At 54.5% G+C, this 116785-nt stretch overlaps 23 protein-coding genes across 23 annotated transcripts; 16 read left to right on the forward strand and 7 right to left on the reverse strand.

Moving 5' to 3' along the window:
- Nucleotides 1-2684: 2684 nt before the first annotated feature.
- On the forward strand, nt 2685-3116 carry EsH8_IV_000456 (uncharacterized protein; the record flags this gene model as incomplete). The annotated part of the gene is made up of 1 exon (XM_083265346.1): nt 2685-3116. One exon carries the CDS (start codon nt 2685-2687, stop codon nt 3114-3116), a length of 432 nt encoding a protein of 143 aa, XP_083124241.1.
- An 11510-nt stretch (nt 3117-14626) lies between these two features.
- Nucleotides 14627-17892, reverse strand: EsH8_IV_000457 (HeLo domain-containing protein; the record flags this gene model as incomplete). Its single annotated transcript, XM_083265347.1, has 3 exons — nt 14627-16447; nt 17094-17750; nt 17821-17892. The coding sequence occupies 3 exons, from the start codon at nt 17890-17892 to the stop codon at nt 14627-14629; spliced, it is 2550 nt and encodes an 849-aa protein (XP_083124242.1).
- An 860-nt stretch (nt 17893-18752) lies between these two features.
- EsH8_IV_000458 (allophanate hydrolase subunit 2-domain-containing protein) lies at nt 18753-22522 on the forward strand (the record flags this gene model as incomplete). The annotated part of the gene is made up of 2 exons (XM_083265348.1): nt 18753-18958; nt 19018-22522. 2 exons carry the CDS (start codon nt 18753-18755, stop codon nt 22520-22522), a joined length of 3711 nt encoding a protein of 1236 aa, XP_083124243.1.
- A 1382-nt stretch (nt 22523-23904) lies between these two features.
- EsH8_IV_000459 (Zn(II)2Cys6 transcription factor) lies at nt 23905-26182 on the forward strand (the record flags this gene model as incomplete). Its single annotated transcript, XM_083265349.1, has 4 exons — nt 23905-24108; nt 24237-25196; nt 25258-25538; nt 25639-26182. 4 exons carry the CDS (start codon nt 23905-23907, stop codon nt 26180-26182), a joined length of 1989 nt encoding a protein of 662 aa, XP_083124244.1.
- Nucleotides 26183-28325: 2143 nt separating this feature from the next.
- EsH8_IV_000460 (P-loop containing nucleoside triphosphate hydrolase protein) lies at nt 28326-30557 on the forward strand (the record flags this gene model as incomplete). Its single annotated transcript, XM_083265350.1, has 5 exons — nt 28326-28563; nt 28620-29116; nt 29211-29658; nt 29729-29808; nt 29883-30557. The coding sequence occupies 5 exons, from the start codon at nt 28326-28328 to the stop codon at nt 30555-30557; spliced, it is 1938 nt and encodes a 645-aa protein (XP_083124245.1).
- Nucleotides 30558-31232: 675 nt separating this feature from the next.
- EsH8_IV_000461 (DNA-directed DNA polymerase gamma MIP1) lies at nt 31233-34748 on the reverse strand (the record flags this gene model as incomplete). The annotated part of the gene is made up of 2 exons (XM_083265351.1): nt 31233-34522; nt 34577-34748. The coding sequence occupies 2 exons, from the start codon at nt 34746-34748 to the stop codon at nt 31233-31235; spliced, it is 3462 nt and encodes a 1153-aa protein (XP_083124246.1).
- Nucleotides 34749-36600: 1852 nt separating this feature from the next.
- Nucleotides 36601-37950, forward strand: EsH8_IV_000462 (uncharacterized protein; the record flags this gene model as incomplete). Its single annotated transcript, XM_083265352.1, has 2 exons — nt 36601-37708; nt 37763-37950. 2 exons carry the CDS (start codon nt 36601-36603, stop codon nt 37948-37950), a joined length of 1296 nt encoding a protein of 431 aa, XP_083124247.1.
- An 882-nt stretch (nt 37951-38832) lies between these two features.
- On the reverse strand, nt 38833-44070 carry EsH8_IV_000463 (nucleoporin Nup186/Nup192/Nup205; the record flags this gene model as incomplete). Its single annotated transcript, XM_083265353.1, has 5 exons — nt 38833-38889; nt 38957-42855; nt 42906-43142; nt 43195-43818; nt 43881-44070. The coding sequence occupies 5 exons, from the start codon at nt 44068-44070 to the stop codon at nt 38833-38835; spliced, it is 5007 nt and encodes a 1668-aa protein (XP_083124248.1).
- A 1057-nt stretch (nt 44071-45127) lies between these two features.
- On the forward strand, nt 45128-54402 carry EsH8_IV_000464 (uncharacterized protein; the record flags this gene model as incomplete). Its single annotated transcript, XM_083265354.1, has 7 exons — nt 45128-45179; nt 45237-45284; nt 45479-45521; nt 45583-46965; nt 47025-47362; nt 47415-51879; nt 51951-54402. The coding sequence occupies 7 exons, from the start codon at nt 45128-45130 to the stop codon at nt 54400-54402; spliced, it is 8781 nt and encodes a 2926-aa protein (XP_083124249.1).
- Nucleotides 54403-56147: 1745 nt separating this feature from the next.
- EsH8_IV_000465 (cullin family protein) lies at nt 56148-58879 on the forward strand (the record flags this gene model as incomplete). The annotated part of the gene is made up of 3 exons (XM_083265355.1): nt 56148-56795; nt 56856-58768; nt 58822-58879. 3 exons carry the CDS (start codon nt 56148-56150, stop codon nt 58877-58879), a joined length of 2619 nt encoding a protein of 872 aa, XP_083124250.1.
- A 594-nt stretch (nt 58880-59473) lies between these two features.
- On the forward strand, nt 59474-60473 carry EsH8_IV_000466 (ribosome assembly factor MRT4; the record flags this gene model as incomplete). Its single annotated transcript, XM_083265356.1, has 3 exons — nt 59474-59664; nt 59817-60296; nt 60395-60473. 3 exons carry the CDS (start codon nt 59474-59476, stop codon nt 60471-60473), a joined length of 750 nt encoding a protein of 249 aa, XP_083124251.1.
- Nucleotides 60474-61287: 814 nt separating this feature from the next.
- EsH8_IV_000467 (U1 small nuclear ribonucleoprotein of 70kDa MW N terminal-domain-containing protein) lies at nt 61288-62886 on the reverse strand (the record flags this gene model as incomplete). Its single annotated transcript, XM_083265357.1, has 4 exons — nt 61288-62033; nt 62271-62376; nt 62431-62558; nt 62625-62886. The coding sequence occupies 4 exons, from the start codon at nt 62884-62886 to the stop codon at nt 61288-61290; spliced, it is 1242 nt and encodes a 413-aa protein (XP_083124252.1).
- A 414-nt stretch (nt 62887-63300) lies between these two features.
- EsH8_IV_000468 (mitochondrial 54S ribosomal protein mL43) lies at nt 63301-63820 on the forward strand (the record flags this gene model as incomplete). The annotated part of the gene is made up of 3 exons (XM_083265358.1): nt 63301-63339; nt 63393-63475; nt 63529-63820. 3 exons carry the CDS (start codon nt 63301-63303, stop codon nt 63818-63820), a joined length of 414 nt encoding a protein of 137 aa, XP_083124253.1.
- Nucleotides 63821-64163: 343 nt separating this feature from the next.
- EsH8_IV_000469 (triose-phosphate isomerase TPI1) lies at nt 64164-65167 on the reverse strand (the record flags this gene model as incomplete). The annotated part of the gene is made up of 4 exons (XM_083265359.1): nt 64164-64192; nt 64244-64849; nt 64924-64994; nt 65130-65167. The coding sequence occupies 4 exons, from the start codon at nt 65165-65167 to the stop codon at nt 64164-64166; spliced, it is 744 nt and encodes a 247-aa protein (XP_083124254.1).
- A 4854-nt stretch (nt 65168-70021) lies between these two features.
- On the forward strand, nt 70022-71595 carry EsH8_IV_000470 (uncharacterized protein; the record flags this gene model as incomplete). Its single annotated transcript, XM_083265360.1, has 2 exons — nt 70022-70515; nt 70563-71595. The coding sequence occupies 2 exons, from the start codon at nt 70022-70024 to the stop codon at nt 71593-71595; spliced, it is 1527 nt and encodes a 508-aa protein (XP_083124255.1).
- Nucleotides 71596-74170: 2575 nt separating this feature from the next.
- Nucleotides 74171-77325, reverse strand: EsH8_IV_000471 (uncharacterized protein; the record flags this gene model as incomplete). Its single annotated transcript, XM_083265361.1, has 4 exons — nt 74171-74783; nt 74859-75104; nt 75168-75974; nt 77246-77325. 4 exons carry the CDS (start codon nt 77323-77325, stop codon nt 74171-74173), a joined length of 1746 nt encoding a protein of 581 aa, XP_083124256.1.
- Nucleotides 77326-81028: 3703 nt separating this feature from the next.
- EsH8_IV_000472 (uncharacterized protein) lies at nt 81029-82748 on the reverse strand (the record flags this gene model as incomplete). Its single annotated transcript, XM_083265362.1, has 7 exons — nt 81029-81734; nt 81793-81911; nt 81962-82181; nt 82248-82305; nt 82358-82541; nt 82607-82623; nt 82691-82748. 7 exons carry the CDS (start codon nt 82746-82748, stop codon nt 81029-81031), a joined length of 1362 nt encoding a protein of 453 aa, XP_083124257.1.
- A 3710-nt stretch (nt 82749-86458) lies between these two features.
- EsH8_IV_000473 (uncharacterized protein) lies at nt 86459-87652 on the forward strand (the record flags this gene model as incomplete). Its single annotated transcript, XM_083265363.1, has 3 exons — nt 86459-86541; nt 86604-86669; nt 86761-87652. The coding sequence occupies 3 exons, from the start codon at nt 86459-86461 to the stop codon at nt 87650-87652; spliced, it is 1041 nt and encodes a 346-aa protein (XP_083124258.1).
- Nucleotides 87653-91494: 3842 nt separating this feature from the next.
- EsH8_IV_000474 (Zn(II)2Cys6 transcription factor domain-containing protein) lies at nt 91495-93877 on the forward strand (the record flags this gene model as incomplete). The annotated part of the gene is made up of 4 exons (XM_083265364.1): nt 91495-91873; nt 91956-93010; nt 93061-93655; nt 93711-93877. 4 exons carry the CDS (start codon nt 91495-91497, stop codon nt 93875-93877), a joined length of 2196 nt encoding a protein of 731 aa, XP_083124259.1.
- A 4710-nt stretch (nt 93878-98587) lies between these two features.
- EsH8_IV_000475 (uncharacterized protein) lies at nt 98588-100395 on the forward strand (the record flags this gene model as incomplete). The annotated part of the gene is made up of 2 exons (XM_083265365.1): nt 98588-98789; nt 98840-100395. The coding sequence occupies 2 exons, from the start codon at nt 98588-98590 to the stop codon at nt 100393-100395; spliced, it is 1758 nt and encodes a 585-aa protein (XP_083124260.1).
- A 388-nt stretch (nt 100396-100783) lies between these two features.
- Nucleotides 100784-101935, forward strand: EsH8_IV_000476 (chromatin associated protein KTI12; the record flags this gene model as incomplete). Its single annotated transcript, XM_083265366.1, has 2 exons — nt 100784-100789; nt 100850-101935. 2 exons carry the CDS (start codon nt 100784-100786, stop codon nt 101933-101935), a joined length of 1092 nt encoding a protein of 363 aa, XP_083124261.1.
- A 5605-nt stretch (nt 101936-107540) lies between these two features.
- On the forward strand, nt 107541-109754 carry EsH8_IV_000477 (PalH/RIM21-domain-containing protein; the record flags this gene model as incomplete). The annotated part of the gene is made up of 1 exon (XM_083265367.1): nt 107541-109754. One exon carries the CDS (start codon nt 107541-107543, stop codon nt 109752-109754), a length of 2214 nt encoding a protein of 737 aa, XP_083124262.1.
- A 3831-nt stretch (nt 109755-113585) lies between these two features.
- EsH8_IV_000478 (TLC domain-containing protein) lies at nt 113586-115142 on the forward strand (the record flags this gene model as incomplete). Its single annotated transcript, XM_083265368.1, has 3 exons — nt 113586-113777; nt 113896-114615; nt 114699-115142. 3 exons carry the CDS (start codon nt 113586-113588, stop codon nt 115140-115142), a joined length of 1356 nt encoding a protein of 451 aa, XP_083124263.1.
- Between the last annotated feature and the right edge of the window lie 1643 nt (nt 115143-116785).

Here is a 116785-nt window from a genome sequence, read left to right on the forward strand (position 1 = left end):
ACATTCAACATGCACCCGATGCAAGTGTCATAGATGAACACAACATTCCTTCCTATATAAAGGTCAGATTCTCTACCCATTCAGATGAGAGAAACGTCAAACTATTACTTCCTCAGTCAATATCTCATCCTCGGTGCTTAGGTTAGCGTCGATCAACCTCAAGGCCCATCATTATCGGCGCCCGCTGCCTGCCCTATCCACAACAGGCATCGACCAGGACACATTGGTCTAGCTTCCTAGTTACAGTTCACTTGTCTGCTTAGTCCGGCACGGGCATTGGAAAATCCGGCATGTCTACGAAACGCCTGGTGGTTCGAACCAACTCATGATGGTGAGTAAGCAACGATACCAAGCAGACGGTTTCCTATTGGCCATCACATTGTAGAGTATGGCAACAGGTGGGATGGGGAGTAGTTCGATGGCTGGATTGGTCGAGTTGCCGAGCAGAAAAAGAGAGGGAGTGAGTGAGAGAGAGACCTTGCCAACGATCAGCAACTTGGGGGAGCGTGTTTGACCCCCAGGAACACTTGTGGGTATGGAAGTTTTTTGGAACTAGACGTGGGCCCTCGGGTTCAGAGATGGAAAATCCCTTTCAAAGCCATTTCAGGTGATAGCCGCTGACGTGGCTCAACTGGAATATAAGAAAAAAAGAAAGAAAAAAGCAATAGTGGAAGATTGGCAAAGCCCATGCGTACATGAAGGGACAAGCAATTGAGTGGCTGATTTGAGCGGCACGGTGGGCCGGGTGGGACTTTCATAAACTGTGCCGCAAAGAGCCATGCTGGTATGAAACGATGTTCATTTCGTGGTTTAAGTCGGCGAAGCATACGATTTTATAATTCCATGGTCAACTAGTCGGCGAGGCATGGCAACCCACTCGCAAATATGCACACTGATCTGCGGAAGGAAAAGAGAAAAGGGAAGGAAGAGAGGAATGACAAAGATGTGAGGAGCCAGATGGGATCATGAGGTGGGGCCCAGAAGTAAGGCGGCTGTCCGCTAAGTTAACGTGCATATGTGACCATGCTACAGTCACTATATCTGTGGGGAGCATGCCCGATTCAACTGGCATGGGTGAGAAATAGGAGGTGATTGGGTGTTCTAGGGCGGCTCGACGTCTTTCGCAACCTTGCCAAATACCTATTATGGAATAGACACATCTAATCTGTGCGAGTGTGTACTATTTAGCTCAACGCTGGCAGTTTTGGAGCACCGACGGAGCGGTCCGGGCTTGTCAAGCTCCTCGCGTAACGCTATCCGGCATGCCGGCCTGGGGCCTTGCTGTTTTGTTTTGCTCAGTCCCTGATTGCCACGTTGTGCAACGATCATCATCGTACCTCCTCCACCCCTCCCCCCCTTGGCGAACGGTGGGTTAAGAAAAGCCTTCGAGTTCCATATCAGTCTGGGGCAGCTGTCAAGAGCAAACCCTCCAGCTTGAGCATGCCCATCTGTGACGAGGCTGCGGGCGGCGAGCCCGAAGAAATTGACAGTTGAGTCATAGTAGTGCTGTTGACCCTTGTCACGGATGGGACGATCCGTTCCTCCTCCTCTTCTCTCTTTGCTTCTTCCTCCCCCTCGACACCCTCTCGCCGTTGTTCTACGCGTATCTGACGCATTCGAGCTCAAGGTTCTGTATTGCTGCGTTGCATCAACGGCCCCCAGGTGGAGCACGGCTTACTGGCCCTGGGCTGTCAACCTCGAGGCGCGCAAAAAGTAAACAACTCCCTCTGCTGCAGGTTACAACATGGCTGCATGCGTCCTGGACGGCCAAAGAACATCTACAACACCGTGCTCCAATCTTACAGCAGGAAGATAAGCGGAAGAAGAAATATGAGAATTGAATAAAATTGGATGCAAAGTTTTGTCCGAGAAAATTGCAGAGCAAGGTTGGTAACCCTAACATCACAAAACCGACCTGGTTCCTTTTCGACCTCCCTAGGACCGACCAATAAACCACGACAAAGACGAGCAACTGCTTGGTCAATCGCGCTGAGAACCCCGTCAGCTAACCCGGTTGTAACGGGGTTGAACCCCGGCTGGCTGGGGTCTTCTTCACATTCAGTCCCATCGTGCGCGCGCAAGGCATTCTGTCCACTTACTCTGCACACTGTCCCTCCATCTGATAAAGCCTTTCGTAGCGGGTAATTCAAATGCAGGGGATGTTACGGACCGTACCGAATATGATATAGAATGCCCTAAAGCACCGCCATGCCCAACCCCCCTGCTCATGGATATCGCAATCCCGCTCGTGTACCACACGAATACATCGTCTTCTGGTGTTGAGATGAGCAATACCATATCCCTGGCCCACTCATACGAGATGTCTGATGTTCGAGGTTGAAGACCAGGGGAGGTCAACTCTGCCGGAGGATGAAGGCCAAGAAATAATATCGAACCCAACCCGTCGGGATCCAGCAAGGGTAAGCAGGACTGGTTCGGTACGATTGAGTGATACTGACACCTAGCCTCTATGGTGAAGTACCATCGGATCTCCTTTGATAGCCCACAGCCAGATGGCTGCATGGCAGTTTATAAAAGATCCTCTCCCCCTCTGCCCACACACTGACGAACCCTTCTCTCCCCAACACGCACCATCCCTCTCTTCTCATCACCACTACTTCCATCAGCAAATTCTATTCCACATCTCAGTTCCTCGCAAATAAAAATCAACCTTCACGGCCAGTATGGCTGCAGATACTACTCAGTGTCCCGACATCAAGTGCCGTTATCAGCCCAGGGCAAGCACGGCAAGTATGGCAGGTAGGGTGCTCCGTCGTCACTATCTCAGAGACCACCCGGAGGGCCCAAAGAAGATGCGATGTGGAGTGTACACTATCAATCGTACATACTTCACTGATGGCCACCTGCGTTCTTGCCGTTGCTGCAGGAATCTAGGTGCAAACCCGAAGGACGCAACCCCAGAGGTCATGTCCTCCATCGAAGTCGAGCTCGACGCCAGCACCCAAAGTACCCCTGAGCCGAACGCTGGAATAGACCAGGCTACCGAAGGCGCCCACAGCGGCGCGGCCATTGTCAACAGCACAGTTCAGGGGGACGTCTTCTTCATCACCGTGGTCCTCACCTCGCCGCCCAACTCCGGCGACGACGCGAACTAGTTTCCTTCTCCGCGATGGCATCATGAAACGACAGCGCGGGCGCCGTCAATGCATGGGGGCAGATTAGAATTCGACATACCTTCCAGAATATACACCAGGCTATAATGGGGAAAAGGGGGTTGGGTATACGGCGCGCAAAAAAGGGGACACTCGAAATCATAACAAGGAAAAAGGAGTAGGGACAAGAAGCTGATGACTGGGAGAATGTGACGAATTATTGGACATGGGCTCGAAAATTTTGCTATTTTCCTTTCCGCCACTCTTTCTTTGAACTTGTAGTATTAGAAGTAGATAGCTATGAGAGGTTAAATCAACTTGTGGGGTTTGCTCAACGGTCCTTGGGGAAAGGTGTCTGATTGCGAGAACTCGTGCTATACTGTTTATTTCGTGTTTTGAACGAGGCGGACTTGCTGTGTCGAGGTGAGAGAACCGTAAAAGAGAGAGGCCCAAGGCATACACGATGAACTCCACAGGTCCTAGGCTTTCCCATAACGAACCGCTGAATGTGACTGGAGACGATTGAGCAATGTACACCAATGGCCACTCCTGCCTGTTGGCCATCTTGCGAGGCAACATGATGTCGATGGCAGCCAACTGGATCAAAGCCGTGCCAACGGCTTTCGATCTAGACCAGCTGCACGCGACAGTCCAAACCGCGATCACGACTGGCCGGGAACCAACCCGGTGAGGTAGAGCTACGAGACGAGGGACGGCGACGCCAAGTTCCATGTGGGAAAAGGGGGGAACAGGCGGCAAGGAGCGGCTTTGGTCAAAACAAATATGTGACGAAGGGGGCAAAAGAAAAGACAACAGGGGCGAATGAATCGAACCTTTTCGTTAGAATCGCTTCGTCGCCCGCAGCAAGGCAATGTATACAGATCGAGTCACACCCTCCACCAAGCAATGGATGGGCTTGACCGCGTACTCGGCTGTGGGACGCTGCTTGGGTATGTAATTTTCGGCTAGGAGGGTCGGAGCTCGCGCGTGCCTCTGCACAGTGAGTCCATCCAGCCCCTGAGTGTGAGCGCGCGCATTAGGGGCAGGCATGTCGAAAGCCTGCTCCAGGGCCAAGCTGGCCTGGCCGGGCCCAGTTGCCTCCAGAGCTACGGGGAGTCGCGAGGGGGGCACCGTAGGCTGGTTGTTGAAAAGAAAAAAAGAACAGGCCAATATCTCCGTGATCTGGACGCCTTTGGTTGCCTTGGTGGGGTACGTGGAAGTGCCGGTGTTCCACCCCCGTGCCCCGATGCATTGGCCTGTAATGAATACTATACACTAACTGCCAGCTTAGAGGTTCGTAATGGCTGGGATCGTAGTTGCTTTTGGTAGAGACTGCAGGATCGTGTGATACGGTGACAATGGACCGACCCGGGGGTCGTTCATCGCGGTGCTTGGGGGGTGTGAACACCACACCAACACATGGAATCTGGTGGAATGCCGGCGATGGGCAAAATTCGGATCTTCTACTGAAGGCACTGCATGCTTGGGAAGTTGGTTGGTTGCCATGCGATCCTTGCACCTCTGTCGACTGAGGCTGGAAGGTGGTGGGTGGTAAGGCGTGTGAACACCTGCATGCTACGGCCGCAAGGAAATTCACGATGAGGTGTGGCTCCAAGGTGAACATGGACGTAGAGTAACCCAGGATGCGCTTATTCGGTTCTTGGTGTGTGTGTAATTCTGGGGCTGGTCTCCGTCGCCGCGGAACAAGGCATCTGAGGAGCCGGGGAGTGGGAAAGAGGAGATGGCATCCGGGGCCATGAGTGCAACCAAATTCGCGATAAGAAAGCTCACAAGGAGCTGTTTCCGAGAGACTAGTCCGCCTCACTAGATGATGCCATCCAAGGGGCTATGGTTCGGACAACCTTGCGAGGGGCGAATGTCGCTGACGAGACCAACGCGGGCCCCGAAGAACACCGTGATATTTGCGTGCCCATTATCAGAAAATTAGATTGATGTAGGCATTGCAGGACAATGATCAGAGCTGACTGGCATCGCCACCTAGGTCAAATGACCCGGCCGGTATTGGGGGCGGCCCAACGAGGTCTCGCAACAGCCAGCGCGACGCAAATTAAGTACGCAAATGGGAGGGGGGAGGGTACGAGTCTATACAGGAGACCCTTGCCCAAATTTGGACGAAGAGTTCCTATTTACTGTGCGTGCGAGAGAAGCATCCAGAATGTAGGAATCACTGAAACCAACGGGGGGTTCTCGTGCAATGACGGTGGCCGAGCGAAAGCGTCGGGTTTGCTGCGGGCGGCACGCACAATGTCTGCGCCCGGCTTTGGGGATAAGCGCTGTCAAACAATTCCTGGGGAGAACCTCCCCCTAGTTTCGGTTCGTCCACTCTGTGTCTCCGGGCCGCGACCGTTTCTGCGATTGCGGAAGCAGCCTTCACGACTGCGACCGGTGTGGGGGCCACTCGGTCTGCTTGAGGTCGCATTCTTTGAAACCAACAGCATCAACACTGCCACCCGCTGTCCCCAGAGCGGGAAGCTGTCATCGAGTCTGCCTTGTGCCCAAAAAAATTCTCGTCCGAATATGGGCTTTTATCCATTTCAATTATGGCGCAGGGCAGGTTGCCTTATTCGGCTACTGCCGCCGCCGCATTGTCGTCGCCGCATTACTGTGTTGCCTAGCTTTACCTCAGGCGCCCTCCCATAGCCGTATGCCAAGACGAAAATTCTTCCTCTCAGAGATTGCACTCGCCATCAAGCAATCATTGTTACTTACTTTGATTTATCTTTTTTCTAATTGCCTGAAGTTTCTTGGAAACACATTGATTCGGACAGTCAACAAGACGAGTTGCAAAGCGACAACGTCGGTTGGCCAGACGTGCGGCCACTAGCAAAGGCTGAGCGGTGGTGAGTTGCGCTCTGCTCTCTCTTGTTGATTCGTGGATATGACTAGCAGCGAGCCTAAGACGGTATTGGGGTTAACACTGACGGCTCTTTATCCGAACGCGAAGGTAGAAGACCTACCAACGACGCTTTCATCAACGGTCGAAATGATCATCGCTAGACGCGAACTGGCAACTGTCTTTACAAATCCATTTGTCTGTGAAGCCTTCAGTATGGCTTTTCCGTTCCGAATCCGAGCATTTGTTCGACGCGAGACCATCTGTAGCCATCTCCTTCCTCGAAACCTACCTCATCCGAGACGCGTCACGATCAATAGCGAGCAGTCTACGTGAACTGGCAGCAATGACTTTCGACGTCTTAAATAGCCTCTCAAACACGAGCAACTCCAACATCCTCGCGGCGCGACTCTGTCTGATGTCTTCATCCGGATACATCTTGTTCCACCATAGATGGTGGACACCGCACACCAACGTGTCCATGGCCAGAGACGGATGCCGCTTGCCCACCTCATCGTTTGTCTGGCATTCTCGCCATCTGTTTTCAGGCAGATAGAATGCGACTGGACGGCCTCACAGATGGCTCTTGTGGCCACCATTCTCGTATCGATTCTATAACTGCCCGAGACGATGGAGGCGATGGCCGACACAAAACCTTTGGCATCAGAAACATCGGAAGATGGCCACAAGACGTCGACGACGCGTTTTCGACGACGCGTTCTCGACGTCTTTGCCCAACCTATCATCGCGAGGGCCCGTCCATACACAGGGATACCGTGATCGAAGGCGATGCAGTGGTCTAACTCCTACAACCTCTAAGCGGGCTTTGGTTGAAATAACGGACGGATAATCAGCGACTGGGACAACTTTGCCGTCGATGAGAATCCATACAACACTACGACAGATGACCGCGTGGCCAATCTGTACCATGGGATGCAACGGAGTCTTCGTCGCCTTCCCAGGGTGTGCCCGGTGACAAAACCATGGCCAATCGGATACATATTTTGGCCACGTTCAAGGAGTAACAGACATCTGTGAAATTGATGGAGGCATTAAGATACATACCATATAGGGGGTGGCCTGACCACCGGGCAGAAAAGACGCTTGAGCTTCGCTCATACTTTGGCTACGCTGTAGCCTCGATCCTGTTCTCCCAACTCGACAATACTCGGCCATCTGAATGCGAAATGGCCTCAGGAATAGCCATTTCGTCCGAGACTGATGCGATCCGCCGCTCTGTGACCAGAATATCGGGCTGCCCGAGGACGCTTGGGGACTCAACTGTTGTTTATGATCCTAGCCACCTTGTCGACTATCTTGTCCCGGAAGATAATCTCGCCGGAAAATCTGGGCGCAGCCTCAAGTCCAGAAACCAGATCCGGGCCCTGTGGCTTCCAGAATCGTCAGAGGAGCGAGCCGGCCTTTCTCGGTTGTAGCTCCGAAAGCGCCCTTCAGAGAACTAGACTCTTTGGAGGGCATGCAATGGTGGGAATCACCACGACGACCCACGTCCGTCTGATGTGGTTGGTGCCTAGTGCCCTGAGCAATGAGCGCACTTGTCACATAGCTACCCCAGTGCATTCTCGGTGCTTGAGATGGCGTCGAGGTCAGAAGCAGACACTCCCAGGATATTCCTCTAAAGATGGCTGTCAGAAATATGCATCAGGCCTGGACGCGTCACCCCGAACATACTATTTTGGTACAATAACACCACTGCCAATCTTCTCCATCCAGTATTCCATCGCGTGTCCGGATGATTGCCCGTCGTCCACGGCATCGCAGTTGCCGGATCCGGCCTGGTGTGGGTCCGGCCCGAGCGGTACTTCTGCCGGGGCCCGAGACTTTCCCTGCCGCAACGCCGGGCGACTGCCGCAATTGGCAAGTCTTTATCTTCGAAGAGCTTCAGGGCAGGGTTTTTGAGCCAGATGTGGAGCCAACAGACAAGCGAGACTCTCAAGATTCATGCTCTTGCCCATGGCCCCTACAAATGCCGCATAGACGGGCACATCAAAGTCATGAGAGCAAGTTCGACGAGCGGCTGGACCACTGCAGAGACCAACACCAAGTACCAACGGGTAATCCCACGGCGTCTCCAGGGAAGGACAAGCTCCCCCATGCACAACTCGCTAGGCGTCGCACGGCCGACGAACGATTGGGGACGAGTCCTCCGCGTCGTCGTCGTCTCGTCCGTTGGTCGTCTCACGTCGTACTGCATGCGACGTGAGGCTCAAAGAGGGGCGTTAGGAAAAGCAAAGTGATGACGCAGATCCCGGGGGTTGCCAGATCCGCCTTCGACGGGTGGTGGCAGTGCCAACTAGGGCGGCCAGGGGCGGACGCCGTTGTTGCCGGGGGTGAGGGGGGCAGGGCAACTTCTACCGGTGCCAGGCCGTTTCTTGCCAGGCTCCCCGACAAGCCCCCGGGAAAAGTGGAATGTTGCCCAACTAGGCGAGCTCGCCCGCCCAACGCAGCGACACGATCCGCTGAGGCTGTCTGCACCTTCGAGGAGATTGAGGCGACAAGATCAAGAGTGTCACCCACAAGCCCCTCAAACATCAAAAGCTGAAGGCACACAAACACCGTATAAGCGGCTGTTCGTGCCATCCCTAGTGGTCTCTTCTCTACAGCTTATATTCGTCAAGGAAATAGCGTACACCTTTTCTTAATTGCTATTTTAGCGACGGTCCCCACCTGCATACACCAAAGTACCACTGGGTGTTGAAATACAACAGTTATAGGGGTCCTTACGGACTGCGGGATCCCCTCCGATTTGGAAACCCGAGAGTCAGCACTGCTACTATGAACCCTTTTCTTAAGCTGCCTATTTGGTCTGTAATACCCCGCGTTATGCACCGATGAACCTGCCGAGCAGATAAAGAAATCCCGCAGGATAGGCGAGACTTGACCCCACCCCCGCTCAAGCAGCCATGGGTTGGTTCTACTTTGGAACTTCTTTCTCACGAAAGCTACAATACAGTGAACACAACGCGAGCCAGATTAATTACCCTCGCGTACAGGGCGCCCTGGTCCTCTCGGCGATGCCAAGTCGCACGCACAATGGCCGTGTGGACCCCCGTAGTGTGTAGCTGATTGTGGGCTTCAACCCGAACAGTCTGGCTAGGCACAATTGCCAGCCCGGGATGGTCGAATACGCCCATCGAGAAGAAGCTCCACTCGACATTCACGGCCTCGCCGGTGCTGTGGGGGTGTCGATGGCTGCCTGTAGCGCGACGACCGCCCCTGCTTCACCATGCAGCTCCGACCATCGTCCAACAGGAACTCAATAGCTGGCTGGACGTCGCGACGCTCGGTCGCAGCTGGAGACAGCTGGATCGAGCTGTCATTGGTGAACTCGGTGTATGAGGTCGTGTTGGGCGGGGGCGACGCCGTCTTCGACCCAAGCAGACACTTCCCGCAGAGCCAACTTGAAGATGGTATTGTACAGCACAATCATGATGAGGCAGTCCATGGGATGTTCCTCGTAGCAGTGCTCTGCGTTGTTTTTGTTGTGTCAGGCCCGACAGCTGTCGAAACGGTCCCGAGTTGTCGCTTAACCTGAGACCAGTACAAGTCGGTGTGCCACGGGAAAGTATCGTGGGTAGATCGTGTCGTTCGTCGTGCGGAACTGATCAAACACGTAAACCCGGCGAGTTCCGGAGTCCGGTGTCAGGTGCATGGTAAAAGGCCCCTTGTTGTCGAAACATAGCCTGATGCTTTCGGCAACTTTCCGATGAGCGTAGGGTCGTGGGTGGCAGCAGTTGAATCGTTGAACGCCAATGTGTTACTTTTCACATACAAGTTGCCGCCGAGGACTCTCAAGTCGATGCCGTTGAGGCCAAAAACGGACAATTTGGTACCAGTATATATGGGCAAGGTGGCAGTGCTTGCAACTGACTGGAAGTCTTCCCAAGTACGGATGGGCACACCGAGCTTTGTCGCCTCTAGCAGAATTGCTTGTTCTACCTCGGTAAGGGTCAAGATCAAAAGGGGATCACCGCTGCCATCAGATCGTATATTTCGTCGATTTTGTTACGAAAGACGAGCCCTGTCATAGCCCTGATGGACGGGCCGTTGAGGGCAGATGCAGGCGTTGCTTTAACCATGGTCGCTACACCGTCCCATACCCCGAGTGTGTTGTCGCCAGCATCAATGACCTGGTTGGAGCGATTAGAAGTGATACTGAAATCCCAGACATTGATAGTGCACTGCTAGCAAGGTTACGCCGGCGTCATATTTGATCACCGGTTGGCTGTAGAGAGAGGATTGATGCAAGCAAAGGTCAAAAAACCTGCTTCATTGGAGGCTGTGGCCGCCTCGAACTGAGATGTAGGGTTGTTTGCGCTTGCTGGGTACACTAGCAAGACAAGTGTCGCGAAAGCCGGAGCTTCTTCTTTGAGAGAAGCCCGAGAGTGACACATCGTATCCCTCTTGAATTTATTCATGAGCACCAGTTTAGGTGGCGGATGGCGATGAGAAATATGACTTACACACTTTGGTGAGGAGAATCCAGACGTTGAGTCAGAAATGAGAATCTTAAAGAGCCTGAAAGCACCAAAACAAACAGCAGATAGCAGTCGTACAATGAGAAGTTTGATATGAACCATGATTATGATAGAAAATAAATACCCAAGTGCTCTGAGAAGTCGGGCTGAGAATCTCATACTATGAGGTTCTCATCACGGCTAATAAGCTAACCATGAAGCTATTGCCAAGCGTCACGGGCCATAATTAGGTCTCTCCAGTAGCGATGTATGCGGCCTTGCGAGATGAATTTCGCATAGAATACGAAAATTACCCCCCTTTACGCGGCATTTCAGTCCATCATGTGACTCGACAGAGTAGCAGCCTCGAAGTCAGATGGCCGAGTGGATAGAAACGGAAGGGGATGAAGGCTAAGCATGTAAGTGACTAGACGAGTAATTAGACAAGGGTATTGTTCGTTCAGCTCCGAGCATATACCGTATACGCGTTGTGGGTTATTCGTTGGGTTAGTGTGTGTCCATAAACACTAACACTGCATGCATTGAATTCATTTCCAGTTGAGCTGTTAAAAGATGACTGGGGCTATGTCGAACGGGCAGTAAGGCGACCGCCCCCATTGCAGGCTATCTATGTTAGATGCCCCAATCAGCTCCAGAGTGAAGTACCTCTCCATGTGCGGGCGCTCTCGAGCGCGTCAGCACACAATCATAACTTGATGGTGCGGGTTTACGGACGAAAGACATACCCTGGAAGAAAGGTGGCCGGCACTGGGGACGTGAACCGGCGAGTGATGCGCCTGGTGCAGTGTGGGAAGAGGGGGGCGGGCTTGCCTCCCCCCTCCTATTAGGCCGCATCCTTGTTGGTGGCGTGAAGGCCTATTCGACGGGGGAAGCTCCGCGAGCCTCGTCGCCATCAGCCCTGAAAGTCTAGTAGACTTGGGGGGGTGATTACTTGCAAATTTCTGGAGACCCCCCTCCCCCTCCGACGACGCCGCGGAAGCACCTAGACCCATCCGCTTCGGCCCGGGCCCTGGATGATTGCGGACTGAACACGTCGTCCGAAATCAAAGTGGAGCGCCTACCAACTAGTTGTGAGCCTTGGGCGAGATTCGGTACCCCCCTACGAAAGTGGCTAGGCGTGTGTATGGGGGCCACATGCCGGCAGGGAGTTTCATGCGGCCCGGACAAGCTTGTCCTCATTTTCAGGTGGCGTGGCAAAAGATGGCTGAATCGTCGAGTACAGCGGCGAGGGCAGCATCTGTTACTGTTCTGAATCTCTGCGGAAGGGCTGAATGGCTGATCGGCGCCTCTCCCGGCAGGTCTTAACTTGAAGTGCTGCATATAAAGTCACCCTGTGCGTGTGTTCTTGTGGGTTGGCAGACGGCACGACTACTTTCTCGCGAGGACCTCGCGCGCGCAGTATAGCCCGAACCTATCATCTACCTTGTACAGAAAGGTTTGCAGGAGCTGAGGAGGGGGTGCCTCTTCCCGCGATTGGGGGTTGACGCTTGGCAGGCCGGATATGTGGCCGCTTGCACACCGCAAAGACAACGGGAGCGGGTTGCATTATTCCCCTCCACGATTAGACGTTTACATTTCCTTGTCCAGTTCTTGTAAGCACCCCTGGTGTAGTCCATTGAGCCTGCGGGATTGTCTTGTAGCGGATTGGGCAATCCCACATCATAAACAAGGTGGCGCACCTTTTGTCATTTTGTGGGCGATGGTCAATACGGCCAAACACTGTGTTTATTTGAAGACCGATCTCTCAAGTTACAAGTCATATAAAACGTAGCTCAGAGTACATGAAGGGGCTGCTGACGATTGTATTGTCAACTGGGCGGGCTTCTCGCATCACTACTCCCCATAAGGTTGAACAGTGGAATTGCCGGCCACGATGACAAGATGGCGGTGAGTGACGATAGATAGATGCAGGCGACGAGGCCCGCCAAAGACGAGGCGGACAGTGTTGTTCTGGACAGCCACCAGGAAATCAGATATCTGACGATGTTCAGAGTGCGAGGGCCATGCGCCAAAAGAAAACAGAGTGACGCTGCGGCGGCCATGCGGCGGGTGAACCGCCATTCTCACCAACTGCATGAGCAACCCGCATGTACCCTGGGGTTCTCAGCCCTCTCAGGCCTGTCCTTCCCTGGAACTGACTCCCACTGTTGGCAGAACCCTCGTCCACCCCCTTGTCGGCCATATGCAAGCACTTGATGGCCTGGCCAATTTCAAACCATACCCCTCAGCGCGCAGGACGCGTTTGTCTCGAGCTCTGCTCGACACGACCCGTGGGCGATATCACGTGATTACGGATGCGTCCCGTCCCGTCTTCACCAGTCAACGGCTGACGATCCGTCAATTCCCTTGCAGTCTGCCATCGATCGGGGTCTGGTATAAGTGGAAGAAGCCGTCTGTTGCGCAAGAGGCTACTGCGGGCACTCACGATTCTCGGGGTATAAATCAAGCCATCTCTGCCTCCCTCTCATCAACACCCTTTTTGATTTGCATCGCACCTCTCCTCTCATCGTTTTTAAATTTGCCTACGAGCCCTTCTTTATCTTTTGCAAACAATCTGCCGCCCAGGACTCCACGGCCGGAACACAGCAATGAAGGCTCCCGCCCCGAAGCCGGTCGACAAGTATTGCGCCCATCCCGGCTGTCCTTGGTCACGCAGTCTGCGTAAAGACACCCACCGGCAGCACGTTTCCAAAGCCCACGGGAAAGGGGAACACATCCCGCATTGCAACATTATCATGTCTAAAGCCGGAGAAGACATTGAAGCCCACAAGAAAAACTGCTGTGTCTATAGGGCTGTTGAGCAGCAGAAGACCGGCTAGGAACGCCCCCCTGACAAGCCCAAATAGGGGACTGCGAACTCCTGACTACCCACAAGGTAAGGTTGATCGAAGACTTGGACTTTTTGGTAGCCGTGCTGATCTTGGAAGCACTCGCAAGGCGACACGGTGAAGCCTCGCCTTCTCAGATGTGGCGACGGGAGATTCCTGGAAATGTGCTGGTGTAAAAGGCGTATCAGGGGAAATGAGTGGGCAATTGGAGAAGGGAGGTCATGAGCGAACTTGAAGGAAAGCTTTTCCAAATGCTGGCCATTTGATATGCAATCCGCCAGGTTGCTTTCATTCGTTTCTAGTCACGCTTGGACATAGACCCAATCACCACTCAAATTCAAATATACCGAGCTTTGGCGGCTTCACGAAGTCCAAATCCGAAATAAAGTGCGGAGGGAGAATATGCAACGCCGTTAATGCGCCCTCTGTCCCAGCCTCCTTCTTCTTCCAGGTGCGAAGTCATAATGTCAATGCCACTTGGCATTGTGCCGCCAGAACAACTGACCCCGAACTTCTCGAGCCCTTCAAGTTTGCATGAGCCGAACTTCGAGACCACCCACACTGGGACAACAATTATTAAACGTCATGTTCGGAAAGTGCACGGCAATAAATGTGTTTGGCAGCCAAATTTGTGTGCGATTTTCACGCAACCATCATCCGAGCTGGCACAGAAGGGATGCAGGAGTGACTCAACTCTGAGTTGTGTTGCTGCGAGACGGAGTGGCAGGCCATGTGCTCTCGTCCCATGATACTAGGAATGTATGCGCAGAGAAACAATCGAGGGTACTCAAGGCCCCCAAAACATATTTAGGGGGTTGGCCGGAGGGTGCCTGCCTTCCCACGGCTGTGCTGTTGATGTTGGTTGAGTCGCAGTACACTGAATAGACATTGGCCAGGTCAATACACCAGCGATGGAGTCAGACACCAAACGGACTCCAAAGTTCGAAATATCCTGTAGATTCAATGGCTGGTCTCTGGACATTGGCTTGATGATGTGTATGTGTTCGAGTCTGCGAGGCGTGCGAGATGGCGGGAACTCCTGCGGGCTGGATTGGTCGAAACCGCATGCCGATCCCCAACGGCAAACAAGTACATGCCCGCAGCATCGAAGCAAAAAAAGTGATTTGCCGATCCTCTGAGTAGAAGAGTGTTTTGGTTAACATTGATTTTTCTCCCTTAGTCGTCTCTATGCAGCCTGGTTTCCAAGCATAGCTGCCCGACCGGCTTAGGCGGTTGCCAAAGGGGCTTCTACCGCAACGAACTCAATGCAAAGCGTCCATAAGCTGAGTAGCACCAACCTCTCCTGAAAATTTGGGCACTTCAAGGCCAAGCTCAGACGCGCACCTCGTCAAGCTTCTTCACCACGTCTTCGTAGAACCTCATAGAAAGTCTCGCGGCAACCGTATCGTCGGTCTCGACGTCACTGTCAGCCAGCCCGAGGTGTTCTCCGCCGGCGATGCACTTCCTCGTGGCCTCCTCGAACACCTCCCCCATGTTGGCGCCAACTTCGGCGATGTAATCCTCCAACAGCAGGCATTCTCTGACTTTGATGGCTCGGCTAGGCTTCCATTTTATGTCAAAGCCGAGGACTTTATCCACCGGCGCCCAATGTGCAATCTCGACGAAGAGGACTCCGAGGCTGTAAATGTCGAAGCTCTTCTTGAAGCGCTCCCTCTCGGCGGGGTTCATCAGCTGAACCAGCGGGTGCCGGTACAAGTTGTATTCCGGGTCGTTCCCGGGGGTTTCTGTAGCCTCGTCGCTGCGAGCGGGGCGTGAGTAGTCAAACCCGGTCAGGTAGGGTTTCGCATAGTTGACGCGGCCGTTCTGGGTTCGGAAAAAGACAATGTTATGACTGCGCAGACCCTTGTGGAGCCAATTGACAGCGTGTAAGTACAGCAAGCAACTGCTGATGGCGTGTGACAACTTGATTCTCTCGGTGACCCGGGGTTTTCGTTCGTTTTGGAGGAGCTCGCGCAGCGATACCGGGGGCAGCGATGGGTGCAGCCCGTCGTCGTTGGGCCTTTCGAATACAAGCCCCAGCTTCCGGTTCAAGCTCTCGTCGTCTGCCGCATCGTCTTCGGGCCCCGACATGTCGAAGAAGCCGAGACAATGGAGCGTCCGAAAAGCCTCAGGCTTGGGGCTGTGATGCAGGAGCGCGGCAAGCTTTCCAACCCTGTCAATAATGACTCTCCGTGGGGGCGACTTGTCGTTTTCAGTTTGGCGCTCGTACTCCTTCCATTCTATCCACACCCTTTTCTCTGCTCCACCAGCGCTGCAAAGGGTTGCCTCGCATCTTGGTTCCCCGAAGTCGTCGGGGTCCTCGTCAAGTTCAATCATGTTTCGGTCCAGAACCAGCTTGTCCCGTTGGCCTGGTTTCCCGAGCTCCAAGGACATAGCCGTCGCTTCGTCCCAGGGCCGTTGTTTGTCTGATTCCATCGACTCGTTGAAGGCTTTGAACTTGGCTAGTTTGGCAAGAAGCTCGAGCCCGTCCGCATTCTGGGATCGGTGGGCCTTGGACATGGATGAGATGTTCAGTGGCGCGTTGGCTTCCAGCTTCAAGTTCAAAGCCATTACTAGCCGTCCTAAGTCTGCGATTCGGTGGTGCAGTTGTAGAACACCACGATTCGTATCTTGAACCGTGTCGCGAATCTCGACTTGCATGCGGGCGTCCAGGATGTCCGTCATGCTATCGTTCAGCGCCGAAAACCGAGAAAGAAGGAGTTCAAATGCGGCCTTGTCGAACGAAACCCAGGCCAACCTCACAAACGTTTCTCGAGACTGCTCCTTGAGCTTGGACATGGCTCGCTTGATGAAATGCTTCCGCTTCTCCGGCAATGGGAAGTTCGCAGCAGCAGCGTCCTTTTCTGGATTTTCGAGAATGGCATCTTGCTCAGTAACCGGCTTCAGTCGCTCATTGCGGCGTTGGTGATGTTCAAATTCCTTAAACAAACACTGAACCTGAACCAGGAGGTCGAGAACAGTTGTCCGATGTAGGATAAAGGTGTTTGACTGGAGTATCTTATCTTTCTTGTTACCTTCCAGATCGAGGAGACCGGAAGTCTCACTCCACGCAAATAGCCTCTGTTGCTCTATCCGCAACCTGAGGTTGAGGAACTTGCAGTCTTCGGGGAAGTTCTTGGCTGTGATGAGCAACTGTATGCCTTGGCCCCCATTAGTATCCAGATGATAAGTTCCATTACATGTCAGTTGTCATTACCTTGTATGCAGCCTGTATAAACCTGAAGCCCAATTGACGCCACTCCTATGGCTAAGCCGGCGGCCGAGACGGGATCCATGACGCTGTGTGTTAGATGATTACCTCCTGGCGGGTCAAACTTCCTTGACACGCAGTGCGATAGATTCGTAGCCCCAGGCTACTACTAGTATGCGATCAGAGGGAGTCGAGTTTTATGGCGTTGTTCTCCAGTGCGTATGTCCTGCCTAGACATGATTGTCTCGCAATATTCGTCGGTTGAGTAACGTTGAGTAACCCGGTGAGTTGACGGCAAGTGAGGGGTGTCGGCTGCGCATCAGCTGGCACCGGCTGCTGGGGTGGACAACTGCCTGTGGCCCATCCCCTACACCTTCGAGAGCCTCTACTTTGTCCATCTCAATTGCAGCACGCATCATCCTAATCCACCCTGTTTTTGTTCCCCTTCGATTATACAATAAATTTTTTTTATTTTCCTTTTATACGGTATTATATATATATATATATATATATATATCATAGAAGGCCCCCTCATTTTGTCTCAACCGGGAACCTTTGCCTGTTTGCTTCATCAACTGCCTTGCGTACCCCTGTTACATTTTGTAGGACGGTTGGGTGATCGGAATGCACGCATATACTGAATGGCCGTCCGTCGAAGCCAAAACTGAAGATATTGCCGTCGGCATCCTTGCCTTTGTCTTCTAGCGAAGCCGAAAGAGCCCGCTGATGGCAGAGCTCTGGAGTCGCAACCTTGGACTTGGCCACAGGCAAGAGCTTGCCTTCGGGGGAGTAGTCGATGTCAATGTAAACTTCTCCCTGGAAAGGAATGCCCAGCTCCTTGCACATGGCTTCCTGGGTGGCGTTTTGGGAAGCGTAGACTGGGATGTTGTTCCCGAAGGTCGCGCAGGCTTCCAAAACTGCCCTCATGATGGTCTCGTCTCTCTGCATGTAGAAAAAAAGCTCGCCGTGCGGCTTGATGTGGGACAGCTCCATGCCCTCCGAGTTCAGTATGGCCTTGAGGGCGCCGACCTGATACAGAACCATGGCGTACATGTCCTTGGGGTCGATCTCGATCTTTCTGCGGCCAAACCCGAACATGTCTTGAAGCCCGGGATGGGCTCCAGCCTTGACGCCATGCTTCTTACACAGACGAACGGTCTTGAGCATAATGGAGGGATCGCCTGCATGGTACCCACATGCAATGTTTGCAGCATCGATATACGGCATCAACTCATCATCCGGCCCCTGGGATTTGATTTCAGTTACGCTAGCAATGGCTAAGCAGCGTGCGATATGTGTAAACCAACAAACTCACCATCTTCCAGCGGCCAAAGCCTTCGCCCATGTCGGCGTTGATTTCATATTTGCGTGCAAGCCCTGAGGCCATTCTGTGCTGTTGAAAAAGGGATCTCTGCCCAGGGCAGGGTGGGAGGGGGAAGGAAGAGTGACGTAATGGCAGACGTTGGAATATACGTGAAGGAGACATCTTCTCTTCTTCCCTCGAATTTGTATGCTCTTGATAACCGTCGGTAACTGAGGGAGGGCACTGTTGGGGTAGAAGTGTCCTTGGAGTTGGGGATTACTCCAACAAGACAATGGGACTTTTGGAGCAGGACAACTAAGCTTTCGCAGCGTGCATCAGGTGGTTTTTATCGCTGGAGCACTAACCAGGGAGTGAACGATAGCAGTGGATCCCTATATCAGCCCCGCCCGGTAATTAATCAAGGGTCTGTCTCCAAGCGGAGTAAGAGGTGCGCCTACTATTAACGCCCCGACGGCTGCTACCGTTAGCTCTGGGAACGACATCAAAGTGGTCACTGAACTTGCCAGAAGGAGCACACCCCTCACCTCCACACTTCAAGCTTCCATGCCCCTCCCCGACGATCCCTTATCTCGAATCGAACCGGCAACCCGGCAATGCCACTGGACGCATCACCACAGAGCCAGGTCATGACTTCACCAGGGCAGGATAAACCCCCGATCACCCCGTATTCTGTGATATCGGCAGTTGGGGTAAGGACATGGAGCTTCGCCCAGCATGTACACCGGCCCGGTGTAATGTAGGTACGTTCTTGATTCCGCATTACATAGATACGGACGAACGGATCAAACTAGCTCATATACTGTCAAACGTATGAATGACCCCAGGCCTCCGTTGCGTTGTTGCCCTCTTTCCCCATAGAGTTCATCAGTTGATACTCAATCAAACAAACCTGTTGATGACAGCGCCTCATCCTCAACGGCGACATGAAACCCAACCCACTCCAGAACATCAAGAAAGTCTTGGTGGCTAACCGAGGCGAGATTGCCGTCCGCTGCATCAAAGCCTGCAGAGAATTGGGTGTTCGTAGCGTTGCTGTCTACACGGACGCTGACGCGACTTCATTGCACGCTCTGCTGGCGGACGAGGCGATCGTGCTGCGGGGTAACAACAGCACCGCCTATACCGACGGGTAGGTGTCCAAGTGCGTGTGTGCGTTGTCTCGTGAAGCTAATCGGCTGAGGGGGAAAGCGATGCCATCCTAGAAATTTGTCGAAGCACTGGTGCAGACGCCGTATTCCCCGGATATGGCTTCCTAAGCGAAAATGTCGAGTTTGCCGATGCCGTCACAACCGCAGGCATTGCCTTCGTCGGCCCTTCGTCAGCGTCGATCAAAGCCATGGGCCTCAAACATGAGGCGAGGTCTATCGCCGAAGCTGTAAACGTCCCCGTTATCCCCGGCACTTCGCTTATCCCATCGACCCACGAGGCAATTGAGGGTTCCAAGAAGCTCGGGTTCCCCGTCATGCTGAAAGCTACCGGAGGAGGCGGCGGTATGGGATTGCAGATATGCTACGACGACGACGACGTCCCCAAAGCATTCGCTATGGTGGAAAGCCGGGCTGGCGCGCTCTTCAAGAATAGCGGCGTTTTCCTAGAGAAGTACTACCCCCGCTCTCGGCATATCGAGGTGCAAGTCTTTGGGAACGGTGCCGACGTTGTTGCGTTTGGAGAGAGGGAATGCTCCCTGCAACGGCGCCACCAGAAGGTGGTCGAGGAGTGCCCCAGCCCATTCGTGGAGCGAAATCCCGGCCTGCGCGAGAAAATGCTGCAGGCGGCAGTAAACTACGCTTCCCAACTGAAATACAAGAGCGCTGGCACCGTTGAGTTCCTCGTCGACGATGAGACTGCCGACTTCTTCTTCCTCGAGATGAACACACGCCTACAAGTCGAGCACGGAATCACCGAATTGTGCTACGGAGTGGACCTCGTTCTCTTGATGCTTCGGCAGGCCGACTATGAATGTGGTGGACTGCTCGGCATTCCTTCAGATGAGCTGCGGAGCATTGGGCGACCACAACCGCTGGGTTCAGCCATCGAGGTTAGAGTGTATGCAGAGGTGCCTCTGCTCGACTTTGCTCCAAGCCCCGGTCTCCTCCAGCACGTAAAATGGCCAGAAGGCGATGGAATCCGTGTGGATACATGGGTGAAGAGCGGCCAGCAAATCACCCCTCTCTACGACCCATTGATTGCAAAAGTCATGGTGCATAGTCCCGATGATCGAGCAGCTGCCCAGAAAAAGATGCTTGCGGCGCTGGCCGATACGGCTTTGCAAGGCACACAAACCAACTTGGAGTACCTGTCGAAAGTCCTGCAATCCGACGCGTTCGTCAAAGGTAACACGCTGACCAACTTCTTGTCTAATTTTAAAGTCGAGGCTTGTGCTGTGCAAGTACTCAATCCTGGCGTCTTCACTACGATCCAGGACTACCCTGGACGCACAACGGTGGGACACGGCGTACCACCTGGAGGCCCCATGGACGACCTGAGCAGCCGGGCAGCGAACATTCTTGTTGGTAATGATGCCCAGGTTGAGCTTCTTGAAATCACCATGACGGGCCCAGAGCTTAGGTTTCACGAGTCAGCCATTATTGCCGTCTGTGGTGCTCAGGTACCCATATCTGTTGACGGTCGGGATCAACCAATGTGGTCTCGGATCATTGTGAAGCAGGGCGAGACGCTGAAGATTGGCAACGTCATCGGTGACGGACTCCGGACCTACCTGGCAGTCAAGGGCGGTTTTCCTGAGATACCACTATACCTCGGTTCCAAGTCCACGGCTCCAGAGCTTGCGTTTGGTGGTTTCCAAGGACGAAAGCTGCAGACCAACGATATCCTAGCCCTCGCCCAGGAGTCAGGTGCTTGGGCTGCTGAGGCTGTGCCGTTCTCATTGCCTCAACAAGCCGTCCCCGACTACGAAATCTCAGAAATATGCTGCCTCAACGGACCTTACGGCTCAGAAGACATACTCACATCGGAGGGCATGGAGACTATAACAAATTCTCGATGGACTGTTAGCCACAACAGCAGCCGAAGTGGCATACGGCTGGAAGGCCCGCGCCTCAAATGGGCGCGCTCTACTGGTGGTGGTGGCGGATCCCACCCATCAAATGTCTTTGACTATGGCTATCCCAACGGCGGTGTCAACTGGACAGGAGAATATCCAATCATTTTTTCGCGCGACCGGCCGGATCTCGGCGGGTTCGCATGCCCCGTAACTATCTGCTCGGCCGAAATGTGGAAGGTTGGACAGCTAAAAGCGGGCGACGCTGTGAAGCTGCGACTTGTCGCCTTTGACGATGCCCTCGAAATTACCCGTGGGAATGAGGCTTACCTGCAGTCCTTGGCTGCGCTAGTAGAGGGAAAGGAAACCACGATCCCGTCGCTCAGGTCAGAATTCGGCCCCCAGGCCACTTCTTCCATCCTCCGCATGACCCAGCCTGTGGGCGATCATCCCCGCGCCACTTATAGGCAAGGAGGTGATACCTCCATAATCGTCGAGTATGGCGATCAAATTGCCGACTTGAGAAATACGGTCTGCGTCCACCTCCTCAAAGAAAAGCTCACCGGTCGAGTTTCTGCCGGTGTGCGCTGTGAGCCGAACCTGGCCACACTTACCGTGCACTACGATCCATGCCAGATACACCAGTCGGAGCTTCTTGAAACCCTCACGAAGCTCGACGAGAGTATTGATGAGATAGTGGGTATAAAAGTGCCTGTCCGGGAAGTCAGACTGCCGCTGTGTGTGGACCATCCAACTGTCGAAGAAGCTACGCAACGATATATGGAAAGTATCCGACCTACCGCAGCCTATCTCCCGGATAACGTCGAATATCTCCGCAAGAACAACGCTCTGGAGTCTCGCCGTGATGTCTTTGACTCGCTATTGAAGACACCCTGGCTCACGGTTGCTGTCGGCTTCTTTGTCGGAACTCCCATCATGTTCCCGCTTGACCCTCGATACGTCTATACAGGTCAGAAGTATAATCCCAATCGTGCTTACACCCCCAGCGGCTCCGTCGGTCTAGGTGGCTCATTGCTAGCTATTTACCCCGTTGCTGCCCCAGGTGGCTACCAGCTCATGGGGCGCACGTTGGGTACCTGGGACATGATGGGGACTCGGCCGGGCTTCTCCCCTTCGCGGCCGTGGCTCTACAATCACTTCGACATTGTCAAGTTCCACGAGGTATCAAAGGAAGAATTTGACGAGGCGGAGCGTGACTTCGTGGCGGGGAAATACGTCTTCGAAATTTCCGAGAGGCTTCTCAATATGGATGAGTACATTGCCAAGTTCGACGCGGCAGCCCGTGATCCGGCGCATCAAGAATGGCGCAGGCGCCAAGTTGCGGCAGCAAAAGAGATGGGAGATCTAGAGCAACGACTTTTTGGCGAATGGAGTGTTGCTAAGGCATCGGATGCTTCGAAACAAGGCGACGTCAATAGTGACGCTGGGTCGGAGACCGGTACCGTTCTGGTCGAGTCGCCGATGAATGCCAATGTCTGGAAAGTCATGGTCGAGGTCGGGGACGTGCTCGAGGACAAGCAGACCGTGGCGATCCTGGAGGCGATGAAGATGGAAATTAAGGTTAACGTTTCCGAGTCGCAGGCAGGGGCAGTGGTTACGAAGATCTCGCGCCCACCCGGAAGTGTCGTCAGTCCCGGTACGCCTATTGTGGTGGCGAAGAAGAGGCCCTAGCTAGGATATTTGCATGTGAGTTACCGACCGTAGCAAGCTGTTATACTTGGCCACATTGAATTAGTTCTGGACTTCTTTTTTTTTTTTTATGATGGACTGTGAAGGTGGGCAAGTACTCTGACCCGTTGCCGCACACAGGTGTTCAGGTCGCCGGATAGCCGTAGTCCCACCTTCCGGCCGCCCCGACCGAGTGCCGTGCCGCAAATGGGCCCACTTCTTCTTGAGCAAATTAGTAATTACAGAGGAGCGATTGTTGGGACCAATTTGGAAACAGCATGCCTGCACCGCATCTGCGCGTACTCCACAAACCTGGGGGCATCCAGGCACGACCGCCTCGTGATGCCATGCTTGAGCTTGTGGAATATCCAGGACACGGGGAACGATGTCACTCTGGTCATGCACATAGACCACCCATCTCGCAGGTTTCCCGAGGCTCTTTCCGATTCGACCTACATAGTATTAACGTTTGATTCAATATTGTTGAAATGCGGGTCAAGCCGGAAAGTTATCGTGTTTTGTCTGTAGGGCTGAGCCGGACCATCATCAGTAGAGCTCAGTGGAAGCCTCCGACACCCGCGACTTCGTCTCAGCCAGGAATAGGTAGGATGCAAATACTGGTTGGCCGTTTTCCCTTTGTGGCCGACAACCGTCATCCCACCGCCGCTAGCCTTTGCCAAGTATGACGTTCAGTTGCGTCGGAAGTATAATATAAGTGGCTGAGAGACACTCGACCTCGGGGGCTTTGGAAATCGCGATAGCTTCAAGTCAGCCGCCGCAGTTCGCGATACGTAAGACACCACGACGATTCCTATCTCCCGCCTGCTTGACGCCTCTCGTCCCCCCACGGCCCAGGGGTTCACCTTCCCGACCTTGGTCCCCGCCGACTGTGACAAACATTGTCACTAGGGCCATACGACCAGCTACGAGACGAGACACAGCTGGGCGCAAGCCACAAGCCACCGTTCGACAATCTAACCCCTACCCGTCATCCGTTCCACCACAAACACTAACAAAGACTGGCCCTGGCACCCAACGCACCTCCACAGCCTCAGCCACCTCAACTAATTAACTTCGGCCCCTGTCAAGTGGAGGAGGGGTTTTACGACGAGCTCAACCCATCGCATCCGTGCGCCGGGGTTGTTTGCTACTTTTCCCTCGAGGCAACGTCACAAGCAAACATTTGTTCGGCTCCTAATATACACTGTCTCGCGCCTCTTTGTCGCCGACGACCTGACCCCCAGGCCCCCCTTTAATTTTTTTCTCCCTCTCTCTCTCTCCCCTCCAGCCAAACCCTCACGCCCTGCGAAGGCAACATTCCGAGTCGAGTACGAACCCTCCCCGGCCACCGATTTCGGGCTCCACGGTAATCGGCCGCATTCAGCATGCAATCCTCGCTGTCTCCCGAGGTCCCACCTCCCCCGGGGAGCATACACAGTAATGGGTCCCCGAATCCTTTGGCGTTTGCGCCCAACTCGGACTCTTCCGCCGACCACGACTCGCCGAACGCACCCTCTTCGGCGACCAGTGATTCCCGAACCCACTCGCAGCCTCCCGTCATAGCAGTGCCCGCTGCGTGTCTCGCTTGTGTGAGTTTGCATTTCACCGCCGCCCCGGACGACACCCCCTTTTCGTTTCGCCCTGCTTTCTATTGGGCCCCCCGAAACACACGTCTTCCGGCGTTTTGGACTGACCCCTCCTTCCTTTCTGCTTGTAGCGTGGGAAGCACCTAAAGTGCGACGGCCAGACCCCTTGCTCGCGATGCCTGAGCTCGCAGTCCGAATGCGTCTACGTCGCCTCTCGGCGCGGCTACAAGGGCCCGAGGAGGAACACCGCCGCCAATCCCAACAAGAGGGCGCGATCCTCGTCCCCGACGTCCACCGTTGCCGTCGGCGACAGCTGTCCCATGCTCCTCGGCGCCAACGGCCCCTCGGTGTCCGCGGCGATGGAGAACTCGATGGCCCCGTTCAACCCCGGCGTCGTCCTCCCGGACACGCCCAGTACAACCTTTGCGGCGACGCCCAACTTCACGAACCTGCAGCTCTACCGCTCATTCGGCGCCGCCACCGGCTTCAACCCGAACCAGCTGGCCCTGGGCGGCCAAGCCCAGCCGGGGGTGCTCGCGCAAGTGCCCGTGCCCACCCTCGCTGAGCGATGTCTCGACTCGTTCTACCACCACTTCCACGCCTCGCACCCGTTTGTGCTTCCCAAGGAGTGGCTGCTCCGAGTCATGAGGGACACCAATGTGGAGCCCCTGCTGGCCTCGATCCGGTGGATCGGCGCTCTCTTCCTCGAAGTAGGGCCCGCGCGGGCCGGCTTTCTGGACGAGGCGCTGCGGCTGGTGCAGGACCCCACCACGACGAGGGACGGGTTCTTCGTCCAGGCCCTGATCCTTCTCATCGTCGGGCTGGACGGCAGTTGCGAGCTGGAAAAGGCCCGCGAGCTGCTTGGCGACGCCGAGCGCGTCGCTCTCGAGGCCGGGCTGAACACCCGCGAGTACGCGACGCAGTACGGGCGCGGCATCCCGGTGCTGGAGGAGAGCTGGCGGAGGACGTGGTGGGACCTGTTCGTCGTGGACGGCATGGTGGCCGGAGTGCACCGCCAGACCAACTTTCTCCTCTTTGACGTGCCCGCCGACGCCGCACTCCCGTGCGAGGAGCACCAGTATCTGTCCGGGGTAAGTGCACACATCACAACGGAATCCCTCGTGGCCCATGGCTGAAGTCGGTTGTGTCCAGAACATCCCCCCGCCCATGACCCTGACGGACCTGGAAGACCAGGACTTCTCCGGGGAGGACAGGGAGTTCTCGTCGTTCGCGTATCGCGTCCTCGCCGGGCGCAACCTGGGCAAGTTCATGCGGGTCCCGCCCATCTTTGGCCCGGACGACGAAAACCTGGCGCGCATCGAGGCCCTCTTGACCAACTGGAGGCTCCATCTCCCGGCGGTCAAGAAGAACGCCCTGGACCAGAAGCTCCAGTCGGACGAGATGATCTTCCAGGCAAACATGATGACCCACGCGTAAGCACCCCCGCCCCCGTTCTTTTCTTCTTTTTTGTCGTGGCTCGCTCTGGCTTCTGATCTCATGCTGGGGGATCGAGGAACTGACCACGGAGCGCAGGACATCCATCATGCTTCACCAACCTCACTCACAGCTGGACTCGTCCCCTGCGCGGTCGGTCACGTCCTGCGCCCCGCACCGGCCGGTCCCGTCGGGCGACCTGTTCAACTCGCACACCAACCACACCGTCACGTCGGCAACCGAGATCAGCAAGATGATAACGCACCGCGTGCCCCTGCTCTCCCACACGCACTTCTTCACCTGCGTCGTGACGCTGTCGTCGATCGTCCACCTGAGCAAGTGGGCGCTATTCTTCATCCCGGACGACGACGACGACCTGCGGCAGCAGATACGGCTGAACATTGGCGCCCTCAACAAGCTATCGTCGGTGTGGAAGGCGGCGGGGACGGCCTCGGGCCAGGTCAAGGGGGTCGCCCAGGATATCTACCGGTCGAAGAAGGCGTCGCAGATCAACCCGTCCTACTGGCAGGGGTTCACGCAGGAGGAGGTGATGAACAGCATTGCGGCGGATGAGACGATCATGAACGACATCGAGACGGGGCTGGGAGCCATACCGATGCCGCCCCTCGACAACCTTCCCTGATAAAGGGGTTTGATCATGGCCCTGGCCACTGTTAACATGATTACAAAGGGGTTCGCTTTGGATAGTGAGAGGGTTTTCCGACACATGGGGGTTTGCCATTTAATGACGAGGAAACGTAAAAGGGGGGTTGTTTGGCAACTGTCCATGCCGATTTTTCCTGGTTAAGCGATATATATACCAGCTCGTGTGATGCACCGAGCAAGTAGGAGCGCGCGTCTGTTCATGTTTGTATTCAGTTTACGGCGACGAACGCTCTGCTCAAACTCTACTCCATATACGCCTGGCGGTGCTCTGATACTGCCGTGCCATGAAATTGGTGGGACCTTGATCTCACCTGCGCGTGTGCGTCTTGGGTCCCAACATGCGATACGCATCTGGCCCACGTGCAAAAACCTTGGTCCATTTGAGATGCTGGCGCGCTACCAAATAGGAAGAGCCTGAATTGAAGATGTTTGAAAAGGTCTTGGCAGGGGAGGGCGGGAAGGCGGGAGGCGCTCTCGAAGGCCGTTGGCGCGAGCGCACGCACGCACGCACGCTAAACTTGGGGCTATCCTCGTTCAACGCGCCGAGCTAGAAAAATGCACAGAAGGTCGTTAGGGCCGCTGTCAAGCAAGCCCATCTCGGGGACCCTCCTCCATGTGGCACGTCGGCGAGGTTGGCTGCGCCGGGGGGGGGGAGCCCTAGCGCCGTTGGAGCACCGAATGCCCACCCCGCGTGGGTCTCGAATCACGGACCTTTACCAAACGGGGGGGACGCCCAGATCCGTCGTTGCATTGCAGTTTGTTTGTTGCCGACTCCAGGTGTTTCCTGGCGCATCTCCTGCAGATTAAGCCGGAGATGTAGACCATTTTCTTTAAGTGTTACACTGATAAGGGATGAGAACGAGAAAACGTGAGGGGTAAGAGGGGGAGGGTTGTTTTCCCCGTCCTTTTCGTCCTTCTCTTTTCCAACTGCCACCACCATTCGGAATCCGCAAGGGAAATTAGGTGAATGCCTGCTCAACGACAAGACCCCCCCCCCCCCCCCCATGGCGACGCAGCATCTCGGACGCACGCAGGGGTGCGTTATTCCCCATTCTTTAAGCTAGACCGGATTTTTGTTTATTTTCCTTTGCTTGCACGTTTCGGAGAACCTAAAATGTCAGCCCTCTTGAGGGCAGGGCTCATGAGGATAGTAGATTGCCCAATCAATCGCCCTGCGGAAAAGTCGAAGGGGGTTACACGGCCGGGTACGCCGCCTGCGGGGACGTGCATGAGAGTAAGCGGAGGTGGAGGCGGTGGGGACCCCGTAGCCACTCGGCGTCCATCGACCGTCCGAACTGGCTCCAGCTCGGGGACCACTTATATGGTAACGTCTCCTCCCCGTCAGCTTCACACACACACACACACACACACACATTTGAGTTCAGAATTGGGTAGCTTCTTCTTCGGTTATCGGTGGGACACATTAACTTGTTCCTGAGAGGGAGGGATCAGGCGACATCGTCAATGGTAATGCGGCAGAGCCGCGAGAGCCGCCCAACATTAAATGGTTGGTGACCCCCGAGGTAGGCCACCCCACTCGGGCCGGCTTGGAGATCCCGCTGCGCAGCCACTCAGCATGTGCTCCCTCTCGTCTAGGTAAGCTTTTCCTCACATCATGATTTTCATCATGGGCAGGGGTCGGTGCATCGCATCTGGACCCCTGGGGGGGCTTAGTGTACCGTTTCGCCGGCAACACCGACCCCCGGGAACTCAGCACCGCTTATGATGATGCGTGGCCATGCACGGAAGGATTGCCTAGAATGCTTGTGGGTACGGTCCCCGCCGCCCTTGCCCGGCCCGCTACACCCCTTGTATCGGCGGCCCAGGGGGGCCGCATCTTTTGGTCGCCGATTACTGCTGCTCGCCTAGTCCGTGTCAGAAAAAACGGAGGCCTGCCAATTCAGCCTCAGATGTGGTGATGATGTATGGGCCGGCATTGGGCCGCGCTCTCCTTGGCGGCAGTCGGCTCAAAGAAGCGGTATAGAAAAAATCTCATGCCGTGGCCGTTGATATAACACCCCGATGGCCATCGCCAATGGTCACGCTTCCCTTGACGTGAAAAGCCACTCGACATCACTCTCAGGATTATATTGGCTAGGGGTGAAGAGACAAGAAAAGACATGGCGAACAACGGCAGCGACGCCTACTGGGCGAAAAAGGAGCACAGCAACATGTCGCACAGCGAGGCCGAGGGCCTCTCCCAGCACGATGCTGAGATGATGGGGGCGTCCGACGCCCACCTCCTCAACAGCACCGTCCATAACATCTCGTGGCAAGGCATCAACGTCACCGTCAAGGACAGGGAGACCAAGAAGCCGAAGAACATCGTGGACCGCGTCGATGGATTCGTGCAAGCGGGTGAGCCCTCCCGCCTTCTTGTGTGACGTCGTTTTCGGGCTAACAAGCAAACGCAGGCGAGGTGTGCGCCCTCATGGGACCGTCCGGCTGCGGCAAGACGACGCTCCTCAACGTCCTCGCGGGGCGGCCCACCAACGCCTCCGGCGTCGAGGGTTCCGTCCTCGTCAACGGCGTGAAGGTGTCGCGCTCCGAGTTCCGGCAGATCAGCTGCTTCGTCGAGCAGGAGGACGCCCTCATCGGGTCGCTCACCGTCCGCGAGACGCTCCTCTTCACCTCGCGCCTCTCCAGCACGAGCTCGCTCCCCGCGAAGGAGCGTCTCGCCCGCATCGACGGGCTGCTGGCCGCCTTCGGCCTCAACGACCAGGCCGACACCATCATCGGCACCCCCATCCGCAAGGGGATCTCGGGGGGCCAGAAGCGCCGCGTGGGAGTGGCCAGCCAGCTGATCACCAGCCCCAAGATCATGTTCCTCGACGAGCCGACGAGCGGGCTGGACTCTGCTGCTAGTTACGAGGTCATTAGTTACCTCAAGACCGTCGCCAAGCGTAGTAACGTGAGTCCATTATTTCCCTTTTTTTCCCCCTTTCTTTCTCTCTCTCTTGTCTTCCCACCTTGAGCAACGCGGCGATGCTAACCAAGAGGGACAGCTCATTGTGATCGCCTCGATCCACCAGCCCTCCACCTCAACCTTCAACGTCTTTGACAAGCTGCTCCTCCTCTCAGGGGGGAAGACGCACTACTTTGGCCAGGTCAACGCCGTCGTGCCCTACTACGACTCCCTGGGCCTGCCCATCCCCATGCAGGTGAACCCGGCGGAGCACGTGATCGAGCTGGTGAACACCGACTTCGCCAAGGACAAGCTCCAGGCCGCGCGGAAGCTGGAGGCCATGCACATCGTCTGGAACCGGTCCGCCCCCGCGCAAGAGCTGAGGGCCGCCATCGCCTACGCGCAGAAGTACTGCAACCCCGTCGTGGCCGGGGAGACGGAGAAGAAGCCGGGCCTGCCCAGCTTGGTGCTCACCCTGCTGCACCGGAGCTTCGTCAAGAGCTACCGCGACGTCGTGGCCTACGGGATTCGCTTTGCCATGTACACTGGTGAGTTGCGCCGGCCGCCGCCCCTCTTCCCCTCTCGTCCCCGATTGCACAACGCTGACAAGAAACCCAGGCCTCGCCATCATGATGGGCACCGTCTGGCTCCGCCTGTCCACCAACCAGGAGTCCATCATCCCCCTGACCAACGCCATCGTAAGTGACCTCCTGCTGCTACTGCCAACACCCCCCTTGGCCCCCACCTTCCTTTTCTGACATTTGCGACACAGTTCTTCGGCGGCGCCTTCATGTCCTTCATGGCCGTGGCCTACGTGCCGGCCTTCCTCGAGGACCGGAACCAGTACGTCAAGGAGCACCACAACGGGCTCTACGGCGCCACCGCCCTCCTCGTCTCCAACTTCCTCATCGGCCTGCCCTACCTCTTCCTCATCGCCCTCATCTTCTCCAGCATCTCCTACTGGCTGTCCAACTTCCGCCCGACGGTCGGCGCCTTCTTCGTCTGGGTGCTCTGGCTGTTCCTCGACCTCCTCGCCGCCGAGAGCCTCGTCGTGCTCTTCACGTCGCTGTTCCCGAGCTTCGTCGTCAGCCTCGCCCTCGTCGCCTTCGCCAACGGCCTGTGGATGTCGGTCAACGGCTTCATGGTCAGCCCGACGGTGCTCAACGCCTTCTACAAGTACGCCTTCCACTACTGGGACTACCAGAAGTACGTCTTCGAGGGCATGATGCACAACGAGTTCGCCGACCGCGTGTACTCGTGCGCCGCCGGCTGCCAGTGCATGTACCAGACCCCGCTCGCCGCCGAGTGCAAGATCGCCGGCCAGGGCGTGCTCGACACGTACGGCTACACCGAGGACCACTTTGCGCGGAACGTGGGCATCATGCTCGGCATCGTCGCCGGGTACAGGATCGCGGCCTGGGTTGTACTGAAGATCAAGACGGGCTGATCGAGGGAATTTGGGAGAAGGGCGGAGGGGCGGCACGAGAAAGTCGAGTGTGTATGGCGGTATGGTCCGCGGGTGTGCTTGAAAGGTGGCTCGGCGTGCATTTACCGTTTTTTTGGTTCTTGGATTGCTTTTGGAATCTGCTTTTGGATCGTGTCTCTGATGTATTCCGGGAACCAGGCCGGGGGTCAGAATCGGGGGGAAAGGGGCGAGGGGAGGGGCGTTTGGTTGTGTAAAAAGAAAAAAACCTAATGTTTTGGCGTCGGTCGGGGTTCGGTGGTGTAAGATTACCAGGTGGGCTTGAATAGCATTTGTATTACACTCTAATTTACACGCTCACGCATACACACATCCACACAGCTTGTGGAAAGTGCTTCAGAATGTCCGAGGGCTCCCCCCCCCCTCCGGTGGCGCCGTGCTTGACTGGTACATTTGTTCTTACATTGTTGTGAATGAATACACTGGCAGCTAATACCCGCTGCCTGTTTCTCGGGGGTATAAATCAGCGCCTGCTCCGACATGAAAGACCGACATGGCCTCCCCCTTCACCCAGCCCAGTGTATCCCGAACCCTAACTTTTGAGCCACCATAGCGGATAAGATAACAGAAAACACATCGCGCCTAGACTAGGCATTTACAACAAAAAATCATACAGGCCCTCCCTTTTCATCGTACACGCTATATCCTGGAGCTGGGCCCGGACCGGCCCATGCCCTTCTCCTTCTGCCACGTCCACCGGTTCTTGTTCTCGAAACGCGGGACAAACTTGTTTCTGCCGAGCGCGTCCGAGACCGTCATGGTCTCGACGGGGACCAGCACCGGGTCCGACTGGTACGGCAGCACGCTGCGCTCCTTCTTGGGCCGCGGCGCGCGCGGCTTCTTCTCCTCCTGCACCTTGAGCGCCTGCCTCCTGTCCTTGAGCACCTGGCTCAACTCCATCTCGGTGTTGGCGATCTGCGCCCTGAGGAAGTAGGGATCGCTCGATGTCGAGTCTTCGAGCGTTTCCATGACCGGCGTGCGAGGCGTGTACTCGATGCCGTCCAGCTTCGGCGCGTGCGCGGGGTCGGGCACGATGGAAGGGTCGAGGCGGGCCTCGGCACCCTTCGCGAGCAGGCCGGTGATGTCAATACTCTCGCCGGGAGCAATGGGCGTCTTGTGGCTCGGCGTCACGCAGTCCATGTCGACCTCCTTGCGGAGGACGTGGTCGATGTCGATGGCAGAAAAGTACGCTACCGACTGTGGTAGGTCGTTGATTCCCACCTGCTGGGCAAACATCGCTCTCGTCCAGAGGTTCGCCACCTGCAGGGCCATGGCGGCTCGGTACTTGTCGTGGTCCTTGACGAGGTATCGGATCTCGTCGTGGACGGTGATGGCAAGGCGGGCTTCGATGTTGAAACGCCGTGTGAGGTAGTCCATACCCACAATCAGGAGGTGAAGGTAGTCCACGCCCGATGACTGGATGGCCCAGTTGATGCGCGACGTCAGGTAGCCGTTTTGGTTGATGAAGCGGCGCATCAGAGCCTCCGTGATACCGGCCCCGAGAACGAACGTGCGCGGCCGCTCCTGCGCAGCGAACTCTTCAAGCTTGTTGAAGACGAATGACTCGGTTCCGCCGCGCCAGAATTGCCGCTTGCTCAGGACTGACCTGCTGGTCTTGGTGCCCTTCGTCTTGGCATACAGCCTGGAGGCGACCTCGTTCGTTTCCTTGTCAGACAAGTTCGGGTTAAACTGCCTGAGGAGTTGACCGGCAAACTTGAGCCCGGCGCCGTAGATTCGGCCATAGTTGAAGACCTTGGCATCGTTTCTCGTGATACCAAGGATGCCAGCTGTCCGAGAGTGGAGATCGGTGCCGGCAGCCTTGGTGCCCTCCAGGGTCATGAATCCAATGGCGTTGCCGCCGTGGAGTTTGAAAGTTGCGTCTCCGACCAAACTTGCGATCCAGAGCTCCTCCGAGTCGACGTCGGCACCGACGAAGCTGTAGCCGGGTGGCGCCTTAACCATCGATTTGAGTTCTGATCCAACTCGGTCCTTCTTCGCGTTACTAGCTGTGAGCCACGTGTTCTCCACCGCTCTTCTCGTGATGGTGCCCATGGGTATCACCTGGGGCAGGATGTAGCCTTGAACCTGTTCGGGGTCCTTCTTTTTCTTGGAGCTCGCCTCCTTGCTCCGAGACGGCTGCGCCTTGTTGGGGAGGTCGTCCTCGTAGACAACCATCTGCGACGAGATGCGGTCGCGAGCACTAATCCAGTACGAGCACGAAGCGTTCATCTCCAATGCTTTCTTGGCGTACGGATACTCCGACGACAAGGTGCCCTTCTCGAAGTATGCCAGGTAGCCCTTAGCCATCGGGTTGACACACCGTGCTGTAGGCCCGTCCTTGTGCGGTAACTTGAAAAAGATGCCGTCTTCTTCCAGCAGCGCAGCATCACTCTCAGAGTCTGAGAAGTCGCACTCGACCATCTGCTTTTTTTGGTAGTTATCTGCTTCGATCATCGGCACCCGAAAGGTCCAGCCGTATTTGTCCGACCAGAACAACGGATGGTTGTCCCACGAAAGCTTGAGCAGCAGGGGTGCAATACGAGTCCGCACCGTGACGTTGATCGGTGAGTCGTTCTTTGGGAACAAGTCTTTGTACCACTGAGGCATGCCGGGCTTCTTCTGTCTCGCAGCCGGCCGGGGAGGGTCATTCTTCTTTTTGCCCTTGACCATCTTGATTTCCTGGCCAGACCAGTCCAGCTGCTTCATCCAGGGATCGTTGCCCCATTTCTCTGGGTCGTCCTTGATGGCTAGCGCTCTCTCAGTCAACCCAATCAGGCGCTCCTGCACTGCGTCAGAGAGCTCCCGGTAGGTGGCCTCGGCGTTGGCAATGTACGCATCCCAAGTTTTGTTTACGGGAAGGATGACAGATGACAGATGCCGCAACGCTGCAAAGCTGACGGGATGCGGGCAGGTGTCCAAAAAGTTGGGGAACACAATCTGGTACACCCGGTGAGTGATGGCGACATCGGCGGCGCAGTAGTCGAGCAGGTTGTCCAGTTTACTTAGAATTTCTGCCCTGTCCAGTGTTCCCATCTCGTCGCGGATGGCCTTGTCGATGGTGACGTCGAGGTGGAACTTGGCCACGTCCCGGAGCGAGTTGACCGAACTTCTTTCAACCCATAACTCCTCCTCTTCTTGTCGCAAGGCACTGTTTCCCAGCAGCTCTGCTAACTGCACATCGTCGGTCTGGCTGGCGATTTTGTCCCTCAGTTCCCGGCTCTTTTTGTGCTTCATCCAGGTTGGTCTCTGCTGTGAGCACATGCCGTTTACAGCCACATGGAGCGACATAGTATCCAGGAAAGAGTTACGGGTTTGCTTCGTGTCGTACTCTTCCAGTATCCTCGCCCTGTCGTACCCGATATTATGTCCTACTATTACGCGCTCCTTTGTCGGGTCGCCCATCGGAATGAGATGCCGGTCGGACTCGGACTCGCCCAGGAGCCAAGGAGACAGCCACGCATACCATGCAGTCGGGCTTGAGGCGCAAGCCATGACTGCAAATGAACTCTGCTTCCACATGACTTCGGTGTCAAAACAAAGCATGGACTCGTCGGGCGCATCGACTGCTTCTGTCTTGCCATCGGGATAATATTTTGTCCAGCCGCTCCGGCGAACCCATTTTCGCGGCTTCGGTGGCGCGCTTGCCCTCGCGAACTGCTTAGCAAAAGACAGATACGGCTCGGCACAGTCGACGGCAAGCTTGTAGAAGTGCTCGTCTAGGGTTCGTCCTTGGAGGTCGGGTAGCTCGAATGCGATGGGGTCGCTATTGTCGGTATTCTTGCCGAGTAAATCGTGTCGGCGCAAGTGGTCTTTGGCAAGGTCTACAAGCTCTCTCGGCGGCGGGGTGTTTCCGTCGGGGAATATTTGCTCGTATACGTGGGCGCTGAGATGCTGGACACCGATATCGTTGAAACGTGACTGCGACGGAACTGTGATCGTCAGCGAGTGAATAGGCAAGCATCCGGATGAGAAGATGCTCGTACATGCTAAACTCCGCTGTCGCTCGTTAGCACTCTCGGTTGAGGCGTCTGCAGCGATCGCAGACTGCCAGCGTACGTGGGAGCGCCATGCAACGCGATGAAAAGTATGGTGTCTGGCTAGGCGGACGAAGCTCGCAGTTGAACCCCTCAGGACATGGTTTGCAATTTCGACCATCGTTTTGGCCGGTCGTGCAGCATAGCGCAACAGACTGGGTATATTATATAGTTTTTGCAGAGTCTTTGTCGCAAGACATGACCCCAAATGTGCGGTGAGGATTGCACGGGCGCAGGAGGGGGGGAGAGAGGACGATGCGAAAGATGGATGAAGAGGGACACTGGAGATGTCGAAAAAAACGAGAGTTGCCGTCACCACTGTGATAGGCGTCACGATAGGGGTCAGAAGAGGGGCGCGTTAGCTTTAAGGTAGGTAGGTCCTTGGGGCAGGGATTGGTAGCCAATCGGTAGCTTTGGGTTACCTGCCAGGCAAGCTTTGCTCACCTGGTCGTATCCACCTTTTAAGGGTCTTCCGCCCGCCTGGAAAGGAACATTTGCCTGATGCCACAGTTCCCGGGGGGAAAAAGGCCGATTCAGCCATGCGGCGAGTTGCCATCTTCCCTGCCGGAAACATGTCGATATGTTTATTTGTAGCATAATCGTTCGCTGCTAGATCTGCTTATGTGGCCTCGTATTTCTCATAAAGGCCACGGCCGGGCGACTGACTATACACGGAGCCTCCGATCTTCTGTCGGCGGTGTGGGGCAGTAACTTCCGGACCGGTAGGGTGGGTATTCCATCGGAATGCTATGCACCTTACATATACTATGATGCAAGGCATTTATTAGTAGGCGTTAGTTTTTAGCCTTATTGGGCAATTTATAAGACAACAAAATCCAGGATCCGTCCTATTCCAAAGCATATGAGAGCTGGCTGCCAGAGTCCGCCATTGCCTGGACAGTCGGATCGGCAAACGGGTGAATACCTACTGGTAGGGGTTTTCATCTGCCCTGCATCACTTTGGCCATAACCTACTTGTGAGTAAGGTTGTCGTCGACTCCAGTTAGCACGAAGCGCTGCGCCGTGTCCCCAGAGAGTAGGAATGGTGAAGCGCACACTCAACTACCGCTCATCACGTGTGGCGACTACGGACTACAGTACGTAGCGCACGAACGGTCCAGATCCGGGTATCTATCTGTGTACACATGATGCCCGGTGCAAATGGCGACCTGGCGGCCATCTGTGCCGCGCTTGTCGAGCCGGTCTCGGCCAGCTTGAGACCTGGCTCAGCTCGGCGACTAATCGCAATTCAGTGCCCAAAGTAGAGCTGCCTCTGGCAAACAAGGAACGAACCCAGGTGACGCTTGCTGCATGTAGCCGTCCAACGTTGGGGCCCGGACTGCACACCAGAGACAAAGACGGCGGCAGAGACAGAGCCAGAGCCAACAAAATTTGCCTGTTTGCTTTTTCGAGTCCCATCTCTTCTCCACTCGCCCCTTTCCAACCCGAACATTGCGGTTGCTGTCTGACGCGATTGGCAAATCCGAGGCGAAGATCGATCGGAGCATGTCTTGCCGCCAGTTGAGACTGAAAAGCTGTGGACGATAAAAAAAGTGCCAGTTGCCAACGACCGACCTGGGCGACCGGCCATCCAGCGCCGCCGCACTTGCCGCTGCCATACTGACGCTGGAGCCCCCTGCCCACGTCCCGTCCCCCCAAAAGAGCCCACAACCACTGGTCATCAATCCCCGAATCCGTGGGCTAAACCCCGAACCGACGACACTGGGTGTCCCACCGTCATCCCGCCTTCCAGGGCCCCCCCACTCCTGCCCTTCACCACATAGATATGGCCAAGGATCCCTTTGTCGAGCTTCGCCCTCCCTTTCGTGGAGACTTGCCAGGTAAATAACTATTTTCTTTTTTACGGTACCGAGTTTCGTCCCGAGCATATCACAAAAAACCTTCGTTTCTGAACACTCAATTTACTTTCCCCCACGCAAAAAGACAATCACCCGCGCCTCCTCCTACCTCCCATGCCAGGCCTCATACCATTTCTACCCACGCCTCCTCTGCCACAGCCGACAAGAACCGCCTCTTCCTCGGCCTCAGGTCGCCCGGCGAATAGCTTCCTCGGCGCGGACCGGGGTGCTGTACGAGGCAACAGCAGCCAGGCTCCCATCGAGCTTGACGACGACCCAGAGCCCGCACCAGCTTCAGGGCCTCCAGCCGCCACTCACACCCAACCACAGCAGGACGTCCACTTCGACCACCTCTGGGGCATACCGACTCCAGACAGCACACAACACCAACACCCTCTGCCTCCTTTCTCCGACTTTGCCGCCAACCTGGATTACGAATATTCTAACTCGACTGCGCTTTTACCGAGTGGCGCCCCGCAGACGCCTGGCCACGAACCCGGCAGCGACGACTTCCTCTCCGCACTAATTGACGGGAACTTCTCCTCGCCATCTTCATACCCCCAATTTACACAGGCCTCTTCAGGCACCCAGCAAGCGAATCGTGTCCCGAGTCCCCCAAACCAAGTCGGCCGCCATCCTCCTGGCACTTCGCTCCGACCGAACCGCCCTGCCAGTAATACCAACACTTCGTCACAGAACCGTGCCGTTGCGACGGTAGCTTCCCAGAGACCGACGCCGCACCCCACATATCTCGACAGCGAGGTTGAAGAGTCGCTTTTCGTAAGCTCGGACGAGGAGTCTAAAGACACGATGCCAGTACAGACGCGCCGGAGAGCTTCCACCATAATCAGCTCCGACCACGAGCCAGACGATGTCGTGGCCCCTACGACGCGAAAGAGGACCGCCCCTTCCTCTGCACCCACGCGGGGAGCCGCTGCCCCCAAACGGCGGCGCACATCACAGACCCAAGCCACACGAACTCAGATTACATCCAGCGCCCCACAAGAAACCGTGCCAAACACAGAAAGCGACATCTTTGGCGACGAGGAAGACGAGTCCGACAAGGGAAAGGTGAAAGATGGGGACGTCATCGATCTTGCTGTCGCGAATGAGGTACCGGAGGAGATGCGAGTGCCCAAGGAAGACAAGAGAATCAAGATCTCGGCCTTCCAGTGTGTCATCTGCATGGACGATGTCACTGCGTTGACAGTCACGCACTGTGGTATGTGGATTGACCGCAATACACCCTTCTTTGACATGCTGACAGCGCTGTTAGGCCATTTATTTTGCTCCGAGTGCCTCCACTCTGCGTTGAACGTGGACGCCACCAAGAACAAGTGCCCCATATGCAGGCAAAAGGTCGAGACCAAGGACCGGAGCGAATACACTTCCAAGACCAAGGGGTTCTGGCCCTTGGAGCTCAAGTTAATGACGGCAAGCCGAAAAGGGAAACAGCGGGCATAAATACGCTCTTATGAGGAAAGTACATACTCTTAAACCGCAACGAAATCCTGCGTCGCGGAAAACATTTCATTTCGAACACTCAAGACGGGGGGCATAGCCTGTTTTAGCGGGAGGAACTCGAGTTACGGTACACGAAGGCACGAAAGGGGGATGGAGGGAGGAGGGACGCATAGGACAGGTTTTTTTGAGCATTTTCAGTGCGTTTTGGGGAAAGGAAGCTGGCCATGTTTTTTGTGATACCCGTTCATCTTGTATTGCGCGCGCGAGGGAGAGCGAGGGCGCCGGGTCCTGGCATCTGTGCCGTAGCATAGACGAAACAACATCCCGCCACGCGGGAATCGCGTACTCTGTTGTCGTCTTGTGCCTGCATCGGATCTCATTGTTTTTTTGGCCGTGACTGCTTAGGAGTGGAGATTGGGCGGCAACGGCGAGGACGGCAGCGGCGCCGGCGACAACGCGCGAAGCCGGCAGAAACCAAGCTCGACACACGAAAGAGACGCTGCGAGACCTGGGGTTGCTTCATGGCCCTGGCCGTCACGGCAGTTCGGAAGAGATGCATGCACCACCTTATTCGCACCGTTGGGTTACGTCCGAGTCGTCTTGTCGCAACTCTACAGTACGTCATTCAATACATGCTTTCTCTCTCTCTCTCCGGGTAATGCCTTCCCGCAGATACGAGGTATGACCGCCGGTCAGTTTCCCTCCCCTTTCCGGCCCTCCCTCTCCTGAACGCCTGGTTCTATGCACGGATGACATCTACGCTGGGGTTTTTAACTTTTAGGTCCGTCGTTTTTTTTCTTGGTAAGTATTCCTCCGCCGATTATTGCTCGTCACCATCTTGTTTGTACAGGCTCCTTGTCCGCGTAATTTTCCTGCCCAGGCTTATGTGAACAAGACGGGGCCCTGTTTCTTTGGCTCCGGCATCACCTCATTCTCAAACTGTCGATATCGGTCAGCGGGCCTGGTCAATGCAATAATAGTGAGGAAAACGGGGTTTTCTCCTTACCTCCAAGAAGCCAGTAGCGGCAATCAGGATCATGAAGCCCTCGGCCAACTCCTCGATGCGCTCTTCCAACACACCCTCTCCCTCAACGGCGCCGATGCCCGCGCTACGCTTGAGCGTATGCGTCACCAGCATGCGGTGCTCCGTGAGGAACCTTCGTCCCTGGAGGACGTTGCTCGAGCCGCGGCTGACGATTGCCGCTCCCACGACCCGGGTGACCTTGGCCAAAAGCTCATAGTGCTTCTCCAAGGCCTCGTGATTTGTCGGGTCGATCTGCAGCTCTGGGTCCGCCGCGAACAGGCCGGAGGCCTCGACAGAACGGAAGAGATTCGCGTGCAGAATGTACTTGGCACCGGGCTTGGTCTGCGCGAGCTGCAGAAGCAGGGCAAACTTTGTGGCCAGGTAGGTTTCTTGTGCCGCATTGCCCGTACGGACGACCTCGGACCAGTCTTGCAAGATGGTCCGGAGCGAGTCGACGAGGATGCCGATAAAGTTGAGCCGGTTAAGCGTTTCAACAATGTGTGCATCGTCCTCTTGTCGGCCGAGATTGACCAACGCGTTGAGGAGGATGAAAGCGGCGGTCTGGCATGCGGTGTCGCTGCCATAAGCATCATCGCAGATAACATTGATCAACCTCTCGCCGTAGATCTGGATCGTCTTGATTGTCTTTTGGCGGCCGGCCACGAGCAGCCCTTGGTCCACCATGCCCGTGAGATAGCGGTAGCAAATGCTGTAGTAGACCGCTCTCAGGTCTGAAGAGCCCGCCCATTTGCCAATGGCTTGCAGGCAGATTTGGAATAATTGGTAGAGCTTGTCGCTGACGAGACTGCCAATAGCTTGGCTCTCTCGATCTAGGGAAGGCTTCGAAGTCAGGTCGAGCTTGAAGAGGAGCACCCTGGCCAGCTTGGCGAGCTCCATAGCCTCCTCTGGCCGCTCGGATGCTGACGCTTCCAAACCAGGCAGAATAGCCTGCAGTGCTTGCAAATAGAATGATGCCTCCGTAGTACCCTTGAATTCATTCGACTCAACCATGACAAGCAGAAGGCTTGTCCATGTCTTGAGAACACCCAAACCTTGCGATGCAATCCGCTTTTGTCTGTTGGTGAAGATGAGGTAGTCAATGATTGCCGCTTCTTCTCGTTCCAGGGTAACATAGTCCTGCGCCGTAAGAACGACACCGTCATCTCTACTTTCGCTGCGCTTCAGGAGCAGGATCTCCTTTGCACGGTCAATGTTATAAATCGCGTTTCCGTGGTCATCCTCCTCAAGACATATCCTAAGATCGAGATCTTTGTAGAACTGTAGGGGAGGAAGTGTCATGTCCCAGATGCCGTCAGGCAATGAAAAGTCGTACAGGTCAAATACTGTAGGAATTGGCATAGGCTCGTTGTTCTCTCCGACAATCTGGCCATTAAGGGCTTCGTATACCCGACGTTTGAGCGACGGCATGCGACTCTGCGATATGCTGCAGAGCTCCATCGTGATATACTCCAAACTCATGCTGCGCAAAGCGAGGAAGTCGATAAAAGTCGGCGCACCCTCAGTCAAGGGGAACTGCGGCAGGCTCGACTCATGTCCTTCCCAAGGCAGCGTAGGTTGAATGACCACTTCGCGCAGGAGGAAGTGAAACAGGACATCATTATCCCGCAACTCGTCGGTGACAAATGGAGCTGACAGAGGCGATGTCCACAAGACCCGCAGGATGCGCATGCATTTAGTCTTCAGTGAGATGAGCCATTGTCGCATGCCTTGGGCATCGCCGAATGGGGTTTCCAGCAGAAGCCTTAGCATGCTGTGGAACAGCGAGTTTCTGGAGGCGAAAGATCCGTCAGGGTCGATGGACAGAGTGTCAACGCCGCATTGGAAGCCCATGAGGAGATGTGCAATCGTCGGTTTGTTTGGGCTTGCCGCCAAGCAACTGGACAGGAAATCGAGAATGTAAGATTTGGTAAGATAGTTGGGTGATTCGGCTTCTCGACCGAGATCAAGCGACGTCATCAGCTCTGCAGCCAGAGACCGCGAAATGGCTTCATGCTCCCCGTTGGCCTCGAGCGCGACAATGGCTTTGTTGCGGTGGCTCTTACGGCCAGGAGTGGATGACCATGCCGAAGTCATCTTGAACGAGGCCGTCAACTTTTCCAGCAGTTTCAAACAGGCCAGGGTCAAATCAGGATGGCCGAGACCGCAGTAGCTTCCTAGGTCAACAACAAGACCTAGATGGCCAACCAAGCCGTCCTCGAACGAAGCATACGCCGCATTCGACACGGGAGGCCGTCGATGGTTGGATTGCATCTTAATAATTGGCCGGACAAGATCGAGGAAAGTCCCTTGGAGATCCAGGACGTTGGAAATGACATCAACAGCCCTGAGAATGCCAAGGATGACTGGGGAGTCAGGTGCCGCGTTGCCCACATCCACGGCATCTTGGTGAATGGATTGGTAGAGAGCGGCAATGACCTTGTCGTTAAACATCCACTCCATGACCCGGGCGAAGGGGTGCAGTTTGACATAAGTTGCCAGGTCCGTTGCTGCCATCGCAGAATCGATGGGGATATTAGTCTCGTTCGCGATGACGATGAGGTTTTCGTTGAATGTTGACAGGCAAGTTGCTGCAAACTCGAGGCAGCTCAGTCGGAGCATTCTCAACTGGTTGATGTCGTTTACTTCATTGGCCTTGTTGGCAAAGACCTTGCCCAGCACGGTGTCGACATATATTTCGATGCCAGGCATACGGTTTGCCGAGCCGAGATTCTCGGGAAACGGCAGAGCATCGTTGAGGGAGCTGCTCTCTTCGGGGGGTGTAACGAGAGCAATCAGGAGCTGAACGAAGGCATGAGGCTCGTCAAACCCATGGCATATATCGTCACTAACACTTTCCATAGATACGACTGGAGAGCTCTGGGGTGATCGGTGTTGGCTTGGTGTCAGGATATATGCTCCGTTCATCCAAGCCTCTAGGCATTGCCACATGATGCTGGCTTCTTCTTGTGTTTTTCGCGTAATCAACGCGCGCAGGGCCATGAAGGTACCAGCTCGTAGGTCTGCAGGGACAGGGCTGCTGGCAAGTTGGAAGAGCATCTCGACGAGATTGAAGCTGGGCTCCTTCAGAAGGAACTGCCGTGCCGTTTCACTTTCCGATGCAAGCTTTGTGATGAGTCGCAAGTACGACTGCAACATCATCGTGGATTCCGGTTCGGCTTCAGCCTGGTCGCTGCTGGGCCGCCCGGGTCGATACGCCGACGAAGTCTGAGGAGTATTTGCCTTCTCCCTGATCTTGTTTGAGAAGAACACAAGCTCCCGGAAGATTTGCTGCCAGGTGAGAGACTGCGACCTCCTCATTTTGCCAGATGCATGGTGGCCCTCATCCAGGAGGAACTCGTGGGCCGCCGTTGCACACTCGTCGTTTCCGGAAATGGCTTGTAGCATTTCACAAAACGAGCTGACGAGTGGTGTCGAAGCCCTCCGTGACGCCCAGTGGATGAAGCCCGCCAAATTGCTGTCCGGGTCCGACCAAAAGTTCATCGCAGCATCAGAGCGGCCCTCATACGCGTAAGCAATGACAACCAAGAAGCGCTCCAGGTCTAGGTCTTGTTCGTGCGTCTGGCTAAGTTGCCGTTGCTCGTCCTCTTCCACTCGAAGCTTCCTCAGGACGTCAGGAAGATTGGATATGAAGGCATCGACAAAGACCTCTAGTTGGGTCATCAGGCATGACTGGAAAAAGTCGGAAAAGTGAATCGAGTCTAAAACCAATGGTGGCGCCTTGCGTTGAAGCCAATTGCGCATTGTTATCCTCGATGGATCAACCCATTCAGGAGTCTTAACGTCTGCGGCGATGGAGAGGATGAAGTCGAAAGCACCGTCTTTCAGCGCTTCCAGGAACTGCTTGGACCTCTGTCTATCCTCTGGAGGGAAGTTAACCTCTTGATTCGCAGGTCAGTGCCATAAGACTCACCTTGATCCAAATCAACGCCTTCCAAGCCACCAAGAAGCGAGTCGTCCAGATACCACCCGCTGTACTCAGAAAGCCACCACGCCTTGACCGCTGCCTGCAGGTATACCAAGCGCCAAGGGTGCTCGTCAGCCTGCGGGCAGATCAGTGGATGAAGTTCTCTCGCCATGCTCAGGTTTGATACACCTTCCGTCGAGCCATAGAGTGTTATATATGCACCCAATGCAGGGAATAGGTGCGCTTCAAGTACGTTAGTGGAAATTCACCAATGGTGCGGGCCTGCTGTACATACCAAGGAGAACGTCGTATCTGTCGGCATTTCTCAAGTGCTGGAGGAAAGTTTTGAAATCGCCGACCTCGGCCTCCCGCTTCTCGATTGTGCGACAGAGAATTATGGCAAGAAGCTCGTGTTGCTGGTAAAGGCTCACACGAGAGAACTCAATCGTCTCCATTTCCTCGGGGACCTGGCCCCCTCTGCCATTGATCAATACGGCGGCGGCAGCCATCTTGTCAGCAATCTTCTGGAGCCATGCCCTGACGTCTTGCATTGCTGACATGCACCTCGGCAGCAGCCTCTTTTGTGACGATGCGGTTTCGCCGGGCAAGTTTTGGAAGACGGTTGCCGACAGGTACATCTGCACACCGTTGAGAATCTCGGGTTCGAAACGTTCCTCGTCCAAGCCGTCAATCTCCAGCATCAACCGGACAATATCGAGAACATATTTGCGCTGTTGGTGGACTCGTATTAATCCGCATTCGAGCAAGGAGCGACCCAAAGCGGCTGGGTCCTCGTCTGCTTCGAGGACGTAGCGCGCCGCTTCGATTTCGTTGATCTCGGCCTCGTCGGCGAGGTTGAGAACAATGTTCTGGAAATCCTCGTTGATGGAGTATTCCTCGTCGTCGATCACGATCTTGCCTGGCGCATCATACCAAGTTAGCGTCCAAGTCTACTAGACCTATGGGCGAGCTGTAACCAACCGGACTTGACAGCTTGGCGACTCTTCTCGTCTCTCTGCGGTCGCTGCCATATTCTCTCAAGCTCCCGTTCGAATATGGATTGGATTATCGGGTCGTCTAAAGAATCAGCGCCTTCAGGGCGGCCATCGCGAACGGCAGCCAGGTCGCGGTGGAAAGCCTGCAGCGCATCGAGGGTGGTGGGTTCGGCCATTTTTGGGGGAATTGGGCGCGCTATTGCATGGCCTCGAGAACTAAAAGTGTCATGGGCTGGGAGGAAGCCCGCGAAGCTGTCGCGTTGGCGGAGAGCGGCCGGATTTTCGTGCTGGCTGGATAGTGATGTCTGTCCAGGCGACACTTTCGAGATGCTGGGAATTTTAGAGTGGACCTCCTCTGCGTTGTACCTCACCAGGCGCCGGGCTTCTAACTACCTAGCCTGGTTAACTACTGAGCCTTGCTGCAGGCGCGTGGTGGGTGCTTGTACCTACCCAATCGATTGCGTCGTTGGTTGCCATGTCAAGAAAACCAACGGGACGTGCTGATTTTCCGCTCCGAAGTCAACAAGGTACGTACTCGCTCTTGTCTATTTCAGGAAGGTGGTGGGTTTCTGCCGCAGATTTTGGTAGGCAGGGACCGGGCTAGGAAGAGAGAGCTTGAGGGAGCTACGGAGAGCTGTTATTGATCGTATTTCCAACAGGCTGTGAACTGTCGCGTCTGACCATGCGGTTGATTTCTAAGACTCCATAGAAAGACGTCAGCCATTTGCAGCTCGCGCAACAATTGCAGATTTATGAGAACACTTGACGCGTCGGGGAACAGATTCAACAGCGTTTCCTCATCTTAAGCCACCATTTTCTTAGTCGCGTTGCGTCGTGGAGCCTTCTCAGTGTCAGTCAGTCTCGGTAGCTCCAAGCTCCGTTGGCTTGAGGCACGCACTCAAGGCAGGCTCATGTTGAACTCGCCCCTGACTACAACCACGTGAATAGGCAGACCGAGAGTTTCAGACGTTTATACCAAACGTTTGTTCGGGTGCCGAATCAAATCCTGCTGTCGCCCGCTGCGCCCTAGCACTTCTGCTGTCTTACCTGTCACGTTCCTGCCTACCTAAAGGCAGCTTCCCTCAAGGTAGCTAGCTACGCCAGCACATCTGTATCTCGTGTGTCCGTCCTTCGCCCCCTTCTTTTCTTGCCTACCTCCTCCAGTCAGCCTTGCTAAACACAGGCCTACAGCAGGGTCATGGACAAAGACGCTGGCAAGTTTGGTCAGTAAGAATGGTGCCTCCAAAAATCAAGACGGGTGAAATCACCGTCAACGACGCTCTTGGTCAGTACACGTACCCTAGATCACACTTGTTTTCCCACAAACTCACACAGTATACAGACTCGATATCTAAGGGAAACATCAAGGAACGCACATCAGGCTTGGATGGTGAGTTCTCATTCACTCGGCCTCGGCCCATCTCTCACGCTCTCTTACTCCAATTCCTGATTTCTTTGCCATTCCCCGTCCTCGTCTTCTCTACGCCGACCTCTTCTCTCTGCCATTGCCAATCTTTTCGAAATTTGCATGTAGATATGCTGGTAATTCCAGCGGTCAGAGACAAAGACGCTGATGAACAATAGACTTAATATTCCTGCTTGACAAGAAAGGAAAGACCTTTAGCTTGTAGGCTATCTCTCCCCCTTACTTTTGCTCATGATGGCTGATGGTCTATATGTATCTGTAGGTCTGCCCTTGGCGATAAGCACTACCATCATATATTCGACAGCTTATTCAGATGTGCTATTGCCGAGAAACAAAGCTATTTCGGTGGAAAAAGAACGACCGCTGCCGGTGCGGCCTCGAGACTGACAAAGTGTGCTGAAGCCCTCCGCCTAGCTGTCAATCATGGGGCTTCAAAACTTAAACGAAAAACTACTCTTGCCCTCATTGACCACATCACTCAAACGCTCCCAGGGCCTGGGCCTGACGAAGCATTCGTGGAGCCGCTGCTGAAAGACTATGTCAAGTCTCTGGTCGCACTTCTCTCTCACCAGTCCAACGTCGAGCATCTTGCCACTCTAGGTGCTGATGGTTGGCTGGCCTGTGTCGATTTCTGCACCGAGGCTGTATCACGCTATCTTGAGAATGCCGACCGAGATCGAGACTCTGGTTCCCGTGCCTCTCCGGCACCGGGAACGGCATCGATGGTGTTTTCAACGGGCAGGAGCACCAATCCGAGTCAAAGAATACCTGGCCAGATCCATCGCGGCACCGTTCAAGACCTTCTTCACTGCGTCTACCTCCTTGTCCTTCCACCCAATGCGCCATTGGGGCAAAGATCCAGATGCCTATCCAGGACTCTCATCCAAGTGCTGCAACTGCGTCACCTTGTACTGAGTCAAATCATACAGCTGAGCTTTGCCTCGATCAACATTCTCTTGGCTAGCATCCAAGCAGACGACATCTCTGCGGCCAACAATATGGCCAGAGATCTTGTGCCATTAATCAGTCATTGGTGGCAACCCCGCACAGTTTCTCAAGATGAGATGCTCAACTCAGTCAGAGATGAGATGCTAAAGACCATTTTCATCATTCATTTACACCTTGAGCACCTTGGTTGCCATGGGGAGAACGGCACAGTTATGAAAGATGTTGAAGATCTCGCCGAAGCTCTCTGGCTCGAGTATTCACGACGTGGCTTTCGGTCTCAGCTTGATATGGATGATCTCACTTTCATACCTCATAGACTGCCTCGAAGCTACTTCACACTCGAGATCTTTGGCCTTCGTGTCCATAATCGGGAGGGCGAGAGAAGATGGGCCTTGGTGCAAAATCTGGCCCTTCTGGAACGAATTCTTTGGAAGAGCCGCAAACAAATTAGGTCACAGTCACCGGACGAGCAACCGCGAAAGAAGCGCAGAACTCACGGTTCAGCAAGTCGATTGCAAGAGAAGCTGAAGTCTTCTAACTCTGCGATGCAACGAATCTCTTTACAGCTCGTGCCTTTCCTTATGTGTCTCAATACTTTCTCTCCGACAGAGGTGTCGGAACTCTTCCCAGATCTCGCAACTTTCGTCAGCAACAAGGATGCAAAATTGTCATCATGGGCTATGCTGGCTTGTGCTAGGTGAGTTCTATGGTGATAGAATGTCGATTAACTACTTACTGACCATGAAAATGACTTAGCTGCGCGCCATGTCATATCGAATCTGACGACATGGCAGCCTCATGGAAGCATTTATGGCAGATTGCTGCTCGAGCAGTCAGCCTTCCCAGTACCAGCCGTGCCGCCTGTGTTTTATTACACACGATCCTTGATATCAATCTTGTCTTATATCACACTGTTTCAGACGACGTAAACAGCATTGTCACGGCTGCTGATGTGAACGGCCCGGCTCTTTTGGTGGACTCTTCCATCATACTAATGTTGCATCTGTTGTCTCTGCGCAATGTTAAGCTTCCCAATGCCAGTCAATCCACAAGCCACCATATCATTCGATGGGTCTTTCTGAAGTGGAATCCAGGTACGCGCCTTCAAGCCAAGAAGGAACCGCCCACAAATCTAACAGCGAACAGCCGACCCAAGCTATGCCTCCCACTACTCAATTCATGCCCCAGTGCTGGAACTTGTCAATCTGATTCGGGCATGTTGCGGCGCAAGACTTCCGCCTCTCACAACGCCAGAGGCTGTTTCGGGTGGGCCAATTTGCCAAAGCTGGAATGCCCAAAATCAAACGTCGGCTCTAACGAGATACTTACTGCTCTTGGAAGAGCCAACTTCAAAAGCAAAAGCCATGACAAGTTACAGCCAAGCGACCCCGTCCTCAGATTCTATCGCAGCAAACGATTCGGCCACTTTTCATGCTTCGAAGAAACTAGTGTTGGAACTTTTGTTTCCAAAGATCGAGGAGTTGCAGGAACTCTGCGAGTCATGGAGCAAGAAAGGGCCAGAAGGCGGCACGCCAATATCGCCTGACAGACTTCACAGCCTCTTCTCGGCAAACGCTGTTGGCACAATGCTTGTTTCTCAGCTCATCGATCTGAACTCAGGACAGTCGCGGGACATTGAGTCTACCCTGGCCAAACTCTCAGACACGTGCCTCAACGCTGCTCTGGAATCGAGTGACAACCAGATCTTCTTCGATATTATGTTCAGGATCGTACGATCCGTCCTTCCACCCTTGCAGTCGGCGAGTATAAGCGCAATGGCCAAAGACGACTCGCCACTACTCCGGTTTCTAGCGACTTTGGCAAGGGGTTTCCGCGAATATACCGCAAGGGGTTCCCTAGGGCAACATCAAGACCTTATGGATCTGGACGACGAATTCGATTCCCAGGAAAGCAAAGCAAGTGTGGCTACGAAAATCGCCGACATACCTCGCCTAAGCATATCCATGAGTTTGGATCCAGGAGCATTTTGCCAGGAGACCATACAACGCACATACCTTTTCGAGTCGATACACAGGGATAGTGGACAAGTTGGTCTTGTTCCACAAGAATTCCTCGACCAGTTACTGCTCCTGCCCGATGACAAGTTTCTGATGTGCAGTACATTGACCTCCGAAATATTTGCGTCTGACCTGGCCATCGGCCCTGATGATGCCTTGCGAGTGGTCGAAAGGCTTGGCGATATCATCAGTGAATCGGAGTATACGTGTTGTGAAGTAGCACATTCGACCAGCCTTAGAATTCTGGAAGGCCTCGTCCGTGTCTGGATGGACGAGAAACATGAAGTGTCAAGCTTGGTCGGAGACCTATATAACTACTTTGTCACAGCCTCTCTTCCAAAGAACAGCCTCTCCCCCAAGTCGCAGATGGCTCTCGCGAGTTTACTGTTCGCGCTGTTGCGAATCAATCCGCAGTACGGCAGCGACCTCGGTCCTTCCTGTCGGACGACTTTATTGTCTATCATGCAAGATGGGACACTGACCATCAAATACTTCATCGGTTCTGGGCTGCCAGAAATATTCGGCATTTATGTTCTCAAAATGCACGATGACATTTTTGTGGATGTTCTGAACAGCCTCCCCACAGATCCAGAAGCCATCGAAGGCATTGCTTTTCGGCTTTTCGTGCTGTCCCAGCTCGCTTGCCGCTGGCCAACACTTCTCAGACGATGCACCTACCACATCTTTGAGACGCCGGGTAAAATCATGCAGTCCACCAAGTATGCAAAAAGATGCTTGGAGAAGGTGTCGGAAGCTCTCCACTTACCTTCTCCCCGCGAGCTTTTTGTCCTTTTCAGTCCTCAACTTTTGTACACGTGGCTTGAATTGGACGCTGTCGAAGATATTCCATTTGAGATTTTCGGGTTCGCAAGTCTGGATGCTCTACTCCGAGAAGCGCAGGCTGAGACGACGGCTTTGGAGATAATGCGAGGGCGTTATGACAGTGTCCGGTCGCTATCCCAACGGCTCGGGACCTCTTTGGTTGATATAGTCAAACAAGGGTTCACGAAAGTCATGGCGTATACAATCGCCCACGAAACAAGTACATCCGGCTCCGAGAGCGATGGTGGTGAGGTCTGGGTGCGGAAACTCCTCGGCAGGGAGCCGTTTCTAGATCACATTTATCTCAACTTTGCAGATATTGTGGCCTTGTTGTTTGACCTTTTTGATCAAGAAGATCCCATCGAAAAATACCTCGCAAAGGACAAAAACCTAAAATACGCCGCCGAGAATCTCGAGGAGATGAAGAGTTTCTCCCAGTCCACAACGAGTTTACCGCCCAACCAACAGCCCATGTTCAGAGCCAAGTTCCTTCTGAAAGAGCTGTTCCATTTATGCAGCAAGACGGAATATGAGTTTCATGCACTCTGGACGCCAGCCCTTGTAGTATCAGTGGCTCGGAGACTCCTCAACTCCGTTCATCCAGCGTTGGGCTCGCTCCATGCTTGCTCAGTGCTGCGGAAGGTACGGGTGCTAATAGCTCTAGCCGGCCCCCTTGCACTGGAAGCATACCCTCTCGAGATGTTGCTGTCATCCATTCGACCGTTCATCGTGGACTCGGAGTGCGCAGATGATGCGCTTGGCGTAAGCCGGTATCTGATTGCTAAAGGAGGCGACCATCTTGCACAGACCCCGTCATTCCTTGCCGGATATGCCCTTTCCACATTGGCATCGCTGAGGGTCTTCCTCGAGTCCAGTCAGTCAAGTACGACTCAAGAGAGTCAGTTCAAGGCAACCATGAGCAAGGCCCAGGAGTTCCACTCATGGTTCAGTAAATATCTCACGGGCTACGAATCGCCCAATTTTGCAGATGACCAACAGAGACAAGCTTTCCGGTCAATCACACAATCTGCCTCACACATTCGATCGTCAGGAAACGCCGAGAAAGGCACAAATGAGAGCACTTTGCTCATGGAGATTCTTAAGGACGGTGAGAGCGAATCAAAGCTCCTAAACGAAGCAGCTCGGGATCTCGCACTCGGAATGCTTTGCGGAGACTTCGTGGTGCCTGCTACAAGCCGCCAAGACGTCATTGATAACGACGAGGAAGCCCTACGCCATAGTGGACTTGTCTGGAAAAGTTGCAATGCGCTTGCTCTAAGTGATGAATACCTCGCCTGGGCTGGACGTGTTGTGGGCAGATCTTTCGCTGCTTCTGGAGAGATTCAATTAGAGTTGCTGGAAGAATCCGAACTCTCGCGATATAGCAGACTTGCGCCAGGAGCCAATGACTCTGAGCAAGGGTTACTGAACCTGCTGCAGCAACTCACCCAGAGCAAAGACTCGACCATCGCTGGCCTCGCTGAATCAGCCCTAAGGGCAGTCGTGTCGGAGGCGGCATCGCAAGGAGACGACGCTCTTCTTGTTGCGGCTCAGAGGACGTTGACCGAATCTCTTTGTCTGGCTTCATCTTGGGAGCATTACCGTACACCTCCTTCTGACTTTATTCTCTCGCAGAATATTCCCGACTCTCAAGTTTTCTTTCGCGACAATGTGGAGAGTTCTGAATGGATTCAACAACTGGCAGTTCATCTCGCGCAGTCGGTCTCCGAATACATAATACTCAGCGCGCTGGTACCGATCCTCAGGGACGTGAAAGGATTCGCACAAGACTCTTTCCCCTTCATCGTCCATCTAGCTTTGTACAGCCAGCTAGACAAACAACACCTCGTCAAGCGTAGCCTATCAGAAGCCACTAAGGAGTGGCTGAAGGTCAGGGATGGTGCCGCGAAGACTAACCAGAAACACCTGATCAACACAATTCTGTATCTTAGAACGCAGAAATTGCCCAAGGAGTTGTCTATTGCAGACAGAGCTACGTGGCTCGAGGTTGATTTTGGTTCTGCTGCGTCCGCCGCTTCGTACTGCGGCATGTACAAAACCGCTCTGCTCTTTACAGAAATAGCCGCCTCCCAGGCGACCCGATCTTCGAGACGATCGTCCGCAGTTCGCGATGAAGAATCTACGGACGTCCTTCTCTCGATTTTTGAGAACATTGATGATCCCGATGCTTACTATGGTTTGCCGCAATCTGCGGACTTGTCCAGTGTTTTGGCTCGCCTTGAGTACGAAAAAGATGGCTCAAAGAACTTGGCCTTCCGCGGAGCCCAGTACGATAGCCATATTCGGAGACGAGACCCCGCATCGCAGCTGGACAGTCAATGCCTTGTGGGAGCTCTCGGCACTTTGGGTTTAGCCGGGCTCTCTCACTCCTTGCTACAGACACAACAAAGCCATGATGGCGATGCAGCTTCTCTTGAAAGCACGTTTCAAACCGCGCGTAGGCTGGAAATATGGAACCTTCCTGCTCCCACAACGGCTGATAGCTGTTCCGTCACAATCTACAAAGCTTACCAGAATGTTCAGCAAGCTACCGATACGCTTACTGTGCGCGGCGCGATCTACGATGGCTTCAGTCAGACAATGAGCAACCTCGTCAACCGTGGCTTGAATGCTGCCAAACTACGACAACACCTCGGCGCCCTTGCAGTTTTAACAGAGCTGGATGACGTTATGAATGTGAGCGACTTCTCGGACCTAGAGAGCATGCTCCAAAAGTTTGAGCAGCGTGGTCAGTGGATGGGACGGGGAAGGTACGTCGTCATGATACTTCTTTCTCTTTACAACATTATTCTTTAAATACTTCGGGACTGACCTAAAACAGATACGAAGACGTCAGCCACCTACTGTCTTGCCGAGAAACCACACTAAGCTTGATGAGTCAACAGCCAAAGCTTCGCAGTCATGCCAATCTGTCCACGGCCGAAGCAAGGCAAATTGAGATTCGCTGCATGATGATGTCTTCAGGCATATACCGCTTCCATCAGGCTACACAGGAGTCACTTAATCTGTCAACTTCACTCACTGACCTCGTTGTCCCTTGCGAAGACCTGGGGATGAAAGTCGACGCTGCTATCAAAATCGAAGCAGCCAACTCTTTGTGGGATCACGGAGAGATGATTTCGTCGATTCGCATGCTCCAGAGTATCGATAATGATTCGTCTCTCAAGAAGCAGACCATTCCGGTTAGCCGTTCGGACCTACTGTCGAAAATTGGCCATCAGGTATCAGTTGCGAAATTGGAGAAGCCGCACCACATACAAAAAAACTACCTCGAACCAGCCCTCAAAGAGCTCAAGGGGAAGAGCCAAGGACAACAGGCTGGGCATGTCTACCATCAATTCGCCATGTTCTGCGATGAACAATTGCAAAACCAAGACAGTCTAGAAGACTTGGCAAGATTGCAAAGCTTGAGGCAGGGCAAAAGCGATGAGGTTTCTCAGCTTCAAAGTCTCATCTCAAGCAGTCGCGATTCTCAACTAAAACAAAGATATCAGTCACATCTGAACCGCGCTCGTCAATGGTTGCAATTAGACGAACAGGAGCTTCGCCGCGTTGAGCAGACAAGGAGCGAGTTCGTTCGGCTCAGTCTTGAGAACTACTTGCTCTCCCTTATCGCATCGGACGAACACAACAATGACGCCTTGCGCTTTACTGCTCTATGGCTCGAGCGCTCAGAAGAGGCCGCAACCAATGATGCTGTCAAAAAACATCTTGACAAGGTTCCAACGAGGAAATTCGCCGCATTGATGAGCCAGCTTTCGTCGAGACTACAGGACCAGTCGAATTCTCCTTTCCAGAAGCTTCTAATCAACCTCGTCTACACCATCTGTGTCGAGCACCCCTACCACGGCATGTACCAGATCTGGTCCGGTACAAAGGTCAAGACACGGAAAGAGGACCAAGTAGCGGTACTGAGACTGAAGGCTACAGAAAAGGTTGCTTCCCTGCTACAGTCGACCAAGGCAGTAGCGACAATTTGGCAAGCAGTTGATCGAACGAGCTCCTACTACCATCGCCTCGCCGTCGACAGAGACCCTGCCAAGTACAAGGCCGGACAGAAGATTGCATTGAAGGACATTCACTCGGCTCAATCATTACAAAATGCGCTGATCAAGTATCAAATTCCTCCCCCGACTATGCAGCTCGAGGTGTCAGTGAGTATGGACTACTCAAACGTCCCACTCATTTCGAAATTAGAGCCTCAGATGTCGATCGCATCTGGCGTCAGTGCCCCAAAAATCATTACGGCTGTTGGAACCGATGGAAAGAAATATCGACAACTGGTCAAGGGCGGCAATGATGACCTTCGTCAAGACGCCATCATGGAACAAGTCTTCGCGGCAGTTTCTTCACTACTCAAATTGCATCGTTCAACTCAGCAGAGAAATCTCGGCATCCGGACGTACAAGGTCCTGCCTCTAACATCGGCTTCAGGTCTCATCGAATTCGTGCCCAACACCATTCCATTGCACGAGTTTCTTATGCCTGCCCATGAGAGGTACTTTCCTAAGGATCTTAAGGGGTCTCAATGCAGGAAGGAGATCTCCAATGCGCAGGGAAAGACGACGGAAAGTCGAATTAATGTTTACCGAAAAGTGACGGAAAGATTTCACCCTGTGATGAAATACTTCTTCATGGAACACTTCGTTGACCCTGACGAGTGGTTTGTCAAGCGCCTTGCATACACACGCACAACTGCAGCAATATCTATGCTTGGTCATGTCCTAGGGCTTGGGGACAGACATGGCCATAATATTTTGCTGGACAACAAAACAGGCGAGGTTGTGCACATTGACCTGGGCGTTGCATTCGAAATGGGCCGTGTTCTTCCCGTGCCGGAGCTCGTACCCTTCCGCCTGACCAGAGACATTGTGGATGGCATGGGCATCACTGGAACAGAAGGCGTCTTCCGTCGTTGTTGCGAATTCACGCTCCATGCCCTCCGCGAAGAGACATACTCCATCATGACCATCCTCGATGTTTTGCGGTACGATCCTCTCTATTCGTGGTCTATATCTCCCGTCCGTTTGGCAAAGCTACAGGGAGGTGAATATGACGGTGATGGTGAGGAAGGAGATGGAGAGAGGAAGGGTAGAAAGGGGGGACAAGGGCAGGTTAACGAGCCATCAGAGGCTGATCGGGCATTGGAGGTCGTGCGAAAGAAGCTTTCAAAGACGCTAAGCGTGACCGCGACTGTCAACGACCTGATTAATCAGGCAACAGATGTAAGCAATCTGGCAGTCTTATACTCGGGTTGGGCTGCATATGCATAGTCGCTCCCTCTTTAGCTGTTTTGCCTTGGTTCTCTTCTTCATTTAAGTGATGACACTCAAGGACATCATGGAAGATCGACAGGGGAAAAGGTTCGATAGGGGAAACTTGTGGGACGGGAGGACATGAAGAATACCACAGGGCGGCTATAAAGGACCGCCTTCTAAGTCTTTCTGTACTGCGGGGTTTGGCGTAAAAAGAGCGTGGCCTTGGGAATGCTATCTAGGTGTGCCTTACAGAGTACATGCATGTACATTGATAGGTAGATGAATGCAGCTACAATGGCATTGTTCTTAGCGAATGTTCAGGATTTCTCACGCAAATCTTGGCAAGAGATACTAGTAGGATCTCCGGTTTCCATTTGTTATCGCAGGCCCGCCTATAGTCAATCCGAAGTGAGGAGCTCTTTTATTGAAATGTAAGCAAAGCCGAACTTCGACGAAGTCATTGAAATGAGGCTTCTTTTTCGGGTCTTTTCTATTCCTCTGAACTCGCTGTACAATCACCATACTTGAACAACCTGGACTCAGTGTCCCTGTGGGGGAGCTGTTGCGAAAGGATTGTGCAGAGAACTCAAGTGCGATACGCCATGGGTTAATATAACTCAACAAGGGTAAACTCACCAAGCCCTGACACAATGAGGATTGACAGATTGAAAGCTCTTCGCTTTCTTGATTTTGTGGGTGGTGGTGCATGGCTATTCTCAGTTGGTGGAATGACTTGCCTGCTACATTGCGATAACAAACAACGCCTTGACCTAATAAATATCTTGTGTTGCTTTAGGAGTACGCTGGCTTCTTGGAGGGTTCATCGGCTCAGCCCGATGAAAATTGGGGGTAGCAACAGATTCTATGATGCCCTCAGATGTTCTGGGCACGCACGTTACACTGGCGGGACCAGCAAGTACTCCCTTGACCGGAAGGCTCGGTAATCTTGTTAAACCCCGTCGTGCTGGGGCAAAAGACTACCATTCAACAACAGCAGAAGCTTTGTACGATTTGGAATGCTACGAAAGTTATGCAGGAAGACTTTTTAACAACAAGGTGGCTCTCGTTCGTATTTGAAGTCCTCGGCGCAGAGTGAAGACTCGACCATAGACAATGCCCGCCACCGGCGAGCGAGCTAGGCTAGACTCAAATCAAATAATGGGCATGTCAACAAGCTCATATTGAGTAGTGCCCGTTTATGAGTTCCTTTCCAGCACCTACATAATGTAAGGATTAAAAAAATACCAACGGTAGATACTTCTCGACTACAGAGGGGGGGATTTTACTTGAACAGCTGGATACCGCAAGCAAACGCCATGTCGTTGTTCGGCTGTTCAACAGCAGCTTTCCACTCTAAACACAAGCCTTTGACAACTCGGGGAGCGGAGGAGTAGTGGGGTGGGTCCGTGTCCTCCTGGTCCCCGCCGAAGCGATAAAGGAATGTGCTTTCTTAGATGGATGATGCCAATGACGCCTGGACCTGGGAAGCGTCCATGTCCATAGCTCCGCGTTTAACTCCGCGACGACCTTTCCGCGACAACCTTCCTGCGCCAACAACTTCATTGTCTTGAACTCGACTTTCCCAACCACGCCGGAAAAAAATCGCCCCTAGTACTCTCTGCTACCACCCGACGACTCGATCATACGAAATTATAACAAACACCTGCGATTTGCATCGCCATTTCTCATCAACACATCCCTAGAAGAGCGCATAGGTCTGTAACAGCTTAGACAGAAGTTGTTGCAGGACCACACGGTCCATGCCGTCGAATTCACCCCCCGCAGTAGAGGGAGCTTTGCCATCACGGGCGACGGGAAGGACAGGTGGAACAGCGCCAAATACCGACACGAGCAGCCCTCCGCGACGAAGACCCCGCGTAGATTCTGACGTCTCGCGCTCCGGTTCTGTCGCCCCGCATCAGCAGCAATCGAACAGACCCAGTCCGAAGCGGTTCAAGTTTGGTGCCGAAGACCCTCCTACCCGTTCTGCAATGTCTACCAAGATGAAGGGCAAGCTCCCCGAGGTCATCGATCTTACACAATCCAACTCATACCGACCGTATACGGGCGCAAAGAAGCTGGTCATCAAGAATCTGCGGCCAGCAGCGAGGAACGAGCAGCTGGAACAGTACTATCAGCGGACCGAGCAGGAGTTGATCGATGCACTACAAGACGTTTTCAACGGGCGCAAGCCGCAACTGCCGCTGGAGAGGCTGTACAGGGCTGTTGAGGATATATGCAGGCGCGGCAAGGACAACGAGTTGCAGCTATATGAAACACTACGGCGGAAATGCGAGGAGCACTTGACACGCGATGTGCTGCGGTCGATTAAGACCCAAGGCGGGAACACAGATGTGGAAATGCTAAGAAGCGTCCTCCAGCATTGGCGAGTCTGGAACACCCAAATTGTGAGCCTAGCAGACGCCTCCAGACACTCAACTTGAACAGGAACTAATGGCATTTGATAGATGACGATTCGGTCTACGTTCAGCTATCTAGACCGTACATTCCTCCTAAAGAACAAAAGCTACCCTTCCATCAACGATATGACCATCTCACAATTTAAGAGAATGGCATTTCCCTCGCGAGATGATCCAGACGGCCAATCACCCGGCGGCAAGGCGTTGCGGGGCATGTACGACCTGATTTCTTACGACCGGCTTGGGGATGAGCGGTTTGAAGCGACGTTGTTGAAAGACTCCGTCATGATGCTTCACGTTTTCAACATCTATACCAAGTATTTCGAACCGCGGTTCATAGAGCTGTCAGAACGCTACTTCCAGGAGTTTGCAGAGGAACGAAGTGCGTCAAGCTTGAAGGAGTACATTTTAGCATGCGAAAGACTTCTGAAGAGAGAGGACTATCGGTGCAATGAATACAACCTGGATTCGACGACAAAAAGGCAGTTACTTGATGCGGCGCACGGTATCGTGGTAAACAACTATTCAGACAAGCTTTTGGACACCGAGAGTCTGTCAAAACTGCTTGCCGAAAATGAGGTGGACTCGATGAAGGCGCTGTACGATCTATTGCGACTGTCTGGTATTCAAAAGAAGCTTAAGCAGCCTTGGAGTGCATACATCCGGAAAACAGGCGCCGCAATTGTTGCCGACAAGGAGCGAGGCGAGGACATGGTTCGGAGACTTCTTGAACTCAAGAGATCATTAAGCCTCATTGTCCGCGACGCCTACGGGGGCGATTCGGATTTCGTGAACGAACTGAGGAACGCCTTTGGCGACTTTATGAACGATCGCAGCATCGCAACGACTTGGAGCTCTGGAACATCAAAGGTTGGAGAGATGATTGCGAAGTACGTCGATATGTTGCTTCGAGGCGGTATCAAGGCTTTGCCGAAAGCCTTGCTTTCGGATAACAAAGATCGAGCCGCGGCAGAACAGAGCGGGCAAGCCAGTACCGGTGATGAAGATGCCGAGCTCGACCGCCAACTCGACCAAGCACTTGAGCTCTTCCGCTTTATCGAAGGCAAGGATGCATTTGAAGCATTCTACAAGAAAGACTTGGCCCGCCGTCTGCTTATGGGCAGAAGTGCTAGCCAGGATGCTGAGAGGAACATGCTTAGAAAGCTCAGAGAGGAGTGTGGTATGAACTTTACCCACAACTTGGAGCAGATGTTCAAAGATGTCGAAGTGGCCAAGGAGGAAATGGAAGCATACAAGCAGTGGTCAGAGGGCACTGGCGTCGGCAAACCCCCTGTCGACCTCTCGGTTATGATATTGTCAGCTGCGGCATGGCCAACCTACCCCGACGTCAAGGTCCATCTGCCAGACGATGTTGCAAAGCAGATCGAACGGTTCGACCAGTACTACAAAAACAAGCACACCGGTCGACTTCTCAACTGGAAGCATGCACTGGCACACTGCACAGTTAAGGCGAAGTTCCCCAAATGTACAAAGGAGCTCTTAGTCAGTGCATACCAGGCGATTATTCTCGTCTTGTTCAACGAAGTCGGGCTTGACGGTTTCCTCAGCTACGAGCAAATAGCTCGCTCTACAAATCTCCAGGGAGATGAGTTGGAGCGTACACTGCAATCCCTTGCCTGCGGTCAGGTTCGCGTGCTTGTAAAGCACCCTAAGGGCAAGGAGGTTAAATCGACGGACACGTTTACAATCAACAAGGCTTTTGTGCATCCCAAGATCCGAGTCAAGATTAACCAGATTCAACTAAAGGAGACCAAAGAGGAAAACAAGGCGACACATGAGCGCATTGCCCAAGACAGAAGGTTCGAGACACAAGCGGCCATTGTCAGAATCATGAAGAGCCGGAAGGCAATGAGCCACGGCGAGCTGGTGGCAGAGGTGATCAACTTGACCAAGAACCGGGGGGCTGTCGACGCGGCACAGATCAAGAAGGAGATCGAAAAGTAAGTTGTCTCGCCGAAATGCAATGGACTGAATTGTGCTAACCGCTGGACAGCTTGATTGACAAGGACTACATCGAGCGTGAGGGTAACACATACACTTACCTGGCATAGACGATGGTCTGTCGCGTGTGCTAGACCTAGACCCGGGGGAATGCATCCAGCCGGGCTTATAAAGTGCTTGACCAAAGAAGCCAATGTAAATGAATACAATGAAGCGCATGTGGGATGACTAGGAACATGGGCGTTGAAGCAACGAGCAACGACGGATCTGGCTTAGCATAATATATGTACTAGATCACACTACCTACACGATGAGATGAGACGAAACGAACGAGCACATAGTGAATGACCCACAATGAGCCACACCTCGGTGAGGGCCGGTGAAGACCCCTGTCAGACCCTGCGGAAAATCATTCGACCTAGCGCATTGCGGGGTTCGAAAAAAGTTGCGGCGGTCCCTCTGCACCTGGTCAATTTTTTTGGGAAATTTTGTGCCAAAGGCGGTCGGCTTGAAATATTTCCCAGCCAGTCCCGCGAAACTCGACGACTTTTGACTCGACGGATTGCCCCCAATCGCGCCCCTCCGACATCGATTTTACAACAGACGTCGCCGCTTGAACCAATATTTCTCCACGAGAGAAATACCAAGAACGCTCCTAGTTCTTTTATTTATCCCCCCCGTCGTCACAAGCCAAAACCGCCAAGATGCCCAAGTCTAAGCGCAACAGAGTGGTCAACCTGACCCAGGTGAACAAGAAGACGCGCGAGCAAAAGGACAAGCTCTTCTCCAACATCCGCGAAACGGTGCCGGAGTACCAGCACTGCTTCGTCTTCGGCGTCAACAACATGCGCAACAACTACCTCAAGCAGGTCCGCCACGAGCTTACCGACTGCAGGTTCGTGCTTCCTCCCCCTCCACCCCGTCGTCGAGCATGATATGTCCATGCCATGCCCACGCATGATTGCCCCCTCCTGCACACCACTCAGGAGCGACCAATCGTCCCATCAATACCAATTGCAAGCTAACATGGACTCAAATTACGCACAGAATCTTCTTCGGCAAGACAAAACTCATGGCCAAGGCCCTTGGCCAGGACGCCTCCTCCGCCGTCGCAGAGGGCATCAACCGCCTCACCCCCTTCCTCACCGGCACCGTCGGTCTCATCTTCACCAACCGCGAGCCCGAGTCCATCCTCGAGTACTTTGAGGGCGTCTCCCCCGTCGACTTTGCGCGCGCCGGCACCGTCGCGAACCGCGACTTCATCATCCCCGCGGGCATTGTCCACTCCACCGGCGGCGAGGTCCCCAAGGAGCACGATGTGCCCATGGAGCACAGCATCGAGCCTGAGCTGCGCCGCCTCGGCATGCCGACGCGCATGGTCAAGGGCAGGGTCTGCCTCGGCGAGGAGTCGGGCGAGGGCGAGGGCTACACCGTCTGCCGCGAGGGCGACGTGTTGGACAGCCGGCAGACGAGGCTGTTGAAGCTCTTTAGCGTCTGCTTGAGCGAGTTCAAGGTCCAGGTCTTGGCGTACGTTTACTTTCCCCCCCTTCCTTCTATTGGGTTTTTTTATACCAGAGAAATGGAAGAAGAAAATTCGCAGTTGCTGACTTTTTTTTCCCCCGTAGTTACTGGACATCCGCCTCGGGCGAGGTGACGGAGGTGAACCCCAACGCCATGGACGGCGTCGAGGCCGAGAGCGACTAAAGAATCGAAGAAGAAAAATTCCTCGGGAACACTGATGACCAACACACAAAAACAAACACAAAAAGCTTCTAGACTTGATGATTGCTTCATGTAGGCTGATACCATCGTGGATTGCGAGGGTGGATTAAAAACAAACACGGCGTTCTGGGCGGTTTTATTAAAGAGAATTTCGGTCATGCGTCGGGCATTGTTCACAATTTTCAATCCCTCTTCACGGAGGCAAACTTTTTATGCGTAGGATTTCGGGCAGGTATGCGCTCTCCGTGACGATAGACGTACTCGAAGGGCAAGAAAAAAGCTACGTACGACCTGTCTGCGTAAAAAACAAGAGGTCCTCACCTATTCGTACAAGTAATTATAACGTGGTACATGCGGGTTGTCCCTGTTCCTTTGATCCATCCCGTCTCCCTACTAAGCTCCGGGTCAGTAGACACGAAGTCCCTTGACTCTGACCTTACCTGCAGCGCCGTTTTACCGTTGAATGATTTTGTTGGAGCAGTTTTGGGTTGTGTAGTCTGAGAAGTGCTCGAGAAATTGCATTCAGAGAGAAGGTTACCTTCAACGGAGTGCTGCAGACGTTTAGGGTGTTTTTTATAGATGCCTTGGTGATGGCCTGTGTGATGTCGGTATGCCTAATTGTTGCGGATACTTGCCCCCACGGGTTGGGTTGGACTTTTCTTAAACCGGATATGGAAATACTTGAGTTTGCGCCTGAAAACTTCTGCTTACCCTCGACAGAGAAGGGGAAGAAGGAAAAGAGACTGAAAGAAGAGACGAGCGAGTTGTCACCCACCGCAAGACACTTTGTGTCTCATCAGTAACGACGCAACTTCCTAGGATCTTCGTAACCGCCGCCTTCGTAGCCTCGTTTCCTGCTGTCATCGTCGCGGGGTCGGTCGAAGTCCCTGTCTCTGTCTCGGCCACGATCCCGGTCTTCTCTGTCGCCTCGGTCACCGCGATACCCACCTTCTCCTCTGGGTCTGATCGGCTCCATGTTGCTTCCAGTCCTTCTGCCACCATCACGATCGCGGTCCCTATCGCGGTCGCCAAAGCGGCCTCCATCACGGTGGCCACCGCCGGATCTGTCGTCAAATGAGCGACCACCACCACCACGGTCATACCCACTGCCGGAAAAGTTACGGTCGCCTCGGTCGCCTCGTTCGCCTCCGTAACCACGACCAGGTCCTGACGGAGCATCCCTAGGAGCACCATATCCGTTGGGGCCACGGTCGCCACCCCGGGAGCCGAAGTCGCCACCGCCCCGAGAGCCAAAGTCGCCGCCGCCACGGAACCCTCCGCGACCGCCAAAGCCTCCACGGAAGCCACCGCGTCCACGTCCTCCTTCAAAGCCGCCACGGAACCCTCCTCGGAAGCCGCCGCCAAAGCCGCCGCCGGGTCCACCACCCATAGGCCGGGCTGGCAGAGCCTTGGTGTATCCTCTACCGCCGAGGCCACCGCCCAATCTGCGGGGTACCCAGCCCTTGACGGTGCGGCCTCTTTCGACGTCTACCTTGATACGTCGGTCTTTGATTCGAATACCATCGCAGGCATCTAGAGCAGCTACTCACCAGTGCGCCAAGGCGCGTGTGTCAGTAAAACCTTACCAATATCATACCTTTGCACCACGGCATCGAGTAAAAGAAGAAGAGAAAACATGACTTGAGAAGGGCAAGCTTGAGGGCCACTGATCTCGGGGTGTAAAGCAGGGCTCGGGCAAGCCTGAGGGCCACGAGCCTGGAGGGGAAAGACTGGCTGGCAAGCCGAGTCTCGTCAAAAGGGGGGGTTCGGCGGTATTACCTCTCATGTCTTTCTCTCGTTCAAATACTACGAAAGCGTAGCCTCGATGGGGCTTCTTCTTCTTTCTGGGCTTCTCATGAGCATGAGTGTCAGTGATGATGCGAATCTGTCTAGTTGTCAGCTTGGTTCATCACATGCGGTGGCGACAAGGGATACACACGCGCTCAATGGGGCCGAATCGGCCAAACTCTCTCTCGAGGTCCTGCTCGTTGGCCTCGTAGGAGAGTCGCGCTACAACCAGCGTCTTGAAAGCGTCGCCACGGATATTGGGGTCCTCGTGCGGCTTGACTAGATATCAGAAATGTCAGCAAAGTTTCTCTGATGTAATAACGGGGCGAGAGAGGAGGGACTGACAGTTCTTCGGCCCCTCGGTCTTGAGAGCCTCAACTGCGGCCAGCTTCTCGAGCTTCTTGCGGTCGCGCATTTGCAGCCAGCTCTCCGTCGGCTTGTATTCATCCTCCTCCTTGTATTTCTGAAGCGCAGGAAGGAAGTCGGCAACGCCAGAGACGGGCAAGGTCCGTCGGCTCTCGGGCGCATGATCGGGAGGCTGAACCCATCGCAGAGGCGGGCGCGGCGCGAAGAGCGCAAGCAGATTGGGAGGAAGCTTATCCGTCATCGCGGAAGCTTCTCTTTGTCGGATCCCGAATGTCGCAGTCTGTAACTCGAAGAAGATGCGTGCCGTCCGTTGACTAAGGATGCACCGATCAAGCGCAGGGGGATAGGGATTGGGAAGGGAGCGTCGCGTCGTTTGGGAAATTGACACGGGAGCGCATGGGAAAGTTTGTGGTGCAGCCTGGCCCAGGTCGACCTCCTTCCTCCAATCCCAATCAACCGTGGTTCAACCGATCCACTATTTTCTGCGAAGCTAGGTACCTCCCCAGCCAGGAACGTACCTGAGCTACAAGGCTGGCGTTCATCGGCGGCCGGAACATCTACCCTTTTTGCGCTAAGAAATTTCCCGCCCGGCCTCGAACAGGAGCTTCTCGCGACTCAGACCAGCAATTGGATTCTGTGCGCCAAGAAGGATACGATGACGATCAAGGCATTGAAGACGGTGTCCACCGGCTGTGTAAGTACTCTGTGATTTGGATTCGACCCGATCTTTTGCTTACACCTTGGCAGAATGGCCTCGGTGCCTTCATCCTCCAGTGCAAGAAGATGGACTTTCACTACTGCGACTGGGCCGGCAGCTCCAAGGGCATGAAGTAAGCAAACCCCTGAGATAGTCGATTAGAACCATCTCTTACAATGTCTGCAGCGGTTTTATCAAGTCCCAGCTTCCCAAATTCGCCGCCGCCAACCCCCAGATCGAGTTCTCCGTCTCTCCCCGTCCCTCGAAACACCCGGTCATCGTTGGCCACTACATCAACGGCCGCGAGAAGGCCATCTGCGTACGGAACATGGAGCCCCTCGAGATTATGAAGAAGGCGGAGCTGCTGCGTGACGCCAGCGGAGAGAAGCTGAAGAAGACGAACAAGCCAGTGACGAGCATCAACCCCAGTGTCAGAGGCATCTGGAGTCCTTACCACGGAAAGGGCATGACTGTATAATATGAGAGAATATCGGCGCTGTCTATTTGGAAAACATGTAAAACTACGAGCAAAACAAGGCGTGCATAGAAGGCGGCATGCGGCATCTTTGATGCCTGTATCATACAATCACCTGTCGGGGGAGGGAAATAGTGCCCCCTGAAAGCGCCCAAAATTCAAAATCTCACCATTCACAGTGCGTTCATTGCATGTCGTGGGGGTATATTGAGTTATTTTTTTTTTCTTCTTCTCTACGGCCCTAGGAATACGGGTATACTCGCATCACCGGCGTTGCCTGGGTCTATCCGGACCCATCACGGGCCTGGTTTTAGGTCACCATTATCAAGGATGTAATCTAGGAAGTTTACTGCTTGGCGTTGACAATGTCGACGACTGCGAGATGTTAGCTACCGGTCTCAGGACTGTATAACGGGGAATACTCACAGCCAGGCTTCAGGGAGGCACCGCCAACAAGGAAGCCGTCAATGTCGTTCTCCTGGGCGAGGGCCTTGCAGTTCTTCTCGTTGACACTGCCACCGTACAGGATGCGAGTCTCCTCGGCGACCTTCTCGCTGACCTCCTTCTTGAGCCAGGCGCGGATGGCGGCGTGGACCTCCTGGGCCTGGTCGTTGGAGGCGACCTTGCCGGTGCCGATGGCCCAGATGGGCTCGTAGGCGATGACGACCTTGGACCAGTCCGAGATGGCGGCCTTGAGGGCGGCCAGCTGCTTGCTGACGACGTCGACGGTGGTGCCGGCCTCACGCTCGTCGAGGCTCTCACCGCAGCACCAGATGGCACCGACACCGTTCTCGGTGGCGTACTTGGTCTTGGAGGCAACGACCTCGTCGGACTCGCGCAGGATAGTGCGGCGCTCCGAGTGGCCAAGGATGGCCCAGTTGATGTTGCTGTCCTTCAGCTGAGAGACACTGATCTCGCCGGTGAAGGCACCGTTGGGCTTGTCGAAGACGTTCTGGGCGGCAACCTCAACGTCCTTGCGGAGCTGGTCGCGGACGAGCTGGAGGTAGAGGGCGGGAGGGGAAACGACGACCTCTGCGCGGGGTTGTCAGCTTAGTTGCTCTGCGTTGGCCCATGAAGGGACAGGTTTGACAGGAAAATGCACTTACCAGTGTTGGGGTCGAGGGTGGCGTTGTTCAGGTTCTGGACAATCTCCTTGATGGACGAGATGGACCCGTTCCTGCGAGGTGAAAGGCATAATGCGTCAGTCTGCGATGCTTGGATTGGAGCCGAGACTTCCATATTTTCCACCTCCCCCTCCTCTCTCCGGCGGTGCAGAGATCGTGGACCCCGCCAACGCAACGGGCAGACTTACATCTTGAAGTTGCCGCCGACGAAGAACTTGCGAGCCATGGTGGGCAATTGGTTATATCTGATGATTTGATGGAGTATGTTGAAGCTTGAGACGTCTGAGTGTCAATCGGAAGACAGATCAGATCAAGGCTGGATGATGTAAATGACGCAGGATGAGTTTTGGTCAGTTAGCTTGTCATAGCAGTAAAAAGACCTCAGGGTTGGGGTCGGGTCACGTCAAAAGCTCCAGCGCGAGGTGGGCTGGGCTTGTCTCATGGAGGGGCAGAGGGGCACTACGCAGGAGGGGCACTGGCGCGCTGCACACTGATGGCCCAGTTTGCTGTACACAATCAGGCAGTGGTTGTGGGTCGCCCAGCGGCTCCGATGTGGCCCGGAGCCTGCAGCTGCCCCGCACTCAACCTCACGGGTGACCTGAGAGTCCGTCTGCCGTGGGCTGAGACTGTCCTCCAACAACAAGCGCCCCTCAACAGTTTTCGTGCCCAGTCGGGCCGTTCCTCTTACCTCCGCCCCTGGATACCGAGCTTCTTGTTCGACAATCCAATCGGATGTCTTATATAATTGTAATGTCCAAGTGGATGGTCCGCGACAGCACACGTCCAGTCGGGACCAGTTCGCAGCCTCAGTCAAGACTCTGAAGCATTTGAGCGCACTTATCGTGAAGAGGAACTGCAGCAAAAGCTTCCTTTCATACTTCCCAAAAGCTGTCAGGGCAGGCTCTGTACGCTTACAGCGATCTTCATTTTACTCCGCGCTTGACTAAAGCTTGAAGTTAGAAGAGGCAGCAATGCGTCTGTCTCGGTTCCGTGAGATAACCGCCTCGGCCAACACGTCTCTGAACCCTGCTTCTCCCGACTATACGGCTACTACATTTCCAGCTTCTGTCAACCTCGGCAAAGAACCACCAAATTCCGAGTCTTGCGCCGTGCCAGTGAAGAGTAAATTGATGACAAAGTTCGGAATGCCCGTAAGTAAATCTCGTGCCTGAACTACTACTATTCACAAACTTGTCTCGTCGCCGACGACAATTACAGCTACATCATAAAATAGTTTGTTCGTAACGGCTTGCTTCCATCTTGCAAAACGAATACCATCAGCCACGACTCCGTTTTCATGCCAAACAAAATACAAATACGGGTCATGCCGAGCACGTGACTGTGTTGTCATCTATCTGTGGCATTAAAAGCAATACCTCGTGATGGTGTCTCAAATTCTCCACGATCAACATCCAGCTGGGTTGAAAAGACTCGGTTCTAGGCCTTCTCAACGAAGTGCAAGGCCAGTCAGTGGCCCGTTTAACACCCATCATTACAAATAGTGTCTAGGCCGTGAATCGACGATTGCCGGGCTTAATGTCTTGCCCTGAAAGAACACGCACGGGGCGTAGATCACCTTAGGCGACTTGTCTTCAAGAAGATGGCATTCGGTTTGATGGTCAGTACGACATCATTATGACTGGAAATCGGTATTGTGTCCCACTTGTTAGTCGTGCTAGACTTCCTGTTGTTGTGCTAATCAAGAATTCCTTCGTCCGATTAAGAATCTCAGCTTGGACTAGCTCACCGTTGAACAAAGTAGCGTTAGCCCCGAGTTATGGCTGAGGAAGGTCAACCGTTGCTTTGAGATACCTTCGCATTGGCCACCAATATACCCGAAAAGGAACTCCGTGAGACCGGATGGTTTGGCCATTCCTGCTCTTTTGCCGGTTTGGCGGTATGACTATCCCGCCCGGCCAACATCTCAGTCGAAGTCACACCAATTCTTATCTAGAAATATTTGGCATCGCCATCCATTCGGTTTCGATGAGAGACAAAGCATTGACGATACTTCACGTACCAAAGCAGACCTTTTGCGTAGTAAATTTCACTCAAGGGAGAAATGGATTTCAGGCCCAATGTGATGTATGTCGGCCGCAAATCAGGCCTAACGTCGGCTCACCTTTACCACGCCTCGTTATTCATAAATGACTCTCTTGAGCTGAGCTCCCATCATTCCCGCTTTCCCGACGTTGCCGGCTTCATCGTTTCTCCTCAACTTGCACTCGCCATCACAAATAGGGGTTTCGTGTCTGGGCCAAGTTTTCTCGACCATTGATGGTCCCAGAGAGATGATGGCGTACTTAGGCTAGCAAGACTTGAAACAGTGTCCAGCTCGGGCAAATGTACTTTGTTTTTACAAGGCTTCAAAAACGTGCAGGCATAGAGGAAACACGGCATCTGAAAACCAGTTACCGATGAAATACGGTACTTGGCTTACAATGAGGCCCCCAAGACGAACAAGGAAGGCATTGGTGAGATAGTACTGTACTTGAGATGTGACGGTCTCGCCGTGAGACGTTCTCTCAAGTTGGATTTCAATGTTTCATGCTCTTTTGGTGATACAATACATCGCGAGCCCTTCCGAAACACCCTGAACTCCCATAGGGTCCGAGATACAAGACGCCAGGGCAATATTGAACTCTGCTGTTCCAACATGCCTGTCATTTCATGACTTTCCCGCTGTCATTGGAGTGTGCCGGTGGGCATAGGAACCTACGCCGGGTGTCGTTATGATTGAATCGGCCTAGTTAAGGGGGGCCGGATCTCGTCCGGGGGCGTAACTGATGGGAGGCCGGAGGCACATGGGGTGACAGCCCCGGCCTTATCTCACGACCCAATCGCATCCTCACCGGCCAGGATTCATACCGGGGCTCTCTCTACCTTCCTGCATCTTGAGGTAGAGCAAGCGGGGAAGACTGAAGACGTTTCCGCCCTCGGGCTTGTCCGCAAATGATACGAACACCGGGGCCGAGCTGGGCACACGCGAAACTATTCGCCGATTGCTTCTGAACCCCGGTCCGCGGGTTCCCATTGAAACAGCTGCTTGCCGGGGGTATGTCGGAAACGGCCCAGAAATAGCAAGCCGGCCACACAATCACCAAGCGTGGGAGCTGATGGATGAGCTGATGAGGCATCTGGCTTAGAGACTTGGTTTTCGGTCACAAGAAACGTACTCCAGAGCCCAATGAGAGTTGTTTCTCATGGCGGCTATAGGTGCACCATTTGTTGAGTGGAAGCACCTGACATGGTACCGGAGAGCAAAGAGTGGACTGAAGGAAAGAAGAGCGCAGTTCCAAAGCCATTCCGAAGAAGTGTCGTCCCATCGATGACTAAGACGTACATATGGGGGAGGGGCGTTTGTGGAGCTGGGGCTTATTCAAGAACGCATGCCCATGTGACAACTGCTGTCAAAAGCTCTGCCAAACTACACGACTTCACGTCACCATGTCCATCTGCTGACATGCAAGCCGTCTTTTCTCTTCTTCAGCACTGAGATCAATGCTACCCTGGCGTACACAATTCGTCAGATAAGGTAACATTTGAACGCCACCAACCATGGGAAAGTCCAGATCCGATGTGATAGGGACCGAAACCTAACAGGCCAAGACATCGAGGGTGGCCGTTTCGTAGTTCTTTTACTACAAAGCCTCTTGTAATCCTGGTAACAATTATCCGTTTATGGGGTATTGTTCATTAATTTATCCAGAATATCGAAGGCGGAAAGTCGAAAATCGGGTTAGGCCAATGGTGTTCAACACCCTCTGACATGTTCGGTTTTACAATCCCCACGCTCGGTCGTCAATGCGTCCACAACGAACCCAAAAACTGTGCGTCCTGCCAAGCTTCAAACAGTTCTCCGAGCAAGGGGCTGCCATTGATTTTTGAGAAACGACATGGCGGCACTGCCTTGGAAACGGCTCACCAACCCCATACCCTGTCATAAACGTCTTTAGCCTCCATCCAGGAAGACATGTCTCCTCCACATTAAGTCGCGGTACAGCCACCATGACGACGATATTCGGACAAGGGGCAGATTTCTGAACTGGCTACATTGGTCTGTCCGCCATTTCCCCAGGTCGCTGGGGACCGCCACCAGGTTGAACGCCCTGCTAGCCCTTGTCATGTTTATGACCGCGGTTCTTGCGCATCACTTCAACTACCATAGATAGTGCTTTAGCATCCCCGATAATCATAGCTGGAAGCTCCGCGGTCAGCTCTTTGGGTGGCTCAATTCTGCCTACGCCGTATTGAAATCATTCGATTCAAGCTACTATCCCTGGATATGCCTGGTTGCAATGCCCTAGTCTGGTGTTGAGCCTCTTCAAGGCTGGCTAGGCCGGCTTCTTTTAAGTCACACGATCAACAATAGGGCTGGAAACACATTTTCATACTTGTAACGGTCCTAATGGAGTTATGCGATGGTGTCGCATATAATGACTTACGCAAAGAAGAATGGTGCTGAAGTCTACTTGCTTGTCCAACCTTCTCTCAGACAGACATGCAACCAGCCAAGATGCCGCTTGCTCGCGGAGTAGCATCCGTTATCCCTTCCTAGCACTGCCGCGTGGGTGTCCGATGGCCCGAGAGAGACAACACGACACAACACGACCAGTTACCCATGAATACCCCGGTTCAAGCCATCGGTGCGACCTTGGGAATGTCTCGCCAATGCCAATTTTCGTCCCGGGGGGGGGGGGGGGGGGGTGGAGGTTGGCAGTCCGCCCTCATGGCTGGGGTGGCCACTCTCCAGACGAAAAAGATATATTGGCCTGGTCCATCATCACATTGATGTCAGAAGCACAGGCATGCTTTCCCATTGCTTTCGTCTGTTGATTAAGCTCAAGCACAGTCGCCCACGCTGAAAAGGCGTCTTGTTGCCCTCCCCCATCCAAATTTGCCTATCCCTTGCGTCTCGTTTCTTATTCCTACCTGCATGTACTTGGACCACCTCCATCGCCATCGCCGCAAAGGGAAAAATTAAGGAGGCGAACACCCCCAACCTGCTTCTACACCTTCGCGTGTCGAACGCTGTTGGCCATTTTCTTTGTCAACACACGATGTCCATGCCAACAACGACATGAAGATCCCGCCGATAGAAGTTATTCAGAGTTGGCCACCACCGCGGTACGATAATCCCGAAACTAGAGGTCCGGCCAACGAGATAGTTGTTATCATTCTACTGGCTATCGCGACAATCACCATTGCCATCCGGATCTACACACGACGACACATAACCAACGGGTTCGGCTGGGATGACATTCTTGTTGTCCTGGCATTCATTCCCGCCACGGGCTTTGTGGTCCTCGGGATGATTGCCCTGGACCACTTTGGCTGGGGCCGTCATGTTTGGGATGTGCCTACCAACATGTTTACCGGGTCGCTCCAGATAGGCCTCGCCAGCCAGATCCTGTTTGACCTGGCGACCAGTTCCATAAAGCTCTCAATGCTCGTCTTGATGTACCGGATTGCAAGCGAGGCATCGAACAAGCTTAGATTGCTCGTCATTGGGCTTCAAGTTTTCATCTCCGTCAACTGTGTCGTATTCATCTTGGTGGCTATGATGCAGTGCCGGTAAGTTCACCATCAACGTCTCAATCATCGCTTGACTAACAGCCAAGGCCACTATACCTCTACTGGACGCTCTCAGATGAACCCCAGAACTGCATCAACGAGGCTGCGCACCTTCTTGTCGCAGGCATCATAAACACTGCTACCGACTTCATGGTGGTTCTACTGCCTCTTGTTCTCGTGCGCGTCGTCTTTGCCGACAAGCTCTCATCCAGGCAAATGACCATTGTCAATCTGCTATTCGGTGTGGGGTTCCTCGCTTCGTTTGCCGGCGCGGCGCGGACCTACTTCACCTGGATCATGACCACGGAACCAGATGCTACCTGGAATGCCTGGATGAATTGGCTCATGTCCTCGCTCGAGCTGTTACTCGGCATCATTTGCGCAAGCATTCCCTCAACCAAGCCGTTCTTCAGCCGATATATCCCAAAACTGCTGGGCTCAAGCTTGCACAAGTCGAAGGCTACAAGCGCGCCTGTCCCCACAGACAAAGCCGCCGACGGCTCGGTGGTTGGCAGCCAACTGTCCGAGTATTCCAAACTGAAGGAGCTCGAAGTCCTTGCGGCGGAATCGCAGACATCGAAGCCTGCTTCGGCCAAACGATTTAGCGAAGCAACACTCAACAAGCCGTTGCCTGCGGTGATTAATACACACTCCATATACACCATCAAAATCCAACTGGACGAAGCCAGTTTGGAACCCGCCGATAGGAGGCGCGTTCCCGGTAATCAGAAGACGGACCCATCGAAAATAGCCAGGCGCCAGGGGATGCACAATTTCAGTCGACCAAACATGTACCACACCAAGAGCAACACGGGGCCCTCTAGCCATGACCGATCCAGCGTCTACGGCATGGGAGAAAGCCGACCTGAAGGTCGCAATACCAGCACCTCGGGAGCGGGTAGCCGTCACCGCCAAATCCTGCACGGCATGGACGGCATGGACGGCATGGACGGCATTTACCACCAAAGCGTCGACGACCTCGAGGCAGGAATCCGCTACGGCACCTATGACAGCAGCACCTACGCTGCACCCACGAAGAAGCACGCTAGGTCAGGATCTGTCGGCACGTTCGGGGGTTGATTGGCGGCAAGGCTTGTCGCGTGTATACAAAAGGGTGGAATCCATTGTACATCGTTTGGGGGCCTCGCTTCGCAGGCGTTCTCGGGAGGGTTGGGGCGGCGACATATTTCCCAAGGTTACGATGCACACCACCAGACGGCTGTTCCTGCATTTCACTTCCTCTTAGAGCCACGTTTATACCTTTTTTTTAAACTCTTCTCGGGAGTCGGGGGCCGAAAACTCTAGCTTTAAACGGCCTTGGCCATGTAATTCAGACCATTTCTTGGAGAAAGTCCCTAAAGTTGCTCTCACCCCCCCGGTACCCCAACCCCTCAATCCCGCACGCGCCTTAACATCTTTCCAATCTCCTGGGAATCGGAACTCTAAACCACAGAAGAGAGGGGGGGGGGTTCGCAAATCAGCTGAATGCCACGACCTCGGCCTGATAGAATGGTTGATTTCCTCTCCGTTTCCCACGCAAAAGAAACGGGCCGACGGATGGTCCCACGGCACCGCTTCCCGCCGCCGAGACCGAGCTTCGGAACCGTGCCGGTCGTCCGGCCCGCCGAGATGCCCTATCCCCCAGGACTTGCATCTACCGGTATCAGGGGGGCCCGGAGGGAGGCATGGTGAGGATGTAAGGTTTCGCCGAGCTTGGTCCCCCTCCCCCCACCCTCTCTCACACCCGTTGTCAGCGCGCCAGGGGCGGCCACAAGGGAGACGAAAGACAGAAACACGAAAAACGAAAAAAAAAATAAAGCTCCGCAAAAAACGGTCCCCCCTGCCGTGTGCCCGCCCGCCCACCCTCGACCTTGTCCGAGGAGGCTCGTCAATCTGGGCCCCCTCCACGTGGGCCGCCAAGCCAAGCAATCGCGATGCCGTTCACCCCACCCACCGCCATGACCGCCATGACCGCCTTGTCCAAAGCTTGTTCCTCACCAGGACATGGGCAACCTTTGGTTTGGGTGTGCTCATTAGATGCCAAAGAAGGAAACCGGCATTGGCGGGGGGGGGGCGACGATGCATTGATAATCGGCAACCCGCGGACGCTTCCTCTCAACACGAGCTGAGCAGGCAGGCGACGAAAAAGAAGAAAAAAAAAGAAGAAAAAAAACCAAAGCCGTGTACACCTTGGAGTAGGCCGAGGCACTTTTTGACCTCCTTCAAGGTGTACGGCTCGTTTTGTAACCAGCCTGTCTAGCAGCCAACTGGACGGGACCAATCCCCCGTCCTATTTGTTCGGAGGTCCAAAATGCCATCGAGAGACTGATGGCCGTCATCCCACCCCCCCTGGTGCTCGCATAAGCTGTCTCTTTCTGTATCTTCCAACTTTATATACATGCCTAACGAGGATAACTGCGTTAGCGGGGTGGGTGGGAGGATAAAAAAATACGACATTGGTGAACACGTTGGTAATGGGGGGCGGGGCGGTGAGCATTCGCATTCGCATCCACAACCACACCCTCAATACGAGAGATCACACATGCGAAACGTATTCTTAGGATGGGTGGAGTTGGGATTTATCGGGTCTTGTTTGCGGTGCAGTAGAGGGGGGAGGGAAAAAAAAAACCCTCGCGTTCTGTAGCTCCGGAAGATAACATAAGACCAGACGAAAAAGCCGGGTAGGAAAATAGAGAAGGGAAGCAGACCGAGGGGGGGCGGAGACTTCCTTCACCGCTTAGCTGAGCCTGGGCCGGATGGCCACACCATACCTGACTTGACGCCGCAGCACTAACATCGTCCCGCCCCAGGTCATTTTTTACTCGCCCATTCACTTTCAACTCGTATTCACACATCACTGCTGGCGAGATAGCCGGCACGAGAACACTCCGCCGTCCTCTCGCCGGGTGGCTGTCGATGTACAGGAAGCTCATAACCTCGAGCCGAGGACCACAAAAGACAGTCAAAAGGGTGCCGACGGCGTTTCACAAGGCTACAAGTATGTATGCTGCACCATTTGGTCCATTTTCTTTTGTATTTACCATGTCCGTATCCTGTGTGTGTCCAAATAATCTATACTCCTTTGCCTTTGTCCGTCCCCCCCAAAATCTTTAATCTGTAGCTAGCCACTTTTTGGCTGTCCTCGCACTGTGAGGGATTCCATCAAAAGATGACAAATTCTGTTGTGTCGAGCGCGAGCTCTTACATGTACCCTCTTATTGTAAACAATCCTCCTGAAAAAAACAAACGCACTTCGCCTCTCTCTGTCTCGCCTCTCCCAATCTCTGGCCGCGGCTCGGCCTTTACCGGCGCATCCGCTGGCTTGCGCGTTTCCTACAGTGCCCATGGCTTCGATCCCGAGTATCCCATAGCCGGGCGGCATATGAGAGTTGTCCGTCCGGCATTGCGGTTTATCCATGGGGGAAAGAAGTATATCTCACGGTACACGAGTTCCTCGTGGGGGTCTGATGGGCCCTTGTGTATACAGTGACGTCCGCAATTTAGAGGACTGATTTGCTGTTGAAGGTGCCCAATGCGCTTGCATTCATAGCTGGCAACATCCATTTGAAAAGGTTTGAAGCCTCTAGAAACATCACCATGTTAGTGTCGTCTTCTCGTGGAGAGCAATGTGGGCTTTTACGGACCAAAAGTATATTCATCCGGCTTGGGCAAAGTTTCGGTGGAAGGGAGCCGTGGCGGCATCCGTGGACTGAGACGGGCTCAGGTTGTGTCCGATCTTTCCCATGGCAGACAAGTGGTTGTGGGCATCCTTGATGAGCTGGACGTTCCTGGCGTCCTCGGGCTGGGTCATGCCACGGATGATGTCCTCCAGGGCCTGGCGGTGGGACATCCACTCCTCAATGAGGGGCTTGGAAGACTGCTCCTCCTTGGCAGCAGCCTCCACGACAGCGGTCTTGGCAGTCGCCTTGCGCGAGGCAGGGGCGGGTCCGGCCTTGGGTGCATCCTTGCGCTTGCGGCCCTTGGAGCTCTGCTGTCCGTGGCTGGCGATGGTGGGGGATCCAGGGGCTCCATTGTCATTGTGGACACGGCGCATGTGGTCCTTGAGGTTCCACTGGCGAGGGAATCCGTTTCCAGACATGGCGCGGTCGCATCCCTCGTAGGAGCACAAGAAAGGCTTGTCGCCATGGCCGTGCATGGCGTGGGCCTCACGTTCATGTCGAAGCAAGCAGGCAGTGGAAGAGAAGCGGGCGTTCTCGCAGGACTCGATCTTGCAACGGTAGGGCTTCAGGTGAGAGTCGACGAACTTGCTGCAAGTAGGAAGGGCGTTGTTAGTCACATGGGCGAGGGGGTGGCGGCATCTCGGTTGACGACGGATGACTTACTCGTAGTTGCACTTGAGCTTCTCGGGCTTGTGGTTGCAGCTGGAATCTCCCTCCCATGGGCAGTGGAACAGGCCATCGGCCTGCGGGGTCGCGTTCTTGTACAGAGGGTGGTCCCTGGCGGTGTCGCCCTCGTTGGTTGGCCGGCGGCTGGGAAAGGCAGGGGGCAACGCGGCGTCGCCAACAATGGTGAGGACACTGCCTGCAAGCTCGTCTCCCATAAAGTCCGGTCCGTACTTTCCGTTGGCGCTAAACAGAGTCGTCGCGTCAGAGGCTGCCTCTAGGCTAGAGCAGCTGATCTGAGGAACGTACCTTGGAGACTGGCTTTGAATAATAGGGGAGACATGCTCCGAGTGAGAGGGCGAAGACATCATGAGAGGGGCGGAGAGCCACGGGTCCTCAGTGCTTCCGGCGGGCGAGGAAAGTTGAGACTCCGGTGGGCTGAAAGAGTTCCAGGAAGCAGAAGGAGAGTGAGCACCCAGGCTCGAATCAGGGTCAAGCTGCATCTGGGCAGGCACAACGTGCATGCCCAGGTCGCCGGATTGCGACGGAAGGCCGAGCTCCATCGAGCTAAACCATTGGGGCGAGACGGCGCTCGTATCCGCATCCAGGTAGTAGGAGTTCACGTCCATCAACTGGCCGTTGTTGTGGGTTCCGTTCGTGGAGAAAACGGTGGCATTACCTGTGATGTCCATGGTGGACAGCTGTGTAGATACTTGAGACGACGCAGAAGTCATTCTGGGTCGGGTCTTGGGAGATGTGATCTTGGTAATCCGGTGCTTGCGGCTTCCTGCGGAGCTCCGCGAGGTTCCTCTCCGCATCGGCTCACCACCGACCGGTACCACGGACGTGGCGGGTGCGGCAGCGGCCCACTTGTTCTGCAAATCCTCTGTGGCTTGGCCCTGTCCTCGGGGTGTAATGTGGCCATCAACTTGGAAAGAAAAGTCCTCGGAGTCTCCCGGGTGGGCAGATCCGTTGTCTGAGAAGTCTTGAAAGTTCTGTGCACCTTCTCCTGTCGTCTCCCACGAACCACTCAAGTGGTCCGATGGTCCTGTTTGAGAAGAAAAGGGAAAAATTCCAGTGGGCACCATTCCGGCGTGGAAGAAGCTGCTGTAATCGCTGAAAGGAGGGTTAGTGTGCTGTTTCTCCACTATCTATTGACACAACGCAAAACAATAAAATAAAACACATCTCAGCATGGCACAACTTTGTTCCTGTAGCACAAGCATGTTAGCGGGTCGTTGCTTTACCTCACAAAGTTGGGGAGTTCGAGTTGACAGACCAAGCGAGCACAGATCCAGTAGACCATGCCAGGAAGTTGACGATAAGTCCATGTCAAGTTGACGGAGGGGCGTATAGGTCCAGGGTATTCCGGCAAATTGTGTAAGACAAATGAAAAGTCGGAGTAGGCCAGGCCGCAATGTTAATTGGCCGAGGTGGGCGGGCGTCGAGCCTGGCGGCTCCATTCCATGTTCATCACATCAAAGGGCCGGTTTTGTTGTGTTTGGATGGTTGGTTTCGGTCCATTGTTGTTCATGTTGAGAATGAAACATGTCGTGATCCTTGGGTCGAGTAGTGCGATCCTTGGTGTGAAATGAATCCTGGGTGTATGTCGAATAGGTGTTGTGCCATCAGGGACCAGACAGACATGGATGGTACTGATGTCCCGTGACTAAACAGGTCCTTTCTCTGGGGAGGCAAAAGAATCGAAGCAAACGGAAATCCATGAAACATGAACAGGCGGTAACCACCACGCGCTGGTGCGACGTGCCGTGGTCTTGAATCCAGGATCGATATATAGCCAGCACGAGCCTTAATTAAGCTGTGTGGTACGGAGCAACAAGAACAGGTCGGTTGAAATGGCATCCTTGGGAATCCGTCCAAAAGCGAGGCTAGGTAGCCTCTAGTCTCGGTGAGACGTGAGCCAGATGATCCTTGGTAACAACAATCCATGGCTTCCTTGGTAAAGAATAATCCGGTGAATAGTCCAGCGTCCGATAATGTCCGGTGATATCCAAGTTGCTGTCTCTGTCTCAAATTTGCTCGTTGTCGGGCAATACTCACCACAGTGAGGTGTCAAAATCTTTTGTTTTGATGACCGCGTCAGGTGCGACGGCAAGAAGCAAAGCCTCTGCACAACGGTTCCTGTCCAGTGGAGTGCAAGAAAGTCCCGGGGAAGAGTCCTGGCAAGAAAAAAGTCCTGGCAAATGTCCTGGTTTGTAGAGAGTCCTGGGTCGATGTCCTGCGGTATCAAGGCCTCCGTGGCCGGAAAAGATCTGGTTCGTTTTTTTTTTCGACGAAAAGAAAGCTGGACATGACTTTTGCAATACATGATTCATAATAAAAAACACGACGGACCACCCTGGGAACAGAGAAAGAAAAGACAATACCTAGAAGGTGTGTGGACATCGTCCAGGTCAAGAGAATTGTAGCCAGGCATATCCGGGCGCGGAACGACAAGGGCAGTCATTGATTCCTTAGGGTCGCGTATCATATAAGTCCAGGGCAATGTAGTTCAACTCGGCTGAGTTGCGTCGCAGGCTCAAGGAAAGAGCAAACACAGCGGGACACTCGTTTGCAACGTTCCTTGGGATGTTTTTGTCGAGTTGGTGTCGAGTAGGATGATCCTTGGGTGGCAAGATGGGTAGATCTTTTTTGATCTTCTTAGTAGGGTTGATGTTCTGAAAAGGGTCTTGGAGGGATGGAGGCGGGTAGAAAAGATAAAATTGGCGCGTGTTGGGTAGCCAGAAGGATCAGCGATGCAGAACGCAGAAGAGTTGGGCAGGATCAATCGTGCGGGTTGGGCTGAAAAGAAGAGAAGGGAAACAAGCGTTGGGCAGGGAGAGAGGGGGTCAGCGGGTTTTAATGTTGCAGGACGAAGCGAAGCCTGGGCTGGCATTCGAAGAGAACCGAACGAACGAGATGAGGTCTGCGAGGGGGGTGAGGGAGGATTGGGGGTGGGACTCCACGTCGTCGTGCGTGCCGCGCGCTGCTGGCCATAAACCACCCCTGTTCTGATGCATTGGCGTCCTTCGTTTTGCAGGATAGGGCGGGTGTGTGCCAGGCCAAGGCAATCACAATCACGTCCCCGTCCACCACTCATTTCCAAACCAGCCAGTCTCATTTCACCGCCGTGTGCCGTGTCCAGCTGCTGGCCAGTGTGTCTGGACTCCTGAAAGGTTCCCTGAGGGAGTCGACTGGCTGCCATGGGGGGCAGGAGTGCGCCGACGTCGTATGTGTCGTGTTGCAATTGCTGGCCGTCACAGAGGCCGCAGGAGACTCGAGCTACATGGCGCTAGCCAGCTGGCCTCATTCTGCCTGCATCTGTCATAGGTCCATTCCAAACCATGTTGGCGGTGACTGGCTTACTTCCTTGATTTTCTTGCTCTGAAGATGGGTCTCGGGTGGATGCAGACGATACCCCCTGGCCTATCGCGGTGCAGGGAGGCGGGCAGCGTGAAGGGATCATGGCTGCAGAGACAACTCATCCGTGCAGCACCTTGAGAGTCCTGGCGGTAAAAGAGCAGACCAGAAGACGCAAAGAAAAGGATGAAGACGGTCCGGTAGTCGACTCGCAGCGGGTTGATGCTTGCTCTCTCTGAGCCTTCATCTTCCCCTCCATCCGCACCATGCGCGGAACCTGCCTATCCCATTAAAGTGTTGCGCTCGTTCCGAGTCAACGAGCCTCCCTTTCCTCGCACAGACGTTAAAAAAAAAAAGAGGCCTGCTGTTCCCACCAGCTGCTTCATCGAGCATCAAGACCATGACGCGATCTTGGACGGTTTCTTTTGATGCGCATTAATCCGTATCCATCGTGGCGGTATCGATATTGTCCACGAAGCATCAAACCAAGCAGCCGACCGGCCGAAGGGGGGGCGTGCGGGGGCAGAAAGCGAGCCAATGCTGCTTGCTTGACAGGCACTGCACTGCACCACTGACTGAGTACAGGCGAGCGGTAACAGCGGAAGGCCGGCCTGTCAGTCCGTCAATTCCCGCCAGTGTTGCTCTCCCATCTGATTAAGCTCTGCTTCATTGGTGCTTTCTGGTGCATCGCATATTGGCGATGCAGATGTCGTGGTTGTGGTTGGCGGGCCGCACTTGCTGACACACACCGGTCAATGTCTCCATCTCATATTTCCACCATTCCACAGTAGCTTTTTTTTGTTAGTTTTTTTCTGTTTGAACGAGAGGGTTTTTTTTTTCTTCGGTTTGGCGTGTCCGTTGCTCACTGGTTCTGGCAGCCGTTCATCGGCCACACACACATCAACACACCACAACATCACACGACGCCCGCAAGGCACGCACACGCGCGCTACGCGATGTGATTATCCGGTCACTGCCAACTGGCCTGCTTCTCGCGGAAGCTATCCACACCAACCATTTGCAACTCCTTTCATCAAAATGCATTCTTGATGCATGAAAAACGTGCAGCGTGTGGCCGGGTGGCCGCTTGATGACACGATTCAGCTGCCATGCTCACCGTATCATCAAGCGCCGCAGTGGGTTGTCGTGTTGTCGATGCGGACCACGAGAGCATTGGACTTGATGACGACCAGAGCCCACATCGCCTGGCTCCAGCATCCGAGTTTCCGTCCGGTTGGAGAAGGCGATCCCGGTCCCCCACACACAGGTTTGATTTGACGCCGACGGTCCGACAATGGTGAAGCTGGTACCTACAGGTCTTTACTTTGAAGCCCGCCTGAGGTTGAGACGAGGGGGGCCATGAGTCCAGGGCAGTTTTATGCGAGATGGCTGAGGAGCTGACGTTGACACAGGACACCTGGACACGGGACGAGAGAAAGGCGAAGACGTGAGACGGTGCGCCCGTTTTCCATTGGAAGCATTGACAATGGGATCCAGCAAACCTTGGCGATGGACGCAGACAATAGGGCACTCGAGATCGAGCATGACTGACTCCGTCAACCAACAAGGTTGCTTGCCTTGCACCGGCTTGCGTCCTCTTACATAAGGCAAGAGAAAGTCGGTACTGGAGCAGGCATGACGTGGAGGCCACGCATAAGCCTAGACTCTTGTGCTGCGAAATGGAAACAGCTGCGGCCGCTCCCAGAAAACAACGACTCTAAAGCTTAAACAAAGCAACCGCAACCGGTTCTAAAGCCGCTCGTCAAACAAGTCCCATCCATGCCTTCCCGTCCCGCGGATTTTTTCTCCTTCTCCCTGTTTGCCTTCTGTTTGTTTTCCATTATTCATTCGCTGTTGTCATTGTTATTTCTATCATTATGCCGTGCCGCTCCGTCACCTCCAATCAGCTGGCGGCGGCTCTACTGCGTCTACAGTATACGTGCAACACGAGAATCGGACAGGAACGTGTCGTCCTTCGCTTCTGATAGAAAGGTGCAACAAGTTTGAAGTTCCACCTTTCCAAGCAAAGTGAGTGGACGGGAAAGGAAGCCTTGCTCTTGGCCCTCGCTTCTGCATATTACACATTGCACGTGATTGACGACGAAGTCAAGCCGCCGGTTTGATCTTCAGCAATTGCTTTGACCCTCCACGTCACAGTAACAAGGTTCCTTCCTACTCCTTTCTCGCCGGGCCACTCCCGCGGATGGTGACCCGTTCATGAACCAACCCCTGTCCTGTTTTCGACCATCAAACCATCAAACTCTGTTGCGCTCGTTCCTCGCCGGCCTCGGTAGAGTCCCGGCGCTTCCGAGTTCCTCACAACGACCGAGCATGAAGCGATTCGCAATCATGGCGATCTTGTCCTGATGAGTGTCCCCGGCACATTGCGGACATCGAAACGCAACGATAGTGTGGAAAATTTTATCATTATTTGGCCCCTTCCAGCGCCTCTTTTTATCGCAGGTAGTTTCGGATGCCGGTTCGATTGTTTGCGCTATCGCGCATTGGGAGATAAAGCCCATCGTCGGCATGCTTCCTTTCCGATTCAAATTGCAGATCCAAATCTCGGTGTACAAGCTGCTTGACTCGGACCCTGTCACCACCCACCCATCAGCTTCGTCCCGGAACCCGACAGAAGACATTTCCGCGTTGGCCTCAGCCTCTGCCTAGCACATGCTGTCTCTTGTCCTCACACATTCTTGATGTCCTATTGTGACGTTTGGTATGGCTTGGGAAGTCAGAGCACGTCCTTTGTCCATTTGAAGGTCATGGTCTACTTTCTGTTCGTTTTTATACAGTTCCTCGTCAACCTAAATCAAAGGACAGGTCTCGGTGCTCCGGCTCAATGCGTCTTCCCAAATCTCTTGCAGCCTTCCCTCTGCGTCTGAACCATCGGTCCACGCAACTTCGGCGAGGGCCGTCTTCACTGCTTGCCAACTGTCGAGCTGCATCACAGTGCTTACCAGACACAGCTTTGCTGCATACATCGCCCTCCATCTTTCGAGCTGTTCCTTGCCTATTGCAGTGATCGGTCTACCCGCGTTTGCCACGGCGGCACCGAACAAAATGCTCCACAGCCACAGACTACGACTGAAGGTGCCGGCAATCATCTCTTCCTCTTTGTCGCAAACGTCGTCTATGAGCTGTTCCAGTAACCACACTGTCAAGACACAGTCCATCTCACTATCGTTGACCGCCATGACGAGGTAGAAAAATGTGGCGATGTAGCTCGCTCTGCTGCTCTTAGCGTCGCCATTTAACATAGTGGCTATGTTGCGCTCCGGGTCGAACCCACGGGAAAGCTCCCAGTTCAGGTTTTTTGTGTAGCCCTGCCATAATCTATCCGTGGGGGTCTCATTGCCTTCCCACCAGCCGTATTTCGGCGCCTGTCGTGGAGGAAGGCTTTCCATATCCCACAGTGATGTGAACAGCAAAGCAATGACACTGGGTTGGAAATCAGCACTGATGGCATCATGTATGACGCTGACTTCGCCTCGGCGCAAGCGGTCACCTGCCCTGCAACAATGGTTGTTAACGGAGGTTGGCCTTGTATGCCTCCCGGGTATCGTCTTACATATCCAACATCTGCTGTGCTAGGTTTGATCTCATCAAGTTGTAGCCATTCTTTCTGAGCGTCAACTTTTGAAGACCCCGGAGATGCTTTGACGAGGCATCTAGGTCCCCAACAGCGCCCTTTTCCGGTCAGTCATGGTGATGTCTCATGATTGTTGTTCGAGGCATACCTCAGTAAGTGCCAACGTGGCTATCGCAAAGACAGCGGTGTCGCTGACATTGTCCTCAGATTCGGAAAGCTGCTGCTTTGCGAACTCGTACGCCGCGGCCTTGTGGTAGAGAAACGGAACCTTGACGTGATCAAGCGAGCCAGTCACCCATGCCCACTGGCAGGCCGCGACAACTAGACAGCCATGCAAAAGGCCTGGGTGCATAAGTGTTCTCTGTACGCTGTCAAGCGTCAGTATTGGTGCAAGCTCCCAGTTGAGTGAAGGAAGAGGGGGGGAGGGATCTTACCTGCATAGGTTCTGTCCTCTTTCTACTGGTGTTTGACCTCTGACATAAAAGGTAGAAACTGAACATTGCGTCAGATGGCTAGATCCGAGACGACGAGGCACTCCACTTACACTGGTGCCAGAGCCATTGCGACATTGCCGACAGCTGGTAATCACCCGAGAAGCCGGTAAATGGTTGATGGGATACGACGTTGATGAGGCGGAGCGGACCCTCGGCCGGAACAACAACCGAGTCCGACTCGGACCGGGAATCTTGGTCGGCGTCTAGTTCGGGGTAGACACAGTCCTTGCCGGACTGCAGGCAGTTCGTGCTACATGTAACGTCAGGCAAAGGTTCGGATCAGGAGACGGGATCTAGACCAGCATAGCCACGGTCCCTGGGGGCCGGCCAATGTCATGACGGGTGAGGAGCATGGTCGTGGGGGGTGAACAGAGCATACATACCATAGAGGCTTGCGCTCGTCGCAGCGCACATGGCGTAGCTTGCATGTCGAGCAGCCATTCTTGCTTCGACGGTGGAACTTACGAACTCGGTTCTTGGGCGGTGCCATGTCAACTCGGCTCAGTGTCAATGATACTCCACGCAGTCCCGAGGCTTAAAGCGGCGTCGATGGACCATGCTTGATGAAATGATGATTGTGCGGTCCAGATCGGGAATGATCTTGCAGGTGCATAAGACCCGGGGTCGGCTCTGGGCGAGAAGAGAAGCACCAGAGAAAGGCCTCTGGTATATGGAGATGGGAGATAGGACTCATGCGGTTGGAGAGTTTGCTTCTTCATTTTTATCAGCCTCCTCAGCACTTGCCGACACGAAAACGTCGCTGACGTTGACGATGATTGGCGCTGAGGATCATGTGGGAGATGCTACACGAGACGTGCATGATCTTCTGTCCAATGGGAAGGTGTAGAAACCCAGCTGATGGGGCCATTGACGGTGGATCCAGCCATGCCAAGCCCCTGGAACCTTCTCCCCGTCGCATTTCCCCAGGCGAAAACTAGAGGAAAGATGAAGGAGAAGGGGCATCAAGAAGCCAACACCCGCAGTGACTGGAACGACAGCCGTCGACCACAGTCCGGACTTCTCCCAGAACTGCAGGTCGTCCCTACATCCTCACACTACCTACCCGTGCCCATCGTGATACCATGTCACTGCATGCGATGAACACCAAGTGTCGGATGTCTCGCTCGCTTTTTATCACCCCCCCCCTTTGTCTTGGGGCCACACGAAGGAAACCAGGCCTCGAAGCAAACGCATTGAACGCTACATGAGCCAATCTCCCGTGTTCGAGCTGTCATCGCAAGTGTCAAGCTCAACCTTGTTCTGTCAAATTTGGTCGTCGACTCATTTTCACTGTCTTTCCGAGATCGTGTTCCTTTTGCTTGTATCGAGCATCGAACATTCGGCAATGCTTCCATGGTCGGGTCCCTCTTCCATCGGAACAACCTCAAGGACAGGAAAAACCCAGACCGATCAGGGACCCGCGGCGGGGAGCTCGAGTAGAGGCACACTCGAGCTGGAGCCGTCATCCCGGGCCAGCCGGGTCGACTCATGGCCCCGAAGGCGCGAAGGCGCATTGACAACTCGGTGAAAGTAGCCGGTCATGCCCCTCCGAATCGCCAGGTTTAAAGTGGGACACACCGGTTGTGATTTCGGCCCTGTCATGCGCATTTCGCGGTGCCATGCGTAACATCCCCGACAACTCAATGCCCGCTAACATGGAAGACCCAAGAGTTTCCCTCTTTGCCTCGGCCTGGACCTGGGCACCACTCCATTCCCAAGGCACCTCGTTTCGTTGAAGCATACGAAACAACAAACAGCAACCCCACCTACCTTGTCTTAATGCGCTGGAAGAGCGCAGCCAGGCTCACAGATACACAGACAGGCCAACACACAAACGGATCATGGCAACTCTCTGGCTCCGTGAACGAACCACATGGAGGGTGGCCACTCACACAGACGACTGGTGGATGGACCAAAGACTCTTGACGGGATTGTCAGCGATCAATTGACAACGGACGTCATCTCAGATTGGCAACATGATCGTCCCACAGTATCCCCGCAAACCACGAGGCGGCGCTTGACAGCTCATTAAGAGACGAAATAGCCTGTGCCCCCCCTCCACCACCACCACCCAGCAATCTTGTAGCATTGCTTTCCATTGACTGCACCCCAAGATCGATCAATCTACGTGGGCACATCATGCAAAGAGATCCCCGACGATCGTCCGACCGCTCTCGCTCGCCCTTCACTTCTCTACATACTCGGTTCGAATCGATGAGGTTATCGACAAACTTCCTAGGATACTAGGGTTAACCGAGGTGCACGTCATCCCGCTGTGTTCGCGATGGACGTCGATACCGATGGACTAGTCACCCGCAGCCAGCCATACCGACCAGCCTTGAAGCCTCTGGGGTGCAGCCATTGGCTCCTCGGAGCGCCCAAAGTCTCCCCCCCAAATCTTCTCCAGCCCCATCAACATCTTCCTGGGATTCCTGGCCCCTGGTTCCCTGCTCCATTTCAAGACAAGACAAGACCAGCTTCACGTCGCTACTTACTTGGTACGTCAAAGTCAGATCATTGTCGCTCTTCGTGCGAATCACAGTGCTTTAATCCGGCGCCTGCCCGGCCTCGGATCAAAGAGGATTTTTTTCAATTGTTTGCACAACAAAGCCTGCTGGTTGTCACCACGAAAGCAATGCCACTCAACGCTCAGCATGATTGGCTGCGCCACTTGATCTTTCCAGGCAGTGATCACTGTTGGGACATTTGAAGCGGAGTGCTTCTAGTGTAATTCAATGATGCACAAAAGCAACTTCAACTCTCCCGGCGGGCATCAAGGCATGGTTGGGCACGCATATTTCGTACGTAGCGCGCGTCCCCTCATCGTATCGGCCGTCGCTGTTTGTTTGTCCAATTTGTGCCCAACCCGGCCTGCTGTCACCGCTTCTTCTCCCGCTAGGTACAACCCTGCACAAATCATCCCATCTGGTACCACGAAGCTACTCCGACCTTTCGGGCAACAATTCTCCAGCCCAGCAGTGGGAAAGTTTCTGTCACAGCCCAATCGGTGCCCTACTCTACACAATTGGCCCCGTCCTCCGCCAGGAGTTGGCACATCCAATGGCTCTCACAAGCCAGCCTATACAGACCGGCCATAAGATTTGTCTTCCTTCTGGGGTGTTCCTTGAGAGGGGGCCAACTGTCAGGAAAATAAATAAAAAATAAAAAATCATTGACCTGGCATCGCGCGAAAATAGAGGGGACGGGGAGGGCACCAGCCATCACAGGGCACGCTGATCTCTCTCGTCTCTCGCGTGTCGTGCACACGACCACGCTGCAAACCAGGCTCTGCAAGCTAGGGATGGATGACAACCACGAATAAGGCGCACAACGTGAACCAATCTATTCCAGGACGCCCGACGTACGAACCTTCTGGACTACAGCGCTTGGCAGTCACGTATCCTCCAGCCCATGCGGTAGCCGTTCGCTTGAAACCAAAGACGTCTCCGTGGTGTTGGTCATTGGGGCGAATTGCAAATTTTTGCTCGAGTCTCGTCTGCCTGCGTCTGTCCTGGTCCCTGTCATCCCTCCGCCTCGACTTCCCAACGGACCACATCTTTCTGCCGTCTTGACCGGGATCAACCATTTTCGCCGCTCCAGTACCACGCCCCACGAGGAGGGACATCTCACGCAGACATAAAATGCCTCCATTCCGAACTTAATCATCCACTGTCAGGATCCTGCCCGCTCCCCCATCCTCGTCCATCCCAGGAGCTTGTTGGTTTCTTTCCCGTTTTGCGCCCAGCAAGACCAGTCTTCCTCCACTAACCCTTAGTGTCTTTCACATCAAGCCATTCCCGAGTATCTTATAAGCCATTGAAGGTGGCCGTCGTGGAGACAGGTCGTTTTTTGGACCGATCACCTGCTTCCCCCAACATCCACACCGCCCCTGCAACGACCCGGAGTTCTTCAAGGGTACCATCCTAGAACAATACCATTTTGTTATCGTGGATTCCCTTGTGTGTTTGAGGAGACATCTTTTCCGCATTTCCCAGGAATACTTGGCCGAAGATCACAACCCGAGGGACTCTATTTGGACACCCAGGGCTGACCTGCCCGCCCAAAGGACTATTCTTATTTCACGTGGCTTCCATCTCTGGACTCTTTGGAAACCTCCAAAGCTTGCTGCTTGATTTCTTTTCTCTACCGTTATGCCCCCGGAAAATATGGCCCAGCCGGACTTTGCCTACAGACCCTCAGCCATGTCCAACGGACCGTGGAACTCGACGCGGAGGTACGGACCGCTCTTTTTGTTTCCTGAAGCCCGAGGAAGGGAAGACTGACCGTCGAGAGAAGTTCGATGTACAATGATACGTTCCCGCCCACCGGAGGATTCGATAGCAACTACTACCGTCCATCGAGGTAAGAACCAGACGCCGAATTCTTTTCCTTTTCATTTTTGTTTTGCTATTTTCCCACAACGGAACAAGCGAGTAACACCGTCCCTCTCAAGCGTGTCCACATACTCGCCCGGAGCCAGTAATTACAACCTACCGATCGGTTCCAACTCTCATGGTGCTGCTGTCGCTGCCGCCGCCGCCGCCGCCCCGGCGTACGGATCGCGTCCGGCATCTGGGACGTACGGCACCAGTGGTGCTGCCGCTGGCTACGGCTCGTACAAGAGTACGACTTCCCAGGCGTGGGACCACCAGGAGAGATACTCCCCAACGGACTCGGTCGACGACATCATTGCATCCCCGAACCTGTCTGACTACTCCCTCGAGAACGGGGCCGGCGCCACACCCCCGAGCAAATCCAAGGTGAATGGAAAGGGCCGGCCTCAACGTCGACCGTCTAACCGCGATGAATTCGACGGCCCGCACCAGTTTCTTGCTCGCCCACCGCCAGAATACATTGCCTTGCAAGAACGCGAACTACCGCACCTCCCCACGAACTTGCACGTCCAGGAGCAGGACATGGTGCTCACGCAGGTCAACGACCGACTCTCGCAGTGCGCCTACGATTTCGTCGCAAAGTACCAGTTTCCCATCCCTTTGACACAGGACATGAGGCCCGTAGAGCGACCTCAGGATCGGGAATGGACGGAATGGGTGTACCTCTTGAAACGACTGGCAACGAAGCGCCGCATCCCGGCGCGGGTGCTTTACAACGGCCAGATCAAGCAGTTCGTCACGATACTCGAAAACTCGCTGGAGATGCGACACGCGGCCAAGCACCAGAGCCGTCCGCTAAAGGACGATCGCAACATTTTACAACTCATTTCGGCGGGCATCCAGGTGGCCAAGATCCTCAAGGACGCGAACGCCATGGAATACCTCGACCGACTATACGTTTCTACGGAGAAGCAGATCCAAGATCGCGCCGCAGCGCGGTTCAGAAGCTGATCTCACCGTCATGCTTCCCTTCTCCATTATTTGGCCCAGATCGAACACGAAAAACACCGCCAAACATACCCAACCATGACGAGGGTTTTGGTGTGGTTCGACACAAGGGGCTTTGACGAATTTCTACGGACTCTACGAAACTGAAAGTATTGCAGACGGACGGGGTCTTTCTCTCGTTGGAAGTGAGAACGAGAGAGGAGAACGACTTTGATACGGTACAGGGCGCCAACGGAAATGGCAGCCCAAGGCACGACGCAGAAAAACCCACAGGCTAGCTTAGCTCAACTCCCATTTTTCTTGGAAAACGAGTGCGCCTTGTGTTTGTTTTCTACGAGACATGGTAATGTTGCCCATTTGGTGGCAGAGAATATCTTTGTTGTTACGGTTCAGACTATCTGAAGACATGGATTCATTTATTTTACATACCCTACTTCCCCCGGCCCCTTCACGGATTGGTTTCGCAAGCGAAAGGGAATGAGCATGCTACAGGGAAGCGATGGGCGCTACAGGTTTCCTTGGGAAAGGATGGAAACATCTCTGTACATCGTTGTTTTGTTATTATTCATTTTTTATTTTTTTTTACACTTCACTTTAACACTGCCACGGCGTGTTCGGGGCCTGGAGTTATTTCAGCAGGTCATGTTTTCTTTTGACACGCTTCACTTACACTGGTCTACCGGGTGGTCGTTTGATGGTGTGCGCGCACGTTTGAGTGCGGTTCTTGAGAGAGCACCTTGGACATATCCCCCCCCACCTGGTTCTTCTCTACTCACTGAGGTTGGGCGGCTTAGATGAACCTTTGGCAGTTTGATATCCCATAGCCCTGGCTGGGCGCGCTTTCTCTAGCGCCAGGAATATACGCGGTATACTTCACATGCTCGCTCGGGCATCAAGTTCTTGAACGTCACCACTTTTGACACCGTGTTCATTACATGCTTCTCTCGTTCCGTCATCAGATAGTCAGTCCCCCCTCCCCACATCCACATGCTGTGTGAAGGAGCCAAGGTTACTCCAACGGCCCCGCCCGGCGTATCGTTGGGTGTCTTCTTCCCGATGTGCGCTTGCGTTGGGCTGAAATGAACGGTGATCGTCAGCCGATGGGGTTCTGCTTTCGTGCCTGACGGGGGGCTTAGGAGGGAAGGGGAGGGGAGGGGAAGGGGTAGCTTAACGGCGGCCGATGGAGATTCTGACTTGATCGGGCCAGGAATGGGGAACAGAAATGACGCAGGGCAAGGGGAGGGTGGCCTGTGATGTCGCATCCCGCTTGATGGGTCCCCCGGGGAAGAAGGGTCAAAGGACGGGGGCGGTTGATAAACTGCTGAAATTAGGATGCCAACGCCTGGTGAAGTAACGGATGCGATCTGCCGTGGAGTACGCCGTCGATGGTTAACACTACTGTATTTGCTCCCTTGTCACTTACGTCGGGATAACACCAAAGACCAATGGGTAGGTAACACAGCGTAAACTTACGCCTCCCGGTGATGGGCAGGTAGCATCGGACATGTTGATATGCAGTGACAAGGTTGCCGATGGGGGGGGGGGCGGTGTGGTGGTGTTGAAGAATGACAAGCAAGTGGACCACATGGCATGGCAGCAAGACGCCGCATCCTGCCCTGGGTGCCCCGGCCTAACCGGCTCCTCCAACTTCTCCCGCACCCAGCGTTGGCGCCCGATCTGACACGCCGCAGGCGAAGAGTGTTTGTGCTCTGTCGTGGACGTGGGCGTGGGCGAAGCCTGTGCCGGGGGGCAGGAACAGGCTGGGGTTGGGAAGGAGAAATGGAAGAAAGGGCCAAGTGACGGGGAGACAGGGGTGCTGCGGGAAGCGGAACTTTGGAAAAACTCTAGAGTCCGATGGAAGACGGTTTCGAATCCTGGCTGACTATGAATTGAATAAGCAAAAGCGTGTGGCAGCCAGAGTTTTCGTGTGTAGAACATGTGGTGCGCGGTCATGGTTCTGATCTTTGGGATCGTTCTCTCCTGGGGGACAGTTGCCCACTGCGTTGATCTGAAGTGGGTGGAGGCGGGCCCAGGGAGAATAACGGGGAAGTGCGAAAGAAGGGCGTTCATCCTAGCCGACGGCTCACTGGGCTCACCTTGGCCGAGTTGGTACGTGCTTCCTCTCTGTGATGGGGAGCGGGGGGCGTGTTGTGTTGAGTGGTTCGGTCTCGGAAGTCTGAGTCGCCATCTCGATGTTTGAGAGATGGTTTCGTCTCGAGAGTGTTGAGGAGAAATGAGTTGGTTGACGATGGTGTAGCCGGACTGGCGCTGTTCGGTATTGCACTGCCGACATGGTTCAGGCACATCCTTGGAGCTGCCGGCCTCTGAGTGCTGCCGAAAGGACTTTGCAGCAGGTACCGGTGGGAAAGTTGAAAAGGTAACAGCGCGCGAGTTTTTAGCGAGATATATTAGATGGTTTCCTGACGTTTTGGGACTGGTGACGATGTGTAAACCTGGGGGCGGCGCCGAACGGCAAGGGCTTGGTTTAGCTTCCGGCATCCAGACGTGAGCAGGAGTGCATTGTATGTATAAGTTCCAATCAAGCGCCGTGCGCGCCAAACCTTATTGGCGGGGGTGCCGGGCGTTTCCCTGGTTGTGTGAAGAGGCAAGACAGATGGATCGTCGAATTCAACATGCGCAAGGTCGTAGGTGGAGATAGGACAGACGGGTGGTGACGTCGGAGAGTTGAACGGGCAGTAGGCTCGTGGTGGCAGCGTGTAAACGACGATTACACAAGCCTTGAGTTTCCCCTGGGGGCTTGTACCAGAATGAGACAAGCCCAGCAAAACTATGTTTGTGAATGCGAAAAGGTCTGGCTGATAAACAGCGTCGGAGTCGAGTTGGGGTTCTATGAGTTGATGTAGAGTTGAGTAACGTCCAATTACCAAGGAAGCGCACCGTCAAGACTGGGTTGGGGGAACGAAGGATGCACTCTGCCCGATGGCGAAGAACCGTCACAATGAAGATGCGCCGGATGCTTGGTCTGCCCCTTCTCCCGTGACTTTTGCCAACACCAAAATGTCTTCTAAATTTGGTGGTACACTTGCGAGGCTCTGTCTTCCGCCGCGCCACAAAGCCACAAAGACCACCCCAACGGCTTCGGTCACCGGTGTGGCAAAGGGTACTACCGCACCGCCAGCCCGGTCAGCGGCCGGTGTTGAATCGGGCTAGCGCTCCAATCACTCGAGTGATTCTGAGCCTGCCTTCGGTCCCAGAAGTGGCTTAGCGGCCCATTAGCTGGCTAGGGGCCGTGAGGCGGAGACATTCAGCAGCGCCCAGAGAGAGAAGGGGGATGCGCGGGATGGGCGGCGGCAGCACTGCTACTGGCCACAGGCATGGGTTGACTGACCGTCCACTCGTTTTAATCTTGTTGGCCGCCCATTCTCGTGCCCTCGTTCCCTCGTTCCGCTCTCCTGCAGGACTCCCGAGCGGTCAAGACGATTTTTGAAAAACCACACCCCAACTTGTACGATTGACGCCTCCTGCCCGACGCCGACCGACGACTTTTGAATCACAATTATTCCGTGGTTGAGCGCTGAAGAAGAAGGCGGAGAGAAATCGCATTGCGCTCCCGCTTACCTGCCCAGGACCCCCGCCGCGCCACAGCTGTACGGAAGATTGGGCGTCAGCACAGCCCCCAAGCTGCTCAGCTGGCCTTCTGACGTTGGAGAGAACGAAACAACCCCGTCTCGACCTCGACCTCGAAGAACAAGGCGGCTCCGAATCCATCAACTCGAATCGGTAGCACCCGGCGCTTCATCTATACAACAACGGAGCACTTATTTTGCAGTTGTCAGGACGATATCCAAAAGGCATAGGCCGCACAGACTTACGGACGGGCCGCAATGACGTCCGTTTCCTCGAGAGGCCCGACGCCTCATTCGCCCTACGACGTCCAATCCGCCGCCGACACGGACGATTCGTGGCAGTACTTGGACTACTCGTACCCGGCCTCGGTCGGCTTCTTGCCTAGCCCGGCCAGTGGCAGCTTAAATGGCTACGCTGTTGTCGGTAACATCGTCGGCTCGGACCCGGCGGGCCTATCCCCGCTAAACCTCGACCGCGAGCAACCGGACTTCTCCGCCGCGAGTTTCCCGGACCAAGCGGAGGCATTTGCTGCTCCGCTCCCGTCCGCCGAGGGCCAGTTCGTTACAGGCGCCCAGGAGTCCGACTTCCTGACGCCGCAGGGATATCTCTTTTCCGAAGAGCAGCTCAACATTAACGGTGAGTCGAGGTGGTCTGCTGTTGATCGGCCGTGTGTGTGTGTGTGTGTTTTGTCCCGGAACTGACGAATTTTGCTTCTCAGAATTGACCTCTTTTGTCAACTCGTTCCAGACGCACAATGTTCCCCTGACAAGCTTGGAGACATTTTCCCGGCAGCAGGAGGACCTCGATATTGATCTCTCGCAACATTTACCTTCCAATGCCAACCCGGGCCCGTGGAGCCCGGCGAATCTCAAGGTCGACAATGGCAGCTCAATGTTTGTCATGGAGGAATTCTCATCGTCACAAGGTTCCGCATCCACAAGCCCTGCTCACTCGAATCCCAACTCCCCGGATATCAAGCACGAAGGCGACAAGACCACCGCATCCAGTCCCATCCGCAAGGTCATGACCGGCAAAGTTGAGAAGAAGAAGGCTACCGAACCCGCGAGCAAGTTTGTTATCGTTACGCCCCATTCCATCAACGCCCGTTCAGGCCGCCCCAACCTGTTCGAGTGCTTCGAGTCCATGAAGACCCAGACGCGGGGGCGCAAGGGCCCTCTAGCCAATGCCACCAAGGAGAGTGCTCTGCAGGTCCGCCGCCTGGGTGCCTGCTTCTGCTGCCACAGCCGCAAAGTCAAGTGCGATTCAGAGAGGCCGTGCAAAAACTGCAAAAAGCTCGCGGTCCAAGTGCCGCAGGTCGTCTGCTGGCAGTTTGCCGACTTCCTGACCGTGCTGTTTCCCGACTTTATGCGGAACCATTTCCGCAAAGATAAGATGTCTGCCTTCATGGCAGAGAACGTCGATATTGATGCGGTGGAGCTGGAGCCCCGCGAGGTTGAGCTCTTCTCCGGCCTCTCGCCGTCACTGAAGGTCCGGGCGAGGTTCTTCAAGCCCCGGACGGACGATGTGCAGCAGCACTACCATCTGCATGTGGGAAAGGACCGAGTGGATCTGCAAGCGAGACAGACGGCGCCCATGGTATTGGAGCTGGATTCGGCGGCCCAAAGAGAGGCGTTGCGAAAGAAGGTGAAGGAATACATCGCTTCCATCGCTGCCGAACCCGGATATGCACACCAGGTGACGGAGTCAATACGGCATACTGAGCTGCCGAGGAATATCTTGGCGGTCGTGCAGGAGTATGCCAATAAGTCCAATGTAAGCCTCTGTGTGTTGTCTTCTCCAGACAATTTGCTGATTTTATCTAGTCGTCGATGATCAAGAAGGCCCTGGCGATATACGGCGCCCACTTCGTAATGACCCGGCACCTGTGCATCACACGGCCGAGCGTCTTGAGCCTGCAGGACTCGGGTCTCGTGCCACAGGAGGTACCGTGGGTGACACCGCGAGTGCTCAACAGGCAGATCAAGGCGGCGATCGACGAGCTTCTGATGAAGGACATGCAACACCTGTTCGAGTCCTTCTCCAAGTCGCTTAAGCCCAAGTCGCGACGGGAATGGGCGCCATGCATGGCGTCATTCTTGGTACTCTGCTTATTCATGGAGTCGGTCGAGACAGCAGCCGATACATTCGTCGTTGCCCTCAACGAAATCAGCATACGAAACCGTACGCCGCCCGAGTACAAGCGCCAGGATGCATTGAACATCAATGCAGAGGTGGAAAACATGCCGTTCAAGCAGTTTGCGTACCAGTTCCATCAGATTTACCAGACGCACAGCCGGGACACGTCGACCAAGCCGTTCAATCCTTTGATAGACAACTCATGGGCCGAGCAAGGTGATTTGGACGGCCCGGCCATGGAGATGGTGGCGAGATTGAAAAACTTGATCCGAGGCGAGAACTGTAGGTCCCTCAAGACTCCAACTGCCAAGGCAGTGATACTGACGTGACATTGCAGACCTCGAACTTGACATGTTAGCAACGGACCCGATTCTTCCGAATGGCGACGGCGAGTCACACCCGTTCCCCCGCGACGTCTCGGTTAACTACACCGGTCGGTTGGTGGCCAAGTTTCTGCTGTCCTTCTTGGACGAGAAGTATATCTTTGGCGAGACCGCGTTTTGAAGGAAGCATCTTATATGGCCCGGTTCGCAGCGCAGGTCTTGGAGTTGGGAGTTGTCAACGTTTGTGTCGGGATACCCTCTTAATGTGCTGGGCGGATATGCCCAAGTAGTCACGATTGATACATGGTACATATTTTGCATGATAACAAACACACCCTCTAAGCGCAAACAAAGAGGCAATCGCATCTCGAAGAGAGCAACTTTATATGTGCGTCCGATTTTAGTCCTGACGCCACACTATATCTCTATAGCGTCAGGGTGGAGCGGACCGGTTGTCTAGACCTTGGATTTTTCTCCCACTCGAACGATATAAAAAGTAGTTGACACTCTCGCGTACTGAACTCGCGAAGTGTAGGCATATCGTGGGGTTTGGTCAAAGACCGATGTGACAAAAACATGAGCATTCTTGCGCGTCCGTTGCGGTTGGCATCGGCACTTGCTTGGAGGCCACCGAACACGAACTTATCCAGTACCGAGGTGCAGGTGTCCTGCGATGTAACAGGCATCCATACACGACGAGCGAATCTGGAAAGGACCATGCATAAAGCCCAATCTCTCCAATATTGAGAGCGCGCGCGAAGCTGCTGGTGTCGATGAAGAATGAAAGTTGAGTAGAAGAGAGGGGAGGAGCGTGAAAATATACTCGCGGGAAAAAACACGTCGGCTGGAAATGTGGGACATCACGAGGTGACGAGGTGCTAGCCCTGATTGGTCTGACATGCCCAGGCAGCGTGCTTAGCTAATACTGGCGAAACCAGGCAACGACACCTCTTATGTCCGCGAACCACAATCCCCCCTCTTTTCCCTTTTCCCTTCTTCTTCATACACTTTCGCACCAATAATCAACCGATCTCGATATAATTTTTTCTACTTGTGTTCGGTCAGTTTGAGTGCTAGACGGAACCGGGCTGTGCCTCCTCATCTAATTTCTCCTGGTTTGGCTCCGTCAATCATGACGGCGCACATCACCGAGAAAGCAGCGGGGATTTCCCAACATACAAATTTTCCAATGACTGTCATCATGTGTCCCTGCCGACTTGCCTTACCCGGTGTCCGCCTTGGCTCCTAAGGCGTTCGACTCACCGGAAGGATAGATACCTGTCGCAAGTGCCCAAGGTAATCAGTCATACGGGCTGTGACATGTCGTTTGACTGTTTTGTCTGTCTCGTCCTTGTTCCTTTTCTTCCGCAGCTGGAGGGCGCATCTGCGCTCTTGACATTTCTTCAACGAAGGCGCACAGCCACCCTCGCCCAGTATCGCTTTATCCACAAGCCTTCTGGATGCCTTGTAGCCATGCAAGACGCACATGTCAAAGCTCGTGATATTGCACCTCTCGTCCTTTCCGTCCTTTTTTCCCCTTTAGACATCGGCAGAGACAGCGTTCTCGGATTGTTGCTCTTGCCTGGAAAACTGGGGCTTGCTGCCTCGGGCAATGTGGGGGCCCCATGTCATTTGTTAGCAGATGACCTAGGCAGCCAATCGTCCCAGCCTCCCACGACCCCAGAACGGCAGCATCTTGAGTAGCACGCCGTTGCGATGCGATGATACCTCTCTTCCATTCCTGGAAGGAGGGGGGGTTACTCCCCGGCAATTGTACGCCGACATACCCTCGACCTGACTCACTGAGCAATGCCATCTTTGATCTGCCTTATTGCGGCGGGGTGCCTCATTTTGGAGGGGTCCAACTTCCAAACATGACTTCAAGGCACCGGTCTGGTCATTGCAAACGCAAACCATGGACGAATCACATCGCACCAATGCCTGCTGTCCGAGAATTCATGGCTGCGCAAAATCGGTATCACCCGGACGCGCATCCGCGCATAAGTTAGGAATTCCACAATTTTGGGGTTTTCAACCTCGATGTTTGACATGGCATTGTCAAAGGCGGCATGTCTGACTGGGGCATGGGGGTCTAGGCAGGACAATCTTGAGGCACTGTCTCGTCTGCCTTCAGAGGCATACTCATTCTTGTCTCTTGGTGTGACTCAAGTTGAGCAATCAACCTCCGTGATAGATATAAATGACCACTCTTGATGCCTTGGTTTTCGACACACACCAACAACCACAATCCATCTATACACTTTCATCCAACAATCCAACACTCAAGTGACCCCAACTTCATCACACGACACTCACTACTTCATACTACTTCGACTCTTCGACTCATCTTTCACTCCCAGCCAACAGCCAACAACAAAACATCATGCCTGCTGCCTACACTGTTCCCAAAATGATGAACAAGAAGAACGACGGTGATAACACCACCTTCCCCAACGACCCAAGTAAGTGACCGCCGTAATCCCTCAAGCCTCTGTCCCATATTCGTATCCCCATATTCTGTTACGTTCAAGAATGCGTCATTTTCAGTTGCTAATTCTACGCAGCCAACGGCAAATAAAGCCAACAAGCTTATAGAGCAAGACAATGGGCTTCTTTACGATACTGAAACAATTACTTTACATCATTGGCGTTTATGGGGGGGGCTCTACAACATTGAAATAAGCGACATCATACTACACGAGCATGTCGTCCGCCTTGCGGACATCTACTGGCTCGACCACAATATATACCATTTAGAAGAGGAGGACATCAGGGTGGCTTGATCCATCCCATATCGATACGGTGCCGACCGTTGGGCTGAGATGCAGAAGGGCGTTAGCCCGCTTGGCCCTCGGGAACGTTGCGGTACCTTGCATTACACAGGGCGTTGGGGACATATCTGATCCGACTTATCGGATAGCAAAGTGCGATTTGAGAAGGGGGTGTATACTACGACTACGACTTCGATAGAGAGTGGCTGCCCCATTGGGCGTTACAGGCGGGTATCAACACATTATATTCATGCAGCTATCCGTCTTCCGAAGTCCCTTTTCCCGTTCCAGCGAGTGGCCTGCCCTCGCAGCCAATACCAGGCGCCCTTAATCCTCTTTGGGCAAATCGTGACATGTCGTCTTCTAGTGTGTGGATCCCCTTTGGGGGGGAGGGCCGGGAGGGGTGGGAGGTGAAGAGGGGAGGGGCGTGCATTTTCTTGTGAACCACAGCACGCGTAAGACCTTTGATGCCTTGTAATGAGATGGACGTGAACCCTTATTTAGTGGGTAGGGCTTTGGTTCGCTTGTCGTGTCCGTCAGTGGTTTGAGCATTGCTAGTAACGGGGTTGTATACATAATAGTGCCACAGCTTGAGGCTCCTTTTGGTACGGAAGCCTTGATGCAATGCCTTGAAGTTGCCTGTGTAATCATCTGACGCTCCTTGGACCTCTCGCCAACCAACGCTGAGATTTGATGATGCACTTTCCTACACTCGAATCGCCGATGATTAAACCTAGATGGTCACACTGATGCAATATCTCCAACGAATCCCCGTGTGTACATCCATAAGAGATCTAATCCCAGTATACCAAGACTTCTGAGTTTTCCCGCTAATAAGAAATACTAGAAACTACTAGAAGAATATGCTTAGTTGACCGGGTTGTTGTGGGGGTGAACAGATCGTGGCAAAGTAGCACCACCCTCGTCATCTAGTCAGACCACCAAGTAGCCAAACCCTCCGGAATACACCCCGACTTGAATAATCAAAGCCCAATGAACCAATTCTTTAATCTTCCAGGCCCCACAAGACATAATGGTATACTAAACTTAACCTTTAATAACAAAATTATTTGGAGCGCCAGCGGCCTGAGGCCAGTTGCCATCTAGGCTCTTAGACTTCTCGACCTACTTCTAGTCACGCTTAGGGATGGTGTTTATATTATACGCCCGTCGTCGGCTGATTATATACATTCATCCACAGGCGACACGGTGATTATGTAGATGTCCAAAGACTTTGATGCAGGTTTTGAGTCAGGTTTTGACCACTAACCCGGCCAAATTTAGAGTTGACGGCCGATAGACCTGGAAGACGCAGAGAACCTAAGCTTTACTTACTTGTATGAGATCGCTCGATTGTATACCCCCCCCCCGGTTCATGGCCAAAGCCCAGCGAATAACTCACTGAATTTTTCAAATCCGTGGTGATCAAAGAACCGTTCCCATGATGCCCTAGTTTGGGGTGCATAGGCAATTCTGGCTGTTGTGCGGAATTGCAGGTCATCATGCCAACTGTCCAGCATAGATTTGGTGCGTAGCTGGCTGCTGGTCATTCCACCACCCAGTTAGACAAGTAGGTTAGGTGGTCTGTCAGCCATAGGGACGGCTGACACGAAACAAGGTAAGTACTCAAAGAGCCTGTTTATATACTCCCGGGACACGGGCTTTGCATCTTTGCAACGAATTGCTGGAGATCGGTCTCTAAAAGGCACTGCGCTATCAGACGATGCATATTAACAACCCGATTCTACTTCGATGCTTGATGTCAAAAGTCTTCACATTGATCCACCGACTGCCTCCAACAAGTCAAGGTCATGAGAGACACATGCAATTAATCAAAAAGAAAATCTGTATGCCGGATCAACCTGTGGAGTTTTTTGTCCCTGACGTATTGAGGCATGCTCTGTGAACTAGGCAGCGACAGAGCTGGCTTCGACAGGCAGGCAGGCGGTGGAGCGTGCCCGTAGTCCAACTGTAACGGAACTAGAGCAAGGTTCTAAATTCGGCGGGACCCTTCTGTGGGACCCCTCGTCAACCTTAATTGATGGCAGCGCGCAGGGCATTTCCGATCGCGTCGTCCCAACCCACCTTGGACGCGTCAAGCCCACCCAAAGCAGCCCGCGATGGAGCTCACTTCGTCGCTGACGGACCTGTCCGCAGTGTCGTCTCCAGCATCCTTCCAAACGGCATTTCAGTCGCCCAACGGTGCGAATGCAATGAGCACCCCCACGCCTCCCGCACCTGCTGCACCCACTTACTCTCTTGCGAGCCAGCTTCCTCGCGAGCTGAAGGAGCACTGCCAGATCTACCTGGAGGAGCACCTCTGTGCGTTTGCGTACGGCCCACACTCGAGGCTTCCGCTGACATTCGTCCAGACAATGGCGCCCTCGGCCTCTACAACAGCCTCCTCACCGCCGGGTACTCGCGAAAAGATGCCTCCTCCAAGAAGCCCGTCTACGTCCCCCCGCTAACCCACCTCGCCCTGCTCAACACGCTGGTTATCCACCCGAGCCATACAAGCCGAGCCGCCGGATCCGACCGTCTCGAGGTCGGCTCGCAGACGCTGGACTACTTGCGCAACCTACTCGCCATTGTCGGCCCCATCAACGCCGGCTTCAAGAACGCCTTTCAGTTCCATGAAGTTCAGTATGGCCGCCGGAACCGATACCACGAAGAAGAGGACGACGAGCTTGACGGGGACCAAATAGGCAACAACAAGATGGCCGGCGAGGACAGCATATGGCAGCGGGCGCCAGACTTCTGGACCGTGCTGGGCTGGGCCTTCAACTGCAGCAGGCTCCATCCCCACCGATGGCGCTTCTGGAAGATCTGGCTCGAGTTCATGCTGGACGTCCTTGAAGCCGATCTGTACGAGCGAAAAAGCATGGATGAGGAGGCGGGTTCTTCTTCTCAGACACCCGAGTGGACAAACATGCAGGAATCCATCCTCGTCATGTACGTAAAGCAGAAGGCCGACTCAAGCAGGCATGGCCTGAGGATGATCCTCCAGGCCATCTTCGCCGACGGGTGCAGCTCGTCCATGGCGAAATTTCCCGAGGTGTTCAGCAAAGAGACTAAGGGCCTCCCGAGCGAGGACAAGAAGCGGAAAAGAATGGCCGCGGTCGACATTGAGAACGACCAGTTTGGCGACTACTTCAACGAAGACTTGACAGACTCGGAGCCCTCGGAGATGGGCACGCCTGGGACCCCTCGCACCCCGCGTACGTCGGCGAGGAAGGCAGGGGAAGTCGTCGCCCCCGCGCTGACCGACTCCATCCCTCTCCGCCTGCGGCTAATGGAGCTGCTTTCAGAGGTTGCCTACAACCTTCCTGACGACTTCATGGACCACAATGAATATACTGCAGAGCTGTGCAGGCTGCTCAAGCAACAACCGCTCTCGTTCTTCCACCAGTTCATCACCGACATGGGAACCTATATCCAGCGCTACGGAGGAGCCTTTAGGGTCGACTTCTTGACAGTCCAGCTGGATCTGCTGATGCCGTCCGGATACCGCGACCCCAAAACCGTCGCCAAAGAGGAAGGCCTCGGCGTCGTAATTAACGCGGATGTCCTGGAGCTGTGCTACTTGGGTTCCCATGCCAACACCATCGACCCGGATGACAACGCCAGGGTGGCGCTGATCCTTGAGAACCTGCTTCATATGCTTCCCGCGGAGGAAATCAGAGAGGCCAAAGATAGACTGCGTGCGGCTGCGGTCGCGGGCATCGAGGCGCGCAAGGCCAAGGCGAGGGGCTCGAACCGGAGGGGCGCGGGCACCCCGAGCCGCCGGGGCCGTGGCAGGAAGGGCCCGAACCCTCGGGACCTCTATGCCAAGGAGATGATGGACCTGGTGGCGGACCGCATGCTACTTTATATCGACATCATGGGCGCACACAGCAAGTCCGACGAGGACCAGGAGATGGAAGACTGAAGGAGAGGACCGGTTCGTGCAAGAGAGCCGCAGGGTTTGCATTTACTAGGGGGGGCAATCAGGCGTTTACAAGGAGCTACGAGGTTCGAGATACCCATACGGAAGAGCTCATTTGAATTTCAACATACCACTGTGTTATATACTCACTGTCTTCCTCGTCCCTTTTTCAAGCTCAACTTCTCACCCCTTTGGGGCGCAACCGCCCGCAGCCCCGATCTGGTAGGTGGGGTAGCTGATCGCGGCGCAAAAAATCCCCCAGGAACCCCGCCAAAGGTCGGTCTTGTCTGTCACTCGGCCGCTTTTCCCAACTTTTTTTCTGAACCGCAAGCTTGTCTAGAGGAAGGAAGAAACCCCCGCCCCTCCGAATAAAGAGTCAACACACGTAGATATGCCGGTAAGTCCCATAGGGCTGGAACATAGCCATGATCAATTACTGATCCTATAATGGTACCAGTTAATCATAGTGTCCGGCCTCCCGACGTCGGGCAAAACAACCCGCGCGAAGCAGCTCCAGGCACACCTGGCCGCCCGCATCGCCAACGCCGCCGCCGCCGCCGCCTCCCCCGATGGCAACACGAGCGGCGGCAGCAAGCAGCCCTACAGGCTGCACTACATCTCCGACTCGACCCTCTCCATTTCGCGCGAAGTCTACGACCTCGACCCGAACAAGGTGCGCCTGCACACGCGGTCCGCCAACGCCTCGGAGAAGGACGCCCGCGCGGCTGTCTACGGCGCCGTGAAGCGCGTGCTCTCGGACCGTGACATTGTGATCCTGGACGGGATGAACTACATCAAGGGGTGGCGGTACCAGCTGCACTGCGAGGCCAAGGCGGTGACGACACCGAGCGTCGTGTTGCAGATTGGGTGCGGGATTGAGAGGGCGAGGGGCATCAATGAGGAGAGGCTGAGGAGGAGGGGCGAACGCGAGGCGACGACCACGGAGGCCGACGGGGCGAAGGGGGAGGCTGCCCAGACCGGCGACAAGGAGAAAGAGGACGAAAACGAGGAAGAAGGGCCCTACGACACGGACAACTGGGAGAACCTCGTATTCAGGTACGAGGAGCCCAATCCTATGACGCGGTGGGACAGCCCCCTCTTCACGCTCATCTGGGACGACGATGAAGCGCAAGCGGCAAAGGTGTTTGACGATCTCTGGGACGCCATCGCGGGGACGGGCCGGAAGGTCGTCAAGCCCAACCAAGCGACGGTGCAGCGTAGCCGTGACACCGGGGGGGATTACCTGTACTTGATGGACCGGGAGACGCAGGACGTCGTCAAGAGGATCCTCGAGGGGCAAGGGGACGCAGAGGAGGGCGGGGAGGTCAAAGTTTCTCGCGGTGGCGATGGCCAGGGGAAGGAGCTGGTGGTCCAGCTTCCCGGACGCAAGGTCGGGTTGCCGCAGCTGCAGAGGCTTAGAAGGGCCTTTGTCGGACTGAACCGCGGGGGGATCGGGCTCGAGGGCGTGGGGAACTTTAGTGTTGAGAGGATGAGGGAGAGCTTCGTTGGCTACCTCAACGATACCTTTGAGCAGGAGGGTTGAAGGGCTGGCTTGGTGAGCGACGCGTCGGTAAAGTCTGTAAAATTGATACCCCTCTGGAATGCTTCGCTGCCGTGGGAAAGTCACTCGTGAAGGGGTAGCTTTGGGTTTCGACAATGTTTGGGGGCCGAGGAAACCTCTATCGAATGCTCGTCGCAAAGAAACTTTTACAGCTCACCGAGGCTATCTGTAACATGAACCTTCGCCGAGTGCCTTCGGAGAACCTGTACTAATAATACATTGACGTCGTTCGATCTGGTTAGACGGGCGATACGTTGTGTGGACGTGGTTTCAATTGGAGTTGGACGCGCCTAACCTGGACTTGATTTCGTGAATCGCTAAAACCCCAACAGCCAGATCACGATGGAGCTGGCCATTATCAAGTACGGCGGACCCAAAGTTGTGTAAGCCAAGACGATACCGCTGATACACATGGCATTGGTACAGCATCTGGAAACCCACAGTTGGCTGTTGACGCGGCTAGTATCCTGAACGAGCCTGTCGCATTGTAACAACCAACTCGCCTCCTTTCACTCGCGACGGCGTCTTTTTGACGATAGCTTACAAGCCGTGTCAAAGGGTGTGTGCTTCCCGCGCTGCGATGGTGTGTCTCAGAGAAACAGGTATTTGATCCTCTTTCGGGCCATGGCGTTAGCCCCCAAGACCAAATCAGGAGATTCCTGCGTCACCTCTTTCCTTTGATTGGCACAGCTAAAGCGGGCGAGTGAGATCAACAACCAGACGTCCCAGGAAGCGTACACACACACAGCTTGCCAGTGCAGTGTAGCGAATCCGGTACGCTGGCCAATATTGTTTAAATGTCCTAGAAGAGTCTGGAGCATGCAGGCGTAAAGAGCCCTTTTTGTCTAGTGAGGGCTTGATGAATGAGAGAGATCTGAGCGAGTTTCCTGCGAGTCTGGCGATCGCCAAGAGCTGCACCATGGCCGAATCCGTGTTGAGCCAAACCGGTATTGTGACGAGGACTTGGCCGCGCTCTAGCAAGACATACGGCCCACCCAGATTCCGAGAAAGGTGCCAGTTGCCGGATTTCTGGATCCGGGCGGATGCAGAGCTCACTAAGTCAGTAGCGCACCACCGAGATTCCAAAGTGTTGCGGAAATTGTGGGAATTCGTTGCATGCTTGTGAGGAGCCCAACAGTACAGGTACAGAGCGGCAATTCACGTGGGCCGGGCTTGTACCTGAGATATCGATGAAACTGAGAGGGCGGGCTGGCCGGCCGTTGAGGAGCTGCCGGATGCACCCGCCCTGGCGATTCACTTGAATGATGGGTTTCGTTGAGCCTTGAATAGAAACACGTCGGAGAAGGGCAAGTTCGTGACATGGAGCAAAGCTTATTGTCAGCCAAGAGGCGAGGAGAATGTCGGAGTTGGGGCCGCGGTGGATTGGGCGAGCGAGTGGTGCCACCCGGGAGTTGGAGCAGGAACACTAAGCCAAAAGAAGACTATTGGAAAAGAAAAGACACCAGCGCCAGCGCCATAGTCTACCATGCTGGCGGGGATGTAGACACTGACACAACAATTGTGCGTGATTTTCCTCGAAAATTGCCCGGTTGTCTGGAACGGCCAGTGCTGGGGCTGGGGTGGACAAATTCGAGACGGTGCTGGTGGGCGTTAACTGGCCAGTGCAGACAGCGTCGCGGGTCGTCGACTCGGGGGTTTGAAGGTGAGACTTTGCCGCCTGCCTCACCTTAATCACGCCGGCCTTAAGTCGCCTCACATCAAGTCGTCGAGTCGTTAACTTCTAAAGACAGACAAGTCATGCGCTGTCCTTCGTGTGGTGTATGGGCTAACATGACGCGGGGTGCTAGCCTCTAGGAAGAGAAGCAAGGCTTGAAGAGTGGATTGAAGATACGGACATTGGACATTGAACGTTGTAGGTGGGACAGTATCACAGGAAAGTATCTGGATGGACCGATGATGTTAGATGCCAAGGTATTGTGACAGAGCCGATGCACGAGGCGCCGAGCATGTACAGATGCAGTTCGTCTGGAGAGGGAATACGCACTTCCAGTTGGGGTGGGAGTGACAGGATGGGTGCATGAGGCAGCCACGCTGGGCAACGGGCAGCCACGCCGGCCAGTGACAGCCAACAAACGGTCAGTGGACGGGAAAGGGAAGGGAAGGGACGATGAAAGACGGACGGGAAGGGAGCCACCATGGGAAATCGCCAAGCCTGTGGCCCAGCCACGAGTGATAAGCTTTGCCAAGAAGAACAGAGCCAAGACGGGCAGGTGTGGGAAAAAGACTGGGGATTGGGAAGAGAAGCACGAAGAAGGAGGGGGGAAAGGAGGGAAGGAGGGAAGGAAGGGAAAGCACAAGCCACCCATTCTGCGTCCGAAAAATAGGAAGGCAGGGAACGACCGTCGACAACTGTCACACGGCATTGGACGGGGCCAGTTTTGGGTACAAAAGACAAAAAAACAACAACACGCGCACAAGCCCACCACGCTAACCACATCTGCGGGGTTGATGCAGCCCATAAATTCGGACTTGGTCATTGGCTCTGAGGTTGTACTCGTTGAAAATCAACGGCAGGTTTTCACCCGACCGTCGCCTGTCTCTCCAGAGCAAAGCGCATTGCACGGATGGCATTCTTCGACACTCTGCAACAACGTAGGCCAAGTGTCCAAGTCATGATTTGACCACTAACGGCATGGCGGGTGGCGGCACACAGCATCAACACATCCGCCGACACCCAGGAGACCGATTTTAAAACCCCTGTGTCGATGAATGTCTGCCGTTGGCCCCAGCTTCGTCTTCCTCCTTTCTCCGGACATGAGAGACATGCTAAATGCCGCCTGAGAGGAGAATCTCGTTCAGCTCGGGCGACTCATTAGGCATGACCCACGGAGAGCAAGCCTTATTAGTGGTGGCCTTTGCCAGAATGGGGTGCATCCCTCCCCTGGCTGCCTCCAATTGAGCAATTGCCCGTTAGGTACGTTGGTCCGCAGCTGATCCCCATTCTTCGCCCAGCAAAGGACCCTATTGGATGGCAGGCAAACAACAGGTGAGCCTGGAAATGGGGGTGGGCCGAGAGGAGAACACTGTGCTCGTGCCCCTGGCACAGTGTGTCGTTATTCAGCGCGCAGTTTACTTATCATTCCCTATTCCGGCCCAGTGGCCGACGAAGCGAGGCAGGGCAGTGGCAGGCTTCCAATGGGCCAACTGTGAGGGATGATCCGGGCGGGCACACGCTATTCCTGCGTCCATCATTTACCGGTTCAGACGGTTGTAGAAGGGGAATCATTCGCGTCCTCCGTCGGCAGTGCCCACCGTCTGAGCCCGCGCCCACGCCCACGCCCACGTCCGCTTCCTCTAGAGTTGATTTAACGGAGACTGGTCTGATTGGGTTGAGGGACGAAATCGGACACAGCGCGCCCTGGTTTTCTTCTTTTTAGAGTTGGCAGAGCCACGATAGTCGACGATGGAGCTGATGTCATTGCGTCTCGTCAAGCTCTCGTTCTCGACAAATTAAGATGAATATTCCCCTACTTTGAGTCTGTACGGACACTCACCACCAGGATGCTTGAGCAGCCATCCTCTTCATCTGCCATTTCCTTTGGTCCTGCGTTTCATGAGCCAAGACAAAATACTCCGAGCCCGTGGGAGGCGGGACGGCTGGCGGCCGTCCGAATTCTGTCTTTGATCAGCACGGCTGCCCGTCTCCGATTCAGTGTGTTGTAACTTGTCCGTCGGCAGCAGAGAGGCTTATTAGTCACCACCCTCCTTTCTTAACCTTTCACGCAAAACACGCCTTTTAATAATCACTTACGCAGTAAACGGTGAGGCGGGGATGGCCATGCAGCCCGGTCAGTCTAGCGTCGGGCGCTCAGAGCCCCACCCTTCCAGTACGTATCCCTCACGTCTGAGATAATCACACGCTACACGTCCAGGTACACAACGCCCGCCCGTCATCGCCGTCGCACATGAACCGAGTATCGCAGTCCCGATGGTCGAAGACGAGCCGGAAAAGGTTCCTTCCTTGCCATATCATTCGACATTTGACATTCCACAATGTCAATGACCAATGCTCACCCGAGATATTTCCACGCCAAAAATGGCATTTCGTGATGACATATCCTGGAGTCGCTCTGGTTGAATTTCTTATCGATGTCCTACTCACAACAACAAGGCGGACAAGATGGGAAACCCTCATTTTGTCCAGTTTCCCCTCTCGTCTAATCTCGATTCCTAAGTTGCACATCACGGTGCCAGAGGAAAGAGGAAGGCTTCAGCGGGGGTCTTGCCTGCCGTCTCGCTGCAATCTTCATGCAACGGGGTTAGATTTCACCCCTTGTGCCTTTCTCCGAAAGCATGCTAATCAATTTCTCGCAACCCTATCCTGGTGGCAGTAACATAGATCCCACCTCTTGAATGTCAACCCTTTCGCGGGATCGGCGATGGGATGCGGAATGGCGTCCGGCACTGCCATGCAGAGCGCAAACCCTTCACGCACGTATCTTGTCAACGACAATGATCCCTCTTCTTGGGTTTTGTAGATCGCTCCGAACCTCCTCGGGTCCGCCAAGCCTGTCACAACACGATCGCGCAGTGTGTCGCGACATCTCAAGAGAGCCGGTTCCTCCGACTCGGGATGTACAGTAAAAGAACTGTGCGACGACGATGAGGAATACCCGGACCCACCGTAATCCTGCCACTGTATTTGGACGCAAGCTCGTACTCCATAGCGTTTAGCACCGTTAGCCTCATGCAGCTTGCACGGAGGTCGAGGCGTCTGGGGTATGCCTAGTACCTCGCACTGCCCTTCACAGTGCGGCACGGTGTACATCGCCATGCCTCACACACCCAGACCACCATCACCGGCACCACCGCCATCCCTTCTGAGAGCGTCACTTCCCCCCCCCTTCTCCCATATCCATCCGCTTCCCCCCGAACTGCTATTCCAAAACACTTTCGAGACGACTCCACCACGAGCAACTAGAGCCAGATCTGGCCAGCAAAAGTCCAACAAAGCGCCGTAGAATACAGCGCGCCACATCCCCGTTGACGGCGACTTTGTAGGCCCCCGAAATAGCGTCCAGTCTCTCATCTTCCCCCCGGCCGCCCTTTTTTGCCCTTTCTTTTCCCCCCATTTCTCTGTCCTCCCAAGAATCTCTCGGCGCCCAGCCTGCGATCGCTCCCACATCCCCCACACAAGCCTTCTTGGAACCCTTTCTCCAGTGTAGCCACTGACGAATTCAACCTCGACCCGTTTTATTAACAATTCGCCTGCGACCTCTCATTGCTATTTTGGTGACTCTTGAGGATTTTGGTCAATCGATGCTTCGTCCCCCGAAATACCAGTCGACGTTCTAGGGACATTGTGCGCCATATTGCAACGCCCGGACTCGTGTCCTCGACTCTCGCTCGCTGCAGCCATCCGCCCGACCGAGCCCCCCGAATTCGCGTCCCTCAACGACAACAACCCGACACACCACCGTTAATCGACACCGCGAAACCGCCGACAACTGTAGAGTCTATTCGATGGCGAGTGTTTACGAATAAGAGGAAGCCTTTCGTGATCCTCGCCTGCGGCTGGCCGCTCTGTTCCTCATCGACAACCATTCGACGAGTCGGCGCCGCGACCATGGAAGCCCTCGCAGCCGCGAGCCCTCTGCCCTCTCTGGGGGCAGCTGGGGCCGCAGCCGCGAAATTCGCGACTGCTGCACCCATTATTATCGCGAATAATGGCATCAACTACGAAGAATCCGCGACCGGAGGCGCGGTACAATATAACGACTTACGCGACCCATTCTACGCTTCGATTTTCCCCGTCTGCTACGCCCTCGCCGCCACCACTGTGACAGCATACATGCTCGTCATCATGCTCTTCATCACCCCTCGGTCCTTTCTCGACGGCGGAGTTGTATATCTTGGCCGACGCGGGTTTACTAGTGGTGGAACCTCGAATGGCATCAGCATCGGAGGACGACCGTGGCTGCAAAAAGTAGCCGCGGTGACCGTGGCAATCTCTCTCACAATAGCAAGCGCCGACACCTTTAAAGTGGCAGAGCAACAGTATCAATGGGCGATTCAAGACGCCAAAAAAATGCAGTCCGAGGTCATGGACGGGACCGAACTGAAGGTTATCCGCCTGATTTCCGACACGTTTTTGTGGCTGGCGCAAGCCCAGACTCTCATCCGACTCTTCCCGCGCCAACGGGAAAAGGTTATTATCAAGTGGACAGCGTTCGCGCTGATCACGTTGAACCTCATCTTCAGCGCCCTAAACAGCTTCCAGTACCCCACCAGCGGGAGCAACGGGAACGCCCGTCCGCGAAGTTTCGTCGACGCCGTTCCCGCTCTCAGCTACCTTTTTCAACTGTCCCTCGGCCTCCTATACGCCGCTTGGGTCATTTACTACTCGCTCATGAAGAAGCGATACGCCTTCTACCACCCGTTGATGAAGAACATGGTCTTGGTGTCCTCCCTCTCCCTCTTCGCCATCCTCGTCCCAGTCTTTTTCTTCGTGCTGGATATGGCGCAGCCGGAATTCACTGGGTGGGGAGACTACGTACGCTGGGTTGGTGCCGCAGGTGCCAGCGTGGTAGTGTGGGAGTGGGTGGAAAGGATTGAAGCACTGGAGAGAGAAGAGAAGAAGGATGGTATTCTTGGACGCGAGATTTTCGATGGAGATGAAATGTTGGAAGTATCGGCCTCGGAGTTTCCATGGCTCAGGAAGAGGAAGAACCGGAGCGGTGGCGGTGACGGTGGCCAGGATGGGCCTCAAGGTGGTACCGGCGCTCAAGGTCCCCCGCCTAGTGGAAGAGGCAACCTTTGGCCCGGCATGACATCGATTGCGTCCAGATATCGCTCCAATCACACCACCCAACCCAACCCGGGAACAAACAACGCGCAGAACGACCAAAGATCTATGGGCGGCCTGCTCCGCCCGCCCATGTGGCCCTCTCGGCCCGCCCCTGCCGTAACACCCGTCAGCCGAACCGACACGGCCAGCGCCGCAAGCACCGTATATGCCGTTAGATATCAACTGCCATCAGAAACAACCTCACGGACACCAGAAGCAGCTGGCCAGACTGAGGCGCAAATACAGCCAAATGCGCCAGCTGCCATGTCTCGGAGCAACTCAACATCATCGAGTAGCGGGTCGACCGCTAGCGATGACGAACCGTCAATGGCAGCCCCTGTCCCGAGACAGGCGACGCACAAGGCCGTTGAATTCGACACAGAAGCTCAAGAAGACCCCACCGCGAAGGGCAGGAACGGATGGAGATCTCTGGTTGCAAACCCGCTCTTCCGCCGTACTGCGCGCGATCCGCCGGCCGAGGTAATGGCTCATACCGAGACGAAGCAGCCCGAAATCCACAGTGGTCATGACGACGCCGGAAGATGGGATCTCAGGGCCCGCCTGGAGGACTTCGCCGCGACACAGGCGGAGAAGATTCGAGAGAAGATGCGCCCGACGCCCGAGACGGACAGCTTGCCAGTCACCGTCATTCCTGCGCCGCCAAGGCAAGGAGCAGCTTTGGCCGAATTACTAGAGGAGGACCGAGCTGGCAGCCAAGATTCCCCCGAGCGTACGGAGCTCACCAGGACCACCAGCGACGCCTCTGCTCTCTCACCCCAGCTTGCTGGAGGGCTAGGAAGGGCGACCAGCAACTTCTCTCACCGGTCTCGCGGCGTGAGCCAACCCCCAGAGCCTGCTACGCTCCAGCTTAGCAGACCACCTCTCTGGCCTGGCGTGCGGTCTCAACATCAAGAACACGAGCCGCCGGCACCCAGCGCACCTGCTCATGGCCGAAGGCTTGGAGATGACCTGGGTCCACCGCCTACTCCATGATGAGTCTGCGCGGTTGGGCCAGCTGCACTGGGTTTCTTCGTCGAATTTGAAATAGCGTGGCGCTGCGGCTTTCTTATCTTTTTTGCATCGCGGGCAAGCAGGACGGCGCACTATCATGGGAAAAATGGACGGCTCCGGCACGAGCCTTGTTCTTGACTTTTAAGGTGTATATTGCGGAGTATATTGGAGGTGGTCTATCGTGTATATGGGAGACGCCCGGAAAGAGGCATGGGGAAGCAAAATTTCGCGGATAATGACCGGGGCCTGTACGCATGGTGCCCATGTATATACTGGACACGGGAAGGCAGCCTCGCCGGTGACGCAGGCAATAGATGGGCGTTGAGTGGCTTCGACTCTACAGGGTGGTGACGGCCTGAATCGGCCGAGCACGAGATGGTGGAAGCAGGCCACTCGTTGGGTACTGGCAGGGCCTCATGGTTGAGGAGAGTTGAGCGCAGCGGATGCGCTGCGGAGAGACAGGTCTACTGCGGACGCTGCCAAAAGGGGGGGAACATGAGGTGGTGAGAGGAAGATTAAGCGATAGTCGCGTCAACAATTCAATCAAATCAGTTAACTAAACACGCATCCCTCCAGCTAATTATCTTGTTTCGAGTGACGTTTGGCCGGCTCGTACGTACCCCTACGTCGTACACGATACAGCTTTCTTGGGTCCAGGCTGAGCCTATCGTTGACTGCGAGAGGGACTTTGGCGATGTGGAACGAAGTCGCATCTACATCACCACCATGCACCCATGACTACTATGCACTCACCACGGACTGCTCGCTCGATAGAGCACCATTTTATTCATCGCTACGCTGGTCATCACGGGTGGCCAGAGAAACACCCTTCTCTCCCATGTTCGAAAGGTCGTCACCGCTGATATAGGTAGATTTGCGACGCCCAAATCCGAGCTCGAGGAATCAAGCGGGCCGAGAGAAGGGGAGGTAGGGGTTGAACTGAAACGACATTGAATACTGCGCGACAAACAAATCCCCCGAGATAAAAAAAAATTTCTTCGAAAAAAAAGGGGGGGGGCAAACCTTGCGGAGAAGGAAACGCTGCCTGTTTGTGTGTGTGTTTGAGAGAGAGAAAGCTCCAGACGTGAAAGGGGGAGATTGTTCACAGCATCGGCTGCCTTGGCACTCGGCGAAGTTTTCAGCCAAGCTTGGGATTATGTGGGCGACGCAAAGGTCGAACCGATATGCGTCGCCCGCAACTGTCTTGGCGGAGCAGCACCCCCCCCTCCCGCGTTGCCCTCAGACACCTGAGACTACGGCTAACGCAGGAGCGTTTTCCAGGCTGGCGGAAGTGAGTGCTTGGTTCATTCACCACGAGAGGATGGAGACGGGTCCAACGCGCACGGGTTCCTCGTCAGGCCAAACCCAACCACCAAGGCCATCCAACACGGGGTCCCGTTCTAGCAATGGCAGAGGAAAGGATGCCTCCGTCTTGCGTCTTTGCCCTTGGCGCCGAGGCCAAGTCCGCATCCTCGACGAGGACGCGGACTGGCGAGGCGCAGAACAAATGCCAAGATTTGCCTCTTGATGGCTAAGGGCTACAATACACACGTAAGCATGGCAGGCAGACCAGGAGTGGGTGTTGGATACTCCGCATAGACGCAGCGGTGATGCCCTGCGGGCGGGCAAGGCGTTTAAAAAGTGAGTGAGTAACACAAGGATGGATGGAAATTTGGTGAGTGATGGATGTCCCCGTTGCATCCGGGAGGCAAGTTGTTGCAGCATGCACAGCCCAAAGGGCTGGCCTCGTTGGGTGGAGATCGGGGGTGGGTGGATGGGTGTGCGTTCGCGACCGGCGACGACGGCGGTGAACTGCATGTGGGCGACAGCAGGTTCGACCGTGTCTGCTGGTTGCAGTCCGAGTTTCCCGGAGAGGTCGGTCTGCGCCGTGCCACGCCCGGAACTGGCGGTTGATGAGGGATCACAAGACGGAGGAGCTCTTGGGCGTAGTCAGTATAAGGCCAGGGACTGGTCACGCATAATTGGAGAGCGTCGAAGCAGTAGGACGCTGCATAACGGAACAGTCATGTACACTGCACGACTATGCACTAGAAGCAGACCCCTGATCTTCGGTGACGACATTTTTGGGGGCTTACCAGGCAGTTGGGATGGGTCACAACAGTGGTAGCCGGGGCGGGATCGGGTTGCATGTGAGAGATGATGGGCGGGGCTGCTAGCCTGGTTCAGGTTGGTTGGCGCGTTGTCGGTGGGGTTGATTGATGTCTGACGGGAGATCTGAGGATAGCGTGCCTGTCCCTCATCCATCCTCGTTTGAGGAACAACACACCGACTGGCTAGAAAGACGTGCGGCGCATGTTGAATGGCTCGTCCCATCTTGGCCTTGACGGTTGCTGACTGCTAGCAGAGCTACAGTGGTTGCCGTAAGTGGAATATGGCGAGACGGGGAGATGGCCTTTTAGAATAGGCAGATCAGGGTTGAAATGGGCGAAACAGGCTAGGCATTCATCGGTGATGATATATAGCTGTGGCTACCAAGAGCGTAAGTGCAGGCTTCGTTGATGGCAGTTGGCAATGACCTTTGGTAAGGGGCGAGGATGCCAGCACATGGCTGGCTGGCTTCGATAGCTACCGCTGGCCAAACAGGAAGAAAACACCGTTAATAGTACCAGAGGCCTGCGAAGTGTGATTGGCCCATGGAGTTCCTGTGCTCGAGCTTGATCGCGATCGCAGTTGCAGGTTTGACTCGTTTGCCTCATCTGCAAAACTGCCAGCTCAGCTCTCGATGGGGCACATTCCAGGTCACATGCAGCTGCAGCTGCGCTTTGTGAAACTCTGGTGTGAGGCAGGGACATCTCTGCTGGAGGGTCGTCGGGCTGCTAGCTGCACGGGGAAAATGCCTAGTTACTGAGCCATGCCATGCTGCTTGACCTGTCACAGAGGGGTGGTCCCGGTAGTGTCGTCATTGCCGTGGCGGCATTCGCGTGTGTAGTTGAAAAAAGGACGAAGGGTGGTGCTCTAAAAAGCGACACAAGACGTACGACCTGGGTACTGCGGATGTGGGAAAGTACCTTACGGCGTGTCGCATGCATGGCAAGTTAGGCCAGGTACACCAGCGCAGCCAAGGTACCAAGTAGCGACAGTGCATGGCTGCTGCAGCGGGGGCAGCGGATGCAAGATGAAGTGAGGAAAGCAGGGGGCAATCACGGGTGCTATGGGGCGTCCCGAGCAGAGCCGGGGAGATGGACCAACAGCCAGTCGGCTCCGCCGAATTCGGTTGGTCAACACCTCTCCATGATGGAATTTTTTCCCCCCTTCCTTCTCACGATCGTGCCTCAATTCGTTTTGTTCATTTTGCTTGCCTGCTTAGATGTCTGGCGACTGATCTCTTCACGAACCGTCTAATTCCCCCGTCCAACATTGATTTCCCATCTGCTGCTCTTTGACCGCATTGTGGCAGAGAAGGGAAAACAGACGACTCGACAGTCGGTCAGACGAAATCCACGACGAAACACAGACGCGCCAGGGAACAACCTTGAGATCGCCCTCAAGTCTCCCCCCCCCCCCCCCTCACAACTTATCTGCCTGCTCCACCGACCCGCCGGTTACGTTCGCCCTGCCTTTTTCTACCCAAACTTCCATGATCGACGACGTGCCCCCCTGACCTGCTCGCCGTCTAATAAATCGATCCCTCCTTTCCAACCCACGACTACCTTGCTCGGCCTTCCTCCTCCGCACCCGCCGTCTCTTCCCCCCTCTCTTACCTCATTGCGCCTGCATTCCTCCTTCCTTCGACGACGCACCAAGCTTCCTTTAAACGACCCGAGACGCCGTCAGAGGCAAACTCGTGCAACCATGGCCGAATCCGAACCATTCCCTCTCCTCAACACCTCTGTTGACCAACTGCACTCCGCCGTCGACCACGCCTCCATCTCATCTCGCACAACACGCCGTCGAAAGTCAAGCGCAATCGGCCAGGACATCCGCGCCGGCGACACAGGTCCTGCCCTTGCAACCTATACTGCTGGCGACAGCCTTAATTCTCCCGTAATAACCCCTCCCGTCTCTTCTCTGCCCTGTGCCGAGCCTTGCTCCTAGAAACCAAGCCCAGGCTCTCTTCAATTGTATACCCAGTACTGACTGTCCATTTGCTCCTCTCTTCCAGTCCGAACCTACCAAGCGCTACTCAAAACGCCGGCGTGCTCGCGGCGTTTTCTCTCGCTTTCGTCAGGCCATGAGCAAACACACGTACATCCTACCCGCCATCATCATCGCCCTCTTCGCCGCCCTCTACGCCGTTAACCCGTCCGATTCGAGTCCCATACATCGCTTCATCTTCCTCTCCTACCGTTTACCTCCCGACCCCGCCAACCCCGACGCGCCTGCCCAGTATGGCAAGGGTCTCTGGGATATTGCCTTCGTCTCGTTCTACACCGTCGTCTTGACCTTCACCCGCGAGTTCATCATGCAAGAGCTCCTACGACCCCTCGCCCGCGCCGCTGGCATTCGGTCCCGCGGCAAGCAGGCCCGTTTTATGGAACAAATGTACACTGCAATCTACTTTGGCTGTCTTGGCCCTGCCGGCTTGTACGTCATGAGCAAGACCCCCGTCTGGTACTACAACACGCGGGGCATGTACGAGAACTTCCCCCACACGACACACGATGCGGGCTTCAAGTTCTACTACCTCTTCCAGGCTGCGTATTGGGCTCAGCAGGCCATTGTCTTGCTCCTGGGCATGGAGAAGCCTCGGAAGGACTTCAAGGAGCTTGTTGGTCACCACATTGTCAGCCTTGCTCTGATTGGCCTCAGCTACCGCTTCCATTTCACGTACATGGGATTGGCAGTCTACTCGACGCACGACATCAGTGACTTTTTTCTTGCCGTGAGTACTCGTTACCCCCTCGAGAGCGCCAATGAAAATGATGGAGCCCCGAGGGATAATAACATGTGCTAACTATGTCATAGACCTCAAAGGTACTGAACTACATCGATTCCCCAATTGTCGGCCCTTATTTCTTCCTTTTCATGTGTGTTTGGATTTACCTTCGACACTTCATCAACCTAAGGATTATACTCTCTCTCTTCACCGAGTACACCACCGTCGGGCCATTTGAATTGAATTGGGCCGCCCAGCAGTACAAATGCACTCTCTCGCAGTATATAACTCTCGGGCTCCTCTCCTCCCTTCAGGCCTTGAACCTCTTCTGGCTCTTCTACATCTTTCGTATCGCCTATCGCTTCGTTGTGTACGACATCGCAGAGGATGACCGCAGTGACGTTGAGGCCACTGACGTCGATGACGAAGCCGAGAAGAAGAAGAACGCTTTGGCTGGGAAGAGCCACGGTGATGCCACCGGCGTGAACGGCAGCGCGCCCAGAGTTAGGCCCGTCAACGGCCATGCGAGATAGAAGCATCTGGCTAGAGTTTTTGTACAAAGGGTCCAAGACGAAGCCTGACTTCGGTATTTCTAGAGTATACGCAGTCTGTCCATTGCACAGCATGCCTGTTACACCCGGCGGCTATACACGGATCAACATAAAGAAATGGGAAGAACTGGGCCATATCGAGACAGATCGGACAACCATTCACGATGCTGGGAACCGTGTCAGCAAGAAGAAATAACCGCCTAACCATGGAGTAGCGGGTTTCTCCGCGAGCACCGAAACGTGAGATGCAAAGCGTTCGGAGCGCGATTCACAATCTAGGCAGACACCCTCCTGCCGCACTGACCTTCTAAAACACACGAAACGAGAACGAAGCCAAGTTCAAGAGTCATTCGCTACGGGTCAATACAATTCGGCAACTCGAGTATGTGTTCAATAGAAGATACCGGTTCCGCAACAGGTACCGAAAGCGATGCTGGGGAAGCACATGACATCGGGCATCGGAAATGCTGCGCGGCTACCGCCGGGTCTGCAACCGCGCGAAACTGTTATATATGGTTGGGGCACGGTACTACAGTGACCGAGACAGACAGGGGGGCTGAGGATAAGACGTTTGTAGTGGTGGTGGCGGCGGGCGGCGTTGGTGGTGGAGGGAGTGGGAGTGAGTGCAGGGTTGGGTACAGTGAGACAGGTGTGTGCGTCCGTGTATGCCGGCGGACCCTTCTGTGCGACTCGACACAACGACCTCCCCTCCACACCGCTTGAGCCATCGCCCGCGCACGCGCCCACGCCCGCTCACCTCTCACCTCTCACCTCTCACATTCCCATCTCAAAGCATCTGAGTCTGGATCTGACCCATCGCATCCTCATGACACCTGTCTTGGGGTTTATCTCGCGATTCGAGAAATGACGGTGGATGGTAGTCAAAATGAGACACGGCTCGGCCTGACCTTCCCAAGACAACTGGGAGGCAGTAAAAAAATGTGGGAACAGACAAGAAGTTTGGTTTGGTGTAGACGATGAACCTGTATGTCTTCCGATACTATGTATATGTAGGGAAGGAATATCCGGGCACTTGCTTTGGGATAGGGGTTGGTTTCCTGCTTGGCTTGGCCAAAATGGACTTTTTAGTCTCGGGGGGATTGTAATAGCCTGGCCAAGTGTATACCACCATTCATGTTTATTTACCAGGTGTTTGAAAGTGACGAGAAAGTTGTAGGTGTTTTCACCTGCCCTTCTGCTAAGCGGGGCCAAGCGTGAGCGTGAGCGTGGACATGGAGTGATATTGGAGTACGGTGCGTTTGGTGTTTGCCATTCCCCAGCTACCTCCCAAGGCTTTGCGACTCGAGAAAAGCCTAATAAACACTACCGAGATGGACCAAGGATCATCGGCGACTAGAAGCAGCCGTTCTTTGTTTGTCTCACTGATGCCCGATAACTGGCTTGCGTGTGCCGCCCGAGCAATCGCCGCCGTCGTAGACCAGGTCTAGGTGGAGCAGCCCCGAGTGCGATACTAGCACGGTCGTTCTCACCGACACTTGCGTGTTTTTGTACCTGCTTGTATATCCGGCCCCTTTTTTCTTTCTTTCCATGTCACCGTTGATGTCTCTTCTGCTGGACGTTTACTTGATAGTTCGTGGGCATGGCGATGAATCAAGTACCAAAAT

Source organism: Colletotrichum jinshuiense, chromosome 4, assembly GCF_051148585.1.
Source record: "Colletotrichum jinshuiense chromosome 4, complete sequence".
NCBI lineage: Eukaryota > Fungi > Ascomycota > Sordariomycetes > Glomerellales > Glomerellaceae > Colletotrichum > Colletotrichum jinshuiense.